Below are 144,179 nucleotides of genomic sequence, written 5' to 3'. Positions count from 1 at the left end.
CTAGACACCCATCAGGAGAGGAATGGGTAAAGATGTGTTACATATATACAATGAAATGTTGTTTTTCAGTCAGTAAGTCATGTCCAACTCTTTGCAACCCCACGGACAGAGGAGCCTGGGGGTGCTATGCAGTTCATGGAGTTGCAAAGAGTTGCATGACTTACTGTTCAGGAATATTACTCAGGCATAAAAAGAAACAAAATAATGCCATTTTCAGTGACATGGATGGACCCAGAGAGTGTCATACAGAGTGAAGTAATTCACAAAGAGAAATACAAATATTGTATAATACTGCTTATATGTGGAATCTCGACAAATGGTACAGAAGAACTTAACTGCAAAGCAGAAATAGAGTCATAGATGTAGAAAACAAATTTATAGTTACCAAGTGGAGAAGAGGGAGTGGAATGAATTGGGAGATTGGGATTGACATATATACACTGGTTAAAGAGTCTGCCTGCAAGGCGGGAGACCCAGGTTCAATCCCTGGGTCGGGAAGATCCCCTGGAGAAGGAAATGGCAACCCACTCTAGTACTCTTGCCTGGAGAATCCCATGGACGGAGGAGCCTGGTAGGTTACAGTCCATGGGGTCGCAAAGAGTTGGACACGACTGAGCGACTTCACTTTCACTTTCACTTCATATATAAAATAGATAACTAATGAGAACCTACTGTATAGCACAGGGAACTCTACTCAATGCTCTGTGGTGACTTAAATGGGAAGAAAATCTTAAAAAGAGTAGATATATGTATATGTATAACTGAATCACCTTGCTGTACAACAGAAACTAATACAACATTGTAAAGCAACTATAACCCAATAAAAATTTTTTTTTAAAAGAAAGAAATGTAGCGCTTCTGGTTAGTGAACCAGAATAAGATTTCCAGTTAATAATATGCACATAAAATCTGAGAAGCCTAAGCTATCTGTTTTTGCTTTTTAACTCTGGGAAGGCCACCTGGGAACTTGGCTATCATTCCTTTTCATTTTTCACACCTTGTTTGTTAAAAATAATTAAGCATTTACTTTGTGTAAAATGCTATCCGTAGGCCCAGAGATCCAGGGGTGAACCAGGCACACGGCTCGTGGTTCTGTGACTTGTGTCTCCTATTACTGAGACCTCACTCCTTGTATGGCAGCTGGATACACCAGGTACCAGAGCCCCAGCAAGCACTGCTGGGGGTGTGTACTGGAGTGAGAGGGCAGGCACAGTACAAATGGCCCCATTTCTGCAGTGAACCCACAGATAGCCACCTCATGAATCGTGCATCTCAGCACGTCCAGAGGAAAGGAAGCAGCCAACACTCTCCTTTTCAAGAAAGAAACTTTCCCTGAATCTGCCCGTTTCCATAGAGACCCAAGAACCTGCAAAAGCTTCCATCAGCTTTTTGGTCCCCAGGCTCCAGTGCAAGCAAGCTTAATTCCCCTTTGTCTGAGTCTCTGGGATAGCATGAGTTTTCTTACTCTGGGGAAATTCAGGGTATTTTAGTCACAGGTGTATGGTCCCAGAGAGCAAAATCAACTCACACTACATCTCAGCAGCAGTTCTCAGACACTCTGTGGCAGGCGATTTGTGCTGAAACCTCAATGAACTCTTTTAGACATAATCAGGAAATCCAACTCCCAGATTTCTTTTCCTCTTTTTCCACAATTACAATTGCATCCACTTTATCAGTCAAATCTCTTGAGCACCTTTGATGTTTATTGTAAATAATGCAGAAATTGTCCTTCTTAACAAGAAAAATTGATGTCTAAACAAGTAACAGTTTAGAACTTAATGCATGGCTTTCAATGAGTCACTGTTGCTGTTATTGTTTAGTCACTAAGCCATGTCCAACTCTTTGTGACCTCATGGACTGAGGCTTCCCTGTCCTTCACTATCTCCTGGCGTTTGCTCAAACTCATGTCCACTGAGTCAATGATGCCATCCAACCATCTCATCCTCTGTTGCCCTCTTCTACTCCTACCCTCAATCTTTTCCAGCATCAGGGACTTTTCCAATGAGTCAGTTCTTCACATCAGGTGGTCAAAGTACTGGAACTTCAGCTTCAGCGTCAGTCTTTCCAGTGAATATTCAGGGTTGATTTCCTTTAGGATTGACTGGTTTGACCTTCGTGCTGTCTAAGGGGCTCTCCAGTCTTCCCCAGCACCACAGTTTGAAAGCATCAATTCTCTGGCGCTCTGCCTTCTTTATGGGCCAACACTCACATCCATACACGACTTCTGGAAAAACCATAGCTTTGATTATAGACTTTTGTTGGCAAAGTGATGTCCCTGTTTTTCAATATGCTGTCTAAGTTGGTCATAGCTTTTCTTCCAAAGAGCAAGCATCTTTTAATTCCATGGCTGCAGTCATCATCTGCAGCGATACTGCAGCCCAAGAAAATAAAGTCAAGCAAAATTTATGTCTAAACAAATAACAGCTTAACACTTAGGCACAGCTCTCAATGATTCATCAGATCAGATCAGTCGCTGAGTCGTGTCCGACTCTTTGCGACCCCATGAATCGCAGCATGCCAGGCCTCCCTGTCCATCACCAACTCCTGGAGTTCACTGAGACTCATGTCCATCGAGTCAGTGATGCCATCCAGCCATCTCATCCTCTGTTATCCCCTTCTCCTCTTGGCCCCAATCCCTCCCACCATCAGAGTGTTTTCCAATGAGTCATGATTCATACATGGAAATTATTCCACAAATGCTTGGTCCACCAGGCTCTATGTTCTGGACAGGCACCTGGCTCATCTCCCCTACCTCTTGCCTGCTCTCAGCACTTCAGCCAGACTGGAATGTTCTTCCCACCTTCCCCCTCCTCTGCCCCTCTTCTTACCTAATGAACTCTATTCATCCTTCAGTTCTCAGCTCAGGGATTTCTTTCTTGTGGAGCCTTCCAGGTGCCCAATGGCTTGTGTGACCTGGGTTTCTCCCCTGTGCTCTTTCTGACACTCTCTCCCCTCAGCCCCTAGCTGTGCATCTCTTTCCTGACTGATTCATACTTTATTATATAGATTAGGGGAATTTGAAAGAAAGGAGAGATAAGATTGAAGCCAGGGAAAGATAAATTCAGCAGCTGTGGGCAGAGTATATTAAACAAAGGGAGAGATTACAGGCACAGGGAAGAGCCTGGAATGATAAGCTGTTAAATGCCAAGCCTGGGGCTGTTTTTAAAGTACCATCTTATTTGTTCGTCATCATATAGCTTCCCAGGTGGCTCCAGTGGTAGAGAATCCACCTGCCTACGCAGGAGACATAAGAGACTCGGGTTTAATCCCTGTGTCGGGAAGATCCCCTGGAGGAAGGCATGGCAACCCACTCCAGTATTCTTGCCTAGAGAATCCCATGGACAGAAGAGCCTGGCAGGATTCAGTCCACAGGGTCACAAAGAGTCGGACACAACTGAGCAACTTAGCACATATATCTGTGAGGGAAGTTTTGCTTTCCCCATTTTTTAGTTAGAGACTGGGACGGAGAAGGGTTTATTAACTTGCTCAAGGCCCCACAGCTGAAAAGCCCAGGCCTGCCTGGCTCCCATAAGCAACTTCTTTCACAGGAAGGAACGAAAGGAAAGAACTGATCTGGCAAATATTGTAGAGAAAAAGCAACAGAATTAATTGATGATTATGTGTGGGGATAGGCAGTGGTGGTGGTGGTTAATCGCTAAGTGGTGTCCAATTCTTTGCCACCCCATGGACTGCCTGCCAGGCTCCTCGGTCCATGGGATTTCCCAGGCAAGAATACTGGAGTGGGTTGCCATTTCCTTCTCCAGGGGATCTTCCCAGCCCAGGGATCGAACTCGTGTCTGCTGCACTGGCAGGAGGATTCTTTACCACTGTGCCATCTGGGAGCAGACTGGAGTGGGAGAAAGGAATTTAACCAAGATGACTGACATTCTCACTGGGTCACCACCTCCTGGAAGCATATGAGACACATCTCTCCTGAGTCCCCTCAGCACTCTGTGTCTCCCTCCGTGCCCCCACCCCCACATCATAGCACTCTTCCTAAAGTTTAGAGCTCCCAGTCTGTTTGCCTGTCATCCCCACCAAGACCATGTCTATGGGATTCACTGCTGGAGCCCTGCAGAAAAGCAAACAGCCTGAAAGTGCCTAGTGAAGCCCTGCTACTGGAACACAAGGTGACAAATGAGCAAAGGGCTGGACAATCAGGACAGTGAGAGTGCCAAGGACACATTCACAGAGGGATGTGCTTGGATCAAAGTGCCAAAGATCAGCCAGCCGGAGAGGGCAGGACAGCTCTCTGGGGTTCACCTGGAGTGACTGTCTGATATTGGGGTTAGCTTCATGAAAGTTGGTGAGAGAAGCCCCACTGCATGATGGTCTCATTTCTATGTCATAGTTAAAGTCCACTGGTAAACAGCAATCACCCACACTCAGCACATTAGTGCGTTGCTCTGGTGTTCTTTGCAACCTAAGAGTTTCTGTAGCTAAGGACCCTAATTAAAACTATTAGCATGTCAAAGGAAATTTTTTAGAAAAAAACAATAATTAGCTTTGAAAATTTTCATAATTTGTTAATGTTGTCAAGCTCAATAAACACTATTTTTTCCTGCTTACAAGTCTTTCAGGAAAGGATCTGAAATCCTGAATGAGTGGAAATAGAATGGGTGACCATTTTCAAACGTTTTCCCTTTTTTTCTAGAAAAAGAGTCTACAAAGGTTTTAAGGGTAACCAACTCAAAAATTCATTATCAACTGTTTCCTCCCTCTTGGATAATTCTCAGCTTGCAAGAATATGCTAGAATCTCCATGTTTAATAACTTTCTCTTAACCTAGTCCTCCCTTCCAGAAATGGCACCAGCAAAACTTCTCAGAAAGAGTTGTTTATATACATTCTATCTCTGCTTTCTCATTGCCTACCTAGTCTCTATTTTGAATTAAATTTATATTGTGTTATAAACATAAATTCATTGTGGGAAGTTATAAAATACAAATAAACTATGAGAAAATTAAAAGAATTCATGTGACGATGGACCTAGAGATTATCATACTAAGTCAGAAAGAGAAACAAAAATACCATATGATATCACTTATATGTGAAATATAAAATATTACACAAATGAACCTATCTATGAAACAGAAACAGACTCACCGAAATAAAGGACAGACTTATGGTTTCCAGGTGGCAGGAGGGGTGGAGGAGGGTGTTTAGGACTAGCAGATGCAAACTATTATACCAAGAATGGATAAACAACAAGGTCCTACTGTAAAGCACAGGGAACTATATTCAATTTCCAATAATAGACCATCATGGAAAAGAATATGAAAAGAATGTGTGTATATAAATATACTTAATCATTTTGCTATATACTAGAAATTAACACAACATTATAAATCAACTATACTTCAACTTAAAAAAAAGGGATGGGAAGAAGTATCCATGTGAGGAAACTAAGCACACGGTAAACTGCATTGCCCAGCGCCCCCGCAGTCTGGGCATGCACTTACATTCCATTAGTGAGTGAGACACATCATTTCTACTCACTAATGTGAGTGGTAGAAATATGTTCTACTTACTGGCATGGGCCACAAAACCCCCCATGTACACTCCTCTATGTTCTTTCCTCTTCCTATAATATATAAGAACTTATAAACAACTGGAATTTATTCCACGGATTAAAGGTTAGTTTAACACTGGAAAATCAATTAATGTAATAGATCTTATATAGGTAAAAAACAAAAATTACACAATCATCTCAAAAGACACAGAAAAAAATTTGATGAAATCCAACACTTTTAGGATAAAAACACACAACTAAGAATGGAAGGGAATTTCCTCAACCTGATAAAAATATCTATGAAAATCCCAGAGTTAACTCTATACTTCCTGGTGAAAGACTGGAAGATTTACCCCTAAGACAATAAACAAGACAACGATGACCATTCTTGGCCATGTCTATTCAACCTTGTACTGGATGTTCTATCCAGGGCAATTAGTGATTTAAGATTCTTTCAAAAAATACCACAGACTGGTTGACTTAATAAATATTTATCTTGGGAAATTAAAGGTAAAGGTGCCAACAGACTCTGTCTGGTGAGAACAGCTTCCTGGTTCATAGACCACTCTTGTCATTGTGTTCTTATACAGCAAAAAAAGCAAGGGAGCTTTCTACAGTCTCTTTTATAAGGGGACTTGACTGTGTGGATCACAATAAACTGTGGAAAATTCTAAAAGAGATGGGAATACCAGACCATCTGACCTGCCTCTTGAGAAACCTGTATGCAGGTCAGGAAGCAATAACTAGAACTGGACATGGAACAACAGACTGGTTCCAAATAGGAAAAGGAGTATGTCAAGGCTGTTTATTGTCACCCTGCTTATTTAACTTCTATGCAGAGTACATGATGAGAAACGCTGGCCTTGAGGAAGCACAAGCTGGAATCAAGATTGTTGGGAAAAATATCAATAACCTCAGATATGCAGATGACACCACCCTTATGGCAGAAAGTGATGAAGAACTAAAGAGCCTCTTGATGAAAGGGAAAGAGGAGAGTGAAAAAGTTGGCTTAAAGCTCAACATTCAGAACACTAAGATCATAGCATCCGGTCCCATCACTTCATGGCAAATAGATGGGCAAACAGTGGAAACAGTGGCTGACTTTATTTTTCTGGGTTCCAAAATCACTGCAGATGGTGACTGCAGCCATGAAATGAAAAGACGCTTACTCCTTGGAAGGAAAGTTATGACCAACCTAGACAGCATATTAAAAAGCAGAGACATTACTTTGCCAACAAAGGTCCATCTGGTCAAGGCTATGGTTTTTCCTGTGGTCATGTATGGATGTGAGAGTTGGACTATAAAGAAAGCTGAGTGCTGAAGAATTGATGCTTTTGAACTGTGGTGTTGGAGAAGACTCTTGAGAGTCCCTTGGACTGCAAGGAGATCCAACCAGTCCATTCTAAAGGAGATCTGTCCTGGGTGTTCGTTGGAAGGATTGATATTGAAGCTGACACTCCAATACTTTGGCCACCTCATGCGAAGAGCTGACTCATTTGAAAAGACCCTAATGCTGGGAAAGATTGAGGGCAGGAGGAGAAGGGGACGATAGAGGATGAGATGGTTGGATGGCATCACCGACTCAATGGACATGGGTTTGGGTGGACTCCGGGAGTTGGTGATGGACAGGGAGGCCTGGCATGCTGTGATTCACGGGATCGCAAAGAGTCAGACACGACTGAGTGACTGAACTGAACCAAACTGAATTCCAGCCATGAAATTAAAAGATGCTTGCTTCTTGGGAAAAAAAAAAAAAAACTATGACAAACCTAGACAGTGTGTTAAAAAGCAGAAACATCACTTTGCTGACAAAGGTCTCCATAGTCAAAGCTATGGTTTTTCCAGTAGTCATGCACAGATGTGAGAGTTGGACCTTAAAGAAGGCTAAGCACCAAAGAATTGATGTTTTCACATTGTGGTTCTGGAGAAGACTCGTGAGAGTCCCTTGGACAGCAAGGAGATCAAACCAGTCAATCCTAAAGGAAATCAACCCTGAATATTCATTGGAAGGACTGATACTGAAGCTGAAGCTCCAATACTTTGGCCACCTGATGCAAAGAGCTGACTCACTGGAAAAGACCCTGCTGCTTGGAAAGATTGAGGGCAGGAGAAGGGGGCAACAGACGATGAGATGGTTTGATGGCATAATTGATTCAATGGACATGAGTTTGAGCAAACTCCAGGAAATACTGAAGGACAGGGAAGCCTGAGGTTGCAAAGAGTCGGACACGATTGAGAGACTGAACATCAATTCATTCATGAGGGCTCCGCCTTCATAACTTGATCACCTACCAAAGGCCCTATCTCCTAACACCATCACACTGAGGATTAGGATTTAAATTTATGAATTTTAGGGAGATACAAATATTCACAAATATTCAGTTTGTAAACAGCAATTAGTGCATAAAAGAAATAAAAGGAAACCAGATTGTAAAGAAGAAGTAAAACTGTCTCTAGTCACAAATGACATAGTTTTGTATTAGAAAATTCTAATGAAACCACCAAAAAACTACTGAGTGTGCTAAGTTGCTTCAGTCATGTCCGACTCTGCAATGCTACGGACCATAGCTTGTCAGGCTCCTCTGTCCATGGGGTTTTCCAGGCAAGCGTACTGGAGCGGGTTGCCATTACCTCCTCCAGGGGATCTTCCCAACCCAGGGACTGAACCAGCATCTCTTCAGTTCAGTTTAGTCGCTCAGTCATGTCCGACTCTTTGCGACCCCATGAATCGCAGCACGCCAGGACTCCCTGTCCATCACCAACTCCCGGAGCTCACTCAGACTCACGTCCATCGAGTCAGTGATGCCATCCAGCCATCCCATCCTCTGTTGTCCCCTTCTCCTCTTGCTCCCAATCCCTCCCAGCATCAGAGTCTTTTCCAATGAGTCAACTCTTTGCATGAGGTGGCCAAAGTACTGGAGTTTCAGCTTTAGCATCATTCCTTCCAAATAAATCCCAGGGCTGATCTCCTTCAGAATGGACTGGTTGGATCTCCTTGCAGTCCAAGGGACTCTCAAGAGTCTTCTCCAACACCACAGTTCAAAAGCACCACTTCTTCGGTGCTCAGCTTTCTTCCCAGTCCAACTCTCACATCCATACATGACCACAGGAAAAACCATAGCCTTGACTAGATGAACCTTTGTTGGCAAAGTAATGTCTCTGCTTTTGAATATGCCATCTAGGTTGGTCATAACTTTCCTTCCAAGGAGTAAGCGTCTTTTCATTTCATGGCTGCAGTCACCATCTACAGTGATTTTGGAGCCCAAAAAAATAAAGTCTGACACTGTTTCCACTGTTTCCCCATCTATTTGCCATGAAGTGATGGGACCGGATGCCATCATCTTTGTTTTCTGAATGTTGAGCTTTAAGCCAACTTTTTCACTCTCCACTTTCACTTTCAGCATCTCTTAGGTCTCCTGAATTGGCAGGCAGGCTTTTTACCACTAGCTCTACCTGAGAAGCCCCCAAAAGACTACTAGAACTAATAAATAAATTGTTGGCAAAGTTACAGAATACAAGACAAATGACACAAAAATAAACTGTATTTCACACTCTTGCAATGAACTATCCAAAAATAAATTATGAAAACAATTCACAATAACATTAAAAAGAGTAAAACAGTCACCAAATAAATTAACAAAGAAGTACAAAATTTATATGCTGAAAACTACAAAACTTTATTGAAAGAACAGTGAAACAAATGGGTAAGTATGCCATGTTTATGGATCAGAAGACTTAATACAAAAACCACTGCAATATTTTAAAGTAATTAGCCTACAATTAAAATAAATAAATTTTTTTAAAAGATAGTACCAATCCCCAAACTTCTCTACTACAAATCCAAAACAAAATCTACTCAGAATCCTAGCTAACTTCTTTGCAGAAATTAAAAGGCAATTTGAAACTCATACGGAACTGCAAGTGACCCAGAATAGCCGATACAAAGCAGAAAAAGGAGGACAAATGAGAGCACTCACACTTTTCAGTTCTGACGATTAGTACAAAGCAATGTTAATCAGAAAGTGAAACTGATGTACTGCTGCTGCTGCTAAGTCTCTTTAGTCGTGTCCGACTCTGTGTAACCCCATAGACGGCAGCCCACCAGGTTCCGCCATCCCTGGGATTCTCCAGGCAAGAACGCTGGAGTGGGTTGCCATTTCCTTCTCCAATGCATGAAAGTGAAAAGTGAAAGTGAAGTCGCTCAGTCATGTCTGACTCTTCACAACCCCATGCACTCCAGCTCACCAGGCTCCTCCGTCCATGGGATTTTCCAGGCAAGAGTACTGGAGTGGGTTGCCATCGCCTTCTCCGACTGATGTACTAATGGGTATCTAAATCAATGCAACAGAAATGAGAGGCCAGAAGTCAACTCACACATCAATGGTTACCCAATTTTCTACAAGCGTGTCAACACCATCCAAGGGAGAAAGAATAGTCTTTCCAACAAATGGTATTGGGGACAACTGATCAGCAAAATGCAAAAGAATTAAACTAAAACTTGACCTCACATCGTATTCTAAACTGAAAACAAAATAAACCAAAGACCAAAATGTAAAAACTAGAATTATACAACTTTTCAAAGAAAAAATAGAAGTAAATCTTCATGACTTGAGATTTGGCAAAGGATTCTTAAATACACCAAAAGGACAAGCCATAAGAGAAAAAACTGACAAATCAGACTTCATCAAAATTAAAGCGCTCTCTGCTTCAAAGGACACTATCAAGAAAATAGTAACGACAACCCACAGAATAGGAGAAAATACTTTCTAATCATATATCTGAAAAGGGACTTGTATCTAGAATACATAAACAACTCTTACTCATAAAGAATTCAATAATTTAAAAAACTCACTTTACAAATAGGTAAAAGCTCTGAATAAGCATTTTTTCCTAGGAAGATATACAAATAACCAGTAAGAACTTGCAAAGATATTCAACACCATTTGTCATCAGGGAAATGCAAATTAAAACCACAGTAAGATACCTAGTCATACCCACTAGGATGGCAACAGTCAAAAAGTCATATAACAAGCGTTGGTTAGAAAGTGGAGAAATCGGGACCTTCTTAAATATGAAGCTGATGGGAATTTAAAAGGGTGCAGCCACTTTGGTAAACAATCTGGCAATTCCTCCAACAATCCAATATAGTTACAGTATGACCCACCAACTCTTCTTCTAGGTATACAACCAACAGAAATTAAAATAAAAACTTTTAATACATGAATGTTTATAGTAACATTATAATAGGCCAAGTTAGAAACAACCCAAACATCCATCAACTGATGAATTAATTAACAAAATGTTAATTTAATTTTAATGTTAATTAAATGTTAATTAATTAATAATATTCCACACAATGGAATATTATTCAGCCACAAAAAGTAAGAAAATGCTGATGAATTCTACAACATGGACAAACAGTGAATATACTATGCTAAGGGAAAGAAGTCAGTGACCAAAGACCACATATGCCATTATGTCATTCATATGAAATCTCTAGGATAGAGAAATCTACAGTCAGAAAGCAGATCAATGGTTGCTTATGGCTGGGAGGTTGGTGATTAGGGGGTTAGAAGGATGACAGTTAAAAGAGTATGAGGTTACCTTTTGAGGTAATGAAAATGCTCAAACTTTGGTGATGGTTGTACAAATCTATGAATACACTAAAAAGCACTGGATTGTATATTTTAAATAATGGTATAGTATATGAATTATATTTAGTGAAGCTGTTTAAAAATGTTTGAGCCATTGGCTATTGGGTTCAGCTTACCCTAACTAATACAACCAATAATCTCACAATCCATTTATATGCTTATTTTGACATATATCCTATATACTTTGTTTGCATTATATACTTAAAAAAATTATTTTTAATGTGCATTTTCCACTTAATTATAACTATAAATAAATATGCTTTTTCTTGTTTTATTTACTACTGAACATTCCATTTCATTTTGTTTTATTATAGTTTAAAATCTTGAGTTGACAGGCTTTCTTTTTCTTTCAATTTTAATTTTTCCACAGCATATCAATTTTTTAACTCTTTTTTCATCTCTTTTTGTTGTTATGTTTTATCTTCTGAAAGATTTCCTTAGCTTTAATACCAATGTCTCTAGCATATTTTAAATTTCCAACCTTCTATCTTTTTCTCTGAATGATCCTTTTTATACTGCCTTATTCTTTTTCATGAACATAAAATCTTCTCCTATGCTTCTGAAGATATTAATTATAGGCTTTTTAAGTCTGTCTGATCTCCACATTGCTTTCTCTGAGCTCTTTTCTTTTCTTCCCTCTGTTTGTTCATTTCACTCTCTGTGTTTCATCATAGAGGGTTACTTTAAATACATGTTCTTCCCTGGCTTTCTGTTCTTGTTTAAAGTGAAAGTGTTAGTCACTCAGTCACATCCAATTCTTTGCAACCCTTTGTACTGTAGCCTGCCAGGCTCCTCTGTCCATGGGATTTTTCAGGCAGGAATACTGGAGTGGGTTGCCATTTCTTCCTCCAGGGCATCTTCCCTACCCAGGGATTGAACCTGGGTCTCCTTCATTGCAGGTAGATTCTTTACCATCTGAGCTACCAGGGAAGCCCAGTTCTTGTTTAAAAGTGCAGCACTAAAACATGATTGGAAACTATTTGTGTAGGGGTGCAGTATGCTAACTGCTGAGCACGCATGCCAGTTGCTGGGAAAGGCAAGGGGCCTGGGGGGGTCACCCCACTCAGCATGCAGTTTTCCTTGATCCCTTGTTTATCTTCCTGCCTTACTTCTATCTTTCGTTGTGTGGCCATCTGCAAGCTCAGATCTTCTTCATTTCAGTCTCTTCCCAGGAAATCTTTCTCCCTCAACCACTCTGATCAGTTCTCCATCCTGATCTCTGAAATGAAGACTCTCCTGCCCAAGTCCTTGATAATCTCCATCTTGCAAAATCCAAAAGATGTTTTTCCATTCTCATCTCACTCATCCTCTCAGAAGAACTTGACACAGTTTAGTATTGCCTCTTTATAGAAATTCCTTGTTTTCTATGACAAGAGAGCTCTCTGCCCCCTTGCCTTCTGCTGAATTCCCTTCTGTGATTCACTTCCCACAATGCCAAACAAACAGGCCACTCTACTGCCTAAGCACAGTGAAGCATCTTATCCCAATTCAAAGCATCCAGTTTCCTTAACATGAACCCAAAGACTCCGCAGCAACTCTCCCTACCTGCCCCTCCAGCTCATCTCTGCCCACCCTCTGCCCACTCACTCTGCCCCAGCCAACCTGGCCTTCTTTCTATGTCTCAAACACACCAACTTGTCCCCTGGGGACTCTTTTAAATAAATTTATTTATTTTAATTGGAGGCTAATTACTTTACAATATTGTAGTGGTTTTTGCCATACATCGACATGAATCAGCCACAGGCGCACATGTGTTCCCCATCCAGAACCCCACCTCACCTCCTTCCCCATCCCAACCCTCCAGGGTCATCCCAGTGCACCAGCCCTGAGCACCTTGTCTCATGCATCAAACCTGGACTGGTGATCTGCTTCACATATGATAATAAACACGTTTCAATGCTACTCTCTCAAATCATCCCATGCTTGCCTTCTCCCACAGAGTCCAAAAGACTAATCTTTACATCTGTGTCTCTTTTAATGTCTTGAATGTAGGGTCATCGTTACCATCTTTTTAAATTCCATATATATCCATTAGTATACTATATCAGTGCTTTTCTGACTTACTTCACTCTGTATAATAGGCTCCAGTTTCATCCACCTCATTAGAACTGATTCAAATGCCTTTTTTTTTAATGGCTGAGTAATATTCTATTGTGTATATGTACCACAGCTTTCTTATCCATTCATCTGCCAATGGACATCTAGGTTGCTTCCATCTCCTGGCTATTGTAAACAGTGCTGTGATGAACATTGGGGTACACGTGTCTCTTTCAATTCTGGTTTCCTCAGTGTGTATGCCCAGCAGTGAGATTGCTGGGTCATATGGCAGTTCTATTTCCAGATTTTTAAGGATCTCCACACTGTTCTCCATAGTGGCTGTACTAGTTTGCATTCCCACCAACAGTGTAAGGGGGTTCCTTTTTATCTGCACTCTCTCCACCATTTAATGTTTGTAGACTTTTGGATCGCAGCCATTATGACTGGCATGAAATGGTACCTCATTGTGGTTTTGATTTGCATTTCTCTGATAATGAGTGATGTTGAGCATCTTTTCATGTGTTTGTTAGCCATCTGTATGTCTTCTTTGGAGAAATGTCTGTTTAATTCTTTGGACCATTTTTTGATTGCATTGTTTATTTTTCTGGAATTGAGCTGCAGGAGCTGCTTGTGTATTTTTGAGAATTAATTCTTTGTCAGTTGCTTCATTTGCTATTACTTTCTCCCATTCTGAAGGCAGTCTTTTCACCTTGCTTATAGTTTACTTCATTGTGCAAAACCTTGTAAGTTTAATTAGGTCCCATGTGTTTATTTTTGCTTTTATTTCCATTACTCTGGGAGGTGGGTCATAGAGGATCCTGCTGTGATATATGTTGGAGAGTGTTTTGCCTATGTTTTCCTCTAGGAGGTTTATAGTTTCTGGTCTTATGTTTATATTTTTAATCTATTTTGAGTTTATTTTTGTTATGGTGTTAGAAAGTGTTCTAGTTTCATTTTTTTACAAGTGGTTCTCCAGTTATCCCAGCACCGCTTGTTAAAGACATTGTTTCTTCTCCATTGTATATTCTTGCATACTTTGTCAAAGATAAGGTGTCCATAGGTGCGTGGATTTATCTCTGGGCTTTCTATTTTGTTCCTTTGATCTATATTTCTGTCTTTGTGCCAGTGCCATACTGTGTTGATGACTGTAGCTTTGAAGTATAGCCTAAAGTCAGGCAGGATGATTCCTCCAGTTCCATTCTTCTTTCTCAGGATTGCTTTGGCTATTTGAGGTTTTTTGTATTTCTATACAAATTGTGAAATTATTTGTTCTAGTTCTCTGAAAAAAATACCATTGGTAGCTTGATAGGGATTGCATTGAATCTATAGATTTCTTTGGGTAGTATACTCATTTTCACTATATTGATTCTTCCAATCCATGAACATGGTATATTTCTCCATCTATTTGTGTCCTCTTTGATTTCTTTCATCAGTGTTTTATAGTTTTCTATATAGAGGTCTTTTGTTTATTTAGGTAGATTTATTCATAAGTATTTTATTCTTTTCGTTGCAATGGTGAATGGAATTGTTTCCTTAATTTCTCTTTCTGTTTCCTCATTGTTAGTGTATAGGAATGCAAGGGATTTCTGTGTGTTAATTTTATATCCTGCAACTTTACTATATTCACGGATTAGCACTAGTAATTTTCTGGTGGAATCTTTAGGGTTTTCTATGTAGAGGTTCATGTCATCTGCAAACAGTGAGTTTTGCTTCTTATTTTCCAATCTGGATTCCTTTTATTTCTTTTTCTTCTCTGATTGCTGTGGCTAAAACTTCCATAACTATGTTCAATAGTAGTGGTGAGAGGGGGCACCCTTGTCTTGTTCCTGACTTCAGGGAAATGCCTTCAGTTTTTCACCAGAGATGATAAGGTTTGCTGTGGGTTTGTCATATATAGCTTTTATTATGTTGAGGTATGATCCTTCTATTCCTGCCTTCTGGAGGGTTTTTATCATAAATGGATGCTGAATTTTGTAAAGGCTTTGTCTGCATTTTTTGAGATAACCATATGGTTTTTATCTTTCAATTTGTTAATGTGGTGTATCATATTGATTGATTTGCAGATATTAAAGAATCTTGCATCCCTGGGATAAAGCCCATTAGGTCATGATGTATGATCTTTTTAATATGCTGTTGGATTCTGTGTGTTAGGATTTTGTTACGGATTTTTGCATCTATGTTCAGTGACATTGGCCTGTGGTTTTCTTTTTTTGTGGCATTTTTGTCTGGCTTTGGTATTAGGGTGATGGTGGCCTCATAGAATGAGTATGGAACTTTACCTTCCTCTGCAATTTTCTGGAAGAGTTTGGGTAGGATAGGTGTTAGCTCTTCTCTAAATTTTTGTTAGAATTCAGCTGTGAAGCCGTCTGGACCTGGGCTTTTATTTGCTGAAAGATTTCTGATTACAGTTCGATTTCCATGCTTCTGATGGGGCAGCTGATTTTCTATTTCTTCCTGGTTCAGTTTTTAAAAGTTATACCTTTCTAAGAATTTGTCAATTTTTTCAAAGTTGTCCATTTTATTGGCATATAGTTGCTGATGGTAGTCTCTAACGATCCTTTATATTTGTGTTGCCTGTTGTGATTTTTCCATTTTCATTTCTAATTTTGTCGATTTGATTCTTCTCCCCTTTTTTCTTGAAGAGTTTGGCTAATGGTTCGTCTATTTTATTTATCTTCTCAAAGAACCAGCTTCTACCTTTGTTGATTCTTGCTATGGTCTCCTTTGTTTCCTTTTCATTTATTTCTGCCCTAATTTTTATGATTTATTTCTTTCTACTAACCCCGAGGTTCTTCATTTCTTCCATTTCTAGTTACTTTAGGTGTTCAGTTCAGTTCAGTTCAGTTGCTCAGTCATGTCCGACCCTTTGCTACCCCATGAAAGACAGCATGCCAGGCCTCCCTGTCCATCACCAACTCCCGAAGTCCACCCAAACCCATGTCCATTGAGTCGGTGATGCCATCCAACCATCTCATCCTGTCATCCCCGTCTCCTCCTGCCCTCAATCTTTCCCAGCATTAGGGTCTTTTCAAATGAGTCAGCTCTTCGCACAAGGTGGCCAAAGTATTGGAGTTTCAGCTTCAACATCAGTCCTTCCAATGAACACTCAGGACTGATCTCCTTTAGGATGGACTGGTTGGATATCCTTGCAGTCCAAGGGACTCTCCAAGAAGTCCAAGAAGACTCAAGAGTCTTCTCCAACACCACAGTTCAAAAGCATCAATTCTTCAGCACTCAGCTTTCTTTATAGTCCAACTCTCACATCCATACGTGACCACTAGAAAAACCATAGCCTTGACCAGACGGACCTTTGCTGGCAAAGTAATGTCTCTGCTTTTTAATATGCTGTCTAGGTTGGTCCTAACTTTCCTTCCAAGGAGTAAGCATCTTTAAATTTCATGGCTGCAATCACCATCTGCAGTGATTTTAGAGCCCAGAAAAATAAAGTCAGTCACTGTTTCCCCATCTATTTGCCATGAAGTGATGGGACCAGATATGATCTTAGTTTTCTGAATGTTGAGCTTTAAGCCAACTTTTTCACTGTCCTCTTTCACTTTCATCAAGAGGCTCTTTAGTCCTTCCTCACTTTCTGCCATAAGGGTGGTGTCATCTGCATATCAGAGGGCAGACAGACTGAAACCACAATCTCACATGGACCACAGCCTTGTCTAACACAATGAAACTAATCCACACCATGTGGGGCCACCCAAGACGGACGGGTCATGGGGGAGAGGTCTGACAGAATGTGGTCCACTGGAGAAGGGAATGGCAAACCACCTCAGTATCTTGCCCTGAGAACCCCATGAACAGTATGAAAAGAGAAAAAGATAGGACACTGAAAGATGAACTCCCCAGGTTGGTAGGTGCCCAATATGCTACTGCAGATTAGTGGAGAAATAACTCCAGAAAGAATGAAGGGATGGAGCCAAAGCAAAAACAACACTCAGTTGTGGATGAGACTGGTGACAGAAGCAAGGTTTGATGCTGTAAAGAACAATATTGCATAGGAACCTGGAATGTTAGGTCTGTGAATCAAGGCAAATTGGAAGTGGTCAAACAGGAGATGACAAGAGTGAACATTGACATTCTAGGAATCAGCGAACTAAGATGGACTGGAATGGGTGGATTTAACTCAGATGACCATTATATCTACTACTGCAGGCAGCAATCCCTTAGAAGAAATGGAGTAGCCATCATAGTCAACAAAAGAGTCCAAAATTCAGTACTTGGATGCAATCTCAAAAAAGACAGAATGATCTCCGTTTGTTTCCAAGGCAAACCATTCAATATCACAGTAATCCAAGTCTATGCCCTGACCAGTAACACTGAAGAAGCTGAAGTTGAACAGTTCTTTGAAAACCTACAAGACCTCCTAGAACTAACATCCAAAAAAGATGTCCTTTTCTTATAGGGGACTGCAATGCAAAAGTAGGAAGTCAAGAAACACCTGAAGTAACAGGCAAATTTGGCCTTGGAATACAGAATGAAGCAGGGCAAAGGCTAATAGAGTTCTGCCAAGAGAACGCACTGGTCATAGCAAACACCCTCTTCCAACAGCACAAGAGAAGACTCTACACATGGACATCACCAGATGGTCGACACCAAAATCAGATTGATTATATTATTTGCAGCCAAAGATGGAAAAGTTATATACAGTCAGAAAAAACAAGACTGGGAGCTGACTGTGGCTCAGATCATGAACTCCTTATTGCGAAATTCAGACTTAAATTGAAGAAAGTGGAGAAAACCACTAGACCATTCAGGTATGACCTAAATAAAATCCGTTATGACTATACAGTGGAAGTGAGAAATAGATATAAGGGACTAGATCTGATAGACAGAGGGCCTGATGAACTATGGACAGAAGTTCATGACATTGTACAGGATACAGGAATCAAGACCACCCCCAAGAAAAAGAAATGCAAAAAAGCAAAATGGCTGTCCAAGGAGGCCTTTAAAATAGCTGTGAAAGGAAGGGAAGTGAAAAGCAAAGGAGAAAAGGAAAGATATACCCATTTGAATGCAGAGTTCCAAAGAATAGCAAGGAGAGATAAGAAAGCCTTCCTCAGTGATCAATGCAAAGAAATAGAGGAAAACAATAGAATGGGAAAGACTAGAGATCTCTTCAAGTAAACTAGAGATACCAAGGGAACATTTCATGCAAAGATGGGCTCAATAAAAGACAGAAATGGTATGGACCTAACAGAAGCAGAAGATATTAAGAAGACGTGACAAGAACACACAGAAGAACTGTACAAAAAAGATCTTCCTGACCCAGATAATCATGATGGTGTGATCACTCAGCTAGAGCCAGACATCCTGGAATGTGAAGTCAAGTGGGCCTTAGGAAGCATCACTACAAACAAATTTAGTGGATGTGATGGAATTCCAGTTGAGCTATTTCAAATCCTGAAAGATGATGCTGTGAAAGTGCTGCACTCAACATGCCAGCAAATTTGGAAAACTCAGTAGTGGCCATAGGACTGGAAAATGTCAGTTTTTACTCCAATCCCAAAGAAAGGCAATGCCAAAGAATGCTCAAACTACCTCACAATTGCACTCATCTCACACGCCAGTAAAGTAATGGTTAAAATTCTACAAGCTATGCTTCAGCAATACGTGAACCATGAACTTCCAGATGTTCAAGGTGGTTTTAGAAAAGGCAGAGGAACCAGAGATCAAGTTGCCAACATCCACCTGGATCATGGAAAAAGCAAGAGAGTTCCATAAAAACGTCTATTTCTGCTTTATTGACCATGCCAAGGCCTTTAGGTGTAGAGTTAGGTTATTTATTTGACTTTTCTCTTGTTTATTGAGGTAAGCTTGTATTGCTATGAACCTTCCCCTTAGCACTGCTTTTACTGAATCCCGTAGGTTTTGGGTTGTTGTGTTTTCATTTTCATTCGTGTCTATGCATTTTTTTATTTCTTCTGTGATTTGTTGGTTATTCAGAAGCGTGTTGTTTAGCCTCCATGTTTGTATTATTAATAGTTTTTTTCCTGTAGTTGAAATCTAATCTTACTGCATTGTGATCAGAAGAGATGCTGGGAATATTTTCAATTTTTTTGAATTTATCAAGGCTAGATTTATGGCCCAGGATGTGATCTATCCTGGTGAAGGGTCCATGTGCACTTGAGAAAAAAGTTAAATTCATTGTTTTAGGGTGAAATGTCCTATAGGTATCAATTAGGTCTAACTGGTCCATTTTATCATTTAAAGTTTGTGTTTCCTTGCTAATTTTCTGTTTAGTTGAAATATCCATAGGTGTGAGTGGGGTATTAAGGTCTCCTACTATTATTGTGTTACTATTAATTTCCCCTTTCATATTTGTTGGCATTTGCCTTATATATTGCAGTGTTCCTATGTTGGGTGTATATATTTTTACAATTGTTATATCTTGTTCTTGGATTGACCCTTTGATCATTATGTAGTGTCCTTCTTTGTCTCTTTTCATGGCCTTTATTTCAAAGTCTATTTTATATGATACAAGTATTGTTACTCCTGCTTTCTTTTGGTCTCCATTTGTGCGAAATATCCTTTGCCAGCCCTTCACTTTCAGTCTGTATGTGTCCAAGGTGGGTTTCTTGTAGACAGCATATATAGAGGTCTTGTTTTTTTATCCATCCAGCCAGTCTTTGTCTTTTGGTTGGGGCACTCAACTCATTTACATTTAAGGTAATTATTGATAAGTATGATCCTGTTGTATTTACTTTGTTCTTTTGGGTTCGAGTTTATAAACCTTTTCTCCGTTTCCTGTATATAAAAGATCCTTTAGTATGTGTTGAAGAGCTGGTTTGTTGGTGCTGAATCCTTCAGCTTTTGCTTGTCTGTAAAGCTTTTGATTTCTCTTTCATATTTGAACGAGATCCTTGCTGGGTACAGTAATCTGGGTTGTAGGTTTTTCTCTTCCATCACTTTAAGTATGTCCTGCCATTCCTTTCTTGCCTGAAGAGTTTCTATTGAAAGATTTGCTGTTATCCTTATAGGAATCCCTTTGTGTGTTATTTATTGTTTTCCCCTTGCTGCTTTTAATATTTGTTCTTTGTGTTTGATCTTCATTAATTTGATTAAAATGTGTCTTGGGGTGTCTCACCTTGGGTTTATCCTGTTTGGGACTCTCTGGGTTTCTTGGAATTGGGTGACTATTTCCTTCCCCATTTTAGGGAAGTTTTCAACTATTATCTCCTCAAGTATTTTCTCATGGCCTTTCTTTTTGTCTTCTTCTTCTGGGACTCCTATGATTCGAATCTTGGGGTATGTGACATTGTCCCAGAGGTCTCTGAAGTGGTCCTCATTTCTTTGAATTATTTTTTCTTTTTTCCTCTCTGCTTCATTTATTTCCACCATTCTATTTTCTACCTCATTTATCCTATCTTCTGCCTCAGTTATTCTACTGTTGGTCCCTTCAGAGTGTTTTTGATGTCATTTATTGTATTATTCATTATTGATTGACTCTTTTTTATTTCTTCTAGGTCCTTGTTAAACTTTTCTTGCATCTTCTCAATCCTTGTCTCCAGACTATCTGTAACTCCATTTTGTTTCCAAAATTTTGGATCATTTTTACTATCATTATTCTGAATTCTTTCTCAGGTAGACTCCCTATCTCCTCCTCTTTGGTTTGGTTTGATGGGCACTTATCATGTTCCTTACCTGCTGAATATTTCTCTGCCTTTTCATCTTGTTTAGATTGCTCTGCTTGGGGTGGCCTTTCTGTATGCTGGAAGTTTGTGGTTCCTCTTTATTGTGGAGGTTCCTCCTTGTGGGTGGGGTTGGACAAGTGGCTTGTCCCCAGTTAGGGAAGCTTGCATTGGTATTCTGGTGGGTGAAGCTGGATTTCTTCTCTCTGGAGTGCAATGAAGTGTCCAGTAGTGAGTTTTGAGGTGCCTATGGGTTTGGTGTGACTTTGGGCAGCCTGTATATTAATGCTCAGGGCTATGTTCCTGTGTTGCTAGAGAATTAGTGTGATATGTCTTGCTCTGGAACTTGTTGGTTTTGGGTGGGGCTTGGTTTCAGTGTAGGTATGGAGGCTTTTGGATGAGCTCTTGTCAATTAATATTCCCTGGAGTCAGGAGTTTTCTGGTGTTCTCAAGTTTTGGATTAAGCCTCCTGCCTCTGATTTTCAGTCTTATTCTTACAGTAGCCTCAAGACTTCTCCATCCATACTGCACTGATGATAAAACATCTAGATTAATGGAGAAAAGATTCTCCACAGTGAGGGACACTCAGAGAGGTTTGCAGAGTTACATGAAGAAGAGAAGAGGGAGGAGGGAGATAGAGATGGCCAGAAGGAGAAGAGAGGGAATCAAAAAAGCCGAGCACTATCTAGCCAGTAATCAATTCCCTATGTGCTCTGCACAGCCTGAAATACCCAGAGAGGTTCACAGATTTACACAGAGAAGAGAACAGGGAGGAAGGAGATAGAGGTGACCAGAAGAAGAGGGCGAGTCAAAAGGAGAGAGACAGATCTAGCCAGTAATCAGTTCCCTAAGTGTTCTCCACAGCCCGGAATACCCAAAGAGATTCACAGCATTGGGTAGAGAAGAGAAGGGGGAGGGAGGAGATAGAGGTGACCTGGGGGAGAAAAAGTAGAGTCAAAAGGGGAAGAGGGCAATCAAACTAGTAATCACAATCCTTAGTAAAAATGGGTACTGAAGATTGGATTCTTAAAGGTGCAAAATTGATAACAAATACCAAAAAGCAAAGATTAAAAATCTAGAGTAGAGGTTAGACTCTCAAAAATACAGTATTAAAAAAAAATCACAAAAATTATAAAAAATATATATGAAATTTGCTTTAAAGTAGCATCTTTTTTGCAAGGTAATAGGTTATAAAAATGAAAATTAAAGGAATAATAAAGGGCTTAAAATTTTTTTTAATTAAAAAAATTATAATAGTAAAATATATCTAGGAATTTCTCTGGAGCTCTTGTGGGCAGTGTGTGGTCAGTTCAGTTTCAGACAGTTCCATGTTGCAGCTTATACTTCTTCTCGAGGTCTATAGGCCCCTTCCAATGTAGTCGGTGCTAACTCCAGGATTTTAATCTGTTGCACCTGTCACTTCCCAAGTGGTCCCCTGTTTATTTTGGCTTCTTCTGTTTGCAAGTCTCTTCAGTGTCTAATTTCCACCCTGACACAAGGGGGCGGAGGTGGTCACTTATTTAGGCTCACTTTTTCAGTTGTGCTGTGGGGAGGGAGGAACACTGCCAACAAATATCACTGGCGTGTGTGGGGAGTGCTCACACTGTCTGGGCCACACTGGGTTTGCCCCCGCTAGTGGTGTGTGTGTTTTCCCAGTCTACACTGTTCAAGCTCCAGGTTGCTCTGCAGGGGAAATGTCTAAAGCAAGCCCTGGGTTGCATGAACTTCCCAAGTCTAAGCCACTCAGGTTCAGGTTCTCGGGTATTCCACAAAGGCACAGACTCGGTTGGGCCTGCATTTTGTGCCCTTCCCAGGTCCGAGCAGCTCAGGCCACCAGGTGCTTGGCAAGCGTACTCTCCCCACGTGGGGTGGTGCATTTTATCACCTCCCTGGGGCCAGCTGCTTGGTTTCCTGGGTGCGCAGCAGGAGCGCCGTCTCAGGTGTGCCGTGTATCTCCTCTGGAGAGCTGATCTCTGGCTGTGACCCTCCTGGCAGACGTCAACCTTCCAGGATCCCAGGAAGACTTGATTAGCAATTGGGAGACTGCTCGCAGTTTGGTAGAGGATGCCATCTCTGGGGCCGAGTTTGGCCCTCATTGGCTCTGGCTGTCACCCACCTGCCTCTCTGCTTCTGGTGGGGAATGAGCCGGTTCACAGCTGGCTAGCTCTCCTCTGGCATTCACTCAGTCCTTTGTTCTGTGAGCGGGCCAGGCAGTGCCTTAGGTTAGAGCTTTTCACAGGAAAGTTCTCTCTCTCTCTTTTTTTTTTCCTCTCTGGCTGTCCCACAGTGTGGGTTCCTATCTCACCCTAGCTCCCTCAGATTGTCCTCAGGGCATTCAGGCCCGGTCCTTACCCTAAGCAATGCAGACCACACCTCCCTGTTCAACCCCTGCTTGCTGGTGGTGGACGCGAGAGTCTGAGCTACTTCTCCACTGTGAGTTGTGATTAGACTCATAATCTGTGGGTTTTATTTATTTATTTTTTCCTCCTGGTTATGTTGCCCTCTGAGATTCCAAAACTCACCACAGACCTGCCAGTGAGAGTTTCCTGGTGTTTGGAAACTTCTCCTCCTTTACGACTCCCTCCCTGGGATGAGTCTATGTCCTTAACTCTTTTGTCTCTCTTTTTATCTTTTATATTTTGTCCTATCTCCTTTTGAAGACAATGGGCTGCCTTTCTGGGTACCTGGTGTCCTCCACCAGCATTCAGAAGTTGTTTTGTGGAATTTTCTCGTGTTCAAATGATGTTTTGATGAATTTGTGGGGGAGAAAGTGGTCTCCCCGTCTTATTCCTCCACCATCTTAGGACACCCCCCCCCACCTCCCGGGGAGCCTTGCACTTCTGTTCTTCTCCATTAAACACTCTCCTCCATTAAACACTCCAAAGTTAAAAATCTTTCCAAAGTTGGCTTCTTCTCCTTACCCAGTTTTCAACTCAAACATCACCTCCTCAGCCAACCCAATGGTGTGTCGCTACCACCATTACCTCTGCTACACTAACTGCATGAGTGAGTTCTATTGTCACCATGATATTTAAACCTGTGTGATATTCAACGAGGACAGGGAGGGTGAGCAGGACAAATTAGGAGTATGGGATTAACAGATACAAACTACTGTACATGAATAGGTAAGCAACAAGGATTTACTGTATAGCATGAGGAATTAACTATACTCAGTATCTTATAATGGGCTTCCCAGGTGGTGCAGTGATAAAGAATCTGCCTGCCAATGCCAGAGACACAGGAGACTTGGGTTAGATCCTTGGGTCAGGAAGATCCCCTAGAGGAGGAAATGGCAACCCACTCTTGCCTGGAAAGTCCCATGGACAGAGGAGCCTGGTGAGCTACAGTGCATGGGGTCACAAAGAATCAGACACACCTGAGCATGCACACATGTAATATCTTATAATAACTTTTAATGGAATACAGTCTTCAAAAAAGGTGAATCCTTATGCTATACACCTGAAACAAACACAATATTTTAAACCAACACTACTTCAATAAAATAAAATTATGAAATATTACCTTGATTACTGTTTATACCCTTTCTGTCAGAATCCCCTACAAGAATGGAAGCTTCATGTGGACAGAAGTGTTATTTGTTTGGCCTGCAAGTGCCATCAACTGGTGCCTGGTACATGGTGGGTTCCTGCTAAGTGTCCACTTCAGGAACACATGAAGTGGATACAGAGTCATGTTCTAAGCTCTCCATGGGAAGTCATTGCAATACAGCACAAGAAGGATCCATTTTCAGTTCACACTGCCACCTATACGGAACTCTTTCCAGTAGAACAGATTTAAAATGCTCCTTGAGAGATTGAGATTGAGATATATATAATGATACTATGCATAAAATAGATAATCTAATGAGAACCTACTGTATACCCTGGGGAACTCTATGCAATGGCTCTGTGATGACCTAACAGGGAAGGAAATCCAAAAAAGACAGTATATGTGTGTACATCTAGCTGATTCACTTTGTTGTACAGCAGAAACTAACACAACATGGTAAAGCAACTCTACTCCAATAAAACTGATGAAAACAAATAAAATGTTCCTTGACCACCAGGGTCCCCAAAACCACTCATCACATCACAGAGCACAGCACTTCTCCCCAGAAAGACAGAGGACACACCTCACAGAGTCATTGCTCATCAGTAGTTAAAAGCAGGCACCTAGCAAGCAGTAAAAATCTTCCATTGAAATTAGTTAAGAAAAACTCACTGCCTTTAGACAAAACTTTGGACAAGAACACAAGTAAATACTAAGAATTTAGCACAAATCACTGCAGTATGTGGATAAGCAAAAAAAACTATACAAAATAGCCTGAAAGGCTGCTTTCTCATTCCCACTGATTGTGGGGTTCTAGCCACTTTCTTTATGGCACCCCACTCCAGTGCTCTTGCCTGGAGAATCCCATGGACGGGGGAGCCTGGTAGGCTGCAGTCCATGGGGTCGCTAGGAGTTGGACACGACTGGGAGACTTCACTTTCACTTTTCACTTTCATGCATTGGAGAAGGAAATGGCAACCCACTCCAGTGTTCTTGCCTGGAGAATCCCAGGGACGGGGGAGCCTGGTGGGCTGCCGTCTATGGGGTCGCACAGAGTCAGACACGACTGAAGCGACTTAGCAGCAGCAGCAGCAGCCGCCACTTTCTTTATAGAGAAGCTCTATACAGTCAGCAAAAACAAGACTGGGAGCTGACTGTAGCTCAGATCACAAACTCCTTATTACCAAATGCAGACTTAAATTGAAGAAAGTAGGGAAAACCACTAGACCATTCAGGTATGACCTAAATCAAATCCCTGATGATTATACAGTAGAAGTGAGAATAGATTAAAGGGATTAGATCTGATAGAGTGCCTGATGAACTATGGATGGAGGTTCATGACATTGCACAAGATGCAGCAATCAGGACCATCCCCAAGAAAAAGAAATGCAAAAAAGCGAAATGGTTCTCTGAGGAGACCTTATAAATAGCTGTGAAAAGAAGAGAAATGAAAGGCAAAGGAGAAAAGGGAAGATATACCCATTTGAATGCAGAGTTCCAAAGAATAGCAAGGAGAGATAAGAAAGCCTTCCTCAGCGATCAATGCAAAGAAATAGAGGAAAACAATAGAATGGGGAAGACTAGAGATCTCGTCAAGTAAATTAGAGATACCAAGGGAACATTTCATGCAAATATGGGCTCAATAAAGGACAGAAATGCTATGGACCTAGCAGAAGCAGAAGATATTAAGAAGAGGTGGCAAGAATACACAGAGGAACTATACAAAAAAGATCTTCCTGACCCAGATAATCACGATGGTGTGATCACTCACCTAGAGCCAGACATCCTGGAATGTGAAGTCAAGTAGGCCTTAGGAAGCATCACTACGAACAAAGCTAGTGGAGGTGACAGAATTCCAGCTGAGCTATTTCAAATGCTAAATGATGATGTTGTGAAAGTGCTGCACTCAACATGCCAGCAAATCTGGAAAATTCAGCAGTGTCCACAGAACTAGAAAAGGTCGGTTTTCATCCCAATCCTGTAAGGCAATGCCAAAGAACGCTCAAACTATCGCACAATTGCATGCATCTCACACGGTAGTAAAGTAATGCTCAATTTATTGTCCAAGCCAGGCTTCAACAGTACATGAACCATGAACATCCAGATGTTCAAGCTGGTTTTAGAAAAAGTAGAAGAACCAGAGATCAAATTGCCAACATTTGTTGGATCATCGAAAAAGCAAGAGAGTTCCAGAAAAACATCTACTTCAGCTTTATTGACTATGCCAAAGCCTCTTACTATGTGGATCACAACAACCTGTGGAAAATTCTTCAAGAGATGGGAATACCAGACCAGCTGACCTGATTCCTGAGAAATCTGTATGCAGGTCAGGAAACAACAGTGAGAACTGGACATGGAACAACAGACTGGTTCCAAAGCCTGTATATCATCAAGGCTGTATATTGTCACCCTGCTTATTTAACTTATATGCAGAGTACATCATGAGAAACGCTGGGCTGGATGAGGCACAAACTGGAATCAAGATTGCCCGAAGAAATATCAGTAACCTCAGATATGCAGATGACACCACCCTTACGGCAGAAAGTGAAGAAGCACTCAAGAGGTTCTTGATGAAAGTGAAAGACAGTGAAAAAGTTGGCTTAAAACTCAACATTCAGAAAACAAAGATCATGGCATCTGGTCCCATCACTTCATGCAAATAGATGGGGAAACAATGGAAACAGGGAGTGACTTTATTTTCTTGGGCTCCAAAATTACTGCCAATGGTGACTGCAGCCATGAAATTAACAAAAACTTGCTCCTTGGAATAAAAGTTATAACCAACCTAGACAGCATATTAAAAAACAGAGAGATTACTTTGCCAACAAAGGTCCATCTAGTCAAAGCTATGGTTTTTCCAGTGGTCATGTATGGATGTGAGAGTTGGACTATAAAGAAAGATGAGCACCAAAGAATTGATCCTTTTGAACTGTGGTGTTGGAGAAGACTCTTGAGAGTCCCTTGGACTGCAAGGAGGTCCAGCCAGTCTATTCTAAAGGAAATCAGTCCTGAATATTCATTGGAAGGACTGATGCTGAAGCTGAAACACCAATACTTTTCTGATGTGAAGAACTGACTCACTAGAAAAGACCCTGATGCTGGGAAAGATTGAAGGTGGGAGGAGAAGGGGACGACAGAGGATGAGATGGTTGGATGGAATCACCAACTCAATGGACATGAGTTTGAGTAAACTCCAGGAGTTGGTGATGGACAGGGAGGCCTGGAGTGCTGCATTCTATGGGGTCGCAAAGAGTCAGACACGACTAAGCAACTGAACTGAACTGAGCCACTTTCTCACTATAAAACAACTAAAAGTTGCCATCATAATTTGCTACAGAGCTGAGTTTATATTTATACAAATGTGCATGGCAAACTACATATAAGTCTCCCCCCAAAATGGTGACAAATTAGTCGCACTCTACCAATTCTGACTTAAAAGAACATTTCTTCATATTTCACACACAGAGCACACCAACGTGGAACACTCCTGTGCTCTCTTTAAAGCATGACCACTTATGCCCCTACAATTCTACTTTAAGGAAGTTAACTACAGGAACTAATTAAGAATGTGAATTAATTTGGGGCTCTAAGGATAGTTATTACAATATCACTTATAGTAGCAATCTAAATGTTCTACTGCATGAGATTGGTTACAACCATCTAAAAAATTATTCTGTGGAGAAATATTTGTTGGTATCAAATGAGTTCATTATGTTGAAAAAAGCAGGTTACAAAATAATATAATCCCATTGTATTTATACAATACATACATTTTTATATATAAATATATACATACATATCCATCTATATGTGAATATGTATGCCAAACTAATACAATTATGTAAAGTTTAAAAAATAAAATAATATTAAAAAAAAAACTGAAATTTTATAAGCCGTTTCTCTAGATGATAATAATATGGAAGATTTTTAAAATGTGTTTTGTTTTTCTTTACCCTAATCCAAATTTTCTGTTTTTCCTATAATGAACAGTTGCTACAATTGCAATATGGAAAAAAAAAGCCATAAAATTTTAATCAAAACTTTGTTGGTGATCATAATAGGTACAATCAAGTAGGAAATACACTTTACACTTTTCTTAATCAGTTTATCCTACTTGAAAGAGACACATGTCATGCACACGTGGACAGCACAAGGCTTTAAGCCTAAAACAGACAGAGCCCAGTAGACACCTGTGATGTGGATCTCTCTGACACAGTTGGAGAACCATTTCTTCCTAAATCTGTCCAATCCTTGACCTCTATGAAGTTACCTTCAGAAGGCTTCTCCCTTTAGCCTTTTCATCATGCTTTTATTCTTTTTCTTAGCCTCCTTGTTTTAGCTTGACCCATCATAACAAAGGGGGCTTCCCGGGTGGGGCTAGTGATAAAGAACCCACCTGCCAATGCAGGAAACATAAGAGATGTGGGTTCAATCCCTGGGCCGGGAAGACCCCCTGGAGGTGGACACAGCAATCCACCCCAGTAGTTTTGCCTGGAGAATCCCATGGACAGAAGAGACTAGTGGGCTACAGCTCATAGGGTCGCAAAAAGTCAAACATGACTGAAGGACTAAGCACACATTAGCACGTCATACCGGAATACCCCAGACTGAGGGACTTAACCAGCAGAAGTTTATTTCTCATGGTTTGAGAGGCTGCATGTCCAAGCAAGATGCAGGCTGACTCAATTCCTGGTGAGAGTGTTCTTCCTGGCTTGAGACGGCATCTTCTCTGTGTGCCTTCAGTCTTTTCTTGGAGCATATACTTGGAGGGGAGAGAGAGCTCTCTCCCTTTTTCTTCTTACAAGGCCACTTAACGCCATCATGACAACCCCACCCTCAAGGGCCCCATCTTTAAATACCAGCACAGTGGGAGTTAGACTTTCAACATATGAATTTGGGGGCGAGGGTAGGGAGTACAAACACTCAGTCCATAACATTCCTCTTCTTCTGATTAAATACAAATGTTTTCCGGGGCTCTGTCCTGATGCTTTGCACATTCTCCATCATTCACATATAGCAATGCTTTCCACCCCATCTTTTTCTAAAGTCTCAATGATGACTCAGGCTCCAACTCCAGACCCAAATCTTCCGTGAGTCCCACACACAGCTCAAACTCAAATATCCTAAAATTGCTACCCATCTCCAGACTCACTTTAGGGTAAAGAAAAACAAAACACATATGAAAAGGGGGAAACTACTCCATTAAGAATCTCAGGACCCAGAATTTAGACCCTAGTGTGACTGGCCTTGCATGAAGCTAGCAGTGATGCTAGGTGCCAATGTGTCCTGGGTCATGAAACCCACAGACTTTGGCCTCTCTGACTTGGCAGACATCTCACCACATTGGCTGCCAAAACATCTAAAATACATCTAGAAACAAGGGAGGCCATGGGAGACTTTCCTTCATCCTAAAATCACAAACGGCATTATCATCTGCCTCCCTGAGGTTTTGTGAGCAGATTATAGTAAAAGCAACCTTGGAACAAGTTGTAATTCTCCTTCTCACTATATCTGGCCTAATTTGTATTAGCCCTGGAGATTTCTAGAACATATCTCAAATTCCCTTTGCCACTCCTCTTAGTAGCTCATGTTCTAGCCATTTCTCTCACAGATTAGGGCTCAGCTTCTAGTTTTCTCTGTTGCTCAAATCTCTCCTGACATCCACCCATCGTCCATCCAGCAGCAGAATGGTCTTTCCAACATGGAAATCTAGTGCATCTCACCCACTGGAAATCCTGGGATGACTTTCCTTTATCCCCTTGCATAGGGATCGTCTACAACCCAGCTCCTACCTGCCTGCCCACACCCAAATGCTTCATTCTCACTCACTCATATGGTAAATGTTGACCTCTCTCTCCACCATACAGTAAGCACCCAGAGAATAGTCATGAAATCTTTTTGCCTTTCTTGTCACATGTGATTCTGTGTTTAGACATAATGTTCAATAAATATATTTGAATGAGTTGGTGAATAAAATAATGAACAAACCAAAGAATGACTGTGGGCAGAAGGAAAAGGTGGATAACAGAGGATGAAATGGTTGGATAGCATCACCAACTCATTGGACATGAGTCTGAGCAAACTCCAGCAGACAGTAAAGGACAGGGAGTCCATGTGGTGGCAAAGAGCTGGACACAACTGAGTGACTGAACAACAACAACAAAGAATGACCAAATGGCACCAATGACAATGACCTCTAAGATTAAAATATCCCTTCAGGACTTCCCTGGTAATCCAGTGGTTAAAACTTTGCCTTCCAATGCAGGGGGTTTGGGTTCAATCCCTGGTCAGAAAGTTAAGATCCCACATGCTTCAAGGCCAAAAAAAAAAAAAAAAAAAAACAGAAAACAGAAGCAATATCGTAACAAATTCGATAAAGACTAAAAATTGTCCTCGTCAAAAAACATTTTTTTCAATTTAAAAAATTAAAGTATCCTTCAAAAATGCTAAGGAATCCTTGTGGCCTTGGATATGGGACACTGGGATGGGGTAATTAAAAGACTAGATAAGTTATTCATGTGACATGGATGTCATGAGAGTAATCTGATGATGGAAAAATGTAAGATGCTGGTCTGAAGAGTTTTGCAAGCCTCTGTAATGTTGATTTGGTGATTTTGCCATAGTCATGAGAAGGAGACACTGTAGCTCAGACCCACTGTTTCTTAGCAAATATGCTTCAAAAGATAACCCAGGGAAAACAAATCGCACTGAAAGCAGCATTCTGTTAATCAGAGGCTCTCAGATGTGACCTGCCTGGGCAGCTATTGGGCCTCTTCTGCCATTTTATATTTCCTCTTTAATCAATCCCTGGATGCTACTGTTTTCAATGTGCAGAGGTTTAAAAGGCGCTTTGATTAATGGACTTGATCAGTGTCCACTCTTGTTTAACTACTGCGTTCTCCTCCACGTTTCACATTTCACACCCACATAGCACCATTCCCCTTTTATTACAGGAACTAAAGAATGTGATGGCCTGCCAGACAGCACAGTAATTTATGAAAAATATATTTTTAAAAGGAAAGTGTATTAGAGCTTGAAAAGAACTCCAAGCCTGTTGCTATTTTAATTTTAAATAGGCTATGCAAATAATTAAATGTCAGGTCATATTGACACCATCAAATTTAGGAGTATAGATGGCATACAACCCCAGAGTCCTAGGGAATATTAAATCAGATTTACCAGGGCACTGAATCATGTTTTGGTTTTGACATGAAACAACAGTATTGACTGGGTTAAAAAAGAGCCAATTTCTGAAAACCTCTACCTGCTACAAATGCTTTCATATGTACCACAGTTTTTTAAAAGGAGATGAAAAGAAAGAGAGATGAATTGCAAATATATTTAAGCCCTAAATCTCTCTTTGGTCTTTATTTTTCTCAAACCTCTCCTTTCTCACACTAGCCAATTTCAGATATTGACTTGCAGGAGGGGATGGATGAGAATAGCCAATATTCAGTGTGAAAGTAATAGACACTGCTCACTCTGCTTTAGGACAGTTTAATTTGGATATTTACCTGAACTCTGCTCATGGCTTTACACACCTGAGTCTCAATCAGTCATATCAATGGGCCATATGTACTGTGTACTATGTAGGGTGTCCCTGGTGACGCTATTCTAGATTCACAAGACAGTTGATAATCCCTCTAAAAATGACACTGGAAAAACACAAATGGTCAGTGAATAAATATTTATTGTGCAAAGAACTGTGCTTTGTCAGAGATGTTCTATGATGAATATGACACTATTATACTCTTGAGAAAAGGAGATAACAGCAGAAAATGTGCCTTCTCCTTTTAAATTCTTATTAGTGATGAAAATAAATTCCTATTTCCAGAGTACCTAATAACTGGTCATCATAAGATGGACTAGAATCAAGCTGGATGTCAGAAGGAAACCAGTTCCACATCCAGAATTGTTTAGCCATTAATAACCAATCCTGTGATAACAAAAGCTTGGTACTAACATCATGACTGGTCCCTCCACTACCTGTAACAGACCTCTCTAATCAACTATGGCATTTGGTATCCCTTCCACAAGTATTTACTAAGCATTTCCTACATGTCAGCACTCTAACTGACACAGCAGATATGCAGTGGACAAGGTTAACATGATCCCTGCCCTACTGGAGCTTTTTTCTTTTTTGGCTGCACTGCATGGCTTGTGGGATCTTAGTTCCCCAACCAGGGATTGAACCTGTGTCTCCTGCAGTGGAAGTGCAGAGTCCTAACCACTGGAAGTCCCCTGGAGCTTATATTCTAATGGGAGAAGAAGGCAATATACAAGAAAGAGTATTTCAGATAATGCAAGGCGAAAGGAAGACAAGCAAGGAAAGGAGATGGATGTGGGAGAAGATAGAGGAGGGAAGGCGCTTGAGCTGGGGTGTTCAAGCCCTCTTGGTAGAGGTCACATCTCAGGAGAAACTTGACCAGTTTCTCCAGCCTGAGTGGTTCTTACTGACTCCTCCTCAACAGGGCTCTCTTGGCAGCCATTACCAGTCAACTGCCAATTGACTGTTCTGTGGATGAACCCTGTACAAGGCATGCTGTGGAATGTAGAAAAGTCCAACATAAAAAGCATTCAGTGGAGCTGGGGGAACACATTTAACAACATCCCACAGCACGAGGTTCTGAAATACACAGCGGAAGGAAGTTTTGGAAAACATGGATTCCAGTTCCTTGTAACCTTTCAGAATCTCAGTTCCTTCACCAGAAAAATAAGAGGTTTGTACCAGATGGTCTATAAAATTCTTTTTAGCTACTATGGTCAACTATTGTTGTTGTTGCTGTTGTGCAGTCGCTCAGTCATGTCCAGCTCTTTTGCAACCCCATGGACTACAGCCCACCAGGCTCCTCTGTCCATGGGATTTCCTGGGCAAGAATACTGGAGTGGGTTGCCATTTACTTCTCCAGGGGATTTTCCTGGCCCAGGGATCAAACTCATGTCTCCTACATTAGCAGGCAGATTCTTTACCACTGAGTCACCAGGGAAGCCTATGTTCAACAAATCTAACTAAAAAGCAAAGCAGTATTTTAGACAATTGCAGAGAGAAGCTAGATTAAGGAGAGAAGTATATATATAAATGGGGTCATTTGAACAGCTAGAGGAAAAACTAAAATGTAGGCACACTTCTTGGAGTCTTCTTGGTAATTTTAGAAACAGCCACAATCAGCCTTGGTTTTGCAAACAGCTTCAACTGCCACAATGGAAAGCAGTGTTCACCTTAAATTCTAGATGAAAATTAGTTGGTGTGGTCTTCTCAGCCATACATATTCACAATCACCCTCAGCCCAGTCATCTGGTCATCTCAAACACAAAGCACTACACAAACGCCAACCACCCAGCTGTGGAACAAAGAGGGAAGAGTTAACAGAGCTTCGTCCAAAGAATCCACCTTGCACAGCTGCCTGTCAACAGGAGAGCCGGAACTTCCACAAGTGCCATATGAGAGAATTACAGGTTTGCATGGTAATGACTGAAGCCTCCCTGGTGGCTCAGATGGTAAAGAATCTGCTGGCAATGCAAGACACCCAGGTTCAATCCCTGGGTTGGGAAGATCCCCTGGAGAAGGGAATGGCAACCCACTTCATGATGGGTCTGGACCAAGACTCACGTATATGTGTCCAAAATTCCTGTTAGTCCTTCACAATAGCATTAAAAATAGATCTCAGGTGCATGAAGACGTCCCCCTTTGTACAGGCAGCAGTTCAAGTTTGGGGCATCAAACATAACACAAATACATGTGTCATCAGTGATACTGTGTTTTTAGATGAGAAATGATTGAAATTTACTTTGTGGATACAAAGTGGTTCATAAACACTTAATCTCCAGAGAGCCTTCAACTTACGAGTGTCTGACTCCATTCAGAATTCTTGTCCATGTCACACAGGGTCCCTCTCTGTCTGTACCTATTTCATGTTCCACACTGGCCTCTTCACTGTTCCCCAGGCTGATGACCAATGCTGAAATGGATCTGGACACCCTGGCAGACTGACACATCCTGAACAAGCCAGGAATGGTGTTTTGAGTAACTTATGATTCAGAAACAGCACCACCAACTTACTGTTTTTCTGCTTTTCCATGCTCTGGAACAAAGATGAAACTGTGACTCATCCCAGATCACAGGGGTGGATGATTTTACAGGAGGATGCTCTCTCCAAAAAGCTCTTGTTACCAATCCAGCCCTTTGCCCACAAACTGTTCATCAGCCTAATTCCCCCAGCCAGGAGCTAAACAGAATGACTGAGGGCTCATGTTCCTCAGGAACATACGAGAAATGGCAGTGGAGATTTCATCTTCTCTGTTATCCCTCATAAGGCAACAGTTCTGAAGACATTCGTTCAACACATCTTTGGTCTACACTCGAGGGAGCTTTTGAGGCCAGGCTGGAGAGTTCCTAGCCAGAGATTTGTGGTTAGTGATAAAGCACAGCAGTGATACTATTTCTTCCTGGTTCTCAATCTTCTTATTTGTAGAATGAAGGTTTGCATCGGTCTTTTAAGGCTTTCACATAATGGAAAATAATTTGTGGGTAAAGTGAAAGTGTTAGTCACTCAGTCATGTCTGACTCTTTGTGACCCCATGGACTGTAGCCCATCAAGCTCCTCTGTCCATGGCAAGAATACTGAATCCTTCTCCAGGGTATCTTCCCGACTCAGGTCTCCTGCATTGCAGGCAGAGTCTTTACCATCTGAGCCACCAGGGAAGCCCAAAAGAGAGCCGGATGCTCAGTCAAGGCACCACTGGAAATGAACCTAGGGTCTCCTGTTTATCAGCAAGTGAACAGGAGATCTGAATTGGTGGGTAAGTCTTGGTTCAAATCCCATCTCTGGCACTTACTGCTTATGTGACCTGGTTTCAGTTTACGTCTCAGTGTAATAAAAGGATATTTGCTTCACAAGGTAAAGGTAAAAAGCAAATTAATTAAGCATGTGAGTACAGTCCATAGAGTCACAAAGAGTTAAATACGACTGAAGCGACTTAGCGTGCATGCCTGTGTAATTGTTAAACTGCAGTGAGATGTTTTACATGATATGTACAGAGACAGTCTTCTTCCATCACCATCCAGCACACTTTCCTCCCCATGGAGATGCTTACTCAACACTGGATTGATTACTTATTGGATTTAAGCTGACAACAAAATTGTACCTGCAGTATAGACCAAACTCTACTTAAAAGAAGAGTTTATCTGGAGCATCTCTGTTGAAGATGGAGATCCCAGGCTAACCATGCCTCCTCACGGGTGAAAGCATCTAGGCACACAATATGAAGGATCTGGGAAAAGGGAAAAGAAAATCGGGTACCTGAGCATGAGTGTTAAGTGTGTATTATCTGCTTCATTACCTCAGTGCGTTTAAGACAATAGTCATATTATTATATCTTGTGATTCTGAGGGTTGAGAATTCAGGCCACAGTTTAGCTAAGGGATGTTTCAGGTCCTCATGGCATCAACTGAGACCAGTCTGTGGTGTTTAGATGGTGAGTAGGATGAACTGAGGTCTTCCCAGTGGCACTAGTGGTAAAGAACCCTCCTGCCAATGCAGGAGACCTAAGAGACATGGGTTCAATCCCTGGATTGGGAAGATACCCTGGAGGAGGTCATGGCAACCCACTCCAGTACTCTTGCCTGGAAAATCCCACAGACAGAGAAGCCTGGCAAGCTATGGTCCATAGGAACACAAAGAGTCTGATACAAGTGAGGTGACTTAGCATACACACACACATGCAGGATGAACTGTAGGGTTCAAGACAGCTTCACCCACACCTGGGGGGGCCTCGGTGTGAATGGCTGAAAAGCTGAGCTCAGCTGGACTGTCAACCAGAGCAGCTCAAGGGGGCCTCAGGGTGGTCACACTTCTAACACAGTCAACTGGGGTTTTGAGATTGTGTCCCAAGAGACTGAGGCATGAACTTCAAGGCTTCTTCTGACCAAGCCTAAGAAGTTATGCAGTGTTGCTTCAGCCACATTCTGTTGGACCACTAAGGCTGGCTCAGATTCAAGGGGATGAGTAGCAAAGAATTTACAGCTCTCTTTAATCTACTCAATACCTGAGCCTCAGTCCTGTTTTGTAGAATGGGCTGTGGGTGGGTACCACCTTTTTCATCCTCTCATCCTTCCCAATGTCACTCTCAATCTCTTCCTCGCCAAGACTGAGATATTACCAGGACAACAGAACACCTCAACAGGTAACTCCAAGTAGGGTTGCCAGATAAGATACGGGGTATTCAGTTAAATTTGAACTTCAAGTAATTATAGTAATAATTTTTAGTATGTATTTCTGGAGACATACTTACACTAAAAGAAAAAAAAAAAAGATTGATCATTTGAAATTCAAATTTAGCTGGTTGTCCTGTATTTTCTTTGTTAATTTGAGCAACCCTACTCCCAAATGACCTGCACGGGCCATGTAGCATTAGGAAGAAAAAACTTCCATTAATTTAAGCCATAGAGACTTGGGGATTGTTACAGCCCAACTGCCTAAGATGACTTAATTTCTCATCTTTGATGAAAAATATTTTGATTAGTCTTAAGTGAAGCCCTAATATTTGAAAGGAAGTAGGCAGCTCCTCTACATAATAAAAGAGAAAATTAAAAGCTCTGAGATGTTATTTCAGAAGCAGAGATGGAGAGAAAACTGATAAAATACTGCCTCAGCCATCCAGGAATCACTTGTCTACTTGGAAAAGAAAACAAGAGAAAAAAAATGATGGTAGAGAGTAGTCCTGACTAGTCCTGAGGGCAGAGAGGTCATTGTGGGTTTGGAGGAGGCACAAACGATTTCAAGAGAAAGGTGGGCTTGTCTGACCTGGGGATGGCCTAATAAGTAGGATTTAGACCCTGAGGAACAGGACTTCCCTGGTGGCCCAGTGGTTAAGAATCTGCACTTCCAATGCAGGGGGCATGAGTTCAATCCCTGGTCTGGGTTCGAAGACCCCATCTGCCATAGAGTGTGACCAAAAAAAGAAAAAACAGACGCTGAGGAGCTGGAAACAGGAACGTTGTGCGAGAATCACCATGGCTACATTAGTCAGTGCTGTCTCTTTCCAGCTTCTTCAGCCCCTGTGGGCTTAGGTTTCCAGGTGGAGATGGAGATCAAGCTCCAGGTGGCCACTGGACCCTAGTTCACAAATTGCTCGGATGCTGACAGATCGACTGCATGCCACCACACAGGGGTCGGTGACTACCCTGGGCCTCTGGACTCAGAGTTGAAGTAAAACCACATTGGCAGGGAGTGGATGTTTCAACACACAAATCCAAACATTTTTGCTAACTTTTGTCTGAAACATCAGTGTCATAGGAAAGCTCCTTGGTATTAAGGGCCTGGCTCTCTTCATCTTCATGTGACCCTGTCCTACGCAGCCCCACCCTTAGTGGCTGGTTGGTGAAATAAACATACGGTAATCATTAGGCTGCTGCTGCTGCGTCACTTTAGTCGTGTCCAACTCTGTGTGACCCCATAGACAGCAGCCCACCAGGCTTCCCGTCCCTGGGATTCTCCAGGCAAGAACACTGGAATGGGTTGCCATTTCCTTCTCCAATGCATGAAAGTGAAAAGTGAAAATGAAGTCACTCAGTCGTGTCCGACCCTCAGCGACCCCATGGACTGCAGCCTACCAGGTTCCTCCATCCATGGGATTTTCTAGGCAAAAGTACTGGAGTGGGGTGCCATTGCCTTTTCCAAATCAACAGGAGGAGGCCGTAAATACTAATATATTGAGACCCTTTTAGCTGCTACAGTTACTGCCTTGGACCACCAGGGGGCAGCATGGCGTCTTAAACGATAAACCATGGCTGGGTTTCAGAACCAGGATGGATGTGATTCTCAAAAAAGCTAATACAATTATGTAAAATTTAAAAATAAAATAAAAATTAAAAAAAAATTTTAAAAAACACCACATTGTAAACCAAATATAATTAAATAAAATAAGTTTAAAAAAAAAAAAACAAACAACAGTTGGACCTGGATGCCAGACCCTGCCAACATTTTCCTGGGCCCACAGCAAAGGGAGACAGATAGAGGCAAAGTGGTCATATTTTTTTTTTTTCTGTAAAGGTATTCATTCAATTTGAAGGAACACGCTTTGATCTAAGATTGTCTTTCCCAATACATATTTTATCATTAAAACCTCCTTTCTTTTATGAAATGATGGCAACAATATGTGGTAGAGGTTTTTTTATTGTTAACATTCTTATGTAATCAAATAAATAATGGTAACCTTCTGGTATTCAAAAATGATTTTAGAAAAATACTTTTTAGGTTTATGAAATCGAAAGGCAGAGATCCATTTCTGTAGAACATCAGAATGAGACAGGGCCCAGGACATAAAAGAGGGTAGGGAGATAAACTTCATCTTCATCCCCAGCCTTCTTTCCCACCACCCACTGCTCTTTTCTTCCTGCCAACCCCATTCCTGGTCAACAGGCCAGCTTAGGGCTCTCTCCCAGCCCACCCTCCTCCTAGTGGAAAGCCATTCTCAGGAAAAACTCTGCTATCAACAGCTTAGACCTCAGTGAAAATTTAAATCACTCTTTTCCTCACCCAGGAAAACCTACCTTCCATGTTCAATCTCGGATCTTAGAACACAGATGTGTGTGGCCAGTTTAAGTGTTTCAGGCATCAGCAGAAGATCTGGGAATGAAAGGCAGTCAGCAAGACGCTGAAATCAGGCCATCCAAGGGGCTCCATGATGCCAGTGTGCTTTACTAGGGAGACAGAAGAGCCACCCCCGCAGCAAGAGGACCAGGTTTTCAGACAGAAGGCCCCAGTGATTATTCTCCCCTCAGCTCTCTGGAAAGTCACAGGTTGAACCCATAAGTACTATGATATTCTGGCCCTGATAACAGAGCTTTCCATCCAGAGGACCAGAGCAGCCAGGGCACGAAGAGCCTCCCCAAATCATAAAGGTCTGCTTCCGTCACACCTCAAGAGGTACTATCCACAGTGCACGTGGAATACAGCACTCCTTTCAGCACTGACTGCACCCAACAAATCGACAGACCTTGGCTGAGACCTACCATGGGTGCCATGGGGACACAAAGGAATACCAAACGCCAAAAGGATGCCTGTAAAAATACTCCAAGACCATTGCCAGAGTTGAAAAAGAGTTGACAGCTGGTTTTGGAAAGACTTGGAAAGGCTTCATGAGCTGGGCCTGAAATAAAGGGTAAGGTTTTGACAGGAAACATGAAAGGAAAGACCTGTTTCAGTCAAGATACAGCCTGACTCAAGGGCTGGAACAGAAAGTACAGGGCACAAGGCCCAGTTCAGTTTGGCCAAAATATCAGGCAAGTAGCAGGAAACAGAGAAATGATAAGGAAAGGCAAGAGGCTTTGCCAGGCAGGCAGAGGTGGGCGTGAAGGCCCTGGCCACAATGGACCTCTCTGCAGCCTCGGTTGTCCCTGTTGCTTCTGTGCCTCTCAAAGTCACCTGAATCTCTGTGGCCCTCTGCTCTGGGACGAGGGGACAGCCCTCTCTGCTCTGAGACCCTCACACCCTTCCTGTTTCCTCCCTAGGGTCCCTGAGGTCCCACAAGCCCAGACCTCCCCTGGGAACTTGGCTGAGGGTAGATGAGAGCAGCATGGCCTCCCTGGTTTCAGGCACCCCAGTGCCCCCTCTCGTCACCCCACACCCCTCCCTTATCTCTTACCAACCTGGGACCACTGTGTCTATTTACCACTTGTGCTCCCAAGTCTATCAGAGAAGACCTAAACTTCTGAAACTCAAAGGCCAAGAAAAGAGCCCTTTTCTCCAGCACTCTGCCTTTCCTGACATACCTTCCTCTGCTTACATGGAGCAAAGGGGTCTGCTAAGAAAATACCAGCAATTAAGTGACTCATAATTTGAAAATACTGGGACTTCCCTGGTGGTCCAGTGGCTAAGACTCTGCACTCGCAGTGTATGGGGCCCAGGTTCCATCCCTGGTCAGGGAACTAGGTGCCACATGCCACAATTAAGAGTTCAAATGCGGCAGCTACAGATCCCATATTCCCTCACTAGAAGACCCCCCAGGCCGCAAGGAAGATCAAAGATCATGTATGCTGCAACTAAGGCCAGGTGCATCCAAACAAATAAGTAAATAAAAAATAAATATTAAAAAGAAAGGGTATCCCACTGCCCCACTCAACTGCCCGGCTCACTGAACATGTGTAAAGGTCTGTTTTCTCTGGGGTGAACATTTCAGTCAACCAGGATCACTGACCATATGATTTTGCTTTGCTGTCAGTGCTAAAAACAGGAAAGTACTAGGCACCAGGACAGAATAATCATCCTGCAGTAAACACCATGACCTTCCCCAGTCCAGGGATGCTAAACAACCCAGGGGTGGGGATGAAAAGTGCTGAAGGAACTGAGAAGTCTCTCCAACAAAGGCTCTTTTTAACACGGTAACCGGTTATAATTTCAGAGAAACACCAGCAAAATGCACTTGGCAACTCATGGGATGACACAGAGGCATCATGGAATCCTCTCGGGGGGCTCACCTCACATGTGACTTTTGCTAGGACTCTGGTCCACTCTCCACAAGCAGCTGCCCCACCACAAAAAGAACACTAGACTTCTTTTTCATATTCTTGAAAATAAAACTATTATAGGCTCCCCTACCCCCTTTTGCCCCGGGATTCAGTCTTTCTGACTTTTCGTGTTTCCACTGTAGTTGACAGGCGTCTGAAATCTGTAGCGTGTCTGCAAAAGGCAGAAAAACCACGTGGAGTTCCTCAGCCTGAAACCTAATTTCTGGTAGGAAGGTACCATCTGGTGGATATTGGGGAAACTGCTCACGTCCAGGGCTTGAAAAGGAGCATCTGAGTGCAGCTCGCCCGACAGAATGCCAATGGAAATATCACTCGGAAACTTAACGACAGCTTATCACCCAAATACAGATCCATTCCTTTAAATATCTAACGCCACATACAACTATTCTCAGAGCCAATCAGAAGCACCAGAGTCTGTCTCCCGGCCTCCTTTGTCCAGTTTACAATGACAGCCGTTTTCCCCTTACCTGAAGCTTGGCTCTCGGAGGTTTCCATTACCCACGGTCAACTACGAACAGGAAATATTAAATAGCAAATCCAGAAATAAACAATCCTTACGTTTTAAATCACGCACCACTGAGCAGTGTGATGAAATCGCGCGAAGTTTTAAATTCCGCCCAGAAGCGGATCAGCTCTAGGTCCAGCACATCCGCCCATTGGTTACTTTGTAGCAGGCTGGGTATCAAATCAACAGCTGTGATAATCTGGGGCTTGAGTTCAAGTCACTTTTATTTAGTAATGTCCCCAAAATGCAAGAGTGGTGATGCTGGCGATTCGGGTGGATATACCAAAGACGGAAGTGCTCTGAGTGAAAAGGGGAAAGGTTTCTACTTAATGAGGAAAGTGGGAAAAATCATATGCGGAGGTTGTTAGGAGCTACAGAAAGAACAAATCTATCCGTGAAATTGTGAGAAGGGAAAAAGGAATCCGTGCTCGTTTTGCTGTCACACCTCAAACTGCAGAAGTTAGAGCCACCACACGTAGTAAGTGCCGAGTTAAGATGGAAGAGACATTCAATTTGTACAGTAAGATATTTTGAGAGAGATTACATTCACATAACTTTTATTGCAGTATCAGTTCAGTTCAGTTCAATTGCTCAGTCGTGTCCGACTCTGCGACCCCGTGAATCGCAGCTCGCCAGGCCTCCCTGTCCATCACCAACTCCTGCAGTTTACCCAAACTTATGTCCATCGACCCAGTGATGCCATCCAGCCATCTCATCCTCTGTCGTCCCCTTCTCCTCCTGCCCCCAATCCCTCCCAGCATCAGGGTCTTTCCAATGAGTCAACTCTTCGCATGAGGTGGCCAAAGTATTGGAGTTTCAGCTTCAGCATCAGTCCTTCCAATGAACACCCAGGACTGATCTCCTTTAGGATGGACTGGTTGGATCTCCTTGCAGTCCAAGGGACTCTCAAGAGTCTTCTCCAACACCACAGTTCAAAAGCATCAATTCTTCGGCGCTCAGATTTCTTCACAGTCCAGCTCTCACATCCATACATGACCACTGGAAAAACCATAGCCTTGACTAGACGGACTTTGTTGGCAAAGTAACATCTCTGCTTTTTAATATGCTATCTATTGCTGTGTATTTTTATGTAATTGTATTTTATTAGTGGTTATTGTTGTTAATCTCTTATTGTGTCTAATTTATAAATTAAACTTTATTACAGGTATGGGGCTTTTGTGGTGACTCAGAAGGTAAAGAATCTGCCTGCAATACAAGAGACCTGAATTCCATCCCTGGGTTGGGAAAATCCCCTGGAGAAGGGAATGGCTACCCACTTCTGTGTTCTTGCTTGGAGAATTCTATGGACAGAGGAGCCCGGGGCTACATTCCATGGGGTCCCAAAGAGTCGGACACGACTGAGCGACTAACACTTTAACTTTCATGCATGTACAGGAAAAACATCATATTAGATTTCAGAACTTACTATCTATGGTTTTGGGCATCCAATGAGGGTCTTGGAAGGTTTCCCCTCATGGGTAAGTGGGGAAAGCTATAAATCAAAGAGCTGTTCATTGTCTTTTCTGTTCCTCCTGACATATAATTCTGCTTCTCTTTATCATGGGCATTCATCTCTGAGAGTTGTAAATATCTTGAGAAATCTAGTCATCCTTCGTTCAACCCTCCAAGGACAGATTCACACATTATATGTAGTTAATCATTCTGCGGGGGGTGGGAGGTGTCCTCTCCCCAGCTCACCTCAGCCCCTTCCTCTGAGACTCTGCACCCCCCAGACCCCAGCCACACATGTTGAACCGGGATGGCCATGTCACTCAAGGAAGGCAGCCAGATTCTCTCCCTCCTGGCATTTGGGATTGGGAATCGGTATTCAGAAATCATGAACTGGTGCAACTAAACCTGCGGTGAGGTGGGCTCAGGTGCTGAGGGGCAACTGCTGCCACGTCGTGCACAGGAAGACGACCAAGACTGGCCAGCTGCAAGCAGACGCCAGCCCAGAGCAGAGTCTGCTGCAGAGAGACGCCTGTGCTCTGGAGTTATTTCTGGTTAACACACACACACACACACACACACACACACACACACACACACACACACTCACATACACACACACTCACACACACACACACAGTCTGATGATCTATCAGTAGATTCTGAGCTGCCAGACCTCTGAGTTCACCTGGGGAGTCTGAGGACTGCACACAGATAAAAAATTACTTCTAATCGAAAAATTCTGAGCAATTCTATACTCTATATAATATATAATATCCGTGATCAACAATGAGTTAAGCCATACTGCCCAGGCCTGTCTGAAGATTCTAGCAAGAGAGGTGTTATACCTCTGCCCACCCGAAAAGCAGGTTTTATCCAATTATCTTTCATGATGTAAACGGTATGGGGTAGAAAGTGCATGGTGATGCAGGAAGGAGACACCTACCCCCATCACAGCAGTCAGGCCACAGTGGGTGGCAGACAAGGCAGTCAGAGGCTTCTCTGAGGGTCCCTGTGTTCCCCGGGAAGTGCCTCTGAAGTTTACTGGGCAAGCTCTGGGAGGGGGCAGAGGCAGGACTGGGTAGATGGAGAGCTGAATTTCTATACTGCCCAAATCAGTCTCAGCTGCCAATCCAGTGGCTTATCTTCTTAGAAAACAAAACTCTGACCTGTAGAGGGAGGGAATGGAGAGAAGGTGAAGGACCAAAAAGGGGAGAAGTAGTACAGTAAAGAGAAGGGGCAGAGAGCAAAAGTAGAAATGGAGTGGATATTGATGGCATCCCCCCTATTTCTTACTTATAGACACTGCTTTTGAGGGGATGGTTTAATTTGCTTTACATAATACCTGTCATAGACGGCAGACCACCAGGCTCCCCCATCCCTGGGATTCTCCAGGCAAGAACACTGGAGTGGGTTGCCATTTCCTTCTCCAATGCATGAAAGAGAAAAGTGAAAGGGAAGTCACTCAGTCATGTCCGACTCTTCAGGACCCCATGGACCGCAGCCTACCAGGCTCCTCTGTCTCTGGGATTTGCCAGGCAAGAGTACTGGAGTGGGGTGCCATTGCCTTCTCCAAGAAAGAACAGAATGAGAAAGATGTGATCTCCTAGCGCAGGTGTCCCCTACCTCCAGAGTCTAATGCCTGATGCTCTGAGGAGGAGCTGATGTAATAATAATAGAAATAAAGTGCACAATAAATGTAATGCCCTTGAATCATCCTGAAAGCAAACCACCCCCCAACCTGAGTCCATAGAAAAACTATCTTCCACGAAACCAGTCCCTGGTGCCCAAAAGTTTGGAGTGTAGACTGCCTGTCAGGGTTGCCCACTTTGGGCCAAGATGTCCCAGTCTTTATACCCTTGTATCTGTCAGTCACTGGGTGAGGGTCTCCAGGCAAAGGCAATGCCTGGGAGGCGGAAGCCCTGCAGACCTCCCAACAAGGGGCTGGGGGAGGGATAACAAGTCCTTCCCCGAGGGCGTCACCAATCACTGAAAACCAGCTGGTGGTTGTCTGGAACTGAGGTAGCCCCAGGCAGCTGGGGTGCAGAGTGTGTGCTCTTCATTTCCTAACATGATGTTTATTCCGTTGTTAAGGTCTATGCCCACTAGGGCAGTGGGCCCCAATCTTTTGAGTACCAGTGACTGGTTTCATGGAAGACAGTTTTTCTATGGACTCGGGGTCGGGGGTGGTTTGCTTTCAGGATGATTCAAGGGCATTACATTTATTGTGCACTTTATTTCTATTATTATTACATCAGCTCCTCCTCAGATCATCAGGCATTAGACCCCGGAGGTAGGGGACACCTGTGCTAGGAGATCACATCCTTCTCATTCTGTTCTTTCTTACCCTCATGCAATGAGAAATGGCCACAGACATTATGTAAAGTAAATTAAACCATCCCCTCAAAAGCAGGATCTATAAGTAAGAAATATGGGGGAATGCCATCAATATCCACTCCATTTCTACTTTTGCTCTCTGCCCCTTCTCTTTACTGTACTACTTCTCCCCTTTTTGGTCCTTCACCTTCTCTCCATTCCCTCCTTCTACAGGTCAGAGTTTTGTTTTCGAAGAGGATAAGCCACTGGACTGGCTAATTCTTACTGTGAATTGAGTGACGGCTAACATCATTCTTGTCCAGTGTAATCCTCTATTCCTGCTGTGGCCCAGATGTTCAACTATATCTAGACAGTCTTTTACTCGGTCTCCCTTCTCCATTTCTTCCCTACTCCACCCAGACCACTGAATCCACACAAACCAACTCTCAGTATCTCTTTTGTCAAGTCACTCCCTGGCTCAATGACTTCTCAGTGCCTTACATGCCCAGTTCAAGGCCTAGGAGCACTAGATGAGAAGCCCTGGACGAGAAGCACTGGACTTGTTGCAGGAAGGGGGACCCCTTCCAGGGCCCGAAACTGGGCTCTCGTCTAACGCTCGGAAATGAATTGTCTGAGGAGACACATGTGCTGACAAAGCAAGAGATTTTACTGGGAAAGGGCACCCAGGTGGAGAGCAGTAGGGTAAGGGAACCCAGGCGAACTGCTCTGCCGTGTGGCTTGCAGTCTCGGGTTTTATGGTGATGGGATTAGTTTCCGGTGGTCTTTGGCCAATCACTCTGATTCAGAGTCTTTCGTGGCACACGCATTGCTCAGCCAAGGTGGATGCTAGCGAGAGGGATTCTGGGAAGTGGACGGACACGCGATGTCTCCTTTCAACCTTTCCCAAACTCTTCCTGTTGGGGGTGGCTTATTAGTTCCGTATTCCTTATCAGGACCTCTTGTCATATAACAACTCATGCAAATGGGTACTATCGTGCCTGGCCAGGGTGGGCGGTTTCAATCAGTGTGCTTCCCCTAACAGACTGAGGGGCCCTGTGGTTCAGAAATGAAGAGTGCACGTTGTGCAGCCCAGCTGCCTGGGGCAGATCTCATTTCCACCACTTTCTGGTTCTATGACTTTGGGCAAGCTGCTTGTACTCTTCTGCCTCAGTTTTTCCATCTGTGAAATGGAGGTGAAAAACAACATAACCAGCTGTGAGTATTCAATAAGATAATACACCCAAAGCACCTAGGACAGTGGCTGGTACACAGTAAGGGCTCTATAATCTTACCTATTAGTAGCACTGTTAGTACTGTTATTACGACTCCCATTCATAGCATCATTAGTACTATTATTTATGGTATGAGTACTACCGGTAGTAGTAATAATAATCACTGAGTACCAGATAACTGAGTGACTTTGACCTTGAACAAACCACACCATGTTGCTGAAAAGAGGCTTTGGTTTCCCCACTTTATTTATTTATTTATTTGGTTGTGCTGGGTCTTAGTTGCAGCGTGCAGGATCTAGTTCCTTGACCAGGGATAGAACCCAGGGCCCACTGCATTGGGAGGACAGTGTCTTAGCCATTGGACCACCAGGGAAGTCCCTCCCAACCTTTAAATTGAGAAGATTGCCAAGTGTCATCTCCAACCCTGGAATTTTGTTTCTCTCTTCCTCTTTGTGTATTCAAGACCTACCCATCAATACACATTACCACGTTATTGTAGGGTGGCTACAGTTTTCCGTTCACCCTGAGAGAAGCCTTCGTTCCTAGAGTTGTCCCTGCACCCCTCCAGGTGCTGTCAGTCTTACTAGATAAAGGACAGAATCTGGTCTTTGTGATTTCTTTGTTTTCCTCTAGTGCCTGGAGCAGCTCCTCCTACAAAGGCATTCAGGAAGTGCTTATTGGCCAAATAGATGCCGCCGAGAACCAAATGTTTTTTGGCCCCTTTCAGCTATTTGTCCTCCCTGCCTCTCCCCCTCTGGAATCACTTCCCCAGCAGAGGGCCTGGAAACGCTCTTTTTTCATTTGCCAGTTTAATTTGCCACCATCTGTCAGAGGACAAGTTCTCAGAGGCCTGGAGCACATTTCCAGGCGTTCAGCGGGGGGAGCATCCGCCTCCAGGCAGAGGGAGTTTACATATCGGAAAAAAAAAAAAAAAAAAACAAAAAACAGACCGGCAGTAGGAGAGAGGAGGGAGGCAGACACTGCTGTAGATACTCTTACAGCCTCCAATTTTTAGTTCTCCCCACTCTCTGGGCACTGATAGAATTTTAGGAGTTGATTCCTAAACATTTAGAGAAACTAGTGTCGTCGAATGGCAACCCACTCCAATACTCTTGCCTGGCAAATCCCATGGACGGAGGAGCCTGGTGGGCTTCAGTCCATGGGGTCGCTAGGAGTCGGACACGACTGAGCGACTTCACTTTCACTTTTCACTTTCATACATTGGAGAAGGCAATGGCAACCCACTCCAGTGTTCTTGCCTGGAGAATCCCAGGGACGGGGGAGCCTGGTGGGCTGCTGTCTCTGGAGTCGCACAGAGTTGGACACCACTGAAGCAACTTAGCAGCAGCAGCAGCAGCAGTGTCGTTGAGTACTGACATCTTCCAGAAAGATAACCTCCTAGACTTATCTTTTATTCTTTTGTAGGTTAATGGCTACAGCACCCACAGAAGTAGAGACACCGGTAACAGACAGTGAAAGTGTTAGTCACTCAGTCATGTCTGATTCTTTGCGACCCCATGGACTGTATGTAGCCCACCAGGCTCCTATGTCCATGGATTCTCCAGGCAAGAATACTAGAGTAGGGCCATTCCTTTCAGAAGGAAATGACAAAAAGTCCTAAGATTCATGGGTTATGGGTAAGGGAGGTGGGAAATGACAGTTTTTCCTAGAAGTATCAATGATAAAATCCATAATATCAGATAAGGAAGTCTCTACAATGTGAATGAGCAGAGCAGTCTTAGACCAGTATCCTCTGCCTAGAAAGTCAAAAATATACTTATGAAAATTTTAATCTGTGTATATTTGGGCCTGTCAACTGCCCATACTGAGGATACTTGCTAGGGTTTTTAAAAATATACATCCCTTTTCAGATGTAGCCAGATTTCTGGCAACTTCAACCCTCCAGAATACAACCAGGATCCTGGGGTCAAGTAAAAACATCACAGCATCACTGCCTCCCTGTATCACCAACTGGCATGCATTCAAGAAGTACAGAAGCACCCTGGCTGGAGCAAACTGTACACTTGCAGCATCACGTTCATTGTGAAGCCCATTCGGTCTGCTAGGAGCCCCTTTTGTGCTGCAGATACAATTCTGATGATTACAAACCAGAAGGGCTCCTGAATTCAAAGTCTGGCATGTCCCAGGTTTATCTTGCCAATCTTTGCAGCCAATGTTAATCGCAATTGGTAGAGCCAGGTAATTCCATCCCTGGTTGATCTGATCAAAGAATGTGTGCCTAGTGTCTCTTGATAACACATCACGGTGTGGTTCCTAACTTAGGGCTTGCTGCCATCTACCACCACATGATAGGCTACAGACTGACTCTGGGGAGAGTGAGCTCTACTATCTAGCCCTGGGCAGTTGGGAGAGGCCTCCTGTACACGTGCTGCACTGAAATCCAACCTCCTTGAACCTGAGGCGGGACCTTTTATCAACTTCACCTGTTCAGAGTAAATAGAACAAAAAAATCTCTTAAGGAGCCATGTCATGCTGAGGACAGGCATTGGAGCTGGGGCTGCACCATCCGTACTGGGGAATATGTCACTCATCCTCTCCTGCTTTGTTGCTTTCCAAGAAGAGGACCCAGCCATCATTCTTCTCCAGGCTTAACCTGCCCCCTCTTTCTTTCCATCCTACTAGCTTTTACCTCTTCTGGGAAATTTTTTTTTTTTAATTCCTTTTATTTAATTTTGGCTGTGCTGGGTCTTCGTTGCTGCACATAGGCTTTCTCTAGTTGCGGCATGCAGGCTTCTCATTGTGGTCACTTCTCTTGCTGCGGAGCATGGGCTCTAGGCCCATGGCACATGGGCTTCCATAGTTGCAGCCCACTTGCTCTATAACTCAGGTTCAGTAGTTGTGATGCACAGGCTCAGCTGCTCCATGGCATGTGGGATCTTCCTGGACTAGGGATCGAATTCATGTCCCCTGCATTAGCAGGTGAACTCTTATCCATTGTACCACTGTACAAGGAAAGTCCTCTCCTAGGAATCTGAGTCCAAATCCACCCTCTCACCCTGCCTCCTCACCCCCAACCCAGTCATCTCCACCACCACCCAGGCTACACTACTCAGCATGGTCCTTCCTCCACCTCTGCCTGATCTAATGATGCGCTGAGCTCCACTGACACCCGCTCTGCACCAGCTTTCATAACCACTCCCTTGAGCTTGTTCCCAGCCTCCACTCTAACTTAAGGCTGAACCGGCTCTTTACTGGAGAATTAAGTGGTAGCCTAATTTATTAAGATTAACTTGTATGTTTTTATGTTGCCATTTCCCTCTTCTATTCCATGAAGACAAACACTTTGTACATCCTTGCCTCGAATAAAAATCTTTCTGGCTTTTATTGGAGAAAGCACATTTAATGCTTTTTAAGGGAACAAGGGCTTCAGGAAGGAGCTGCTTCCAAGGAAAGAGGAGGAGAGGCAGGGAACAACTTACAAAATAAAGAGGTGGAATGCTGTTCAACAACACAAAAGTAACACTAAGCACCAAAAGTGAATGCTGATACACACAACACTGTGGAGTGGTCTCACATATAGAGTGCTGAGTGAAAGCTGAAGGATTCTATTTATATGAAATTCTAGAACAAGTATGGGCTTCCCAGGTGGGTCAATGGTAAAAAAATCTGCCTGCCAATGCAGGAGACACAGGTTTGATTCCTGGGTTGAGAAGAACCCCTGGAGGAGAAAATGGCAAACCATTTCAGTATTCTTACACAGAGAATCCCATGGACTGGGGAGCCCGGCAGTCTATAGTCCATAGGGTCACACAGAGTCGGACACGACTGAAGCGACTTAGCACATATGCATGTCTTGTTCTGGTTAGTCTTCAGTGACTCCAGGTTCCTTACAGAAAAGCATCCCTTGGCCTGAATGAAATTCAAGGACCTCCTCAATCTGTCTGCCTTCTCAAACTCGTGAGCCCACGGCTACTCCTCACTAAGGAGACAGTGAGAGGGACGTTCTGTAAGAAGAGGCTGTTAAAACCAGTCAGAGTTACGTTGTCTTGTTTCCAGGAAGTCACACTCTTCAATACCACAGTTGCTCCACACACCATTTGGCCAATGTTCAGAGAAAGTGAACAAATGTTAATACTTATCTAACCCAAATGTAATTACAAGTGTAAATCTCTTAAACACTGGGATCTGCTCCAGTCACATTTTTCCTAAGAGCCATACACAGGAAGCATTTATGCACATGTGAGTTTCAGGAATACATGAGGCAAGCACAGGCTTTGGATTGGCCCCTGCTCTGCTCCTAGGGAACAGACATTGTTGACTGTGTATCCAGCAATCTGAGATGTGCACACGCCTGATTTGTCTCAGGGAGACACACTCTTCCACTTGCTCTCACTAAGTCAAACACTGAAATCCACTCAGCATGGATACATGCTGTAATTCTGACCATGGAACACATAAGAACTCTTCTGGGAAGGTATGTAGGTAATTGCCCTTTTTCTTAAAAAACGACGATCCAGGATGAGCTGTCTCTACTGCTGCTAGATACGATGGTGTCTGGATAAGAGGCCTGAAACAGCAACTATTCATTGTCAACCACAGGAAGAGAACCCAAACACAGTTCCTGCTGAGAATGGCACAACAGAAAGAGGGGGGAAATGGGGTTCTGGATGATGCTAGTGGACTATCAGGTTAATCACTCCTGGAGCTACTTATCTATAGATTGCTTCCACACCAGGTGATATTCTTATTTAATCTATTTGAGTTTGATTTTCTGTTATTGTATCCAAATGGAGCCTGCCTTGGTCAAGTCTTTCCTCCTTGCTAAGCTTCATTTTTTTTCTCTGTAAATGGAGTTAGTGACGCCCAAATCATTGAGTGACTGTGAGGATTAAGTGTCAAGTATCCAAAACGCTGGAGAAGACTCTTTGAGTCCCTTGGATTGCAGGGAGATCACATCAGTCAATCCTAAAGGAAATATCAACCCTGAATACTCATTGGAAGGGCTGATGCTGAAGCTGAAGCTCCAGCCACTTGATTCAAAGAGCCAACTCAATGGAAAAGACCCGGATGTTGGGAAAGACTGAGGGCAGGAGAAGGGGATGACAGCAGGTGAAATGTTTCGATGGCATCACCAAGTCAATGGACATGAGTTTGAGCAAATTCCAGGAGATAGTAAAGGACAGGGAAGCCTATCGTGCTGCAGTACGTGGGGTCACAGAGTTAGACGTGACTGAGTGACTAAACAGCAACAATCCAAAACACTGCCTAGCACAGAGTTGGTGCTCAACAGATAGTAGTGTTTGTTTTTAAAAAAATTTTTGTAATTATTTTTGGCTGTGGTGGGTCTTCATTGCTGAGGGAGCTTTTCTCTGGTTGTGGGAAGCAGGGGTTATTCCTCATTGCAGTGTGCAGGCTTCTCATTGCAGTGGCTTCTCTTGTTGCAGAGCATGGGCTCTAGGGCACTCAGGCTTCAGTAATTGTGGCACGTGGGCTCAGTAGTTGCAGTTCCTGGGCTCCAGAGCACAGGCTCGATAGTTGTAGCACATGGGCTTGTGTTCCACAACATCTCCCCAGACCAGGGATCAAACCCATGTTTTCTGCATTGGCAGACAGATTCCTTACCATTGAGCCACCAGGAAAGCCCTGTCTTGTTTTTTAATTTGGCCATGTCTCACAGCTTGTGGGATCTTAGTTCCCCAGCTAGGGACTGAACCCATCTCCTGGGCAGTGAAAGCACAAAGTCCTATCACTGAACTGCCAAGGAATTCTCAGTAGTTATATTTTCAACTACTTGTCAGCCTCATTCTTCAGGTAGCAAAAAATCCTTTAAACATTATCTTTTACACTTCCCCTTTTCAACTATTTTTTAATACTTATTGAACAGAATTGAATCTTTCTGTGGAAAAATTATCAAAACCGAAGCAGCTTAGGATCATGACTGGAAATCTTCATTATTTTTCACATACACAGTGCATTACACCAATGAGTGCAACAGCAAACACTGGGACAGACTCCCTCCTGGTTCCTTCACCTGCCTTCAGTGAGAAAACATAAAACCGCTCCAGGTGTACATCACTGAAGTGATCAGGCTTCACCAAACAACCTAGTAAGTCCAGAGGAAGGTGGGGACAGGAACACTAACTCAAAATCTAATATATTAACACTCATCAGGGACGAAACACTAGAACAGAGAGCTTTCAGACCATGTGTCAGGTAAGCATGAATTTTAGGGCACAACCACGAGGAAAGAGCGAAGGGTCAGAATGTGGGCTTTTATCCAATCCTTTCTGGTTACTCAAAAGGTTTATTACTTCCTACTTCTGCTGGTTTTATGAATCCTTGAATAGCCAAGTTTCAAGGAAAAGTGTTACTTTAGGTATAAGTAGATCAAGGACATAGATCCCCCAGCAGCCACTAAGAGCCAGAGACTTCAGCTTCTCCACCAGCCTCTACAGAAAGGGCAAGGCCCGCCTGGAAGGCAAGTCAGTGAATTCAGACTGTTGCTGCGCTGCTGCTGTGTTGAGATCTATTAATGCCGTCAGTGGTTTTCCTGAGCTGTTTTTAATTAAAGGTTTATTTCAACCAAAGTGGTGAATGAACAAAAGTAAAATACACAGAGGTTTGAAAAACAAATCAGGTTGGAGTGAGAAATTGTGCATTTACTTCTGCACATTTTCAGCTACAAATGACATTGTGTATTTCCTTCGAGGGCAATCTGACAGCTTATCACCTCTTTGAGTTCCTGTGTATCGATTTTATCTCTAGTGATACTACTAACAGGGGGCTTATTTGCACTTACCACACATTATGACAAATACATCTATCCACTGACATTTAGACAGATGGAGCTACAAAAAGCTTCAACTGCACAGCGCCTCACTATCAGGGTAACTTGTACTTTATACAGAGACAGAAATGTGAGGAAGAGGATGCCACAATACCTTAGGTTTCAAATTTGGGGAAAGTCTCAAGGAAATAGCAAAGATGTGAAACTTCTTTGATTCAAGGTGTAAAGTGTTTATCTTTTAAATGTTTTATTATTTATTTTTAATTTTTACCTTATACTGGAGTTCAGTTGGTTAACAATGTTGTGTTAGTTTTAGGTGTACCACAAAGTGATTTAGCTATGCATATACATACATCTATTCTTTTTCTAATTTGTTTCCCATTTAAGTTGTTTTAGAATACTGAGCAGAGTTCCGTGTGCTATTCAGTAGGTCCTTGCTGACTACCTGTTTTAAATATAGCGTATATATGTCAGTCTCAAACTCCCAATTCATTCCTCCCCTGCCACCTTTCCCCTTTGGTAACCATTAGTTTCTTTTCCAAGTCTGTGAGTCTGTTTCTGTTTTGTAAGTTCAACTGTATCATTTTTTTAAGATTCTGCATATAAGCCATATCATATGATATTTGTCTTGGAAAGTGTTTATTGAACACCTACTATATGCACAACGCTGGTCAAGACACTGGAAAAAAATTACATGGAATTTTAAGCACAAACTCCACCCTCCATGAAGAGGTATTACTTAGTGGAAGAGAAGTTATCTATCTATATATAAAACCACTAAAAGTGAAAACACAGGATACAGGTATATATTAGTGTATATAGTATGTAAATGCATTACATATACATATATTTAATGCTAAATTGAGAACTGTCAAAGTGGAAAAATCACTTCAGTTTACTTGGTCTCATATCTGTAATACTGAGCTGTTTAAAAGGTGACACCACCTAATAAATTATTAATTCAGCTGCCTTCTTGAAGCAATCCTGAATCCTCAGTTAAAATCAGATTTTCTGTCCTTTTGTGTTTTATACTTGGAATAGATTTCTGTCCTAGCCCAATCACCATTAAGACTTCCAGGAGCAAACCAATAAATTGACCTAGTCACCAGTCTGACAATACCCATTACTGTAAAAATACCTGCACATGAAGGAAATGTGGAAATTACAAATTCTGGGGAAAGGGTGAAATTTCAATAAATCAACCTTGTGATAGGCTCAGAGCAAGGAAAGGCTCCGTAAAGGGCTGAACATAAGGTCTGGACTACCAACTGGACCTAAGGTTCTGTATCCTTGGGAACTAGAGTTGACATGTGCCATGACATGTTCCCAAACCCTTATTTGAAGCTCTGCCCCTCATATGGAAGCCAGGGCAACTTGTATTAAAGTAAATGACAAAAATGTGGAATATTTCATCTTACTGACAAATTTTAAGTAACAAAATTTCTGATGGTCTATAAGACTTAGAAAACAAAGTTTCTCAATGAGCAAAAAAGCAGTAGACACTTTAAGGAGATTGTTATATTATAGTTGCAGCATATCCATGGGAGAAACACTGTTTCCTGTTAACTCTGCAGCTGGCTTTATCTGTGTCTCATGAAGGGCAATGCAGTGTCCTGCCTCTGCTTAGTAACGTTAGTTCAGGGCTGTCTCCAAGTTAAGCTACACATACAAAGTGCTCTGTGTCCTCACTGTCTAGCACAGTGCCTCCTATGTGATGAATGCTCAAACATATTTTTTTGGACTGAATTTGATTACCAAGGAATAGCAATATTTCAAGTTCAGCAAAAATGGCACATCACGCCCAACCAAAACTAAGATGAGGCTGAGTCAAGCAGTAGATTACGAAGCTACAACAAAAGACCTCCCCATTTTCAAAAGTGAAGGCAGGCCAGTCTTCCTCAGGTGGAAGGAACAGTGATTTAACAGGATTTCAACAGGAATCCATTCAGCAAAGTTGCACATACAAAAAGAACTCTAAAAGGAAATGGGCAGCTATGAATCAGGTTAGCCTTCTGTGTAAATCCTGCTCACACAAATAAGGTGATACTTTCAACCTGCAACTTTTAGATTTTGTTCTTTTTATGAATGGGGACAGTAATCAGCCTTTTCTTCCTGTCTTATCCTACCCTGGACACACATTAATTGCTTGAAAAGGCATAGCCTATTAAGTTTTTATTGCTCAAATGATGTATGTAACATCATCTCAGCTCCAATGTGTCATCATTAGATAATCACACCCATTACAGAGAATATAATAAGACCGCATGGAGTGGAAACCTGTTCTTACCCCAATGTGTTAGGGACAGAGTAAAGGGACAAAGTAGGTGAATAAATGGTTAAACCCACTAGGAGACTGTTAAGTAAAAAAATACAGGAGGACTTCCCTGGTGGTACAGTGGATAAGAATTCTCCTGCCACTGCAGGGAACATGGGTTTGACCCCCGGTCCAAGAAGAGTCTACATGCTTCAGAGCAATTGAGCCTGCACTCTGCAACTACTGAGTCCATGTGCTGCAACCCTAAAGCCCTCACAGATACAGCCTGGCTCCAGAAGAGAAGCCACCGCCATGAGAAGCTCGCGTACCGCAACAGAGTAGCCCTCACTGGCCATTGCTAGAGAAAGCCCACATGCAGCAATGAAGACCCAGCACAATCTGCTATATATACAGGACTATATACATTATATATGGGAAACTCCTATACATTACCGATTACTCAACAAAGTAGGTTTGCTTAACCACAAAACCAAGCAGGCTTGCTTAGCAGCAAAACCATGAAGCAGAAAACATGCCCCAAACAATAACACAATGGTGGCATGAGCCCCACATCCTGCCCAGTGGGCTTAGTAAGTTAATGATGCCTAGGAAATGCTCACACATAAAAAACAATAATTTGTGGTCTTAGCTTGACCATGTAGGGACAAGAAAACTTCCTGGCTCAACCTGCAAGAGGAACTGATGATGGAAGGGTGACATCTACACCAAAAAATGTTTTTCTCCCCCTCCCCACTTTTCCTTTGATTATAAAACTGTAGCCCAGTAAGTTCTTGGAGCACAGCATCCTCTCACCCACCCACTTGTAAGCCTCAGAAGTGCCCTATTCTAATAAATCATTTCTTACCTATCGCTTTGCCTCTTGCTGAATTCTTTCCGTGCTGATATAAAGCACTATGGTGCTGGAGTTCTTCAAAGTCCCTGAAACCACCACCAAACTATTTCAAAAGTCACTTAAGGGTTTTTGTGTGTTAAGAACACTTTCCACTCACTGCATCATGAAATGTTAACACACTGGTAGGGCATGTCTATAAATTGGTTTGGTGAGTGTAAACCAACAGACAGACAGTACAAAAAGCTGTAGTTCACAAGACACGCTGTCTGCATACATAAAAAGACATGGCACTAGAATTTCTGAGTTTAATAATTCTAAGGTAAATGTACTACAATGTGGTGAACACAAGACTTCCTTACTGATGTTCTGGGGTTTCCTGGTGGTTCAGATGGTAAAGAATCTACCTGCAATGCGGGAGACCTGGACTCAATCCCTGGATGGGGAAGACCCCCTGGAGGAGGGTATGGAAACCCCCTCCAGCATTCTTGCCTGGAGAATTCCCATGGACAAAGTTGTCTGGTGGGCTACAGTCCATGCAATTGCAAAGTTGGACATGACTGAGTGACTAAGCACAGTACTGATGTTCTACCATGCCCTGTTGACCAGCCACATCTAGGGCAACTGGCCCCGATCTCAGAACAGACAAATGTTCAGAGGCAGAAGTGGTGACAGATGTCAGCAAGGCGTCTCCCCATAAAAGATTGTTTTCAGTCAATTTGTAGAGCCCCTTCTTGAAATTGGGAGTGACAAGAGACATGTATTACTGCAGCTGTGTCATAGAGCCAGGAGTCTCCTGCCTGGTTCAATGTGCAAGTTCTTTCTCCAGAGTTATCTCAAGGTCACTTAAAATCCTAATATCTATGTATTGTCAAGACAATACACAGGCATTTATTCCACTTCACAAAATATTTGCATTAAACTTCAGGTAGCTCTATCTCAATCTCAAGTGCCATCCCTCAAACTCACAATAAAGCATTCTTTTAAGAGTTAGCTTTAGGCTTGTGTTACTGGAGTTCACCTTGCACATTTTATGAGGAAGCGCTGGGAGAAAACCTAACAGCATATAAGGAAATAAAAATGCTTGCTTCTTTGATAAAGTATAACTTCAGTTCATTTCTTTGCTACTAAGGCTCAAGGGCACTTATTAATACTGAAGGAACTTTAATCATCTCCTTTTGCTATTGGTGCTCATTTTGAGAATACAAAGGGCCCAAGAAGGAAAGCTGCTGGGGAATGGGAAATGATCTTGCCAAGAATGTAGGTGACACAGAGCACATAGCCCCTGGTCTCAGAACACCATAAATTCCCAGTTCTTGTTGTAATTTTATGATGTCAGTTAAAAAAAAAAAGTTGAGATTTTCTGTTGTAAAGGACTAACCAATGTCCAGAAAAGGGTATACATACCTTGAATATATTCTGGAATATAAAACTGAAATCACAATCCTGAGGCCAAAGCACAGTACCTCAGATCAGACTAAAACAGGAAGAGCAATGGGCCAAACCAATTCATGCTGTTTCACCCAAGGTTCAGTTTGATGGGTACAACACACCACTGCAAGGAGCTCTTGATCACATATTGCTAACTGGAGGTAATTTTTAATTTTTTTTTCTGGTAAGAAACCTTCATTTATCCTTTATATATTAACCTTAGAAAACTTAAGTTGGTGGGTGTCTCAAGTCTGCATGTATTCAAGACAATTAACAAATCATGTCTTTGTAACATGAGATGTAACCAATCTTAGACTTCTTTGACTTTGCAATTAACTTGGCATTTTTCCAATGATCTACATCACTAAAGAGAAACTGAACAAAGCCTAACCTTAAAGAAGAGTCTCAGGTAGCAAATACCACTTCTGTTTTGCTATTATAGTCCCTGCATCTTGAACAGTACTTAGAATACAGAATGTTCCAAACAAATACTGCAGAATAAATCACACTCTGAACGATGAAACAGCCTAAGGAATATTTCATTTTTAAAAGCCATGCTGAAAATGGCATCCTTTAAATGGGAAAGTGAATGTTTTTGGTATAACTCAGATCCAAACTGCTCTTGACAGCAGCAAATCTAATTGAAATATATTCATTTATTAATGGAGAAGAGAGAGACATCTAGTGGATGGATTCAAAGACTAAACTCAAAAGCTACCTCTGCCACTCCTTCCATCTGTTAAATGTCTTTTAAGTCATGTGTCTTCTTTGTGAAATAGGTAAAAACAAGTAGTACCTTCAATTTCAATAATATAAAAATGCTAAAGATTAAGTGTAGTCTCCTACGTGGGGTTTAAGAAGTCATATCTTTCTCCTTGGGGAAAAAGTACTTAAAACCATCTAATTCATTCTTCCAATGCCCTAAGGAATAATGTCCAGAGTTGTTACTTCCATTTTATAAAGGTGGAAAAGAAAATTAGGTAGGAAAATAGTACTGTTCAGATCAAATAACCATATATGTATTTTTTTAGATATATCAGTGACGGATGAATTCAGACATACAACTCAAATGCAATCCAAATGTGGAATCATTAGCAAATCCTTAAGTTATTAAAATATAAAATATACATAAAGTGTTGAACTACTTTTTCAATGAACCATCTTACAAAAGATGAATTTTAAAGACAGCTATAAATGGATATGTAAATTTTTAATTTGTGCCAAATTTGTGACCTATTTTTAAAACAGATATCCCCCTGCCTGCATTGTAAGTATTCTTTTAAATTACTGGATCAAAACAGTGACAAGATCAGAAATATCATTTCCACAAGTCTTTTTTGAACCAGATCTTTTTTCCAAGAAATATCTGAGCATTTCCCACATGCCATGATAACTTCCTAACATTATCATAAACTTCACTTTTATTTGTAGTCTAAAAATGCTTCCTCTGTTTTTAAAACCAGTTCAGGTACTAATTAATAAAAAAACAGTTATGCCACTGACAAATTTAAATTTCAGTATTAGTGAGAGCTGAAATATGGTACATAAATTTAGCATTTTAGAGATACATGGCTAAAATGTGTAAGAGCTCAAATATGCCATTTCACCTATATTGGGCCAGTTTAAGATTCCAAAGCTTGTTCTGTATATGAAGTGTCCTTTACTTTCTTTTTAAAGACCATTGCCTCTTAACATCTAATTCAGTCTCAAATAGACATCCTGAGTTTTAGGCTCTTGCTCTTCATTCAGCCCTTTGGCCTGGTAACTATGGGCATCATGCATGACTTGGTAGACATTAAGTCATTTAATACCTTCCTCTTATAAACAGCATCTAGCACAAGAATGCTGGTATGAGCTCTCCCAAGAGAATGATGAGTCTGAGAGGCTAAGCAATGTTGCCAAATAAATTTTGGAAAACAAAATCATATGCTATTCAATATAAACAAATATCATTCCCAACAAGTCCTATTCTGCGACTACTAAAGTGGTCTCACACAATGTGTTTCCTCATCTATAAAGTGAGTTTAAGTAGACCAAACTCTGAAAATTCCCCAGTGATACTGATGTCAATTTGGGTGTGATATCAACCTTAACTGCATCAACTTTTAAGTCAGTCAGTGTTTGAAGGAGACACCGTCTCATCTTATGCCCCACTCTTTAAACTTGTCTACAATCACTTGCTGACTCTCTGCCCAACTACTAATCATTTCACAGGCTGTTTCTTCTATAACTAAAACATCTTCCCCATCTACTCTCCAACTACCAAATCTTATTCTTCTTTCAGGATCTCAGGAAAGACCAGTAGTATTTCAATACAAAGTGAAGTACTTCCCTGTGAAGTACTTCCATCATCTCATGAATATATGTGACATCTCAGCTAAGCATCATGGCACCAAAAACAAGTCTCAGATTTTTTTACTGCCCAGCCTTCTGAACAATGGATTCTTAATAATTTGTTTGGGAATGATACCATGTATGTCCAATAAGAGAAAGACTGTGTGGTTCTAATCCCAGTATTAACTTTATAATAAACCTCCAAGAGATTAACAGCCTACCATACCACTGACTTATTAATTGAAAATGGAAGCAATTTTGAAGTCATCACCTCTAAATAAATTGGTTTAAAATTAAATTTGAACAAAACAATCATAACTGATCAATAAAAACCAGAGCTAGAAACCAGTAGTTTTTTTACTGTTGATATTGAATGTTACAAAACATTTCGGGGCATTTCAATTAGCCTTGTACAATGCAATGATTTTCAGAGACATGGTCATTTACATCAGAGATTTCAAAATGATCAAAGACCTAGTTAAGGAACTACTGAAGATCTACTTCAGAAAATTTGATCACTTAAATAATTCCCCACTGTTTTACATAAAGTATCACTGTTTTATTTTTAAGGCAAAAACTACTGGCATTAAAAAACATTAATAATTCAGTCTTAAGTTTTCTGATACAGATATTTTTTTAAGGAAAAAAGCTATATACTCAAGTAACTCAAACTGTTAATTTCAAAGTGAAAAATGGCTTTTATTCATTCATCTATCAGACATAGCCACCTAACCACCACAATGTGCCAGGCAATACTGTAAGGCCCTAGAAAGAGTATATAGATAAGACAAACCCTACTTTGAGATTTCACTTTTGTCAACTATTGTTGGGTAACATTTATCAGTATTTTAAGAATCTCAGGCACACATAAAATACTAATTTTAAACCATAAAGTGTTGAAAGTGTTAGTCACTCAGTAGTGTCCTACTCTTTGTGACCCCATGGACTGTAGCCCACCAGACTTCTCTGTCCACGAATTCTCCAGGCTAGGATACTGGAGTGGGTAGCCAGCCATTCCCTTCTCCAGGGGATCTTCCCATTCCAGGGATCAAATTGGGTCTCCTGCATTGAAGGCAAATTGTTTATCTTCTGAGCCATCAGGGAAGCTAATTTTAAACCACAGCCGCACTTATATTGGGCTTCCCAGGTGGGGTTGTTGATAAAGAACCTGCCTGCCAATGCAAGAGACTAAGACACGGGTTTGATCCCTGGGTGAGGAAGATCCTCTGGAGAAGTAAATGGCAACCTGCTCTAGTATTCTTGCCTGGAGAGTCCCATGGACGGAGAAGCCTGGTGGGTTACAATCCATAGGATCACAAAGAGTCGGACAGGACTGAAGTGACTTAGCACACTTATATTGTGGGTGTATTTTCCACTTCACCTGAGTTTTCTCCCTAAAATCCACTACCACCACCACTATCTTTACGAAAAGAAATTCTAAGTTAACATGATGTTTCGCAAAACTCAGGGCAAAATATTCCTCACTCCTCTGAGAGCATCTTTACTAATACATTAGCCTCTGAGCTCAGGGCAGATGTTCTATTCACCCTCATGCAGTGCCTGAATCACAGTATGTAGTCAAGAAATGCCCATGAGATTAGAGGCCCCAGATTTGATGCACTATATAGAGTATAAATGAGTTGTAGTGTCTGAATAAAACTAAAACTATTTTGACTCAGCATCTTAGCTTTAAATGTAATATATAAAAATCACCAAAAGTGAAGAAACACTGGAAAACAGTATAAGAATAATAATTTGCTAAATCAAAACTAAAGAACAATACTTTTCTTCTTCCATTTTTAATTTCCTTATTTTCTTCTTTCAGGTTTTTTTCCCCCAATTGCCACTTTTTCTAAATCATTCATTTCTATTTTTGTTTTTTTGTTCTTTTTTTTTTTTTACTGTGCCTGTGACACTGGAACAATGTTAAAGTAATTCTAAATTAAAATAGGTGTTATTTCCTTTCAGCTCCAAGTTAAAAATGTATCAGTTACACTGGGTTATGCCACAGAGAATACCAAAGACAACCATAGATTTTAACTTGTTTTTTGTTAAGGTTCTACCAAGACCAAGCAGGTTATGAAGAAAACTCTGGAATGCTGGGGGAAAATGTAAGAGAGATGAACATTTATATAGTACTGTGGTGTTATTAACAACGAGTCACAGAAATCCTTTTCCACTAATGTCTAAAAACTTTTCATACTCACAAGCAGATCTAAATATTGTTGCTTAAGGTTAGCTTAGATGTGATACAGAACTAATTATAAAAATAAATTTTTATTTTCTGAATTTGCTGTGAAAGTTCCTTATAAACTCTCAATAACAACTCTGCCCCAGGCCAACTACATAGAGTAAGTGTTATTACACAGAAACATATTCTAAAACACAGGATTCCAATATGAATGAGAGAATGCTTCACTCCTAGAGTTGGCACATATTTTGGTTTGTATGTTAGCTAATATATTTAGTCCCTGTTAACCGAAGCTGAGATTCTTGGTGTTAACAGTTAAAGAAGAGACTGCCAAGGGCTATCCAAGGTACTTAAGCTTACTGATGATGAATTACAAAATATCAGGGAGTACGGGGTCACAAGAGTCAGAGATGGGATGGTAAGAAAATCACAAAATCACTGGACTTCACTAGTGACAGAAAGTCCAGTATCTGTAACAGCACTCTTTACAATGACACAAATAAGCTTTTACATTACATATAATTTCCTCAACATTGTTACAAGTACTCTAGTACCACCTTTAGGGTTATCTGAAAGTTTTTATTCATACAGACATATTCTCTAGGACTTCTCTAGAAATTAAGTAAAGAATAGAGAACATAACAGCCTATTATCCACACAGTTCATTTTATTTCTGAAGGTATTTCTAGAAACTGCAAGAACAATTTATTTCCATTTGTTAAAGTAGCTTTGAAAACAAACCAAAAAATGTATATTAAGGGACCTGAATATATTAACTGCCTTATCTCTTATCAAAAAGGAAGATCGATCAGAACTGGATGATTACTTGCAGTATACATCATTTAGACATTTTAAGGGTAAGCTGTACTTACCAAAGAGTAAACATCATGTTAGAGAGAGCCATCATTTATTTTGTTTCTGTCCGTTAGTATTTCCAATTGATTAAAAGTCCTGCCTATCAAAAAAGAGACCTTTAAAAACATCTTTACTACCACAAACAGGTTAATCAAAAATACTAGGTTATAGTCTCACAACTCATAAAAACTGCATTGTTAATCCAGGTAACACTGTGCTGTGCTATGCTTAGTCACTCAATTGTGTCCAACTCTTTGCAACCCCATGGACTGCAGCCTGCCAGGTTCCTCTGTCCATGGGGATTCTCCAGGCAAGAATATTGGAGTGGGTTGTCATGCCCTCTTCCAGGAGATCTTTCCAACCCAGATCTCCCACATTGCGGGGGGATTCTTTACCATCTGAGCCACCAGGGAAGCCCAAGAATACTGGAGTGGGTAGTTAGCCTATCCCCTCTCCAGGGGATCTTCCTGGCCCAGGAATCAAACCAGGGTCTCCCGCATGTAGGCAATTCTTTACCAGCTGAGCTACCAGGGAAGCTCCCAGATAACACTACTATCTTAAAGATAAATTGAATTAAGGTCGAGCAAGTTCAAACAATAGGTCCATGATTATATAAATTTTTTTTTTCATGTTTTAACAATAACAACAATAGTAAAAGTTGAAGGACTTGTATTATCAATCTGCAGAACTAGAATAAAAATTTCAACAATTGGCTTTAGGCTTCAGTCTGGTGTTTTTCCAATGTAACATGCTTACGCAGTCTCTTATACCAGTGTTATAGGTTTTAATCACCTTGGCCAACCTCTATACATATACAACCAAGGGTGCAATAAATTAATGATATACCATGACAGGAGAGATGTAAAGGACGTAAGACCACTGTTTCTATCATATTATACACCAGGAAACATACAGGAAAGGCTAGAGACTTCTTGTTTCCCCAAGTAAGTTTAAGCTTAAAACAAAATTTCTGACCCTCAAGTTTATTTATTTACTATTCAATCATCTCAGATGGAAAAGACAGTTATGACAATACTAATAATAATACTGTTTTGGGCCAGGTGGATAAAATCTTTAATGCTTATTAATTTAGTTCTGTATCAAAAGAGCTTTGAAAAAGCAAAGTGCAGAACAGTATATATATAGTAAGCTCTTATTTCTGTAAAACAAGGGAGCTATATTCATTCCTATATGCACAGAAAATTACAAGGACATAAAAGACATTCTAAGAGTGTAATGATGAGAAAAAATGAGGCTAGGGTAGGAAAGAAATCTTTCATTATGTACTCTTTGGTACTACTTGAACAGTTTTTTTTTTAACAATGTTCATGAAATACTTTTTCAAATAAAACAAGATCTTTGATCCTGACAGGATTACCATTTTACAACATACAGTATGTTCCTGACTGCCACACTCAAAAGAATTAAGATTCACATAAATGATTAATATAATTTTAAACATCCTTATTCACTCTAAATAAAAACTAAAGTTCACTCCTCAAATCTATATTAAAGACAAAAACACTTTAATTGTTCTTAGATTTTTGGACAGAAGTATATATTAATATTAATCCTGTGTGTTTTTTCATGGTTAATGAAGTTCAAGTGTTCACTGGTATTACTGCTTAAGTTCTAAAAGCCTATAAAACATCTCTCATTTTAGTCTTCTATAAATAACTGGCAAAATTTCAAGTTCACAAGAAATTTTCTACCATATAGAGAGATTTCAGTGAATTCTACTATTTCAACAGAAATAAAAAGCATATAAATATATAAACACAAAGTAGAACGACACTGCTTCTAAAAAAAAAAAAACATAAGAAAAGGTAATTCAGTTTTAATTTATTTTCATCACTTGTTCTTCATGATCCAGATTATTTTAAAATGTAATGAAAATTAACTTTCCATGATATGTCAGGGACTGGCCCAAAAAAATTTTGGACTGCAAATGAGTTATACAAATGAAAATATCAAATGGAGATCCAGTTATCAAAATGAAAGCACTCAACATATTAAAAGTTCACAATTATTTGTTTAGAGCACATAAAAAAGTCAGCTCACTAACCAACTGTTGAGATTTTAAAGAACTATTGCAGAGGTTTGAAGAAAATAGATTTATTAGTTAACTTATCAAGATTAAAGAGCTTGAAACAAGTATTAAAAAGAAATTTGTGCCTTTATTAGAATGGTGTTAGGCTTTAAATATACCAATTTGGGTAATCAAATTATTCATTTTTTAATAAGAAATGACACTACAGAACTGCAATACTGGTCCAACAGTCTTGTCTTTACTTTTCCTTTAAAGCGAGAAAACAGAATGCGAGTAATCAGAAAGCACTAGCAGGCATCAGTTAATCCAAGACACTAGCTTCTTAGTTCCAAAAGCACTTGCAAAGAAAACCATTGCGGGGCACAGGAGGGTGGAAGCACTTCATAATAACTGGAATCCCATGAGTGTGTGTGTACGCCAAGTCTCACAGGCTATTTTTTGTATTTATCCTTTACTTGGTCACTTTTTTATTTTTACCCTCAAATACTAGTTTTTCTTTGACTTTTTTTCCTCAAAGTATAAAAAGTATGAAATATAAACAAGCTCTTGCATTGCACACACTTCAAAGTGTACAATTCAAGCATTATAGAGCTATCTACATACTGATAAATCCCATCAAATCTTGGATAATTCAATAATATACAAAATACCAGGGCACAGAAAGAACTAAAACCCACTTCTTTTTGATACACGTAAGATTCAAATATTCAACCTAAAGAAAAACACTTAATCATTTTGGCTCTCCTCTACATTCGCTTGTTGATATACTTATTAAAATATTCCTGTATAATTAATGTTTGGTCTTATTATTTCAAGTCAGGTTCAAAACCAGCCATCCAGACAAAACAGGTAATCAGAAAGACTATTTCTTCCCCACCTCCCTAACCCCAATAACTATGAAGCCAATTTTACGACATGACTCCAAACACTGGATTGTGACGACAAATGCTAGGTCCAATTTCTTCATAATCCTTTTTGGTGTGGCATACTTGGTAGAACTCAGGCTGAAAATAAAAACAGATTTTTGGAAAGGTCAAAAATGTACCACTTTAAATCTAAAACGTTTATCAGTCCATTTATGATAGCTGAACAAAATGTGAAATTCTAGCAACGGTGACTCAAAATCAGCTACAAGTCTATAACCAAAACTGAAAAGGAGCATTTGACAAAAGTCTCTCCAATCCCCCTCCCTCAACGTCTGTTTCTCCTGGAATTTTTCAATTTTGAAAAAATTGAATGGAATGGAAGGCTAAATCTCAAATGCCCAACTATTCTGTTGTGGCTTTCCCACACTGTACATTGAATCAAGAAAAGCAGCAGCATTCATGTAAGTTACAGATGATATATTTCAGGTCATGCTCCAAAAACTTCTAGATGAACTTGCTTTCCTCACTGAAGGTCTGGTATAGACAGACTATTCCAGAGTCTATTACCTCATTTCTCCAAGGGGAAATTTACACACTCAACTAGGTGATAGAGACAGCACAAATGAAGACAATTCAAATTAAGGAAGAAAATAACTTTTACCTCTTATTTTTAAATGCTTTTATTGAAATCCAAGGTTGTATAGTTTTCAATAATTCAAATAAAAGTTCTTACATTTTATTTTATACTGTGTACTACAGGATAAAGCTAAAAAAGTTAAGTCACTCAGTCGTGTACAACTCTTTGCGACATCATGGACTGTAGCCCGCCAGGCTCCTCCGTCCATGGATTTTCCAGGCAAGGATACTGGAGAGGGTTGCCGTTTCCTTCTCCAGGTACTACAGGATAGAGCACCACTACTTACGAGGTAAAGGATGTTAAAATTTAAAGTATCTTTTAAAGGGACTTTAAGATGTTTTGGTTTGGGAGAGGTATCTTATTAATTCCCTTGACTCAAGTTTAGAACATCATACTTTTTATGTGGTAACTTAATATTTTAAAATATTTGCACAGAAAAAACAATGACCTTCTGATACCTGTATTACTACCGAGTTAAGCCTGTGCTCTGCAACAAAAGAAGCTACCACAATGAGAAATCTGCACACTGCAAAGAAGAACAGCCTCCAGTTGCTGAAACTAGAAAAAGTCCACGTGCAGCAATGAAGATTCAGCACATCCAAAAAAAAATATATTAAATAAATTTTAAAAAGAACTGCTCACTCAAAAAATGTCTAGCAAGAACAAAAAAAAACCCCCAAAACCATTAAGTCCAAATAAACTCCACTTTTGAAAAATACTGTTTATTTGTGTTCAATTTTAAAACTTTCCTGTGCAATATTACATAAAAATTTAAGAAATTTCTCTTGTTCTTCTAAATTATTTAAGTTGATAAATTACTTTATCTTTAAAACAAAAAGGTCAAATTTTAAAGCTTCATCTCACTTACTGTGGAAGCCAGCATAGATCCTCCAAACCAGACTGCGTATCGTTGCATGTGATGTGTAATGACTTGTACATCAATAGGTTTTGGCTATAAAAGATGTAGTAAGATCAGTTCAATGGTAAACTCATATAACAATTCTTGTATTATTTAACCTTAGTTGTACATACTCAAAAATAAATAAAAAAGATGTGGAGGTGGGGGTGTACATAGAGCAAAACAATGTAACAGAAACAAATTAAGCAAAACAATGTAACAGAAACAAATTATTTTTAAAAAAAATATAACCACAGTAAAGTAAGGGAAATGAACTAATCCAGGTAACCCATGAACACAGTATTAGGACTACGCCATCAAGGTTAAGCTAAAAACTAAGCAAACACTGAACTCTCATTAGTCGGTCTATTTCTCACAGTGGCATGGATCAATAACTCTGAAACGACTATATATGTATTCCAGGACTGAGCAAACAACAAACATAAGGCTGGTTTCTCACCATCAGAGAAGAGCATTACAAATATGAGAAGGTATAAGGCTAGAATGAACCTTACAGTATTCTGGAACTTCTATTATCAGTATGAATCTGTAGTTTTTAGTTTATACAGAGAACTAGATTTATATGCATACACACACACACACACACACACTACACGTGACTGCCAACAAGGCCTAGATGCACTGACCCCTCAGTAACAACTGAATATATATCTAGTGTCCAAATCTTGGTTTCTTTTAATTGAAGTACAGTTGGTTTACAATACTGTGTTAGTTTTTGGAATTTGGAATTCCAAAAAATAATTCCAAATAATGGAATTTGCAAAATACCACTTGGCAACTACCACAGCAATAACTAAATATGATGTTATAAGCAGTGGCTGAGGCTTTGATGAAAAACAAGGCAGTTATACATAATCTGAAAGTATCATCAATAAGATTCTTATTAAATATAAAGGAAAAAATAGTAACTTTATAATAGAGACACCTGATACACTTAACCAGGTGATCCAAGTTAACATATAAAACAAATCATGCGTCTGGCAATACAATGCAGTAAAAAGAATACAATATCACTTCTGTACTATTACTGCAAAAAATGCATTATCTGAACCCAATCATAAGAAAACATCAGACAAACCCAAACTGAGAAACAGCTTGCAAAATAAATTTCCTGTAGTCTTCAAAAATATTAAAATTATAAAAGACAAAAAAAAAATGAGTACTTTTTCCAGATAAGAGGGAAATGAAACCAAATTCAAACATATATCTTGGACTGAATCCTAGCCAGAAAAAAAAAAATATATATATATATATATTTTGATTTTGATAATTGTAATGGCCTGTTTTTAGGAAATACACACTAACGTTGAGGGGTAATAGGCTATATTTGCAACTCACTCTCAAATAGTTCAGGAAGATACATGTATACATACATATATTTATAAAAATAGAAAAATAAAGCAAATATGCTAAAATGTGGAAATCTAGGAGAGGAATATATAGGAATTCCACTAGAATTTGCCAATAGTTTTAAAGTATGAAATTATTTTGGAATAAAAGAAATTTTTAATTTATGTATCACAAAAAGATATGGCTTTTTGTTACTAAAAAAAAGCTATTTGACTGTCATTTAAAATTGGATTGACAGAAAAAAAAGCCAGATTTAAATACAGCTATATAAAGATGTTATAAAGATCCATAAAAATAACTACTGAGTAAAATAAAAGGGAAGGAGGTGGAGTACTCCAGTATGTATGATTTTTCCTATATTATTAGATATGTTAGCATAGTGCTGACATCACTGAGAGGAAAAAAAAAATCAGTTCTTATTTAGAAATGTGTAAGAAGCATAAAAATATTTAACATTTTTATTTAGCTGCAATGAGTCATGACAAACTAAACCACCACTTTTTACTGTACTCCAAGGAATAGTTTAAAGATAATCAAAATTTAGGGGCTGAAAGTAGTCAGCTATCATGCAATTCTTCAAACAGCAGTAAACCAGAGTGTTGTATCTACTGCTTTCAAGTAATTCTGGGTGACTGGTAGTCTCGGATGAAGCTCTCATTCTTGGTAATTTTCCAAGTTACATAAATGTGTTTTACTTAGTAACATATCTTCTGAATTAGTGTTTTGCTTCAATATCCCACAATATCCCATAATGAAAATGAAACAAATTTACTGAAAATTTGTCTTATAAATATATAAAGCAGTCATCTGAGAATTTGAAGTTAATTTTGATTTTTTTTGACAGCAAGCCCAAAATTACAGGACAGAAATTGAAAGGTTATTTTCCTGTACCACCAATCTCATTTCACACTATGAGGCTGCTATAGGAGAGGATAAAGTCAGTGTGTGAAAACAGGTGAAATCACACAACAGTCTCTCTCTTTCAACTGCTTTGTTGTCCTGCTATAAAAGGTATTTAATATTTTGTAAACTCATAAAGAATATTATTCCTGGAATATGCAACAAATCTACTATATGTAAATTATTTGTGAGATAAACATTAAAAAAAATCTCTCTCATAGCTATAAAAGTGAAAGTGCTAGTCACTCAGTCATGGCTGACTCTGCGACCCCATGACAGCCCACCAGGCTCCTCTGTCCATGGAATTCTCCAGGCAACAGTACTGCAGTGGGTTGTCGTATTTTCCAGAAATATAGGTAATATCCTAAAGGAATGGAATGACCAAGAATATCATGGATATGAATCTATAAAATTAACCACTTTCCATTAGATACCTCAGGCTCCTCTTACCTTCCAAAGAAAAGCTGGCAGACATTCTACATTTCCAATACAATAATCAAGGCACCCTCAACCTGTCCACCAATAATTGAGAAAACCTACCTTCAATCTACCACCACTCAATTCCTCACTTAATTTCAGCCTGGCATCTACAGTTCTTTTCAAATCTCTTTGCAAACGACGTCCAAAGTCCCTGAACATGGTTGAACCTCCAGAGAGGACAATATTCTGTATTAGTAGAGAAAAATAAATAAATAGAACTTTTACATAAAGAGAAGTTTAGACGTGTTTTTAAATCTACATTCACCAACAGAGAGAAAATAAAGACGTTTTTTAAAAGTGTGACTTAGAATACAATTTTGCTATAAACACTGACCTTGTAGAGAGGACGTCTGACATCGATAGGACAATTCTGAATTACTTCATCTACAACTTCTGAGATAGGCTGGGTAAAGTCTGGGTTAGCAAACTGAAAAGTAAGTTGGACACATGATAGAGATTAGACCACTACTGATTTAAATATCACAATTAAAAATTAAGAAACTTTTCAGTTAAAAAATAAAGGATTTATAGAAATATTAAATTCTGGTCTCTGATTCAAATTAAAGACACTGAAATCAGAGATATCAAAAGAAATAAAATTAAAATAATGATAACATATACCATTTCATAACCATCAGATTAGCAAAAATGTAAAGCCAAACATATACTATGACCTGGCAAAAATCTATATAAATGGGAGCACTTTACAATGCTGATGAGAACATACATTGATGTAAAGATTACTCACTATAGCACTTTAGCATTCAAAAGAAAGTTCCTGAGATTAACTCTCTCTGATACTATTGACTGGTATTTTCTGCAGAATAATTCAAAACAAGTCTATCTTAAAAAAAGAAACAAGACTTACCTCTGGATGAAAAAAAATTTCAGGTCCCAAGAATCTTTCATATCCAACATCAATGGAAAACTCTTTCTTTGAGATAGCATTGATTCCAGTATACTGTTTAATCCACTTTGATCCATCTGTATCATACTTGTTAAATTCTTTTACTAAGTCTGGGCAGACATAACTATAGCGCTCCTAGAAAACGAAGAGTAATTTTTCCCTCTTGTTTTAGGAAAAGCAAAACAGAATGGTATTTATTTTCAGTAAACTACAATCAAACAAAAAAATATCTTCAGAAAATAAAATTCAGAGACTAAGATGAAGAAAATTTTATGTTAGGATGTTATCATATGTATAGTACAAATAAACAGCTCATCTCCTGGGCTTCACATACAAATAGAATAAGATTTAACAAAGAGTTGATTTCTAATATTTCAGTGCTACTTCATGAAAGCACTCATTAATGTCATACAAAATTTTATACTGTTTCAATAATTAAAGGACTTTATATTTTAGAAAAGAGAAAACATAAAATACAAAAGAATTGCAGAATAAATACCTGACTTAACCACACAAATTAATACAGTAAGAGGTACAAATTATTAGGTATAAAATAAACTTCAAGGATATATTGTACAACATGGGAAATATAGCCAATATTTTGAATGAACTATGATCTTTAAAAGCTATGGCTCACTATGCTGTACACCTGTAACATATATATTAGAGCAACTATGCTTCATTAATGCACTATAATCATGCAAAGATTGTCAAATCAATGGAATTATTTTTACCTTGTAAGTTTTGCTTTTACGAAAAGCATATACGAAAACATATATGAAATTTTAAACATATAAGAAATTTTTTAGAAATGTTGACAAATGAAAAATTTTAAAAAGCAATGCTAAATATTTTGTATTTTGCATAAGCCCTAGTGTAGCCTACAAATTATTAAAATACCTTACACAGCCTTCACATTTTTCTTCTATCTGCCATATCATTTGAACCTACCACTGCATCTATCCTATAGCCCAATGAATCAATGACACCAAAAATTTTATTCTAACAGACAACTCTTAGAATCAGAAATAAATAAATCAGTGAAAATTGAGATGTGAGGACTCTGAAGTGAACTAATAACAGGCATACCCCATTTTACTGTGCTTTGCCGATAGCGTATTTTTTACAAACTGAAGATATCTGGCATCTGCATATCAGACGACAGCATGCTTTAGCAAAAAATATTTTTTAATTAAAGTACAGGATTCCAAACTAAAGTATGTACATTTTATAGACATAATGCTATTGCTACTTAATAGACTGTAGTGTAACCATAACTTTTAAATGCACTGGGAAACCAAAAAATTTGTCTGACTTGCTTTTTTGTGATACTCGCTTTCCCACAGTGGGACAGAACAGAACCCACAGTACCTCTAAGGCATGCTACATTTATTTTACTTAGGACAGTAACTATGTTGAAGTCAGTTTGTATAAATGTCCTTATATGTTAGTCCTCTCAAATGTGAAATGTGGTGAGAACAAGCAACAAGTTGCTAAGCCCCCAAAATTTCCTCTAAGAAATACAGAGAAAAAATATGAATAAGAACAGTGGTTTGTAACTGGGTAACAAAAGCTTTTTTTAAACTACTATTCTTGACTTAAGAATTTTTCCTGTTAATATTATAAACATGACTTTAATTTCTAACTGAATTATATTCTCAGCATTATTTTTTACCTTCACTGCCTTAGCAGTTTCCAAGGATTGCTCTGGAGGAATTCCTACTTCTCGGTCTCTCAACAATTGCTGAATAAAATATGTTATATCTCGTCCTGCGATGGGAATGTGCTTAATACAGCTGCCAATCACATACCCTTCAGCCTAGATGGGGGAAAAGTGTCAAATTTACTTTCAGTGTTTTCAAGAATCACCTAAACTAATCACTAAAGATCAATTTCTTAGATTACTACATTTGTATCCTTAAGTATTGCTTCATTCCAGGAAAATTCTTCTAGTCTTTATTCCTCAACTGTATTCTTTACAGCTAACTTACCATAGAATTTACAATACTGTACAGACACCACGATTTATTATCCCACTGATAAGAGTTTATAACAAAGACTGAAATGACTCAACAGCAAAGAAATAGTGAATTTCAGAAGTATTAAAGGTTTTAGATAACAGACTTCAAATAGGATATTACTGTTTAAATTTTCTATAATTTCAGCAAAAAATTTAAATTGCATTGTAGGAAATTTAATCATTAACACACATTTTCTATCATTTTGATAATGAAGTAGGTTCCAACTTAAGTCTGAGATAGTCCATGCACTGTAATACTTCCAAATAATTTAATTTTACAGAATGAATTCATAAATTTACTACTACAACTCAGAAGTACAAAAATAATGTAGCAAAATTACATTTTATTAACATTTATGAAAAAGTAGAGTATTATTATTTGATTATGGTAAGTTAGAGATGTTTACTATAAACCATACAGCAAAACTCACCAAAATCAAATGACAATAACAAAGAAATACACAGCATAGCTAAGTCAGTAAAAAAGATAAAATGAAATTATAAAAAACATTCCATTAATTCAAAAGAATGCAGGAAAAAATAATAGGAACACCCAATTCTTAATATGCTTCATAAAACTATTCCAAGTTGGTAGCTTCTTTTTGTAAATTATCTACTCCAATATTAATTATAAGGATAAAGATATTATTGCTTAACTGTGTAGATATTAAGAAAAGGCTGCAGTCAGGCAGAACAAGTTCAAATCCTAGCACCATGACCTACTTGGTGATGTTAAGGAACTCATTTGCATTTTATAAGCAAGTAAACTGAGGTCCTTAAAGGTAATCTACAACATAGATCTTGAGGTTAAAATGAGAATTTAAAATGAACAATTTAAGAATCTTTATGTATCTCTAAGCAGCATACATGTATCCATTATTTAATCCTCAAAACAGTTCTATTAAACAGGTTGCTATTATTGTTCCCATTCTGGGGAAAAAAAAAAAAAAAAGGAAAAAAATATGTAGCACTAAGAAAAATATGCCAACTAAATTATAAAAAGCTATCAAAATATTAGATATAACCCTAATTTCCAAGATATTAAAATATCCCCCAATGCAATACAATAAAATGTAGAATAGCCATATAAAAAGATATTATTTGGCAAAATAAGTAAAGTACTAGACATGCTACAACATGGATAAACCTTGAAAACACTGGGCTATGTGAGAGGACAATCACAAGAGTGTAGGACTCCGTTTATATGAAATATCCAGAACATGCAAAACTAGAGAGTCAGAAAAGGTAGACTGGGCTAAAGGTAAGGGGGAGAGTGAATACTAGAAGATATAAGGTTTCTTTTTAGAGTGATAAAAATTTTTTTAAATTGACTCTGGTAATGATGCACTTTATGAATATACAAAAAACACTGCATGGTACACTATAAACGAATGAACTGTGTGGTTTGTGAATTACATCTCAAAAAAGTTTCTATTTTTTTTTTTAAAAAGGGCAAGTATTACTAAAACTATTATGATATCAGGAGGGTGAATTATGACATCTAACCTAAGGCAGAGGATGAGATGGGTGGATGGCATCACCGACTCGATGGACATGAGTTTGAGTGAACTCCGGGAGTTGGTGATGGACAGGGAGGTCTGGAGTGCTGCAGTTCATGGGGTCACAAAGAGTCGGACATGACTGAGACTGAACTGAACTGAACCTAATAATCACTCTGAGGATGTAATTGTCAACAGAGGTTGCCCAGTGCATTAAAATGAAGAATAAGAATAATGAAGAAATAAAAGTTCAAAACAATTTCATTCTTTACATGATATTCAATATAACATAAAAATTTTTTTAAAGAGAAACATTTCTATATATACCAACCCAATAGAGATCAGTATGAATTCAAGTAATAATTCTGAATCTAATGGCAAAATGAAAAAATTTAATTTGTCATTAAAAATTAGAAGTAGAAAGGCTTTGGCAGAAAAATGCCCTCTCTCACAAATAATCAAATCTGATGCATTTTTCTTAATGTGCTTGATTGAATCCATGTAAAGCACAATTACAACTTGAGCTTTTTAATTCAAAAAATGTAATTCCCCAAAAGTCATTGATGGTCATGTGCTTTCAACTAACTGCCATTTTAGTAGAAAGCTAACATAAGTATAAAATCTGTTAATTAAGAAGAATAAGAAAAACTATTCACTGGCTGTGGAGTAGGAAATGGCAACCCACTCCAGTATTCTTGCCTGGAGAATCCCATGGACAGAGGAGTCTGGCAGGCTACAGTCCATGGGGTCGCAAAGAGTCGGACATGACTGAGCGACTTAGCACATTCACTGGCTAACATAAATCCAAACTGGAAAACTGAATTCCATGTTTAAGAAAAGAAAGGCACATTTCCATTCCAGATACTGTAATTCATCATTTCCTAACTACAAATTGGAAACTTCTAGTAATTTTCTAATTATTTTTAACTACAGGCAAACCTATAGCAAAAAAAAAAAAAACTGGAATTTGTTTATAAAATTCTAATAATGTGAGCAAAACACAACTATAGCTGAGCAATGATCAAATTATAGTAAATAAATATAATATTTCAAGTTTTTTTAAAAGGTGGCATTAATCCATATAATTAAACTTTGCTAGATGTTTACTGCTATTTTGTTCAGTAATTTTAAAATATCCTTACCACAGGGATGACATGAGTGACACCGTCTCCACTGTCTATTACCGTACCAGTCAACGTCCGTTCTCCTACTTGTCTGGAGGTCCAAGATGCAGCTAAGGCAAGAACGGCCTTGAAAAAAAGAAATATGGCAGGCAAGAAAATAAAGAGTTAATAGAAAATTTCATTTTATTGTAGAACTTCATTCAATTGTAAATGTAGTATCTTTGGAAAGGAAATACACAGAATTAACTTACATTATACAATAAAATTGTTTATATCCTATATATTATTAAGACAAAGCCTTACATTAGTTTTTAGGGGCATATTTATAAATTTTCCACATTTTAGTGAGGGCCATTTTCCTCCTATAGCCAAAAAAAAGTGGAAGACTAACATGAGATACTACAGTACTAACATATAGGAGACTAACATGAGATAATACAGTATAGGACTTAAACTCTGTGTATATGGCCTAGCCTATAACAAACACAAAAGTAAAAGTAAGGCAGAGAAGCACACAACCACCAACCATTAGTTATTCAATACATAGATGGCTATACACAAGTATCACTCTTATTACCTCCAAATTTTCTAAATGCAACATGCATTCAGGAATATGTAACAAGCGATATAACCAGAGAAAAGACCACTGCACACTTCCAAATACTATGATTTAATTAGGAAAACAAAGTTGATGAAATGTTTTTCTATAAAAAATCTTGGCATAAGCAATAAAGTATAAGTTTTTCCATTTACAAATTAAGAAATTAATGTAACTAGTTCAATTAAAAAAACTAAATCTCATATAAATCCAAGCCTCAATCAAGATAATTAATTAAAAACAGTACTAAGTTGGCTTTATTTTATCTACTTGCAATATAATAGCTGAAAGGAATCTAGAAAGGTAACTAGACCATCCTCTTACTTTAACACTGGATCACACCATAATCATTATGGGCTAACAGAACTACACAATAATTTATATACTTATTAAGCATTTGTGATATGCCAGGGATCACATTTGCTACAGGGTTAAGAAACAAGTAAGAAGTAAGCTCTGTTCCTAAGAGGGGAGAGAGACTATTCCACTGTTCCACACAGATTTATTTCCATACAAATTAAATTCGACAAAACTTATAAACTTAAAAAATTATAGGGATTTGTGATATACAGTATACAGAGGGGCACAATGGCAACAGTGGTCAAACATATGTAGTGGTAACTAATTCAAAGCAGACTACAAAAAAGGACACAATGAATGTTATAAGGGTAAATAAATGTGTATACAAAGTTTTTGACATGAACTCTGAATAAATATTAGTTCCCTTATTTCTGTTTTACGAAAGGCCTTATTTATTCAAAAACCATCAACTTACTTCCTTTTAACACTTCTCTTTTACTCACTAAATAGTTCCATTGTTCTAATGATTTCTAAATTATCAAGTCAATAGAAAACTATGATATGTTTTAAAATTAAGAAAAATACACAAATATTTTAAGGTTAAATTAAACCAGGTTAAAATTTAAGAGCCATGCTTATTTTGACATCTAAACTTGCTTACCTGTACAGCAATGTACAAGCCAGGAACATTGAAAGACTCAAACATTATTTCAGCAGTATATTCCCTGTTTTCTGGAGTATTCAGTGGAGGTTCAGTCTATGAAATTGAATAACATTTAAATAGGCAATATCAGATTACTGTGATAACTTTATACACAATTTGTGAGAAATAATGTATTTCAAACACTATATTTATATAAAAGTCATTAAACTCAGAGGTACAAAGCTAATGAAAAACTGTAGAGAATTCAAATAGATCTATACATACATATAACTGTTAGAGTGTAAAATGGAGATGTTTACACAGTTCTCTTCAGTTTAAGTTATGTGACTGCATACACCACACCACTTAGAAACCTATGGGGTAAGTCTGGGTCAGAAGCTATCCCAGTGATGTAAGAAAGGACCTAAGGAACAGCACCCAAAATCCTGAACTTCATGCTTCACCTTTGCCTCAGGAACACCTAAATCATTTTATATCACCAAGCTTGAAACCACATAAGATATTATTCTCATGAATCTGATTTTACTATTCAATTCTTTTTGTTATCTCATTAAACTTGAAATGCAAAACTTTAAATTTAAGAAATACAGAATTATCTTTTTGACCTGGGGTTAAGGAAAAAGTCCTTAAATTTAATGAGCACAACAAAGGAAAGACAGATAAAAAAATTCACTGCAAATAAAATCATGTTCTAGACACCATAGAAATTTTTTTTTCAATTAACTGGGATTAGATCTTTTCCATTCATACAACCTTTAACTTCTAAACTACTTGATGTATTTAAACTTAATGGTAACCCACTCCAGTGTTCTTGCCTGGAGAATGCCAGGGACGGGGGAGCCTGGTAGGCTGCCATCTATGGGGTCGCACAGAGTCGGACACGACTGAAGCGACTTAGCAGCAGCAGCAGGAAGGCTTTGGACTATGTTCAAGAATTTGGAGATAATTTAGTAATAGTTATGTGTAAAATTAAGCAAACTAAAAAAACCAAGGCAGTTAAATTACAAACTCCAGAATTCTATACAAAATAAAATTTAATCAGAAGATCTCACAAGCAAAATATACAAATAGCTAATAAGCACATGAAAAAGTACTCAATGTTATCAGTCGTCAGAAAAATGCAAATTAAAACCAAAATGAGAAAGCTCACACCCACCAGAATGGCTAAAATTAAAAAGACTGATACATATCAAATGTTAGATAGAACGCAGAGTAACCGACTCAATAACACATTGTGGGTGGGTGTGCAAAAAGGTACAATCCTTTGGGAAAAGTTCTGAAACTTTCCTATAAAATCAATCATACAGCTACCCTATGGCACAACAATTCCTTATCTAGGTGTTTACACAAAAGAAATAAAAACATGTTCACAAAAGACTTGTATAAGAACATCCACAATACCCAAAATATTCAACTATCAAAAACTTGGAACAGCCCAGGTGATTTTCAACAGGGAAATGGGCAGTGAGGCATATTTATACAACAGAGTATGACCCAGCAAAAAAAAAGCAGCAAATGCAACATGTATGAATCTCAAGATTATGGTGAATGAAGTCTTACCAAAGAGCACATTTTATACAATTCCATGTATATGCAACTCAAAAATAAGGAAAATGTATATGTGTGGGAAAAAAACTGGAACAAGGGTTGCCTCCAAGAGATGGGGGTAGGAATTAACTGGAAAAGGGCACAAGATAACTTTGCAGCTTAACAGTAATGTTCTGTATCTTGATAAGGGTTTGGGTTACAAAGACATATGCATCTGTCGAAACTACAGAAGGGCAACGATTAATACATCATGCATCCTGCAGGCCAAATCTAGTCGACCACTTCTTTTTGTAAATAAAAGTTGACTGGAACACAGCCACAGCCACTCATTTAAGTACTGCATATGGCTGCTCTCCTACTACAACAGCAGAGCTAAGCAGCTGCAACAGAGACCACATGGGCCACAAAGCCAAAAATCTTTTCCTATCTACCTTTAGACAAAGTTTGCCAATGCCTGGTCAAACCAATAAAATGATAGGGTTAAGATGTATGATTTTACAGAATGTAAATTTTACAGAAAAGAAAAAAATGTAAACAATAATAAACTCTAGTTGATGATAATGTATGCTAAAGTAGTTAGGAGTGAATTGACTCAATCTGCAACTCTTTGTGGTGATTTAAAAAGTAAGATGGAGTAATAGAAAGGTAACCAAATAAACAGATGTTCTAAGACAATTACAGCAAAATTGAATGCTGAGTCTAGATTGTAGGTGCTCACTGCAAGGTTCTTTGAACTTTGTATTTATGTATATGCATATTCACATATTCATGTGTGTATATATATATATTCACAATCACCATAATAAAATATTAATTTTACCCAAAATTATGATATAACTATATCACAGAAAGAGGAAGAAGATAAGGATATTGTGTTAAGGAGGGGGGACAAAAGGAAAAGAACAAAATGCTCATCTTTCCTAGTAGGAAATTACAGTATCTAATATTTAAAATAACAAATGAAATACATGAGAAAACTATCAGGGAAAACTCTTTAAAATGTTCAAGTGTGTGCCTCTGGAGAATCAAGTTTTTAAGAGAAGGGAGAGGTTAGGAAGAAATATGCTGTTTTTTAAAGTTAAATCTATAGCGATTAAATTTTTAAAGTTATAAACATGCATTGCTTTGATAAAAAAAGTTTAAAAATTAAATTACATATTTTATTAGCAAGAATCACAAATGAAATAAAAATCACACCCACTATTTTTTTAATTTAAAAAAAAAAGTGCCATGTTTCCAACTTTTTCCCCTCAAATTTACAGTTGAAGATACTAAATATGATCCAGATTTATCACAATGTTTTTAGATACATGACAAATAAATTATAGCCTATTGAGTACAGATGTAATGAAAACATTCTCATTAAGCTTCTTCAAAAATTTCCTCACTGAAATTATAAGTTGTGCTTACCAAAAGAAAATAATGATCTTCAGGTTCTGCCCTTAAATATTTAAAGATGACTTGCTCCATAAACCTTTCCATCAAGTCCCAGTCTTCAACTATACCATGGCGGATTGGCCACTATTAAAACAAAAAAATAAAACAGGAATCAAATCTTTATTAATATCAAAAATAAAACAAATCATTAGTGAATAGTAGATGAGGGAAGCATTTCTTAGGTGTAATGACACACAGCTCATTAGAAGATGCATACTTAACTAGAGATAAAGGAAATGATTTCTACATATTTTCAGATGTTTCTATTAAAAAAATGCAAATATGTCAAAATGTTAAAAACTATTCAATCTAGATGAAAGACTGCACCAGTCTTTCTGGATTTTTGAAAATTTTATAATAGAAACATACTCCATTAAAATTCAGCTTGTGAAAATTACAGGTTATGACAATTTGCTTAATCTTTATTAGCTCTCACAAATATTTGTTGCATGTTTTATATATAAAAAACAGTTGGTAAATAAACAGCAAGAATAATCGTAAATCAAGCAAGCAAAATTTTGTAAGACAAGTCATACATATCTATATAGACTCAGTTTCAAAACTGAACCTGGCAGAACTACAGCAAATTCAAAAAGACATGGCAAATATTTTAAATTTTCCAGGGAAATTTGGTGATACTCAGAATCAGTTTGACACTACATATCTACTAGTTTAAAACAGTACAGTTTCAACCATCAGTCAGTAACATCACTTCTTCGAAAAACTGGATTACCAGCAGTTGCTATGATAAAAATTAAATCCCTCCTCCCAAAAATCCATAAAATAAGAAATGTAAAAAGTAAATTAAGAATGAGGATGGGGATACAAAATCTAATCCCAGGTGTGAGAAACTGTGACCCACCTGACAGGCACATGCATCCTAATAGTAACTAATTAACAATTTAACAAAAATATTTTCCTTTCAAAGAAGTGTCTTTTTTTTTCAAGTAGCTACGTTGCTACTTAACAGATTGTTAGAAATTTCTTTCTAAGCGACAAAAAACTGTCAAAACTTTTTACTGAGACACTTAAGGCACTAAGAAAGTTCGTGAACCTCTGCAATAAAACAGTTTCACAACACATAAAACTAAAGTAAAAATTAGTATTCTGAATATATGAAGAATTCCTTAAACAAGCGAAGTAAAAGCTTAGGCAAAAATCTTCCAAAATTTTACAAAAGAAACATTTTTAAAAATATACTTCCATGCACATAGAATAAATATACACTCAGTACCTAAGGATGAATACACTAGTGAAGAAAATATCCTACTGTCATTTAGTCATCATTAAACCTCTTATCTATTCATTTCTAATAACCACATTTCACCAAAGCCTTCTAATAGATACTTCTTAAAGCATTACACTTAAAAAATAACTTCTACTCCTCATTGACTCATTGGAAAAGACTCTGATGCTGGGAAAGATTGAAGGTGGGAGGAGAAGGGGATGACAGAGGATGAGATGGATGGATGGTATCACTGACTCAATGGACATGAGTTTGAGTAAACTCTGGGGGCTGGTGATGGACAGGGAGGCCTGGTGTGCTGCAGTCCATGGAGTTGCAGAGTCAGACACGACTGAGCGACTGAACTGAACTCCTCACTTTGCTTTAGGAAAGAAAAAAATGTACTTATTACATCATTCATTTTATAACATTACTGGAAGTTTACATATTTTAATGTTCTAAATGCTATTTATTCATCATGTATTATTGTGCACCTACTATGAATCATTGGCACAAATGCTAAGGCCATGAACATCCTGCCATAAGAATCTATCTAATGAAAGAAATATAACAGATACAAACATTACACTATTAGCTTTTAAAGAAATAAAGTACCTAGGACAAGATGAACAACTTGCCTTCAGAGGGAAAATATGAAGGCTCCTATTTGTCTATGACTGAGGAGGTCATATCTAAGCTGGGTCTTATAGGAGCAATCTTGTTAATTTTCTTTTCAGAGTGGGAGATAGAAGAAAATGTAAATAGAGAATAGCAAATAGTATGTACAAACACTGCATAATATACAAACACAACAGTTATCAATGAAAAATACCTGTGCCTTTAGGGAAAGGGGTGTAGATAGGTAGATTGTTTCTAGATGAAGGGGACCAGGTTCTCAAAAACTATTACTTGCCTTGTACTGGTGTTTTATTCTATAAGAAACAGAACATCAGTAGAAATTTTCTATCAGGGTAAACAAGAATAGCTTTGATTTTTAAGAAGATAATTATAGTAACATTGGGAAAGCTGAACTGAATCTTAAAAGAACAAAAGAATAAGAGCCCCAGTTGTGCTGTAAATGATGTTAGGCCAGACTGAAGATTTCTGTCACTGTGAGAAAAAACTCAAAGATATCAATAGGTTTCTAACTATCAAATCAGGATGAAAAGGATCTATTATTAATCAAGATACCAAAAATGTATTTTGTCTTATCTTGGAATAGCAAGGGTGGAGTATATATAAAAAATTTTGTTTTGAATATATTAAACTCAAGAGCCAGAGAATAGGTAGGTGACAGTAGGCAGCTGGAAATGGGGTCAAGGGATTGGGTAGAGATCTAAGCTGTGCCTGCAGATGAAGGTGTGGATGAGATCATCTACAAAAGGTCTTAAATAAGAGAGAACCAAGGACAGTACCCGGGAAATACTGATATTTGAGTAGTAGGCAAAGGAAAGGAGAAGGCAATGGCACCCCACTCCAGTACTGTTGCCCGGAAAATCCCATGGATGGAGGAGCCTGGTAGGCTGCAGTCCATGGGGTTGCTAAGAGTCAGACACGACTGAGCGATTTCACTTTCACTTTCCACTTTCATGCACTGGAGAAGGAAATGGCAACCCACTCCCGTGTTCTTGCCTGGAGAATCCCATGGGTGGAGAAGCCTGGTAGGCTGCAGTCCATGGGGTTGCACAGAGTCAGACACGACTGAAGTGACTTAGCAGTAGCAGCAGCAGCAGCAGGCAAAGGAAGAAGAACCAGTGACAGTACAGGGGAAAAAATGAACAGTAACAAATAACAAGAATAGCCTAAGTTAGGAAGAGAGCCAGCAGAGTAATCTTGTGAAAGAAAGACAAATCAAGAAGGATGAAGACTGCTAGATGTAATTGGATTTAACAAAGAGCTTATCAAAATAAGTTTGCTTTTAAAAGGACAAAGAGGAAAAATAAAACAACAGCTAACATGCTGAGGAAAGAAGGCAGGACTGTAAGAAGCTTTGTCATTCGCCTGTTGCATCTGGAAGACCTGAAAGTGTATTAAGAGAACAGAATCAATGCAGAGGAACTATGGCCTCTCAGTTTACTGACTTCACCACCTCTGAAGGTGTCTTTTCCATTTTGGCCACAGTCTAGATCTTAGTATCATTATCATCTCTACATTTCTGAAATGCAAGTACACCCCCTCTCTGATCACAACTTCTTATCCTTTTAGCATACTCCAGCACCTCACTACATCTCTCTTGATTTGCAGTCCATAGGCTAATATACTTTTTCTCTAGCCAAAACCCATCCCTCCTCACAACACACAGTTTAGATTTTGGGCTCCCTTACTCTACTCATATTTCCTTTTGTCATTCCATCTACCAAAACCCAACTTGACCTGATCCTACCCTAAACTTAACCTATATCCAGAATGCTGATCATACAAATGACACAGAACCGGCTGATAAAACTAAGAATTCATAACTACTATTTCCAAATGCACATAAATATACCTGGCAAGCTGTTGTTTCCCCACTCTGTTCATTTTTACTCTCCACAGTGATGATTTTAAATATTCTCCCCATCACTCAGACTGCACTTTTCCCCTCTATTTCCTGAGCAGTAGAGAAAATGTCATCATGTGTTTCACAAGGAAATCAGGAGCTAACAGTCAGGAAGCCAAACTGACTTTCCTCACCAAATCTGTAAAACTGATTCTGCACTTATTTTTCTTTTTCAATTTTTTATAATTTAAGAGATCCCCTTACTCCAGTACTCTTGCCTGGAAAATCCCATGGACGGAGGAGCCTGGAAGGCTACAGTCAATGGGGTCGCTGAGGGTCGGACACCACTGAGCGACTTCACCTTCACCAACATGTATGAAGTAGATCATCTGTGCTCTGGATTCCATCCCTCTAGCTTTGTCATCGACCTGTATTATAGTCTGTCTTTCCTGTTACTTTGATCTCTTTTTCTAATAATTCTCTCACATTAGCATTTAAGCATTTAAACATCTCTTCCATCTTATGCCCACAACTTATCTGTTTATTTCTCCTTCCCAATCAAAGTCAAACCTTATGGAAATAATCCTTTCATTTTTCCTGGCCTACTTTTCTGGCCATTCACAATCTAACCTATACTTTAATCCAGACTCATTAGTCCTCTAAAACCATTCTTATTAAGGTTACAAATAACATCCTTGCAGCTAAAGACAGCAAGTAACGTATGGGCTCTAGATCACCTGATAGCAGCATGCCACACTGTTTATCGCTCTTTCCTGTTTACCCAGTCTAACTATGCCTTTTCAGAATCCTTTGTAGGCTTTCCTCCTCCATCCAAATCTCAGTGGTGCATTGATCAAGCTCTGTCCTAGGCCTACCACTAGAGAATCTTACCCCTTCCAAAGGTCACTAATATCTTCCAAATATTTATCTCCAGTTCTGTCTTGTTTATAAGCTCCAAGAGCCAAATATCTGTATAAATGCAAACCACTTATAATTACTTCTTCAAGGGCTTTCTTTCCACCACATTACAATAGTCTTGAAGTCAAGAAATCCATTTTTCTTATTTAATCTCAGCACTTTAAATAAAGTTGTTTATACATGGTAGTTTTTTTGTTAATGAATAAATTATGAAAAGTGAAGAAAAGACATATAAAGGAAGAAATGCGAAGATCAGGCAAAGTGAGTTTAAACAGTGTCTACCTTTTGGTGCAGGTGGGGACAGTGACTCTGAGAGCAGACACAAGGAAGGTATCTGGGTTACTAGATTTGTTCTCTATCCTGAACTTTTATGATTACAGTCACAAATTTTTTTTTAACTGTATAACTAAGCCTTACCCATTTTATAGTATGTAAATTATATCTCAATAAAAAAGGAGGAGGATGAAGGATAGGAAACAAACAAGAAAAAGATAAAAAACAGTGCACTTTCAGATGACACAGGCTTCAACAGGAGAAAAATAATGTGGGTTTGAATAAAGATGGGAAGTATTTCTAGGTATGATAATGTGGAGGCAAGAGAAAGTCAATCACATTGATAACTCTGAGATTGAAAAAGTAAATACCAGTTATGTGAAGGAGCTAAAATATTCCTCTTGGTGGGGGTGGGGGGGAAATACAGTTAAAGCAAGGCTGGAAGAAGTCACAAAGGAAGAAGAAATTTCTACTGTGAAGAGGCTGAGAGTATTAGTCCTGTAATTGAGTGGCAAAATTACTAAACGAACTAATTTTTTGAAATAAAATGTTATTTATTTTTATACAAATCACAAAAATATACCTTTGTTGCATATGTAGGTTTTTCTATTGCTTCATCACCAATGAAGAAGTCTAGGTCGTCAACACCTTTCATCACCCTCCTTTGAGCTTGATCTCCTACTTTTGCTGACTCCTTAATAGCAATACCTTTAAAATAGAAGTTATTTATGTATGTAAAAAATTTTATTTTTTTCAAGTGAGACAAATTTTTCACTTGTATTTTTTCATAATAAAGTATTATTACATAGAACATGATCTAGTATATTTAAACTGCTAAATTAAAGCAAAAAGGTTATTAATAAAAAAATGACAAAATTCCTTTAATACAATGAAATCTCAACTTCCACCCAGAAACAAGACCTCAAATATAAAAAGCCCCCAAAAGAGAAGTACTGCTGTGGGAATGTTTCAGTTTTGTTTTTAAAAACTATGTAAGCTCTATTTTGATCTGAGTAAAACTGTAATTCCACCAAGTCAACAAAGGCTTGATGGACAATCAGAAAGAAAAAATTGAAAACCAGTAATAAAAGTAGGTAAACTGCATGGGGAAATATTTTTTTAAAACTTTTTCATATCCTGTTTGCACTACTATGAACTAGCTTACTTTTAACACTGGTGTAAGGACCTGTTAAACTTTAATCCACATATACAAAGGGAAATTTCAAATCGTTCAGGTAAAACCCACAGCAATCTCCTTATATAATTTCAAAAAACAGCATACAGTTCTAGACCTAAAACTTATAAATTTCTTAACTAAGTTGTAAATGTCTGAATCCTTGAAATTAAACAGTTCTTCATTCAAAACATCTGCATGGGGACTTTCCTGCTGGTCCTGTGGTTAAGACTCAGGTCTTCTACTGCATGGGTGCAACCCCTGGTCAGATCCTGCATAAGGAGTGCTAACAAATAAGAGCACAAACAAACCAAGTCTGAGAGTATTTTTTAAAAACATCTGAAAGATAAATTATTGAAACTGGACAGTCAGTTCAAGTGAAGTTAAAAAACATAAGTTAAAAAAACAAAAACATGCATGCACATAAGCTGATGGGCCATTCAAACAGTTACACTTTCAGTTAATAACAATTTATATCCTTAATAAGGTGTGTAGAAAATACAGAAGAAAATTCTAAAACCAATCAACTTCTAAATGCTGCTTCTCTAGCATAATACACACAGACATCCAGATGCGTCACTACAAATTTCCTAGAAGACAAAGATTATGAAAATAACTTTGAATCATATCCACAGGTTTTCCAGATCAAATATCCATGTTCATCAGTGGCAATGATTATATCTGCTCATTATAAAACTACACTTGCAGCATTAAAACTAGTTGGGTAAAAAAAACTCCACAATCAAAAATCTTTTCTTTCATACACAAAAGGATTTTTAACATGCTTCAACCTCTCATAAGAAAGACAATGAAAACTAAAATTGCAAATTTTGGCAGAAAGATGAAACAGAAAAAGAATATAATGGTGATGAGAACCAAAAGTTTAAAATATCAAAATTATATGGGCTTCCAACTAAGACTTAATACAGCACTGAAGAATATAAGCAAAAGCAAATTTTGCAAGAATCAGAGTTAACACATTAGGAATCTCCTGAAATAAATGTTTTAATCACAATACAATGCCTTATAAAAAATTACAAATTAAGAGATTGCAAGATCAGCATTTTAAGAGTTGAGTTGTGTGCCCCCAAAAAGATATGTTTAGGTCCTAATTCTTACTACCTCAGAATGTGTGTGACCTTATTTGGAAATAGGGTCTTTCAAGTTAAAATGAGGTTATTAGGATGGGCTACAATCCAATGACTGGTTATCTTATAAAAATACAGAATTTGGGCATATCCATGCACAGAAGAAAAACAATGTGAAGACACATAGGGTTAGCTGTGTGACTGGAGTGATGCACATACAAGCCAAGGAATGCCAAGGATTGTCAAGACACATCAGAAGTTTTAAGAGCCAAGACGATTTCTCCCCTAGAGCTGTCAGCAAGATCATGGCCCTGTTGACACCTTGATTTCGGACTTCTTGCTTGCGGTACTGCAAGTTTCTGCTATTTTAAGCCATCTGGTTTTTGGTACTTTGCCTTGGCAGCGTTGGGAAACTAATATAAGCATACACATGGTATAAAACTAAACTCAAACATAACTAACGTCAACTACTAGTTTGCAAAAGTACTCTATTTTAGTCAGCAACAGAGCCAATATTTGTCATCAAAATCTTAAACAAACTATCAATATATTGATATGTAAAGTTGGGACAAAAGTGAAAAAAAGCAAATCTGTCCCTCCATGTAGATAACAAATATACTTGAATAAAGGGTAAAAACAACAGTACTACAAATTAATACCACTATATTCCTATGAATAAGTTATTTCATCAGTGTCAGCTAAAAGCCATTCCATGTACTGAAGCATTAGATTTAGGTAATAGCCTAAATTCACAGACAATCAATCCCTAGAAAAAAATGTATCAAAAGTTTATCAGAAGTGCAAAAGTCAAACAGGTCTGTTTCTAGAGAATGAAAGAAATATATAATAGTTTCCCCTTTAGAGATAATTTTGACACATCTTCACACATTTAACTTTGTTCTTGCCGTACATAAACAACAAAACTACTCGTTCATGTCCGATGAGTGCCCAACTGAGTCCAGAGATCTGTAGCTCAGGGAAGTCTAGTAATTTCTACCTTGTTCTCAATATCACAGACTCTGAATCCTAAGCTGCTTTCACTATTCTCTGCATGTTTATCTTTCTGTTTCCTTCTCATTTTCATAAATCAGTAAGAATACACAAAAATATTCAGTCACACAAATACTAGTGATACTTCCAAAATTAAACCACCTAGAAGTTAGCACCACCAAGGAATGGCTCAAAAAGTTTGCTGTCTGATATGCTGAAGTCTTAACCTGGTGGTAGGTCAGGTAGTTGAGAAATGTGACTATACAATGTGCAAAAGGTGAACCGTCTAAATGAGACGTCCAAAATATGTCCATCAAGGACCAGGTACATAGCCCAGGCTAACAAATAAGAGCACAAACAAACCAAGTCTGAGAGTATTTTTTAAAAACATCTGAAAGATAAATTATTGAAACTGGACAGTCAGTTCAAGTGAAGTTAACAAACATAAGACAGAACAAAAATAACCTAAGTAAGGTTATAAAGTATTAGAGAACAGCTGAAGTCTGCATCTCTAAAGATGAGATGCCATCCTTATTTTGAAGCATGGGCTTTTGTTAGGGATGTCAACAAGCACAAGCCCCGCAAAAATCAGGAGCACAAACCAAAGGATGGTCTTTGTAAGCGTGTGATGGGAAATGCATTACTTAATAGTAACATACACACATTATTAATAGCAATATCCTCAAAGCAGAGTCCCAGCTCATTCATTTTTGTCTTTAAAAGGTATTTGGTAGATTTAGTAAATGAAGAGCTAAAAAGAGATCTGAAATAAATGGTCAGAGGTACAGAAATGAGGCCACACTTAGAACTTGGCAAATCATGTTTCTAAAGGACTAAATCTTAAAGAGTATTGAAATGATTATTTTCTTTTTTACTTTATCAAGAAAAAGATATTAAGTCAGCTTATTTATGACTTAAGAAATACTTACAGGAAGGGATGATAAACTGTGGTTCCGTATTTCCAGCATATCCTAATTTTGTATACCTGAAAAACAAAAAGAATTTTATAAGTATTTCACTAATATCTTGGCAATTATGAATTTAATTCTTAGATTTATATTTGTTACAAAGCAAGATTCCATTCTGGGTGAATACTATACAAAATCCCATAGCTTCAATTTATTTAAACATTTCTACTTTCAAAATTATAAGTACCCATAACTTTTATTTGTTATTTGTATTTCATGTTTTACAAAACTGCTGTCTCTTGTATTACCAAATGGGTGATTAAGCCTCTGATAAAATAATATATAGTTCCATATGAGATCAATGATTTTAACAGTGAAACTCTAGATACTGAAGAAGCAACAAGAGGGAATATTTTCTTGGATAGAGAAGCTAGTAATACAGGTGGTCCAGAGAATTTTGGATAGTTTTATGACCTAGTCCAGTAAGAGCACACTGAGTGGCCTATAAGCAATATCTCTGCCAGACCTGGGAATGAGCATTCTCAGCACAACAGGACGAAATAGCAGCCTCAAATCACGGTCAAATTTATGACACGAAGGGACCCTGCCAACTGGAAACTGGCAATTGCCATCTACCTCTACAAAGATTAAATCATGGCCACTGCAGCTGCTGACCTTCAACACCACTGAAAGATAAGGGTGGAGATCAGGAATCAGGCACTCCGTGCTCTGGAAAAACTGGCAGAACAGGCCTTCAGAAAGTTGGATATCTTCAGGAAAAGATTTTATGAGTCCCAATTCCTGCATCTTCTCATACACAGAGAAACACTAACATTGTTAAAGATGATATCTGCTTTGGCTAATAAGAAAAATATTAAAAGTCAAAACTCAGAGTAACTATGGTTCAGACATCCAAAGAAATAATGAGGTGACACAATGGGTGTACTTTCAGGCTAGTCTTTGCATTGCTAACAAGCTGAGTTTTCTGAGACGTGTCAGGCTTGGATGCCATTGGAAATTATCAAAACAGTATCTGCTGGCAGCTAGTAACTATAATCTTACTTTTTATAAAGCCAGGCAACTGGCTACCTGGCTACAAGTCATTAAAACTAAGCAGGAATCTATGGGGCTTTAGGGTCTTTCTGTGTCCCCTGTTTCTTCCCAGGTGGCTGAGTGGTAAAGAATTTGCCTCCCAATGCAGGAATGAGTCAGGAAGATCCCCTGAAGGAGGAAATGGCAACCCCCTCCAGTATTCTTGCCTGGAAAATCCCATGGACAGAGGAGCCTCAAGGGCTAGAGTCTATGGGGTCACAAAGAGTTGGACACAACTGAGTAACTGAGTACACACAACTTTTCATGAGAAACTGCATTTCTAGAAATTGATCCTATAGGGATATTCATAATGTACAAAGTAACATATAATAAGGCGTTTCATTACAATCTTGCTTATAATAGCAAAAGTGAAAATAAAGAGCCATCAAATGAGAAGCTAATTAAATGTTATGTTTAAACCACAGAATATTAGGTAGCTATTAAAAAGTGATTGAAAAAGCTCTTTATGTTCAGATATGGAACAATCTCCAAAATGCTTTTGTTAACTGAGCAAAATCAAGGTACTGAACAGTGTGACATTTGTAAAAAAGTAAAGGGTACAGGTAAAACATATTTTGCTGTATAAGCACAGAATATCTCTGGAAGAGTATTAAGGAATTCATAATTTTGGTTGTCTCTAGAGGACAGAACTAAGTAACAGGCAAGGGTAAAAAGTTTTTTTTATGACATATTATTTCATACCATTTGAATTCATTACTATTCAAAAAAAAAAAGTATAAATTTTATAGTGTTTGCCATAATAGATTCAACCTACAGTCTTACAATGGCTTTCCTGGTGGCTCAGCAGTAAAGAATCTGCCTGCCAATGCAGGAGACATGGGTTCAATCCCTGGGTCGGGAAGATCCCCTGTAGAAGAAAATGGCAACCAATCCAGTATTCTTGCCTAGGAAATCGCATGGACAGAGGAGCCTGGCCAGCTACAGTCCAGAGGCTCACAAAAAGAGTTGGACAGAGCTTAGTGACTAATCAACATTAACAAAATAACAACAAGGATGTCTAGAAAAGCAGAGCTTCCACAAGCAGCATGTTGGCGGCTACTTAGGAGACAGCTGGATACTTTTTGGCGATAAGCAGGCTTTACAGTATTTTGAGTAACACACTACACAGACAGAGTTGGACTCCATATTCAAACACACTGCTAAACAGGAGGCAGGTAAATTACTGTGATATTCTTGGATTTTAATAGTTTCAGCATAAATATTTTTTAATATTGGGAAGATCTCTCTTTGGGGTACATTTTAGCCCCCAAATTAAGTTCAAGATCTGGAAGTGCTAAACAGACTAAAACATTAAAAATAAGGGGAGAACACAGACTGTTCAAAATGTGATACTGCTCCACTGACCAAATCTCTACAAAGATTCCATACTGTACACGTTATAAAAATAAATAAAACTTCTTTGCAGGACATACAAAAGACCCCCTTTAATATTTGGCTCCTGACAACCTCTTCCAGCAGCCCTGACACCACACCCCACTACCAAACCATAAAAATACTAACAATTTCCAAAAAGACCAACTCATGCCATGCCAAAGAGCCAATATCAACACTGTTTCGGGTTAAATGCCACTGCTTTTATAAGAAAACTTTCACAACCTCCCACATAGTTGATTACCTCTGTCCTTGTGAGTACAAGTATTGTTTACTAATAATTCCTAAGCCTTAATTCCTTCATTTGTACAATAAAGAGCAGTAACTTATGACTGTTCAGGGTATTTAATAGGAGAACAAGGTAAACCATTAAGCACAGCACCTGGCATAAAGGACACACTTAATACATGTCAACGCTAATTACTCTGTCCATGCATTCTCTCCAAAATTTCCATTCCCCAATAATCAGATAAAGGCCATGCAGATAACTGAACTTCTAAATACTTATCAGTTCCGTTCAGTTGCTCAGTCGTGTCTGACTCTTTGCGACCCCATGAACTGCAGCACATCAGGCCTCCCTGTCCATCACCCACTCCCGGAGTCCACCAAACCCATGTCATGTCCACTGAGTCAGTTATGCCATCCAACCATCTCATCCTCTGTCATCCCCTTTTCTTCCTGCCCCCAATCCCTTCCAGCATCAGTGTCTTTTCAAATGAATCAGCTCTTCCCATCAGGTGGCCAAAGTATTGGAGTTTCAGCTTCAACATCAGTCCTTCCAATGAACACCCAGGACTGATCTCCTTTAGGATGGACTGGTTGGATCTGCTTGCAGTCCAAGGGCCTCTCAAGTCTTCTCCAACACCACAGTTCAAAAGCTTGGCTTATCACTATGATACAAATTATCCCTGTATTCATAAATGAAAGTTAGTCTGTAGAAGATTTTTCAGATTAGTGCTTATATCTATTTTTTCAACCCTTTCACTGCCTTTTTTTTTTTTTTTTTTAAAGGCAAGAAGTAGATTTATTTAGAGAGAAACATATTCCACAGACAGAGTGTGAACCATCTCATAAGGCAAGACTAGTCTTGGGAAAAACATACTCCACAGACAAGAGTGTGGGTTGTCACAGAGGGCTAATGCCCACACTTTTTATACTTCCAAATCAGTCTCTTCTTAATGTAAAACCTTCAACTGTGGTAGAATAGAACTCCCGTAATAGATGGAGGTCAGCATGATTGAACCACTTGCTCACATCCTCTGGTTTCGGTACAAAAAAATTAGAATTATTCAAACACACAAAACCACCATCAACTAACATGAATAATCTGTCCCCATTGAACTCACTAAAACTAACAGTAACCTACTTGAAGTAAGAGGGTATGTGTGTGTGCTCAGTCATTTTGTGACCCCACAGATGGTAGCCTGGCAGGCTCCTCTGTCCATGGAATTCTGGAGGCAAGAATATTGGAGTGGGTTGCCATTTCCTACTCCAGGGGATACTCCCAACCCAGGGAATCGAACCCACCTCTCTTATACCTCCAGCATTGGCAGGCAGATTCTTTACCACTGCACCACCTAGGAAGCAGTACTGGATAAAGTAGAGGCTACCATGACACTGAAAGGAAGAGGGCCAACAGTATACCTTGTCCCACCCCATCCACAGTGGGAAAAAAGAACTACTTTAACCTTATCAAAACAAAGACTTGGTTAAACCAAGTCAGTCTAAAGCTGCCTGAGGCTATAAAACCCTAAAAGACACTACTGTCTTAGCAACACAGTGGAAAAATGAATACTAATTACTCTTTCATCCAGTCCCTTCCATTTTATTCCCAAAGCTGTTCAAGCAATTACATACAACAGTACCCTAACAGAACAGAATGACTTCCTTCCAGTTCTATGACCCTCACAAAGGAGGATAATCTCCCTGAAAAGTCACTGCCTAACGAAAATCTTCAAATGAGGCTCTATGACCCACAAGATTAAGAACTTGTTTCTGTGTCTATAAAATGAGCCACTGTAAATAGTTCATAAAGTACCTTGTAGATAAAAAATTATGACTCTGACTCCTTCAGCTAAGTATTAAGATTCTCCAAAATAATCAATTCAACTTTAAAAGTGTCTCCCATCACTTACTTCCATGAACCCAACTCAAAGCCCACTGTACCTATTCCTCATTTTCCCCACATGACTTGCACGTTCTCCCTCACATATTATCTGTGCTCTCACTGCACCCTCTCAAAAACCTCAGATCACAGCTTAAGAGTCTTCCATGAAGCCTTTCCTGATCATTTTAACTAAGAGTCATCTTTTCTTTCAATAAACTTCTCTCAACCACTTGATGAACATATATATACAAGCCTATGTTATTTTTATGTGTGTAAATACCATTTCCCAAGAATAACAGTAAGAAACTTGAAGTAGAAACCGCATTACCATAAGAAACTTCCATTTAACAAGTTCACCAGGTAAATCAATACTCTATTCCTGATCAAAGTAAAATTCCCTAGGTTGAGCATATTCAGCAATAACCTACTCTCAAAACAAACACCGAAAGAAGGATATAATAAACTTAATACAAAAGTCAAGACATAATCAAAACAAGTATGTTCTTCCCCCAAACATGAAGGTAACTACAGATAATATATCAACTATATGGATACACCATAACATTTAATCATTTCTATTAAATTTAAAACAAATCTAGCAAAATAATTTTTTAACTGGGGGAATGGGGGGAACAGCAGCCAAATATATTTACTAATGTTCTACTTGGAGTAGGAAATGGCAACCCACTCCAGTAGGAGCCTGGGGGGCTACAGTCCTGGGGGATCCTGGGGGGCTACAGTCCATGGGGTGGCAAACGGTAGGACATGACTGAGCAACTGAACACACATACATAATGTTCTACTGCCCTGGATTTAAATAATACCCCAAAGAACAAAATCATCTAGTCTAGATACACCAGATAGAGACCACTATATAATAATACTTGAGATTATCACAGAGGACAATATTTACACCCATTTTTAAGAAATGTAAGGGAAAATGTCCTAGTTTACTTTTACAAGTTGTTTAGCTTCTAAAAAGCTTTCCAACCCTTTACATATCAATGCATACAAGATACAGTAATGTTTGTAGAGCACATATAAATAAACTGGAGGGGAGTTGAGAACATAGCTATAAGAGGTTTGCTTTGAAACTTCACTTAAATTTTCTTCATATTAATATAAGAAAAAAAATAGGAAAGACTTTAAATACTAAATTTCTTTAGAGCTTTCAAATATAAACTAGCTTTTCATTAACCTAACTTAATATTAAATATTATCAGGTTTTACACTTGAAATGACTGATTTAAGGTATTTTTACAATGAGCTGTCAAAATTCTCCAGTCACCACAGAGAAGAAACACTGTATAAGTAGATGGCAGAAGAGCTTCTCTCATTTTTTTTCTTACTCAAAAAAACTCCTCTCTCACAATTAATTCAATTTTTATAGTAAAGGAAACATTTCAAATCAAACTTTCATATTAAGAATTTCTCTGGACCCAATACAAAGTTAAAAGTTTGAAAAAAAAAAAAAATTTCTGTAGGCATACACACGTTCTTCTCTTAGTTATAATACCGTTTCTTAGACTTAAAAACAAATACTGACCAAATATCACAGCAAACCATTTCTAACCTTACGTTTACAAGGCAAATTTTTGTTTTGAATTCATAGATTCTGTCAGTACACTTTATTTTTCCACAGCCCTTGCAATTTTCTACTAAGTTTTTGGGGTGTTCAAAAAGTCACTTATATAATTAAGCATGTTGGGAAAATAACAGTTAACTAAATTATACTAAATTTCAAACATTCACACACATACACACATCAAAATCTTTCTAAACTTCCCTTGTAACAGGGAAGAACAAATCTGACTCCATATTAGAGCTGTTCCTTTTATATACTTTATTAACCTTTGTGCTTTGTTTCCTATGCTTAGTCATGCTAGCTCCGCACTTTTGTAAAAAAAAAACATTGCCTATAATCTGAAATATACAGGATAACAGATTCTCAAGGCTTCTTTGACCTTTTAGAGTATAATACCTCCTTATTCATACAGAGATAAAAAGTTGCAGAAATCTTTGGTCTTATTAAAGGCTTACAGAAATAACCTGGTGTATGTGAACAGTTGCCAACATACCACTCCATCGTTTTGCCTTTAAAAGTGCTTTGCTGAAATCTTTCAAGGAGTTAAGGGTTTGGGAGGCACAAGGTACCAGTCTCCTTGCATGGCCCTGCAATAAACCTTTCTCTGCTCCAAACTCAATGTTTCGGTTCATTTGGCCTCACTGCTTGGTAACTAACACCTTCAGGAAAAAATCTTCCTTCAGACAGACATGAGATTAAATAGCTTGGATTTTTCTTAAATTTGCCATCTGGATAACATTATTTGGTACACGACTCAGACATGGGTCAAACTTGCACAATAGCAAGCTATTTACTGAACTCCACCTACAGATCCATGTGATTGCTATCAAAATTCCAACAATTTTGGGGGGAGAAATGGAAAATCTATTCTAAAATTCACATGCAATCTCAACAGCTAAAACAATCCTGAAAAGGAATAAAGTTGGAGGTCTCACACTTTCTGATTTCAAACTTAAAAAGTTACAGTAACCAAAGTTGTGTGGCCTGACAGACATATAGACCAACTGGAATAGAACAATGCCTGGAAATAAACCCTGCCATATACAGTTGAATAATTTCTGACAAGGGTGCCAAAACTATTCAGTGAAACGACAGTCTTTTCAAGAAATGGTGCTAAGAAAACTGGACTTTAATCTTATACCACATACAACTCAAAATAAATCAAAGACCTACATGTAAACACTAAAACTAGAAGGTGATGACAACAAGGCAAAGAAAGGAAGAGGAAATAAGGGAAGGAAAGGTAAAAGACACTAACCACTTAAGAAAAAGAAATGTAAATGGCTACAAACAAAAAGATGCTCAACTCCACGAGGCTTAAAAAAAGAAAAGCAAATTAAAAGTACACTGAGATAAATTTCATACATTTGTAGTTGAAATGACAGAAAATCAAAATCATTTGTAAACAGCCACTTTGGAAAACAGTTAAACATTCATTTACCATATGATCCAGCGATCCGACTTCTAGGTATACACCCACGAAAAACAAAAACATATGCCCACACAAAGATATGTGCACATTTGTTCACAAGAGCATTATTCGTGATGGCCCAAAACTGGAAGCAAAGCATATATTCATCAACAAGAGAACAAATTAAAAAAAAAAAGGTTGGTTAATTCATACACATGAAAATTATTCTATTAATATGAAGAATCAGGAAAATGTAACCCATTTTCCAAGGAAAAGACACTCAACAGAAGATGAAATAATCCAATGTTAGAATTAACAGATAAAGCCATGAAAGCAGCTGTGACTATCACAATGTAGTAATGACTGATGATAAATAACAAAGAAACTCTAAAACTGTAAAAAGAGCAAATGGAAATAACAGAACTGAAAAATGCAATGCCAGGTACAAAAAGTTCTCTGAATGAGCAAAGCAAAATAGAGGCAACACAGGAAATAATCAATGAACTTGAAGGCAGATCAGTAAAAATTTTAAAATCTGAAAAGAGAGAGGAAAAACATTAAAAAGACAGACACAAAGAGAACAGAACAGACCTCAGAGACTTAGGGAACAAAAAATGAAAGGTGACACAATGAAGTTCCTGAAGGGTGGGGAGGAGGAGGCTGGGAGGGAAGTGGGTAGGAGAGAGGGAGGGGAGAAACACAGAAAAAACACAAAGAAACCTTAGGGATGTCATAATTAAACTACTAAAAATCAAAGATAAAGAAAAATCTTAAAAGCAGCCAGAGAAAAAGGCCCCAATAACAGAAACAAAAAATTCAAACTACCAGCACATTATGAGAGACTATGGAAGTCAAAAAATAGTGAAGTAATATTCCTTAAGTCTGAAAGAGGTACAAAAACAGTCAACCCAGAAATCTTTAAGAGCGAAAATATCCTTCAACAATGAAAGTGAAATAAAGACATTTTTCTAGTAAAAGAAAACCCATTGCCATTAAAACCTGAGCTAAAGAAAGTTCTTCAGGCTGAGGGGAAATGACACCAGAGGGGAAACTGTAGTATTAATGAAAAACATTAGAAATGGTAAACAGGTAAATGAGACTTTTTTCTGCTTAATTTTTGACATACTTTTGAGTATTTAAAGCAAAAATTAAATTGTATTGTGGGGTTACATATGTAGATGTAACACCTATGATAACTACACCATAAGGTAGAGGGAGTGGCAAGAGAGTTAGTATTGATAAATCTACAGAGACGCAAGGGTTCTACTCTGCATTAAGCTTTATTCACGCTAAGTAAAAAATAAAATGGCATACCCAAATCCAACTATACTAATTGTTACATTAAATGTAATAGACTATATTCTCCAATTAAAGGGGACAGACAATCAGTACAGATGAAAGAAAAAGGAAGAGAAGAAAGGAAGAGAGAGAGAGGGAGCCCCAACTATATATTGTCTGCATGGTACACACTTTAAATATGAAGATGGAGAATGAAAAAAGATGGATGAAAGGCAAAGAGTAAGCATAAGTCTGAAGTGGCTATATTAACATCAAATGAAACTTTTAAGAAAAAGAGTAATACCAAAGATAAAGAGAAATTTTATGATAATATAGCAATAAATTCGTCAAAAAGACATAACAGTCTTAAATGCTCGTGCCTATTAACAGTTAAATTTCAAGCATGGATTAACAGGGGCTTCCCTTGTGGCTCAGCTGGTAAAGAATCTGCCTGCAATGGGGGAGACCTGAGATTGATCCCTGAGTTGGGACAATCCCCTGGAGAAGGAAAAGACTACCCACTCCAGTATTCTGGCCTGGAGAATTCCATGGACTGTATAGTCCATGGGGTCACAAAGAGTTGGACACAACTGAGCCTTGCACACACATACATGGATTAACAGTACAAAAAACCAAGGCTCTGCTTTTTAGAACACCTCAATGAATTTCACTGATTTGAAGACTACTCCTCAACAAGCTATGTATGATCTGATGCCTATTTACCTTCTCAGACTCATCTAGATACCCACAGTTCACTTTCTTAATCCTCAACTCCTGAAATACACTCTGTTATGTCTGAAGCAGAAAGAATAACTATTATAAAGTCTTGAAAATTGTATTTGGGAACAGAAACATAAATCCTAGCACTTATAAATGCTCCATCCTCTTTTCATTGTTGTTTTTGTTTTATCCTAATCATTTCTTTCTTCAAAGGTCCTTTTCAAATCTTCCATTTTCATCAGTCCTTTTGGACACATTTGATTTTCACAGCATGATTCCCATGCAAAATTAGTAAGAGTCCTAAAGCCTTCCAACTTGCTATTTCTTAATAAATGGTGTGTGTGTATGTATGTGCCTGTGCATGTACATGAGTCTGTATCTTAGTATTAATTACATTACACTGTTACTTTAAAATGTCTCAAAAATACTTTCAAACCTAGTTCTAAACAGGGAAAAATACATGTTGTGAATACCCTTATATTTTCATGTCAAGTATTTTTGTCAACATTTTGTCAACAACAAAAATTTACATATACATGTAGAGTAGAAATAAAATTACACATCAAGAATAATTCTATTATATATTGCTAGAATATACATACACGGTTTCTTCTGAAAGTCTACAGAAGAAATAGTAAAGTCTGATTACCAACAGATAGCAGGATGTCAGAATTTTGTTTTACAAATTAACACTTGTCTTAAATAGTATAACCATACACATAAATTATTTTTAAAAGAATTTCTGAATAGGTAACACGAGCACATGATAAAAATTTTAATAAATAAAACAGGAAGTACTAAAGTTAGTATCTTTACCATACAAAAAAATTCCCTACAAGGCTGATCTACTAACCAGTCTGTTGCTACCCCAAGAGTCAATCATTTATGTATTCCAGAGATATTTCACACACAGACAGGCATATATATTACTTTAATTTAAAACATGTCACTGGGTTACCTGGGTAGTGAAATCATGACTCTTCTTCTTTAAGCCTTCCTATACTTAGAAAAAGAAAGTGTCATTTCTAAATGGTTTTTAAAGAGACCATAAAATGAAAAAGACAAAGCTATACTAAGTTTATGAAACTGATAAGGGCAATATAATGCTCAGAAAAATTAAACCAAAATTTTTCCTTTGTGGCCCAGGGAAGCAAGTTGAATATACAGAAAAATCTCCCTGGACTGCAGCAGCAATGAGAAAAAATCTACAATGCTGGTTTTGAGCAGCAATGTTAGAAATTGCTTTTGAGAAAGGAATACAATAAAAGAGAGAGTTCAAAAGCACTTCTGAAATTATATCAAAGTGACTAGAAGAGCAGTAGTGGTAATGTAATCAAGTCGGGAGTGAGGGAAGACCTGGACTGATAGAAATGAACAGCAAAAAAAAAAAAAAAAATTTTATACAAAAAATGGTTAATTTATTGTAGTCCTAAATGCTTCTGGGCAGGGGAAAAGTGGGCTTGAGGAGAGTCATTTATAATGTTCTCTTCTTCTTAAAAAACAAAGAGATGAAACAAATATAAAATTTTATCAGGTAATGATTCTGATAAATAGGGGTATATGTTATATTATTCACTGTATCTTTCTAAAAGGAATAAATTTATGAAAGAATATTTTTAAACAGTGAAATCAGTGATGCTTGTAATATAAAAGCAGTAGCACCCCACATGTTGGGTATTACTTTTAATTCTACAAATTCATGTTTCCTTATTAAAAACATTAGTTGACAAAAAGTACTTTTTTTTACTTAATACAATGGTTCACTTTTCTTTTTGTTTTGAAAAACATATCACAGCAAAAACTACTTAAAGATCTCAATTAGTTGCTGACATTAAACCATTAAATGAGAATATTAAAGAGAATCTTTGAAAAAAATCACATTTCAAAAATGAAATGGATAGAAAGCTAGGACAAAAATCATTCAAGAAAAGAATAAACTGAATTTATTATACTAAGTATGGTGTACTTGATTCTATAGACTACATAAGGGAAAAACAGCAGTAGAGTTTTAACTTGAAATGTTGCAACAATTTTAAACCATACAACAGAACAAATAAAAGACCCTAGACCCCAGAACTTTATAGTGCAAAGAACCTTAATAACAGTACAATCCATTTTCTAAAATTTCTTGGTAGTGAGAACCATTAATTTAAAGTTGAAAGAATTTTACCTCAGTACGAATGATCAGCTTCCACCCTAAATATGTTATAAAAACAAAGTAAAGCATACACATAGAGATTTTTACAAAATAAACAAATGATTTTCAAATTTTAAATGAAAAAAGAGGTATACAAATGAATCCCAATGTCAAATTTCATAATACCTCAATTCTCAGCTTAGCTATAGTTTTCTTTAACTTGTGGTGTTAAGGAACTTTCAGAACAAGAAGGTAGTATCTAGTTAACAGGGAATGGTAGCTATAAAGATAACTAGCAATTATTATTTAAAGAGCATTTCCAATCTCCTCCAATGCTCTTCTCACTACATCAAAGTCACTATTTAACCTGACACAAAAACATGTACAAGAACGCTGACTGGAAGAATCTGGACTCCTAAATATCAACAGAAATATTCTTTCAATTCTTCTAGAGCTAAAACTTAATACCTTTACACTAGTAGGGAGGTAAGAACATGGACCATAAAATCAAAAAGTCATGAGTGAAATGTCCACCATTTACTGTCTTATGATTATAAACTTTACTCCTAAGACTGTATTCCTAATACACATTACAAATGTGTATTAAGTCCTCTGAGTCTAATACAAAAATCATTTTTATAGTCCTAGATTCTAAGGCTAGTTTTACTCTTGGGTTCAACCATTTCTTTCTGTGTTTTATGCCATCATTAACGAGGAAGGACTTTTTAAATGCATCAATTATTTATCTTCAAATTGCAGCTTAACAAATATGCTCTTCATTTTAAAGTTATATGTAATTAGACATCATTTCCTTAATTGAGCTGTCCTGTATAAACCAACAATTGTCAGTTTCATTATGTTAAATACAATATATGTCCTTATAATATTCGTGAGGCTAAATAAATAATTCTATGCTATGTAATTTACATGTGGTTCTGGTTAGTAAAATCAATGAACTGGTCACAAAGACCTCCCTATATATTTCATATTTGTTCAAAGTTAGCAGTTCTGGGACATTCCTGGCAGTCCAATGGTTAAGAATTCAGCTTTCAATGCAGGGTACTTGGGGTTAGATCCCTGATCAGGGAATTAAGACCCCAGATGCAGAGGGCAACTCTGCCTGTACACTGCAACTAGAGGAACCCTCTTGGGCCGTAACTAGGGAAAGCCTGTGCCCTGCAAGGAAGACCCAGCACAGTCCTGCCTCCCTCACCAAAAAATGCAGTTCTAAAGTAGAAATTTACGACTTCCCTGGTTGTACAGTGGATAGGAGTCCACCTGCCAATGCAGGGGACATCACTTAGATCCCTGGTCCAGAAGGATTCCACATGTCGCAGGCAACTTAAGCCCGTGCACCACAACTACTGAGCCCACGTTCTAGAGCACGCCAGCCCCAACTGTTGAAGCCCATGTGCAGAGCCTGTGCTCTGCAACAAGAGAAGCCACCGCAATGAGAAGCCTGCCACGGCGGCGGAGTAGCCCCCACTCACCGCAACTAGGAAAGTTTGCAAGTAGCAACGATGACCCAGTGAAACCATATATAAATACACAGTATCCTTTAAATTTTTTTAATAAAGAAATAAAAGTAGAAATTTTCTTTTCTAAATATGTAGCTTAAACTTTGAACACTAGTTAAAAAATTGGGTGAACAATTTAACTATCCCTGTTGAATATATCCCAAATTAGGGTAGTACAGCAGTGGGCCCTGGAGTCAGACTGCCACAGGGCTCAATTCTAGACTACTACTTAACTGAGCAAGTTACTTAAACTCACCATACCTCACATTCCTCATCTTTAAAAAGATAATTATAAATAGTACCCATTTAGCAAGGTTTCTGAAACTGTTATAAAAAGTTATCTCAGAAATAAAACCGTTACAAGGGCCTTGAAAGACATTTCTCAACTCTGGACCTCTGTTTAATTTGTAAATAAAGAGTGCATTAAATTATTTTTCAAAGTCTTTTTCAGCTCCAAAATTCTGTGTGAGTAATTAGGCACTTTTCTTAATTCACTAAAGTGTAAGTGAAGTGTTACAAATACACATTAAATACCATTTTTATACCCTCAAAGTAACCTAATTTTTTAAATGTTTATAGCAGAAGAAAAACTGCACTGTATTTAATTATATTGAATTTTAAAACTTTAAGTAGGCTAACATTTGTGTTTTGTCATAGACCAATATTAAAAACATAGTTTATATTTTTATACAGCTTCCAAACCAACTCTAAACTGTAAGGTATTTTGCATCCTAGTTCCCCTTTTGAAGACGTACCCTCCTTCTAACAACCTTTCATTCACATAATTACTATAACTGAAAAAGTGTTAAAGACATCCTTCTCAAAAGTATCACGCTTTCACAAAGGGCAAGAAGCCTGCAAGGAGAATGTTTAAAGATAAAACGCTCAGCATTACAACAAATGAAGAAAATATCCTTTGGGGTATGGTTTGTGAGTAGGAAGGAGAGAAGGAGTAAGAGTGAAAAAGAGTATGTGACCAGATATATTCAAGGCTGTTCCCTTCCTGGTTCCAAGGATGACTTGTGTTTAAATGAACAGTTTGGAAAGCTTTTGAAAGAAAATTATTAAAATTCCATAAAATTTTGTCCTTTGAAAAAAATTAAGATACTATTTGCCTTTCTTCACTGGTATTAATCAGTTATGCAGGCACATTTTATATATTTTATGATATAAAGGCACGCATAAAGATATAAAGCACTTTCTTGGCGGTGCTAGTGGCAAAGAATCTGTCTGCCAATGCAGGAGCCACAACAGATGTGGGTTCAATCCCTATGTCGGGAAGATCCCCTGGAGAAGGAAATGGCAACCTGCTCCAGTATTCTTGCCTGGAAAATTCCGTGGACAGAGAAGCCTGGCGAGCTACAAGCCCATGCGGCTGCAGTCAGACATAACTGAGTGATCAAGCACAAAGACATAAAACAAGCACACAAAAAATAGTATTAATCGGTACCATACTTAAGAACCAAATTGGAAACATTAATCCAATAACATCACCCTATCTTGCACCATTCCTTAATAATTCATGAATTATTAAGTTCTTGGTAAGCTAGAAAGCATGTTAATGTAACGCTATTATTACTTGACTGCTTTGCTCTTACCTCTATGTTAGTGGCTATTATAGACCACAGTATCATAAAAGAGGGTACAAGTTCCAAAAGAACTGCAGGTGAGCATTCCAATGCTTTTATTACAAGGGAATTTTGTTTCAGAAAATATATTGCCTAAAGAAACATTTTAACCATCCCAGACTAGAGCATTCTGGACTAGAAGAAACACGGTGGAGTAAAATATAACCCACCCTGAGCTAAACTCTTCTAAGCACTTTGCCTCTTAAGAAGTGGGATGAGATCACTCACCATGTCAAGCCACAGAGCTCTCTTATTCTTCTTTTTGTGATGTTCAAGAAGCCAGACCACATATCCAAGATTTTTTTTCAAAAAAAGAAGATAAATATTCAACCTTTCTGTTCTCTCTTTAAATTGTCATCTTATTAGCTTCAATTTAAAAATTATAATGGTGACTGCCAAATCCCCACCTTCACTCCTGAAGTTCCTATATCGTTAACTTCTCTTGGAACATTTCCAATTATGGCTCACAAATACAAATTTCAACCTTACTCAGCTTCTTAAAACCAACTCCTTCATGTCCCACTCCAAACTCACAATCTGGAATCTTCATTGATTCCTATTTACAATACACCAGAAACAAATGCCAAGCCCTAACTATACCTCCATCTTCCAAATCAACAAAAATATTGTGACTGAGCAAAAAACCATGGTAGACAAAGCCTGCTGGAAATAAGAAGCATAAGACAATGTGTTCCCTTCCTTAAGAACTTTTCAATTCAATAAAAAGAGCTAACTGATAACTGTAATGATTACAATATATTGAACTATTACTATATGCCAAGCACTGGGTTGAACCATCTTCATGCATTATCTCAAAAAACAAAAACTCCATAAGATACTATGATCTCCAAGTGACAAAAACAGTATCTGTAGAATCTGAAGTGTACAAGATCACACAACTAGAAAATGGTAGAGCTTGAACTCAAAAATAGCTCTGACTACAAAGCCCTTGCTAACCATAAATAAAACATACAAAACAATGTAGCTGCCAAAAGAAAGGTACAAACAAAAGCAGCAACTTTTCCCAAATTGATCTCTTCTCCATTCCCACTGCCAACACCTTATTTCAGAATTCCTGCAAAACAGGTACTGAGAGGGGTGCTTAAAAATCACACAGGGAGCCCATTTAAATAAATGCTCCTAGGCCCAATCCATAAGATTCTGAACCACTAGGCAAAAGGAGTTTCTGATGCACTTTTTAAAAACCATATCCCTAATTATTGCTCATTCACTCATTTATTCATTCATTCATTCAACAACGATTCAGGTTCCTACTATGTAGCAAGTCCGGTAAATTCATCCCAAATATCTCCTCTACACCTGTTCCGACTAAATTCCATTCCAGAAATACTCTAAAAACCCTATTTTCAACATTCACTCATCTGTGTACTAGATTATTATGCCCTATCAAGTAAAATTATTTTGATCAAAGCTTTCCTGCCATATAATGAACACCTGATACACAAGAAGAGCTCAATAAATGTCAGTACCTTTCCCATTACATAATCTAGATCTGCACTGTTATTACAGACTTCAATCCATAATGTAGGGGAAATGGTGCAACATTTGCTAAGAGGACTAAACACAAACAGCTCTCCCCACTCCCCACTGTATGTGCTTTTCCTTCCCCTGCCTCAATACAAATCCTTAAAGGAAGAGTTTATATTCTGTCTTCACTGCAAGTTCCTCGACTCATCCTGACCACAATAATTCTTCTTTCCTTACTAACCTATAGGACAGGAATTACTACTGCCAGAAAAGGAAATATCTTAACATTTGATTAAGTACAGTCTTATACATCCTCTAAATTCCTTTTTTTTTTAATATTTATTTACTTATGGCTGTCAGGTCTTAACAGTGGCACAAGGGCTCGGTAGTTGCTTTGAGGCATGTGGGATCTTTGTTCCCCAACTAGGGTTAGAAACCCAAATGCTCTGCACTGGAAAGCTGATTCTTAACCACAGGACCACCAGCAAAGCTCCTCTAATTTCTTTTTAATGATTTTTCACTCTTGTCTCATTGAGATTCTTGAGAGCTGATTGTACTACACATTTTCATTATAATTCCAAGAGTTTCTGACCTGCTAAGTATTTAAGTGTTAGTCGCTCAGTCATGTCGGATCTATGCAACCCTATGGACTGTAGACCGCCATGCTCCTCGTCCATCGGATCCTACCGGGAAGAATATTGAACCCGGGTCTCCTGCACTGCAAGCAGATTCTTTACCACTGAGCCACCAGGAAAGCCCCCTGCTAAGTATATAGTTAGCCTTGATATGACAACACCAGTTTTTCCACCTGTGCAAGTAATCCTTAAGTTACATTGCTTTCTGCCTTTTTAACAATATATATTTTTCTTTTAAAAAATATCTAAATGATTTAAAACTGTCAAAAGCTCATCCTCTATGTAAGGAGACTTACATAGTACAGTGTCTCTACCACAGGTATTTGCTGCAGTACCTTGACTCAAGTAGTTTAACTTCTCTAAACCTACATTTCCCAGTCTAAAAACGGAGGTAATACTTCTCAAGCCAATATGAAAAGTAAATGAGATAACACAGAACATTTAGCACAGCACTTGACACATAATTCCTGGTAAATGTTAGCTGTTAGTATTTCCTGATAAACAAAACCTGGAGTAAATTTTTTCTGGAGATTAAATTTAATCATTTCTAAAACAAAGTGACAAAATAAGTTAGGGAATTCACATATTCAGAAAAAGAAAAATCTAAAGTAAGTCAAATTTGCACAGAAAGGTTTCTCTAATTAGTAAGGCTACTACTGCTGCTGCTGCTAAGTCACTTCAGTCATGTCCGACTCTGTGCGACCCTATAGACGGCTGCCCACCAGGCTCCCCCATCCCTGGGATTCTCCAGGCAAGAACACTGGAGTGGGTTGCCATTTCCTTCTCCAATGCATGAAAGTGAAAAGTGAAGTCACTCAGTCGTGTCCGCCTCTTAGCAACCCCATGGACTGCAGCCCACCAGGCTCCTCCAACCACGGGATTTTCCAGGCAAGAGCACTGGAGTGGGGTGCCATTGCCTTCTCCAATGCAGGAAAGTGAAAAGTGAAAGTGAAGTCGCTCAGTCGTGTCTGACCCTCAGTGACCCCATGGACTGCAGGCTACCAGGCTCCTCCGTTCATGGGATTTTCCAGGCAAGAGTACTGGAGTGGGTTGCCATGACCTTAGTAAGGCTAGGATTTTTTAAATAAGATTACGAAAAGACAGATGCTGGGAGGGATTGGGGGCAGGAGGAGGAGGGGAAGACAGAGGATGAGATGGCTGGATGGCATCACCGACTTGATGGACGTGAGTTTGAGTGAACTCCGGGAGATGGTGATGGACAGGGAGGCCTGGCGTGCTGCGATTCATGGGGTCGCAAGAGTCGGACACGACTGAGCGACTGAACTGAACTGAACTGAAGCAAGGATAGAGTTAACTTTACTAATACAAATAATCAATGTGCATAGTTCCTAAGAGGAATCCCCACAGTATTAACAGAAAGAACATGGGGCTTAAATACCAAAAATAATAATAATAATAAAATAAACTTAAATACAAATAGCAACGCTCACACTTAACTACATGATACCAAAAAAGTAAATTCTCTATCCTATTTTCTCACTTGTAAGATGAGGTAAAAATAGCTGTCACAAGATTAAATAAGTAAAAAGCCTGACCAACAGATCCTCCACTAGTGGATCTTTCCCTTCTGTGCTTAAAAGTAAAATTTCCAAACTCTTTTACAATAAGGCTTAAAAGTTCATTAGATACAACATATACCCAATCCAAAGTCAATATTCCAACACAAAATTGGCAGGCAGAAGAAGACTGGAAGGAAAGGAAAGGAGAGATTTTAGACAAGACCAAGTAAGAATCTGACTTTTCAACAGAAGCATGTCTGTTATATTTACTGCAAACAGCATGCAAAACAAGACCCATGAAGTAGTAAGAGTTTTAATGAATGTTTTGGTAACAACTAGATTCTGTGACTGTTTCTGCTCTTCAAGACAACTGGAAAAATAGCGTTATTATTACATATTACATACAGAATTTATTTAAGAAACATGGACTTCCCAATTATATTTTCTCCCACCCACTCAGCTCTTCCTCACTGCTCTCAAACATGAACATCTGTACTAATAGCTAGAATGCGACTACAAGATGAACCACCAACTCCAACAAAATACTATGCTTAAATTTCAAGATGGCCAAGAAGTTTAACTCAACTAGGAAAACTGCTTAATTGATTCTAGATCCAAATACATCCAAGAGCTCTTGGATATATGTACAATAAGACTATAATAACTCTGTTAATGGAAATAATTTACCAATACAGTATTTATTAGGAAAAAAAAAAAGACATTAAAGGGGAAAGAAATTTCACAATGCACAGCTCTGCAAACAAGTATAACAAAATAAAAGCATGTAAGGAGTTCCTTTATATGGCTTGAATGCTGAAGAATTCTGGGGGAAAATATGCAAAAGATAACTTAGGATAATCTTAACTTTACAAGTATTACAGTATTTTTTAAATGCTTAAAAAAAAGTTTTCCTCACCACTGGTATCCAGCCCATTTGAGTCCGCACCTTAGTTCTTAAGCAACCTGTTCTATCAATAATAATCTGTTCCCAAATTTTATTTTATGTTACTATTCCAATACAGATTCCACCCAAAAGTATGCAGACATGGTATCAATATGAAAGAAGTATTTTTTTCTAAATTCTTTTTAAAAGGAGTTATTTTCTTTTATGATCTGTGCTTAGGTGATTCTTTATCTTGTGCTGAAATAAAGGATCACTGGAGGATCTCTAAATTTAGGGATTAAACGTCATTGTTTCCTAACTTTTACAGCTTTTCTTACCTAAGCCCACCAAATTTCATAGACAGCCATTCTTTTTATCACCTTTTGCTTATCTTACATAATGAAATGGAATGAGTATCTGAACTCATTATAATTTTTCACTTATGTAAATGGTAATTGTGGTTGATGAATGCATTCTCTAAAGTACAAAAGAACACACACATTGTAGGTGCATAATTTGCATCTGGAAAACTACAGTACTCTGGAACATAAAACTCTCTATTAAGGGCTTATTTACAGATGTTTATCAAAGGTCCAATTTCAATGAGCTATCTTCTATACGCTATTAAAGTTGAAGGTGTAACTTTCCAGGATTTGTATTAATAGGCAACAAGAAAGACCAAAATGCCTTCTGAAAACCACAATAAGTGTATATCTGGAACTTCCCTGGTGGTTAACACTCAGTTTCCAATGCAGGGAGCAAGAGTTCAATCCCTGCTCAGGGAACTAAGATCTCACATTTCGCATGGGCAATCAAATTAAAAATAAACAAATAAATGGATCTCTAAAGGTGGAATTTCAGACTGTGACAGGTGGTAAAAGAAAGAAGAACTCTTAGATCAGTTTCATTTAAATCATGACTGTCCAGATAACAACCTCTCCCTATGAGATAAAACTAATGTAGTAATATAATCAATAACTGATCATTAAAGCAAAAATATCCTAAGTATAAGGGGCTTCCCAGGTGGCTCAGTGGTAAAAAATCTATCTGCCAATGCAGGAGACACAGGTTCGATCCCTGGGTGGGGAAAATCCCCTGGAGTAGAAAACGGCAACTCACTCCAGAATTCTTGCCTGGAAAATTCCATGGACAGAGGATCCTGGCAGGCTACAGTCCACCGGCCACAAGGAGTCGGATACAACTCAACCACTAAGCATGGGCAGCATCCTAAGTACAGATTGAACCCCTCTCCCCCACACCTCCTGGTCACTCAGTCTGTGTTTTAAATTCAAGGCTGCCCTATCAGAAAGGCACTTAAAGACAGTCAACCTCAAAGAGAAAGCCAGCATACTAATTCAAACATAACCAAGACTGTATTTCAAAAGGGAAAAAATTAAATGAGAAAAAGTTAACACCTTAAGATATTACCATTAGGGCAACAATTATCTACACTAATTTTACTGACAAGGCAATAATTACTAAAGCATAGAATATTAACTATGTAGCAATATTTTTCACTGTAACAAAACATACTTGAAAATTCTTTCTCAGTCAAGCTGCCAAATCTAATTTTAAAACTGACCCTAAACATAAAACTACTCACCAACTGGACTAAGAAGGAAGGCGGAAAAAAAAACACTGGTTTAAGGAAATAAAACTGGATTAAGAAAAATAACTTTAATCAGCCGTCCATCAAAAAGCAACATAGAAGTTTCATGGCTAAACGACACTGGTTTATTATTATATTAATAAATCGCTTATTTCCTTCTGCACGGCTGGGATTTTACAAACTGCCACACTTTCATAAAGGTATGATCATGAGGATTATAGAGAAAGTTCACACAGAACAAATTAAGTGAGGAGTATACCATCCTTTAAGTAACAATAGTTTGCTAAAGAGTAAAAAGGGAAGGGAAAGGCTGACAATCTACTTCTCATAACCCCCTCCAAAACTGGGGGAATTGGAGAAGTAATCATGTATCAGACAGTATTCACAAGCACAAAAGAAAACACTTCCAATAGTGAAACATAAAGCAGTCACTCTGCATTAAAACACAGGCAATATTTTCTACGTTAGTATAAAGTGTGCTATAAACGCCTATTAATACAAAAGGAACGACCACTTCCACACCGTTATATACTTTAGTAAACTACACTGCAGATCTATAATAAACAACTCCTTGAAAAGCAAGTACCTTCCTTTACAACTCTATTACCTTCCTTTTCTCCTTAAGACATGGTCACAGAATGAACCTATACAACTTAATTTTCCTGGGTGCTTCCCCTCCTCCCTCTCCATGCAACGCAAATATACTTTTTACGTTCACAGAAATTCATACCTAGTACCAGTATCTCAGCCTATTTGAAAACTGCTTGATTTTGAAAGTTCTAATAAGATGTGTTCAGGTTGGAAACGAAAAACTACCTTATAAGGGTATAAAAGACTGAAAGCAGGAAGCGGCTTTGACAAAACTAAGGAAGTTGCAGCGCGCTTGCTCACTGGGGGACTTTTTTGAGGCAAGAGAAGTAACACATGACATCTTTCTCTCAAATTAAAATGTGACTTGTTTGGCCGGTAGGAACGTAGTGGGAGATGGAAAAGACCGGGAGTCGAAAAGGAAGAGGAGGTGGGTGGTCCAATGAAAGCCCCCATCTAGGTTCCCATTTTCAGGGTCCGATTCTTCCCTTTCCCCACCCACACCCCGGGTAGAATGTTGTCACAGCGATCTTGCAAAACCTAAAGGAGCGCTTCTCTTTTCTCGCTCCTTTGCCCGGCCAGTGCCCGCGCTCCATTCCCCTCGGCCTCCAAACCTACGGGCAGGAAGGGGCACGGGGCAAAGGAGGGTCGGCTGCGCGGGGCTCGACGACCACCCCCACGCGACCGCGGGCCCCGGGGAGGCGACCGTCCCCGCAGCCCCTCGGGCGGCGCTGCCCACCGCGGTGGGGGAAGGGCCGGGAGGGGTCGCGCGGAGGAAGCCGCTCCCGGGGGGGTTTCTGGGCCGCGCGCCGCCGCCCGGCTCCCAGAGGGTGAAGCGCAGGGGATGAGGGAGGCCCTGACTGCGGGCCCCACCCCTCGCCACCCGGCGCGGCACGGGCTGACACGGCCGGCGGCAGCACCTTGCCGCTCCATTCATCTCCCGGCCTCCTCCTGGCCCCGCCATTTTCCTGCCTCCGCCTCAGTTTCCCCACCCCCGCCCATCAGCCCCCTTACCCCGTGCCACAGTCCACCACACAGGCCGGCAGCCGTCCCGCCATCTTCGTCCTCGCCTGCTGCTGCTGCTGCCGCCGTCTGCTCCGTGCCGGTTGGGGCCAGGGATGGGCGGCGGGAGGTAGAAGCTATCTGATCATCCACGGCCGGGCCACCCTCTCCGTCTGGGGGGGAGCCGGGAAGCCGAAGCAGTAGCGAGAGAGAAGCAGTCTCGGTCAGCGGCTACCACTTCCGCAACCCGGGCAGGCAGGCAGTCCCCGCCCTGCCCCGCCGCGGCCTCCTCCCCCTCTCCCCTCCTCCCCACTCCTGCCCCCACCCTACAACTTCTTCCCCTCACACCGCCTTTCCCCGGGAAGCCAAGATGGCCGCCGGTGCCGACGCCCCGGCCAGGCCAGGCCTAGGCCTCGAGCGCTCCCCCTTCCGGCTCCGAGCGGGCGGGGCGAGAGAGCATGCGCAGTGAGGAGCGCCGCCGGCTGCCGCTCCCATTCCGAAGGTGAGGTGGTCCACTTCGGGTGTTCTCCAGGTAGGGGCGGCTAGGTCTGCCCCAGCCTCCAGTTCTCCTTCTGAAACTGGAAGGGGTTTTTCGTTGCAATTACTTCTGTGCTAGGTTGAGGAAGCGTTGGAATCGCATTCCACAGCCACAACTATCCTCCGGTGCTCCGGGGAAAACGGCCTAATTGAAAACCTTGTCAGCGGCACCCATCCGTTTTTATATCTTGAGCGGCTCCTTTTCTGGTTGGAAAAGAGCTATATCTGACGGAGGGTGAGCTGTTGGCTGAGAGAGGAACAAAGGCTTGCGCCGTGGCTCCTCTGCCTTGGTATTGGTTTTTTGTTGTTGTTTTTTCTTCAGTTACACTTGTGCGTTGTTACAACGGGGCACATTACAAGTGTTACCACAAGGGTTAGATTGTAGGCCACCCGGAGGGCAGGCCTGTGCCCACTAGGAAGGCACACCTCACAGGAATGTACAGGTAAACACCTTACACAAATAAGCTTTTGGTGGCTTTGAATGAAGAGAAAAAAGTACTCTCCGGGGTAGTTTTAGATTGTACTATTCTACTTGCAGGATGAAACCACAGATTAAGGACCAAAATTTTTAATTAAAAAAAATTAAAAACTAGAAAGCCTAGAAATGGCATTTAAACTTCTCAAAGTGTGCATCAGAATTCCGTGGAAGGCTTGTTACAGTACAGAATGCTGAACCACATCCCCTGAGTTCTCTGATTACTTGGTCTGGAGTGGGGCCTGGTAATTTGCATTTCTACCCAGTTCCTAGGTGTTGGTCTGGGACCTCCCCCCACCTAGGAAACCTATAATGTTAATAGCTTTTTTCTCTTCTGGTTTTTCTTCTGATAAACCATGTGGATTCACTTATAGGTGACTGAAATAAAAATATTTTTCCTAAGAAAGGATGTCTCATTACTCCAGAAGATAACATAGAGTGGTGTTAGACCAGGCTGGGCAATGTAATTTAAGCTTTTCATTCATTTGGCAAATAAGAATTGCTCACCCATTCTATTAAGGCAGGGACTATGCTGACCGTTAATATTAAGTAGACACAAAATGAACAAGTTCTCTGCGCTGCAGAGTTTACAGTTTAGTGGAGAAACATACAAACTGTATTAAGAGCAATAGAAATTATAAAGCAGAGGGCTCTGAGAAATGGGGAGGAGGGGTGAGTGAATGGGAGGGAACCAAAAGGTAGGAGAGGCTTCTCTGACAAAAGTGAAAGTCGCTCAATTATGTCCGACTCTTTGTGACCCCATGGACTATACAGTTCATGGAATTTTCTAGACCAGGATACTGGAGGGGATAGCCTTTCCCTTCTCCAGGGTATCTTCCCAACCCAGGGAGTGAACCCAGGTCTCCTGCGTTGCAGGCGGATGCTTATACCAGCTGAGCCAGAAGCGAAGCCCAAGAATACTGGAGTGGGTAGCCTATCCCTTCTCCAGTGGATCTTCCTGACCCAGGAATGAACATGGGGTCTCCTGCATTGCAGGCGAGTTCTTTACCAACTGAGCTATCAGGGAAACATTTAAAAACTGAGGGCCGGAAGATGATAGATAGGGAGGAGAGTGAGGAAGAAGGGGAGAGCCTTCCAGGAAGTGAGAAGAGTCCAGGCCCTGAGGTGAGAATGAGCCTTTTTTCTTCCACAAGTTTAAAGAAGTTCCAAGTGTTCAAAGTGAAGTGAGCCAGGGAAGAAGACAGAATGGGAGGTAAAGCCTGAGATAAGGAGGAATCGAATCATGCGAGGATTTGTAGACTTCTTAAAGCATCTTAAAGTTTAGCCTAAAAGCAACTTGGAATCCATCAGAGATTTAAGGAAATGGTTTGCCTGCTTTGTAAGGAATGGATTCTACAAGGTTAAGAGTGAAGTGAATGCTTATATAGCATATATGATGTTGGCATTAAGAGAGAGAAAATATGAGGAGTAGCATCCAGATGGGATTAGATGTGTACAAAGGAGACTTACTAAGGGGTGTCATCATCATTACCATCCACTGGTGCCCAGTACATCCACAGCTACTCGTATGAAATAAACAAACAAATAAATAAATCTCAGGGGCCGCTTTCCTCAAAGATTTGTCTTTCAAGAAGTCAAACAGAAGTGGTTCTTTGTTCAGGTGCCTTCTGTTTTTTCACTATACATAGAAGATGGTATATGAGGACTCTTTGCTGCCTTTTCCACCATCAAGTATTTAAGGTTTTGGGGGAGAGCAGATGCCCGAAGATTGGCCCTGACAGAAGACGGAGATGTGGTTTGGTTGGGGTACAGCAAATGATTGTTTCCAGTATGACAGGTAGTATGTCTGGACTAACGAGATCTTACCAAAGGGGTCTCAAGAATAGAGATTTGGAACTTGAACTCAGGGAAGTTCTGCTCAGGGAAGCCCGTAGCAGTAGATCCTCAAAATGGCTGTCCAAAATGCTGGTCTTGGGTGGGTTGTCATGAAAGTAATTGTATCAGTGTTCAGAAACTAGAATGCTCCATGATCCAGGCAGGCAGCCTCATTAAGTGAAGAGGGCAATGAGGAGGGTGTGGCAACATGGAGACCCCACAGAAGACAGTAGAAAATTGTTGCCATGTAAGATTGTAGGCCTTCTGTTGCCAAAACCTCCCCTTTTTTTTTTTTTTTTTCAAGAAAAGTTGGAAATACCTGTATTTTTATCTGTTGGTAACTAATTTTTTGAAGACCATATCTGACCCCCAGGCTACCCATTTTCAATGTTTGATTCAAGAGACTGTTTAATGTATACCGGTGTATTACATTCAAATATGAGCTTTGTGTTCATGGTAGTTACTGTGTCTCATTCCGTAGACATGAGGAGACCTGCTGCAGTCTCTTTCACAGAGTCAAGACCTGTCCCTCGTCTGTAAAGGGAGTGACTTGTTAGAAGTGTTTCAGTTTCCAGCACTTGTGAAAACTGTCTGTGGAGGTTCCTCATAACTCACCTACCCAAACGCTTTGCCTGCTTAAGACCCTTTCCACTTCCTGCTTGCTGCATGCCACATTGGTCAGCGTCTGTACCGCTGTGGTGGCTCAGCCTTCTTCAGCTATGCAGAACCTTCTGAGGCATATCCGGCCAAAGCATTTCTGACCACCCTGTTTGCATATGCCCCCCTCTTCCTGCTTACCCTTCTCCAAATACTGAGAAGCAGAGGATGTCAGAGCTAGAAGGCCTCTTGGGGATGATCCTTGATCGATATGAAGAGGAAAGCAGTGGTGGATGAGTGGGATTTGTTTGACTGCCCTAAATTCATTGCTGCCTATTAGTACTCTGGTTTTCCTTTTAGTTCAGGTCAGCTAGGTGCTTTGTTCTTGTCAGTTTCCAAACCCAGTTCCTAGCCTTTTAAGCATTTGTCCATCTTACAGTATCCTTCCAATAAATCCCCTTTTGCCTAAGTTAACAGCAGTCAGTTTCCATTACTTGCATAAATTTAAGAGCTCTAAGTGATACAGAAGCCCAGAGAGTTTAAATGATTTTCCCAATATCTTAGAGAAACTAAGAAACAGAGTCCAGATCAAAACCCAGTTCTGACCCCTTTTCAGGACTCTTAAGTTATAATGCCACAAGCATTGTTTAATTTTGACTGCTATACTGGTTACAGATTACCATGAGATTTCCTAGGTCATTCCTGTTCTTTAACATCAATTTAGCAAATGTCTCTGAATCTTAAATGTCCAAGACTTTCACAGCACTCCATTTCCATTATTTTAAAGTGGGAAACAATATTTTTTTTTTTTTAATTGGGTACTTGTTGCACAGGTGACTATTTGCAAGTTGTCAGACCAATCAAATCTATAGAGAGCATTGATTAAGGCAGATTAGATAAATGGTCAAGATGTCCATGCAGCCCAGTGGTCACAGAGGATGATAGCTATGAACGGTGGCTTCTCCTACTCAAGTCGTGTGACTTTAAATAACTTAGTGTGTAGAGAGAGCACTGACCTTGGAATCAAGAGACTTGAATGTCAGCTTCTTAAATTAATCTGTTTCTTCATCTTTAAAAAATGGTAGGAATATGTAACTCACAGAGTTGTTGTAAAGCATAAATTTTTAAAAAGCATGTTGCAGATTATAAAACAACTATATGAAAAGATCAAAAGGAACATGCTTGAATTATAAAGTAATGACTCTTTTACTTATTACTTATACAGACGTAAAGTTTTAAAGTTTGTCCCTCTTTTCACAGAAATGATCTTGGGGCCCGTCTGCTTACTCTTTTAACGCTGCTGCTGCTGCTAAGTCGCTTCAGTCGTGTCCAACTCTGTGTGACCCCATAGACGGCAGCCGCTACCATCATGCAAAATATTTTTAGAAGGTTTCCTTCAGACTTGCCTTCAGAGCCTGTTGCACATTCCCTTAAATATCTTCATTGGTGGCAAATCTTGGCCCTTGAGTGTTTGCATGTCTCTCATGGAGGCACAGGTCAGCAGTGGCCTGACATGGGGACAGGAGCTCTGGCTGCTGCAGACCTGTGTCATGCAGCATGTGGCATAAGCCCTATTGGAGGAGGTCATCATTAGCCCCACCATAGAGCTGCCAAGCAGACAACCCACAAACTGCAGAACAATTATACCAAAGAAATTCTCACACTATTAAGAAAGTTCTAGGATCCAAAACAAATTTATAACCTGGGATCGGGCAAAGGGAAGGAGAAAACAAAGGGAATTTGACTTTGGAGGGCAGTGGGATTTGAGTACAGAACTTCCCACAGGACTGGGGAAACGGAGTCTTGGAGAGCACGAATAAAACCTAGTGTGCACCAGGAGAAAGGAGCAGTGTACCCACAAGAGACTAAGCCAGATTTGCCTGTGAGTGTCCAGGAGTCTCAGTGGAGGCATGGGTCAACAGTTTGGCCTCAGGTCAAACAAAAGAGAGAGAACACAGCCCCACCAATCAACAGAAAATTAGATTAAAAATTTACTGAGCATGCCCCTGCCCAGTAAACAAGACCTAGTTTCCCCCACAGTCAGTCTCTCCCATCGGGAAGCATCCATAAGCCTCTTATCCTTATTTATCAGAGGGCAAACAGAATGAAAACCACAATCACAGAAAACTAACCAAACTGATCACATGGACCACAGCCTTGTCTAACTTAATGAAACTATGAGCCATGCTCTGTAGGACCACCCAAGACAGGTCATGGTGGAGAGTTCTGACAAAACATGGTCTACTGGAGAAGAAAATGACAAAACACTTAAGTAATCTTGCTTTGAGAACCCTATGAACAGTATAAAAAGGCAAAAACATACAACACTGAAAGATGAACTCCCCAGGTCAATAGGTGCTCAATATGCTACTGGAGATCAGTGGAGAAATAACTTCAGAAAGAATGAAGAGATGGAGCCAAAGCAAAAACAACACCCAGTTGTGAATGTGACTGGTGATAGAAGCAAAGTCTGATGCTGTAAAGAGCAATATTGCATAGGAATCTGGAATGTTAGATCCCCGAATCAAGGCAAATTGGAAGTGGTCAAACAGGAGATGGCAAGAGTGAACATCAATATTTTAGGAATCAGAGAACTAAAATGGACTGGAATGGGTGAATTTAATTCAGATGACCATTATGTCTACTGCTGTGGGCAAGAATCCCTTAGAAGAAATGGAGTAACCCTCATAGTCAACAAAAGAGTCCAAAATGCAGTATTTGGATGTAATCTCAAAAATGACAGAATGATCTCTCTTCATTTCCAAGGCAAACCATTCAATATCACAGTAATCCAAGTCTATGCCCCAACCAGTAATGCTGAAGAAGCTGAACAGTTCTATGAAGACCTACAAGACCTTCTAGAACTAACACCAAAAAAAGATGTCCTTTTCAACATAGGGGACTGGAATGCAAAAGTAGAAAGCCAAGAGATACCTGGAGTAACAGGCAAGTTTGACCTTAGAGTACAAAATGAAGCAGGGCAAAGGCTAACAGTTTTGCCAAGAGAATGCACTGGTTGTAGCAAACACCCTCTTCCAACAACACAAGGGACGACTTGACATGTGGACATCACCAGATGGTCAACACTGAAATCAGATAGATTATATTCTTTGCAGCCAAAGATGGAGAAGCACTATACAGTCAGCGAAAGCAAGACCAAGAGCTGAATGTGGCTCAGATCATGAACACCTTATTGCAAAATTCAGACGTAGATTGAAGAAAGTGGGGAGAACCACTAGACCGTTGAGGTATGACCTAAATCAAATCCCTTATGATTATACAGTGGAAATGACAAATGGATTCAAGGGATTAGATTGATAGAGTGCCTGAGGAACTATGGACGGAGGCTCATGACATTCTACAGGAGGTCGTGATCAAAACCATAATCAAGAAAAAGAAATGTAAAAAGGCAAAATTGTTGTCTTGAGGAGGCCTTACAAGTAACTGAGATAAGAAGAGAAGCAAAAGGCAAAGAAGAAAAGGAAAGATATACCCTTCTGAATTCAGAGTTCCCAAGAATAGTAAGGGGAAGTAAGAAAGCCTTCCTCAGTGATCAGTGCAAAGAAACAGAAGAAAACATTAGAATGGGAAAAACTAGAGATCTCTTCAGGAAAATTAGAGATACCAAGGGAACATTTCATGCAAAGATGGGCTCAATAAAGGACAGAAACTGTATGGACCTAACAGAAGCAGAAGATATTAAGAAAAGGTGACAAAAATACACAGAAGAGCTATCCAAAAAAGATCTTCATGATCCAGATAGCCACAATGGTATGCTCACTCACCTAGACCCAGACATCCTGGAATGCAAAGTCAGATAGGCCTTAGGAAGCATCACTACAAACAAAGCTAGTGGAAGTGATGGAATTCCAGTTGAGCTATTTCAAGTCCTAAAAGATGCTGCTGTGAAAGTGCTGGACTCAATATGCCAGCAAATTTGAAAAACACAGCAGTGGCCACAGGACTGGAAAAGGTCAGTTTTCATTCCAATTCCAAAGAAAGGCAATGCCAAAGAATGTTTAAACTACGACACAATTGCACTCATCTCACACACTAGCAAAGTAACGTTCAAAATCCTCCAAGCTATGCTTCAACAGTATGTGAACTGAGAACTTCCAGATATTCAAGCTGGCTTTAGAAAAGGCAGAGGAACCAGAGATCAAAATGCCAACATCCGTTGAATCATAGAAAAAGCAAGAGAATCCCAGAAAAACATCTACTTCTGCTTTATTGTCTACACCAAAGCCTTTGACTATGTGATACACAACAAACTGAAAAATTCTTCAAGAGATGGAAATACCGCCTTACCTGCTTCCTGAGAACTCTGTATGCAGGTCAAGAAGCAACAGTTAGAACCGGACATGGAACAATGGACTAGTTCTGAGTTGGGAAATGAGTACGTCAAGGCTGTATATTGTCACCCTGCTTATTTAACTTACACACAGAATATAACGTGAAATGCCAGGCTGGATGAAACACAAGCTGGAATCAAGATTTCCAGAAGAAATATCAATAACCTCAGATATGCAGATGACACTGCTCTTATGGCAGAAAGCGAAGAGGAACTAAAGAGCCTCTTGATGAAAGTGAAAGAGGAGAGTGAAAAAGCTGGCTTAAAACCCAACATTCAAAAACCTAAGATCATGGCATCTGGTCCCATCACTTCATAGCAAGTAGATGGGGAAACAATGGAAATAGTGAGAGACTATTTTCTTTGTCTCTAAAATCACTGCAGATGGTGACTGCAGCCATGAAATTAATAGATGCTTGCACCTTGGAAGAAAAGCTGTGACCAACCTAGACAACATATTAAAAAGCAGAGACACTGCTTTGCTTACAAGGGCCCATCTAGTCAAAGCTGTGGTTTTTCCAGTAGTCATGTATGGATTTGTGGGCTGAGCCATAAAGAAAGCTGAACACCAAAGATGATGCTTTTGACCTCTGGTGTTGGAGAAGACTCTTGAGAGTCCCTTGGACTGTAAGGAGATCAAACCAGTCAATCATAAAGGAAATCCATCCTGAATATTCATTGGAAGGACTGATGTTGAAGCTGAAGCTCCAATATTTTGGCCACCTGATGCAAAAAACTGACTCATTGGAAAAGACCCTGAAGCTGGGCAAGATTGAGGGCAGGAGGAGAAGGTGACGACATAGTATGGGATGGTTGGATGGCATCACCGACTCAATGGACATGAATTTGAGCAGACTCCGGGAGTTGTTGATGGATTTGGAAGCCTGGTGTGCTGCAGTCCATGGGATCACAAAGAGTCGGACTTGACTGAGTGACTGAACTGTATTAACTCGAGATGACTTAAAAACTGCTTCTGACCATGTTTCTAAAAAGTAGTTCTAGAAAGATTTGTTGAATAGGCACATCCCTGAGATAAAAACATTATATACTCATGGGGACTTTCCTGATTATCCAGTGGTTAGGACTCAGCACTTCCACTGTAGGGGGCATGGGTTCATTCCCTGATCAGGGAACTAAGATCCTGCATGCCACATTGCATGGCCAAAATCCAAAACAACAACAAAAACAAACAAACAAAGCAAAACAACACAAAACAAAAATTACACTCATTCTATGTTTAATTTCAATTGAACAAATATTTTATTTAGTAATCTTATCTGTACAGTGTTGAAATGGGGTGAGATTCTGTAGAATATCACCCTAGTTCCCACCACCACCTGCAAATGATGAATAGTTTATTTAAAATAGAACTCTCCATTTGAAAGTAAATCATAGTTAGACACCCCCTAGACACATACCATATTACATATAAAAAAAAAAAGTCCATATAAACTATAAATCCTCAATGTAGAATAAAATCTTTACTCCTCTTTGGTCTGCTAAACCCACCATGTTCTGGTTCCTGCCTCCGTCTCAAATTTTTTTCCTCTCCTTGAGCCATTGGCCACATCAGCCTTCCAGCTCTTCACACATCCCAAGGCCATTCCCACCTGCATCTTCTCCCCTAATCAGTAGTTATTCCTGAATCAGTTTTATCTTATCTCCTCTTAGAAGGTTTTCTTGGTCACTCAATCTGAAATGGCCCGCCTCACCCTACCACATCACCATGTTTTAATTCTATGGTGAAATTCCTCATGTTTTATATCAGTTCATTGCATTATTGTCCATTTTACCAACTAGGAAAATATCCCCAGTGGAATTTGAAGAGGACCTGGCATATAATAAGTGGTCAACAAATAGTTGACTGGATGAGTTGGATAATAAAGATAAAAATATAAGTATATCAGAAAATCAGAAGAAATTTTAGGAAAATAATCTGAAAGTGGAAGAGATGTTTTCTTAAGTAAAAGTAGAAATCCATCACCATTCATGGAAAGATTTGGTTACATAAATTTCCAGTGGCTAAAGATTTTTTTTAGAAATTATGGGATTAGAAAAATATTTATATCATGTATGACAAAGTCAAAATGGTAAGAACAAGGCAAATAATCCAACAGAAACATTGGCAAAGGGTTTTAACACAAACTCCCTGCAGAAGAAATTTAAATGGACAATTAACATAGACAAAGAGGCTTTTCATTGCTGACAGTACGGGAACCACAAATCAAACAATGACAGATACCATTTTTCACCCATGATTCACAACATTTAAAAAGAAAAAAAAAAATCCAGTGCTGAGAATATATAGAAAATGGACATGTATTGAACAGTGTATGTCAGTTGCTCTAACATTGTGTCAGTTCTTAAAAGTGAATTGCCAGTTGCTTCATTTGCTATTATCTTCTCCCATTCTGAAGGCTGTCTTTTCACCTTGCTAATAGTTTCCTTTGATGTGCAGAAGCTTTTAAGGTTAATTAGGTCCCATTTGTTTATTTTTGCTTTTATTTCCAATATTCTGGGAGGTGGGTCATAGAGGATCCTGCTGTGATGTATGTCAGAGAGTGTTTTGCCTATGTTCTCCTCTAGGAGTTTTATAGTTTCTGGTCTTACGTTTAGATCTTTAATCCATTTTGAGTTTATTTTTGTGTATGGTGTTAGAAAGTGTTCTAGTTTCATTCTTTTACAAGTGGTTGACCAGAGTTCCCAGCACCACTTGTTAAAGAGATTGTCTTTAATCCATTGTATATTCTTGCCTCCTTTGTCGAAGATAAGGTGTCCATATGTGCGTGGATTTATCTCTGGGCTTTCTATTTGTTCCATTGATCTATATTTCTGTCTTTGTGCCAGTACCATACTGTCTTGATAACTGTGGCTTTGTAGTAGAGCCTGAAGTCAGGTAGGTTGATTCCTCCAGTTCCATTCTTCTTTCTCAAGATCGCTTTGGCTATTCGAGGTTTTTTGTTTTTCCATACAAATTGTGAAATTATTTGTTCTAGCTCTGTGAAGAATGCTGTTGGTAGCTTGATAGGGATTGCATTGAATCTATAGATTGCTTTGGGTAGTATACTCATTTTCACTACATTGATTCTTCCAATCCATGAACATGGTATATTTCTCCATCTGTTAGTGTCCTCTTTGATTTCTTTCACCAGTGTTTTATAGTTTTCTATATATAGGTCTTTAGATTCTTTAGGTAGATATATTCCTAAGTATTTTATTCTTTCCGTTGCAATGGTGAATGGAATTGTTTCCTTAATTTCTCTTTCTGTTTTCTCATTATTAGTGTATAGGAATGCAAGGGATTTCTGTGTGTTGATTTTATATCCTGCAACTTTACTATAGTCATTGATTAGTTCTAGTAATTTTCTGGTGGAGTCTTTAGGGTTTTCTATGTAGAGGATCATGTCATCTGCAAACAGTGAGAGCTTTACTTCTTCTTTTCCAATTTGGATTCCTTTTATTTCTTTTTCTGCTCTGATTGCTGTGGCCAAAACTTCCAAAACTATGTTGAATAGTAATGGTGAAAGTGGGCACCCTTGTCTTGTTCCTGACTTTAGAGGAAATGCTTTCAATTTTTCACCATTGAGGATAATGTTTGCTGTGGGTTTGTCATATATAGCTTTGATTATGTTGAGGTAGGTTCCTTCTATTCCTGCTTTCTGGAGAGTTTTGATCATAAATGGATGTTGAATTTTGTCAAAGGCTTTCTCTGCATCTATTGAGATAATCATATGGTTTTTATTTTTCAATTTGTTAATGTGGTGTATTACATTGATTGATTTGCGGATATTGAAGAATCCTTGCATCCCTGGGATAAAGCCCACTTGGTCATGGTGTATGATCTTTTTAATGTGTTGTTGGATTCTGATTGCTAGAATTTTGTTAAGGATTTTTGCATCTATGTTCATCAGTGATATTGGCCTGTAGTTTTCTTTTTTTGTGGGATCTTTGTCAGGTTTTGGTATTAGGGTGATGGTGGCCTCATAGAATGAGTTTGGAAGTTTACCATCCTCTGCAATTTTCTGGAAGAGTTTGAGCAGGATAGGTGTTAGCTCTTCTCTAAATTTTTGGTAGAATTCAGCTGTGAAGCCGTCTGGACCTGGGCTTTTGTTTGCTGGAAGATTTTTGATTACAGTTTCAATTTCCGTGCTTGTGATGGGTCTGTTAAGATTTTCTATTTCTTCCTGATCGAGTTTTGGAAAGTTGTACTTTTCTAAGAATTTGTCCATTTCTTCCACGTTGTCCATTTTATTGGCATATAATTGTTGATAGTAGTCTCTTATGATCCTTTGTATTTCTGTGTTGTCTGTTGTGATCTCTCCATTTTCATTTCTAATTTTATTGATTTGATTTTTCTCCCTTTGTTTCTTGATGAGTCTGGCTAATGGTTTGTCAATTTTATTTATCCTTTCAAAGAACCAGCTTTTGGTTTTGTTGATTTTTGCTATGGTCTCTTTTGTTTCTTTTGCATTTATTTCTGCTCTAATTTTTAAGATTTCTTTCCTTCTACTAACCCTGGGGTTCTTCATTTCTTCCTTTTCTAGTTGCTTTAGGTGTAGAGTTAGGTTGTTTATTTGACTTTTTTCTTGTTTCTTGAGGTGTGCCTGTATTGCTATGAACTTTCCCCTTAGGACTGCTTTTACCGTGTCCCACAGGTTTTGGGTTGTTGTGTTTTCATTTTCATTCGTTTCTATGCAAATTTTGATTTCTTTTTTGATTTCTTCTGTGATTTGTTGGTTATTCAGCAGCGTGTTGTTCAACTAATCTCGAGAATATACAAGCAACTCCTACAGCTCAACTCCAGAAAAATAAATGACCCAATCAAAAAATGGGCCAAAGAACTAAATAGACATTTCTCCAAAGAAGACATAAAGATGGCTAACAAACACATGAAAAGATGCTCAACATCACTCATTATCAGAGAAATGCAAATCAAAACCACTATGAGGTACCATTTCACGCCAGTCAGAATGGCTGCAATCCAAAAGTCTACAAGTAATAAATGCTGGAGAGGGTGTGGAGAAAAGGGAACCCTCTTACACTGTTGGTGGGAATGCAAACTAGTGCAGCCACTATGGAGAACAGTGTGGAGATTCCTTAAAAAACTGGAAATAGACATGCCTTATGATCCAGCAATCCCACTGCTGGGCATACACACTGAGAAAACCAGAAGGGAAAGAGACACGAGTACCCCAATGTTCATCGCAGCACTGTTTATAATAGCCAGGACATGGAAGCAACCTAGATGTCCATCAGCAGATGAATGGATAAGAAAGCTGTGGTACATATACACAATGGAGTATTATTCAGCCATTAAAAAGAATACATTTGAATCAGTTCTAATGAGGTGGATGAAACTGGAGCCTATTATACAGAGTGAAGTAAGCCAGAAAGAAAAACACCAATACAGTATACTAACACATATATATGGAATTTAGAAAGATGGTAACAATAACCCTGTGTACGAGACAGCAAAAGAGACACTGATGTATAGAACAGTCTTATGGACTCTGTGGGAGAGGGAGAGGGTGGGAAGATTTGGGAGAATGGCATTGAAACATGTAAATATCATGTATGAAATGAGTTGCCAGTCCAGGTTCGATGCACGATACTGGATGCTTGGGGCTGGTGCACTGGGACGACCCAGAGGGATGGAATGGGGAGGGAGGAGGGAGGAGGGTTCAGGATGGGGAACACATGTATACCTGTGGCGGATTCATTTTGATATTTGGCAAATCTAATACAGTTATGTAAAGTTTAAAAATAAAATAAAATTAAAAAAAAAAAAAAAAAAAAAAAAAAAAAGTGAATTGCCATAGCCTCCTGCAAAGTGAACCACCAGTATCTGTTAAAACTTTAATTTCCAGTATGACACAGGGAGCTCAACCCAGTGCTCTGTGACAACCTAGAGGAGTGGGATGGAATAGGAGGTGGGAGGGATGTTCAAGTGGGAGGGGATATAAATATCCTTATGGCTGATTCATATTTTTGTATGGCAGAAACCAATACAACATTGTAAAGCAATTATCCTCCAATTCAAAATAAGCTGAAAAAAAAAACCAACTTAAACTTTGCTTAAGGTAGTCTTAGGAATCCCATTTGGTGAATCCTAAAAAAAAGCTCTGATGATGGAGGAAGAGAAGGTTATGATCATGAAGTATTATTTAAAATTTTGAAGAGTTAGAAATATAGCCTTCATTTCAAGTACCTGTGTGACCAGGTTAAAGCTGAAACTTCTTTTAACTTAAAAGAAGAGGCATCTGGATCTTGAGGGACCCTGACAGTCTTGGCCATATGTCTGTACTAACCTGCAGGGATATGGAGCAGAGGTTGATATTTTTGTTTTCTCCTTAATAGCAGTACCCGGATCTTATTCTGGTGCTTGTGTTCCCAGTCAAGGACATTTCTCCACCTCCTGTATAGCTAGGTGTGGCTGTGTGGCAAAGTTATGGCTCATGAGATCTAAGTGAAAGTATTTGAGCAGGACTTCCGGAAAATGCCTTTAAAGAAGGCTGATTCAGGAGAAGCACCATGCTGTGTTTTGCCCTCCTGTTTTCTACTGCCTGTAACACAGATCGAGATTGAGTGACTAGAGTTCTTAGCCAGTAGGGATGATAAACTGAGCTTGAGACTAGAAGCCAGGTCCCAAGGAAGGTGGAAAGGAAAAATAGGAGGAGCTCAGGTCACTTATGACTCTGAAGTGCCATCTAGGCTGTGGCCCACACACTTCCAGACTTATTTTACATGTGAAAAAGAGAAACTGTAGGATTTAAGCCACTATCATTTGGCATTTTCAGTTATAGGCAACTGCATGTAATTCTAATCGATAATATCATGACATAATGTTAAATGCAAAAAGCAAGTTGGTAAGTAATACCAGGAGGATATAAATTCAAATGCTTACAGGTGATAGGCCAGAATGTAAAAAGGTGGATTAGTAGAGGCGTGAATAATAGAGACTGGAAAGGACCAAGTTAAATTAGAAAGCCTGCGCAACGTCGATAACATCATCAGCACAGAGGAATGGGTGTCCAGATTGTTCGTGTTAAATTTCCCTAATCTTTTGCCAACAAAATATTTTCCCTGACTGTGAGCCGCTAGTTTGTGACCATTGATTTGTAGTGGGATCCAACATTTGGAAAACTGGGGGGGGAAAAGGGAGGATTAAGGGAGGGAGAAAGGAAGGAAGGATGAGCCCTGTGTATGTCTGTGTTCATATGTGGTATAAACAGGAACTGTATAGAAAGTTGCACATGAAGCAATGGAGACCTAGCAGATGAGATTGAAGGATGATTAAATTTTTCGTTGTAACTTTTGATATAACTCTTTATTTTCTGTCTAATTACAATGAATATACATTAATTTTTGTAATTTAAGAAAAATCTAATAAGGCAGGAGCAAAATTGCTGAGTTACCCAACTTGGAAATCCAATGCAAATATCAAAACATAGTCATAGAAAACTTTTAGGGTAATTCAGCCTGAGCAAGTTCTATGTATCTTAGGAGCAGATCACTACGTATTAACACCTAAAACTAAAAATACAAATTTGAGAGAGAAAACACAGACACATCGTAGGTTGCATTGATTTTTGTTAGGTGTGGATGAATAGGAAGTCATGTAAACACATGCGCATGAGAAAAAAAATGTCTCAGGAAATGGAACCTTGATTATTTCTTAAGTGAAAGATAAAAAGAAGTACATTCTGAGTTCTTTGAAGTTGCTATGTAACCCACTGTGTCATTACATTTAGTTTAATGTATTATGTTGGTTTTTATTAAAACTGCTTCTGGTTTTAGAGCAGCCCAGGTTTTTAAATAGTCATTGCTTTTTTTCTACGTTTGTCTCAGGCATTGCCATCTCTTCGAAACACATATTTGAAATATGTTTAGGCTTCTCTCAATCCAAAACTGGGCATTTGGTTCCAGTTTGATGAGAAGAAACTGAATTATGAATGCATTTTTTCCCTGACACATCTATTTTCATCCTTTGGTAAATCTGACAACCTGTGACAGTTCTCACATTTCTGGAACTCATCTCCCAATTACAGAAGAAGCTAATAATGATACTGTGATAAATAATGAATTATTTGACTGTTTGGAGTTTATCCAAAATGAAGTTTATGGGACTTTCTTCTCCTTCTTTCTCTACCCTCTCCTCCTCCAGCCCCTGACACTTACTGTATGCCATGGCAGCATTTATGGTTGGAGAATTATGATCCTCAATAGCAGTCAGTTGCTCTAACATTGTGTCAGTGTTTTTTCCGTAGAATAATAATTTTGCAGAAGGGACTTTGTATAATTCCCCAGTTTAGCAAATGAGGAAGCTGAAGTACAGAGGATTAAATGATTTATCTAAGATCTGACAACAAACTGGTAGATTACTTCTACTTAAGTATATCTCTAGGGATTCATAGAAGAGAAGAGCTTTATTGAAAATCCACACAATTCTTGTATAATAAGTTCAGTGATACTATAAAATCAGATATAGTGTCTTATAATCAAGACACATATGATAGTAAATGAGAGAACTCAAACTCAAGCCAGTTTAAGAATAAAAAGGATTTTTTTTTCTTTAGAGTGAGTAGAGCTCAACTAAGAATAAATCTCAAGCAGTAAACGATTTAGTCACAGCTGGATGCAAAGGTTCAAAAGTATCATCAGAAATTGCCTCTCTTTCTCTTTTGGCTTTGCTTGTTATCATGTTGGCTTCATTCTTAGGCAGCTTTACTCACACAGTGGCAAAAATGGCTTATGTTCTAACAGTGTATCAGTCCCAGTGCAGGGAGTACATCTTTTCCAATAGTCTTGGCAAAGGAACTAGGACTAACTCTCCTTGGCTGCCTTGGACCAGGCATCTTCCCTAAGCTCTTCACTGTGACTCCAACTAGCCAAGCCTGGGTCACATGTTCCCCGTCCCCAACCAGTCTCACCAAAAAGAACCATGTGTACAGAAAGTGGAGGAGGAGTAGTCACAAAGGGAAAAATATGCATTTATTACCCAGAGAATGAATGTAAGGCAAGAAAAAACAAATGAAGTCCATTAAAAATTGCATTTACATTGAATTATAAACTGATACTGAGTGTCAGTGTCTTGCTTAGTAGTTGGGGGTTCATGCTATGTTCATTGAAACAAAAATACTACCAACTAAAAGCCGAAAAAATAGAAATACACTGAAAAATATTTTTGACTTTGCGAAAAAAAGGAAGAGATGAATTGCATGTTTGTGTTTATATTAGTTTACTCTCAGTCATGTCCAACTCTTTATGATCCCATGGACTGTAGCCCACCAGGCTCCTCTGCCCATGGGATTCTCCAAGCAAGAATACTGGAGTGGGTTGCCCTTTTTCTTCTCCAGTATTTATATTACCAGCCCATATATGAACACAAAGGCAAATGAAAAATAAAAAACATTGGACATCTGCCAAACAATACATTAATCTAAATGTTTAATGATTCCCTCAATCCTGCACATGGAGAGCAATCATATTTTTTGTAGTAGCATTTGTTTATTTCCATTTTATCTCAAATGCTGATGAGCTTCTGCTAGCTTTGCTTAATAGTATTCTGTTGAAAGATATATAATTATTCAGTTCATAAAGAGTAATGATCTATACACAGCCAATTTCTACCATAGTGTAACCAGAATTCTGCTAATTCATTAGTCTATTTGTTCATTTATTTGTTATGTCCCTGTTATGAATCAGGAACAAGGCTGGACTCTTAAGATTAAAGAGATGAGTAATTTGCAGTCCCACCCCTGAAGGAGTCAAAGTACAGTAAGAGAAACAGACAAGTGAAAATTAAAGTACACTATGAGAAGAGATTTGCATAGGGCTTTTAAAACAAAGGCAGACCCTTAGCTCACTCAGCTGAGAGATCAAGGAAAGCTTTAAAGAGGGCTTAGGGAATGCTTTCCAGGATGAAAAAGGAGTGCAAGGTAATTCTGGAAAGAATAGATATGCAGTGACACAGAGGCTTTAGAAGAACCCTGGGAGTTTCAGAAGTGGGTTACAACCATGACCATGATATGGGGTACTTACGGGGGAAGAGTCCATGTGAATCACTGTGTGCTAAGTTTGGACTTCATCTTGCAGTTCCAAAACCCTGGTCCCTCGACTGGAACCAGGCTGACAGTAAATAGCATCTGAAGAGCTTGTTAAAAATACAGATTGCCAAGGCCCCACTTTGGAAATTTTAGTTCAAGAGGAATCTGTTGGAAAAAGAAGTTCCCTAACATGATAATGGGGTACATCCAAGTCTGAGAGCCACTGTGTATGGACAGTGGGGGGTCTATCAGAGGGTACCAGGAGAGAGAATAATGTGTTTTGGAAAGAGAGCACTTTGTCAGTGCGAAGTTGCAAAAGAGCAGATCAAAACAGGAGATGGAGAGACCCAATAGGAGACCATTGTGATAGAACAAATTAAGATATGGCACGTACCTGCACTGTAGCAGAAGCAGATGTTCAGAGATGTTTCTGAGAAATGTAGTCATCAGCACTAGATGACCTGTTTGATGTGGGAAGCAAAGTGTGTCTGTCTGTGGGAGGCAGGGGGTGGAATTAAGTTTATAAAGGGTGCCCATGAGTTCTGGGAGTGAGAGGTGAGCAGGAGGCATGGCTTTGTGTATAGTGGTGTAATGTTAGCTCAGGATGGAAACCAGGCTGGAACTTGCCATGGGCAGGAGACCAAAGCTTGGGACTGGGCTGTCCAAGGTCCAGAGCTTCCAATTTGCAAACCTTGAGGTTGAAAACTTGTGGATGACTCCTTGCCTAGGGAGGAGGAGGCAAGGTACGTCTAGGTACCTAGGTACGTCTCTACCTCTCTTCTTTGTGCCACCTGTGGGCCCTGCCAATAGTCACCTCTCATAGCTTCTGTAGTAGCTTCTTAGACTTTCTCTCTAGCTTATTTATTTCCTGAAGCTAGGAATTATGTATATGTACATGTTCTCAGAGCCTAGCCTTGTGCCTGCACATATTTGATGCCTCTATTTCTGGGTGAATGAATTTTATTAATATCTATAATTATAGCTACAGCAACCTCATTATATCTGTATAGATTTTTGGCCTCCCTTGTGTGTGTGTGTGTGTGTGATTATATAAACTAGTATTTCTGAAATTCACATGCTTCCTTTATTATTTTCCAAAATGTACATTTTAATGATAAAGGAGAGTATGCAAAATACACTGCATTCTTCCAAACATTAATTATTATAAATGCCTGTATAATTAGTGGATCAGGCATCTCCTATATTTAGATTCCACCAAAAAAGAGCTTGGTTAACAAAAAAAAAATAGTTTAAAAACATTCAATCTAATTAATTAAAGACAAGGAACAATTTTCATTTCATTTTATCTAAATAAACATTGTGGATCCAGAGAGATTTTTCTTTTTTTTATGAGCTGGCTAGAGAACATAGCCTGAAGAGCCGGTCTGCGGTCTGCAAGGAGGCTCATTTGCCAATTTTCAGAGAAACCCGTGACTCTTTCCACCGTTTCCCCAGGAGGCCTTGCCTGCAACCCCAGAAATAACCTCTTTGTTGTTCAGTCGCTAAGTCGTGTCTGATTCTTTGCGACCCCATGGACTGCAGCCTGCCAGGCTCTTCTGTCCATGGGATTCTCTAGGCAAGAATACTGGAGTGGATTGCAGAGAGATTATTTTTAAGGAGAATAGTATGATCACGTTAAAGTATCTTTTTCTCGTATGATACTATATAGAATAAATAAGAAAAGCATTACTCAAGCTCATGAAAAAGAAATAATACAAGGACAGAAAATGTAAGACAAATTTGATGGTTGCATTACTCTATATGTAAGCTTTCATTCTATCCATTGACTGGATGATTCCTTTTTTTGTTTATTCCCCATTATCTTTGCCTTCCTTGCTGCAGATAAGTGCCTTGTGAGTACCTAACAGAAACATCCTACTTGTAGAGTTTGCAATCAACAGAAAACTCAAATAGTTACAACTTTTCTTTATAATCTACTCTCATGAGAAAGCAATGACAAATAACTAAACTAATACAGTGATTTCAAAGTGCAATTTCCAAGCAAATACAGAAATGTCTACTTTTCAAACCGATTATTTGGAATGGATCCCTGCTGTAATACAGGTAATGAATTGTATCTCTCTGTCAGCCTATTTGACCCCTTCTTATTACCCTGTGTGTGTTGATGTTCTATCTGCGTGATATGGCCTAATTATCATGAAAATCTATGGCTTCTTGTTTCCTCTGATCTCCAGGAGACTATTTTATATGTCTCTACTTATAATTTATGACGTATGTGTGCTGATTCTCTTTATTGACTCAACTCCTATTTATGACTCTGTATTCATTTTCTTTTTTTTTTTTTCAGTTTGGTTGTAGTATGTGGGATCTAGTTCCCTGACCAGATATCAAACCCAGGCCCCCTGCATTTGGGAGCCTGGAGTCTTAGCCACTGGACCACAAGGGAAGTCCCATAACCCTGTAATCTGTATGCAGTATCTGTCATACCTAACTGGCTTTGCCCAATCTCTGGTTTTGGCTTCTCTGACCTGTTTTGACCATGTGCCACCCCAAAGCACAACATAACATACTGTATAAGGGCTTAATGTGCTGGCCATTTGCTTGCATGTGTGTGCTAAGATGCTTCAGTCATGACCAACTCTTTGTGACACTATGGATTATAGCTCATTAGGCTCCTCTGTCAATGGGAGTCTCCAAGCAAGAATACTGGAGTGGGTTGCCATGCCATGCTCCAGCAGATCTTCCTGACCCAGGGATCAAACCCGAATCTCTTAGGTCTCCTGCATTGGCAGGTGTTTTTTTCATTTGTTTGTTTGTTTTGTTTACCACTAGTGCCACCAGGAAAGCCTAGTCATTGGCCTACTTGCTGTCAAATTCATTCATTCTTTGTCATTCTCTTATTCTGTCGGTATGGAAGGAAGCTGATTCCTGCCAGCTTCATTTCTTAGACTCATTTGCCCATGCCAAAAAAGAATTAGGATAATGAAAGATAAAAAGATAAAATAGGAACACAGGCAGAAGAAGAGAAGCCAAGGTATTTGCCTCTTTCTCTGAATCAGGAAGCTTCTCCCACAGTGACTGCCTCTCCTCTGTGATTCCCATTCTAGGACCATCTGGGGTAAATGACTCCAGGGATCTGTTGACTCAATCCCTCTGTTGGTCTCTCCAAACCCTAGAGGTGGCAGGTAGAGGCTTTCTGCTATTGCTTCTCAATGGGCTTCCCCTCTTTCCCCAGTTAGGCTTTCTGGCCCATCCAGCACCTTCGTAACCAGTTCCTTATTAAATTCCCTCAACTGAACTATCTCACTTGGTTTCTGACTGGTCCCCAGAGATAATACTTGACAGATTATTAGACAAAGAACCAAGTGATCATCATCATCACAGAACTCATGTAGGTATTTCAGGGTTCACATCCCAAAATATCCAGCAGAGGTATAGAATAGCTAATGAACATGCTGCTGGAAATATATAATGCAATGGAAACATAGTCATTTAATTTTTTTAAAGGGACTTTCATTTATTTCTTATATTTATTCATTAGTAATCTCCCATCAATAGGGAAACCATGGGGAATAAAGCAGAATGAACAAAGAACCATGCCCACGTTGAATCCAAAATAATCCCAAGCATATTTGCCTGCACAAAAGAAAGAAAGATGTAATCAGCACCCAGTGTAGGAAACAAAATACATTTAGCATTGTTAATGTTAAATAACAATGGGGACCTCTGCTCTCCCCCCAAGAAACTCCCTTTCTGCATTAATTTTTACATGACACAAAAGCATCCACACTAATGGCAAGGAAGTCCAGGACAATTGTCAGTGGCCCAGATGGCCTAGAAGTGATCCATCCTTTGAGGTAGGTTTCAAAATCAAACTTTTGTACTCTGGGAAAAGATGCTATGGTTTCATAACCTTGGGTAGGATTCGGTTCATTATGTTTATCTTTTAAGTAAATTATTTTCTGGTTTTGTTGAAATGTAGCAAAATGAGAAGCTATAAGGGGGTAAGTTTTATTCTTCAACCAGTGACGGGCTATATGTTAGATTCCAGTGTAACCAAGGACCCACAAACTAGGGGGCTCAAACAACAGAAATGTGTTGTCTCACAGTTCTGGCAACTAAAGAATCAGATTAAGGTATTGGCAGGGCTGCTTCCTTCTGAGGACTGTAAGAGAAGGATCCATTCCAGGCCTCTCTTCTAGCTTCTGGTGACTTGCTGACAGTCTTTGGTATTCCTTGGTGGGCAGAAATATCATCCTGATATTTGCCTTTGTTTTTACAGTCAAATCTCTACCATTTGGTGGGCATTTAAGGTCACACATAAGTGAAGAAGGGCTTCTCCGGTAGCTCAGATGGTAAAGAATCTGCCTACAAGGTGGGAGGCCTGGCTTCGATTCCAGGGTTGGGCAGATACCCTGGAGAAGGAAATGGCAACCCACTCCAGTATTCTTTCCTGGAGAATTCCATGGATAGAGGAACCTGGCAGGCTACAGTCCATGGCGTCACAAAGAGTTGGACATGACTGAGCGACTAACACACACATATGTAAAGAAAGTTAAACATTTGTTTTACAAGAACTCTTATGGCCTGAAATGTATACCTGGTACTCAATGGAAACAAGAGATCTGGGTTCAGATTCGGAGTCTCTCTTGCAAGCTGTGTGTGCCACTGGACAGTCAGTGTTTGTGAGCCTTAGGTTCCCCATCATTAAAAAGGGTATGTTAATATTAGGTTGAATATATAAAATTGACAATTAATTAATCAACATTAAACACTGAATAATATGTCTTTAAACAGAAACACACATGAAGCAAGATTATGAGTTCAGTTGACAAAAATATTGTGACCAGAGGTCAACATGAACCTAACCCTGCATTTCCCCTAGGATCAGTGGTTCATTATTCATTAATTTCATGTTCACAGCAACTTTAGAGAATATAACTACCATGCATAATGAGAATTGACTATATTTTATAGTACAACACATGAAGTCCAGTTTTCCTATCTTTTTAGTTCTCAGTGTAAGTTTGACATAAGTGTTTCTTAAATATGATAGCTGTGCTATATTCATAGTCCACACTCTTGAGTTTAAAAAAATATTGTGATGCCTGCAATAATGGCTCCTAATAATAATTTTAGAAGGGATAGATTTAAAGCCATTGTTCATTTGAGTGGTTCAAATATCTTTCTAATTTCATAGGCTTTGTATCACTTATGAAACAGCAGTAGCTACCAAGTTTGCATTTCCTTTGTTGTTGTTTAGTCGCTAAGTTATGTCTAACTCTTTGCAACCCCATGGACTATAGCCCACCAGGTTCCTCTGTCCATGGGATTTCTCAGGCATGAATACTGGAGAGAGTTGCCATTGCCTTGTCCAGGGGATATTCCCAATCCAAGGATTGAACCCGCCTCTCTTGCATTGCAGGAGGATTCTTTAACACTGATCCACCTGGAAAACCCACAGTTCCTTTAGGAGTGTCTATATTTATTATTAATGTTAAAAAAGAAATTTAGAGTAATCTTCAGTAGGGACTGTGAGTACATATCTTTGTATTAACAACATAAAATGTAATCCTGTTTTGCATTAATAGAAAATGCTTTATGTTAATTATAAGAAAAAACAAGTATTGCTTAGCAAGTTTTACATATTATCCCAAATATTGCTCCAATTTATGTTATAGTCTGGCCCAGCTGGCCCATTTCTCTCCACTCCCAGCCGGCAAGGAATGGGGAACTCTGGGATCTTACTGCCTTTTTTTTTATTATTATTGAAGGATAATTGCTTTATAGAATTTTGTTGTTTTCTGTCAAACCTCAAGATAAATCAGCCATAGGTCCTTAGCTTGTGGGGTTTACATCTTCTCTGCTCTTCAGCAGGATGTATACCTCACAGACCACTTTCTCTGAAACCCTTAAGTCTACTCACCACTGACTTGCTCACTGGCTCTCCTGGATCCTTCCTAGTCCCAGGAAACAGAAAAATCTGATTCTTACATACTGTACACAGTCCTTTCAAGGCATGGGCTTTGATATTTCAAAAGCTTAATCTTTCACATTTCTGACAAAATGTAGTCCACCGGAGAAGGGAATGGCAAACCACTTCAGTAGTCTTGCCTTGAGAACCCCATGAACAGTATGAAAAGGCAGAAAGATAGGACGCTGAAAGATGAACTCCCCAGGTCAGTAGGTGTCCAATATGCTACTGGAGATCAGTGGAGAAATACCTCCAGAATGAAGAGATGGATCCAAAGCCAAAATACCCAGTTTTGGATGTGACTAGTGATGGAAGTAAAGTTCGATGCTATAAAGAGCAATATTGCATAGGAACCTGAAATGTTAGGTCCATGAATCAAGGCAAATCGGAAGTGGTCAAACAGGAGATGGCAAGAGTGAACAACATTCTAGGAATCAGCAAACTAAAATGGACTGGAATGCGTGAATTTAACTCAGATGACCATTATATCTACTACTGTGGGCAAGAATCCCTTAGAAGAAATGGAATACCCATCATAGTCAACAAAAGAGTCCAAAATGCAGTACTTGGATGCAATCTCAAAAATGACAGAATGATCTCTGTCCATTTCCAAGGCAAACCATTCAGTCTCCCAGTAATTCAAGTCTATACCCCAACCAGTAAGTCTGAAGAAGGTGAAGTTGAACAGTTCTATGAAGAGACCTACAAGACCATCTAGAACTAACACCCAAAAAAAGATGTCCTTTTCATTAAAGGGGACTGGAATGCAAAAGTAGGAATCAAGAAACACCTGGAGTAGCCAGCTAATTTGGCCTTGGAGTACAGAATGAAGCAGGACAAAGGCTAACAGAGTTTTGCAAAGAGAACGTGCTGGTCATAGCAAACACCCTCTTCCAACAGGTCAAGAGACAACTCTACACATGGACATCACCAGATGGTTAATACTAAAATCAGATTGATTATATTCTTTGCAGCCAAAGATAGAGAAGTTCTATACAGTCAGCAAAAACAAGACCAGGAGCTGACTGTGGCTCAGATCATGAACTCTTTATTGCCAAATTCAGACATAAATTGAAGACAGTAGGGAAACCAACTAGACCATTCAGGTATGACCTAAATCCCTTAAGACTATACAGTGGAAGTGAGAAATAAGATTCAAGGGATTAGATCCGATAGACAGAGTGCCTGATGAACTATGGATGGAGGTTCTTGACATTGTGCAAGAGACAGGGATCAAGACCGTCCCTAAGGAAAAAAAAATGCAAAAAAGCAAAATGGCTGTCTGAGGAGTCCTTACAAATAGCTGTGAAAAGAGAAGCCAAAAGCAAAGGAAAAAAGGCAAGATATACACATTTGAATGCAGAGTTCCAAAGAATAGCAAGGAGAGATAAGAAAGCCTTCCTCAGCAATCAATGCAAAGAAATAGAGGAAAACTATAGAATGGGAAAGACTAGAGATCTCTTCAAGAAAGTAAGAGATACCAAGAGAACATTTCATGCAAAGATGAGCACAATAAAGGACAGAAATGATATGGACCTAACAGAAGCAGAAGATATTAAGAAGAGGTGGCAAGAATACACAGAAGAACTATGGAAAAAAGATCTTCAGGACCCAGATAATCATGATCATATGATCACTCACCTAGAGCCAGACATTCTGGAATGCGAAGTCAATGGGCCTTAGGAAGTATCACTACAAACAAAGCTAGTGAAAGTGATGGAATTCCAGTTGAGCTATTTCACATCCTAAAAGATGATGCTGTGAAAGTGCTGTACACAATATGCCAGCAAATCTGGAAAACCCAGCAGTAGCCACAGAACTGGAAAAGGTCAGTTTTCATTCCAATCCCAAAGAAAGGCAATGCCAAAGAATGTTTAAACTATCACACAATTGCACTCATCTCACACGCTAGTAAAGTAATACTCAAAATTCTCCAAGCCAGGCTTCAGCAATAAGTGAACTGTGAACTTCCAGATGTTCAAGCTGGTTTCAGAAAAGGCAGAGGAACCAGAGATCAAATTGCCAACATCCATTGGATCATCAAAAAAGCAAGAGAGTTCCAGAAAAACATCTGCTTTATTGTCTACGTCAAAGCCTTTGACTGTGTGGATCACAACAAACTATGGAAAGTTCTACAAGAGATGGGAATACCAGACCAGCTGACCTGCCTCCTGAGAAATCTGTATGCAGGTCAAGAAGCAACAGTTAGAACTGGACATGGAACAACAGACTGGTTCCAAATAGGGAAAAGAATACGTCAAGGCTGTATATTGTCACCCTGCTTATTTCAATTATATGCAGAGTACATCATGTGAAATGGCGGGCTGGATGAAGCACAAGCTGGAATCAAGACTGCCAGGAGAAATATCGATAACCTCAGATATGCAGATAATAACTACCCTTATGGCAGAAAGCAAAGTAGAACTAAGGAGCCTCTTGATGAAAGTGAAAGAGGAGAGTGAAAAAGTTGGCTTAAAGCTCAACGTTCAGAAAGCTAAGATCATGGCATCTGGTCCATTGCTTCATGGCAAGTAGATGGGCAAACAGTGGAAACAGTGACAGACTTTAGTTTTGGGGCTCCAAAATCACTGCAGATGGTGACTGCAGCCGTGAAATTAAAAGACGCTTACTCCTTGAAAGGAAAGTTATGACCAACCTAGACAGCATATTAAAAAGTAGAGACATTACTTTGCCAAGAAAGGCCCATTTAGTCAAGGCTATGGTTTTTCCAGTAGTCATGTATGGATGTGAGTGTTGGACTATAAAGAAAGCTGAGCACCAAAGAATTGATGCTTTTGAACTGTGGTGTTGGAGAAGACTCTTGAGAGTCCCTTGGACTGCAAGGAGATCCAACCAGTTTATCCTAAAGGAGATCAGTCCTGAATATTCATTGGAAGGACTGATGCTGAAGCTGAAACCCCAATACTTTGGCCACCTGATGCAGAAAACTGACTCATGTGAAAAGATCCTGATGCTGGGAAAGACAAACAGCGGGAGAAGGGGACGACATAGTATGAGAGATGGCATCACTGACTCAATGGACGTAAGTTTAAATAGACTCCAGGAACTGTTGATGGACAAGGAGGTCTGGCGTGCTGCAATCCATGGGGTTGCAAAGAGTTGGTCCCGACTGAGCGACTGAATGGAACTGAACTGAATCTTTCACCTTCAATAGACCGTTCTCTTCAACTCTTTCTTATTTATGATTTTGAAGTCTGTTTTGAAATGCAAAAACATCAGGAATCAACTTTGTGTTTCCTTTTAGTCTTTTCTTAAAGCCTAAAGGCAAAATAATAAGTAGCCTGAGGATAAGGGTGCTGGGAGGGGTAGAGCTAACAGGGAAGAATATGTGGGAATGAGGGGAATATCAGTTAATGTTCAAAATACTGTCCTGTCACTTATGTCTGTTGTTTTTTCTCACCACAGCTTCTCATGTAGTTCTCAAACTTGAGGATATCTATCAACTATCTAGCACCATGCGGCTTGCAGGATCTTAGCTCCCAGACCAAGGATCAAACCCATGAACCCTGTAGCAGAAGCTTGGAGTCCTAACAGGGAAGTCCCTAGACCCCATTCTCTTTGAAGAAGGCTACGTTGGACCAGTGGAAACAGTTGACCTTTTATCTTACTTTACACTTGTGGACACATCCAGATTGAAATAAGAACTTGAAATCCCAGGAAATAGAAGGAAATGTTTTAGGTAAATAGGACTGAAATTTATTTTCAGCCGGGAATTGAATAGCAACATGGCACTGGCTAAACAACAAAGCCTCTTGCTGTTTAGCAGCTTCTTGGCCCTTTGACTTTACCTGTGAGCAGTGCTTTTGGACACGGAAGGGGCGCTGGGCCCTTATTGAGACAAGACTAGCATAGGACAGAAATTGTTCAAAAGGACATGACAGATCAGAGACGAGAGTCAGGCAGACTGTTCTGCTGTGCTATATCTAAATTGCAAAGGAGAAGAGAGACTTGGGAAACAGTGTAATTAGAGGCATTTTAAGCTCCCTCGTAGGAGGAACAGCAAAATATTCTAAATTTGAAATTGTAGTGGGAACTTGAAGCTCCAAGGTGGTGGGGACAAGGATAGGGAACAAGGAGAAGGGAAGAAGGTGCAATGTGCTTTCAGACTCAGAGGGAAAGTATTTGATCAGACACTTCAGAGAATCAGAAGACACAGTTCTAGGAGAAAGGAATAGTAAAATCACATTTCTCCCAAGTACAATGAGAGATGTAAGGCTAGAGAAGAAAGAACCAGAGATTGAGGGGGTGGGAGTAAGTAAGTAAGGGTTGACAGGGCAGAAAGAACTCAGATGAAAGCAGATTGAATATGTACAAGGCATAAAATAAAAATTGATTTTTTTAAGTAAAAATATTTCACTGTACAAAGTCTCTAGGCATGCCATTAATGTTTAATTAGATTATCACACTCACTATGTATTTTTTCTAAAAATACTTTTAAAAGTGCTAACCAAAAAGTGCTAACTTTTTGGCCACGGTTCAGAATATGGTTGTGAAGCCTCACATAGACTCAGAGAGTTTCTCCTCCTGAAGGCTAATTTTGTTCTCTACCTGATCCTGCCAAACTGAGAAAATAAGCATAAGTTGTTTCTTCAGCAAAGAGCAACTCTCAAAACTGCTGTCGTTCTAAGAGGAGAGGCAAAAATACCAATGTTTCATGTTTCTCCTAGAAAAGATTTCTTGTTCAAATAACCCCTCACAGTTATATAGCACTTTATGCCTTTAAAACACTTTCAGATGCATTATTACTTCATTTGAATTTTAGTGAGTTGTATCATAACGGGCACTTTCTGTTTCATGTATTTTTACTTAATGCTTTTCTACCATCAAAATCAATAAAACATTAGATATGGTTAATTAGATTCTTATGCCCTAAAAACTCTCAGCCTTTTGCTATTTCCACTTAAGGTTTTGTTTTGTTTTTAGTTTTTTGTTGTTTTTTTTTTTTCCACTTTCCATCTAATTAGAGAGCATTTTATGCTACTGGTCTGGTGTCTTGACTGTCTAAATTTCTCATCTTGCACTTAACAAAGTAACACAGGGCCTCTAAGACCTAGAAAAAAATCCATGTTGGGATGGACCCCTGGGTCTCTATGTTATAACTAACTGCTCAGGTCATTCACTAATAGTGTGAGAGTTCTGTGGCCTGTTGATGCTGTTGAAGCACTTTAGAGGTTATCAATTATCAACCAAATTTTTAAGCTAGACTAGACCAGGCTTTGAACCCTAGATTTACCACTTAATAGCTGTGTGGCATCCTCCATAAGGTGGTGATATTTACTTCATGTCATTTGTAAAGTTTCTAAGTACACTAGTGTTCCTGATATACAGTGGGCACTGAATGCATGTCCATCCCTTTCCTTACCTCAGAAGGAAGACCGTTGAAAAGTGGAGTCACAGTTTATGTGACAAGGACTGAGTTTGATTTTCTTGACAAAAGTAGAGATGGGAAAGCTACCTGCATACCCCAGGGTAATTGTGTGCACTGCTAAACTCTGACCAGTCCACCAAGCCTGCTGACACTCCAGTGGATTCCGTCATCACCATCAGGCAGATCATGAGGTGCCTACATACCATAATCTCAAGATGGCCCAAATATATACCATATTCCCAAAGAAGACCAGCCCCATAATTACACAAACGGTAGATTCAGATAGCACCAGCCAACCAACATCACTCAAGACATTTTGCTTTCCTAATATGGGATGAAAACAGTTGGAGTGTTTTTGCTTTATCCTTGAGGGGCTCCTAAGGCCTATTCCTCTGTTTGAGTCGAGTTCCCTGGTTTTCCAATCATCAGTCAGTCTTAGGTCTCCAATAGTCTTTCTTTTTTTTCCCTTTAACACGATGTAAGAAAAACTAGTGTCTTAGCCTCTGGGGAAAAACTCTTTATCTTTATTCCCCTACAGAAGAAGGCAAATAACTTAGCTTGATAGATGTTGATTCTTTGCCTAAAGGAGAGAACCAAGTTGGGAGAAATGGACTGGAAGATCAGAAGATTTTGCTTCTACAAGACAAAAATCTCTCTGTGAGAGACAATGGTTCAGTTTCAATTTCAACAAGCACGCATAGAGTATATACATTGTCCAAATACTGCATTGGATTTCAGAGATATTAAAGTGAGTACATGTTCCTTATCCTATCCTTCAAGCCTACTTGGAAGAACAAAAGAAACCTGTGATTCAACCTATCATGATGGGGACTGAGGCTAAAAAAGGCTCAAAGTGAAAAGTGCTCTGGGTCATACATAGAGGGGAAATCATCAGCTCTAATGGGAGGAAAGGGAGCTAAGAGAAGGCTTCACAGCAGGGGTAATACTGATGCTAATTATAATCTCTATGTTTGGTCTAACTGGCAGTTACTTTGTGAATGTGAGATATATTATGGAGTTTATTGACATTTCTGGTTTGTCCTAATTCTTTTATTTTTTCAATTCATAAAGTTCTATTTTACAAATATATGTGTGTGTGTGTGTGCGTGCATATATACATACACATGTGCATGTCCGTGTATATAAATGTATATATGTGAATATATTACAAATACTGTGCTCTATTGTGAGTCTTTCTCCTGCTTCTTTCACGGATGTTCAAGCATTAAAATACAGTTGAATATATGCTTTTTCTACTTAGTAGATATAAATGATGACTTCTAAATAAGCTGAAACTGGGATCAGTATGTATTTTATATATGTATACACATACCCTGTTTGACTTGAATCTCCTAAATACCTTCCTTTCTTCCTTTTGAAGACTGCCATCCTTATTTGGGGCTTCTCTGGTGGCTCAAATAGCAAAGAATCTGCCTTTATTGTAGGACACCCAGATTTGATCCCTGGGTCAAGAAGATCCCCTGGAGAAGGGAATGGCTACCTACTCCAGTATTCTTGCCTGGAGACTTCCATAGACAGAGGAGCTTGGTGGGCTACAGTCCATGGACTTGCAAAAGAGCCAGACATGACTGAACAACTAACACTTTTGCTTTTTCATTCTTATTTTCTGCTCTGTATTTCTTTCACCATGCTTGTCATAGAGTTAGCCATCAGACTACATCCTGTAACCAGCAACATTGCCCCAGGATCCCTTACCAGAAATACCTGGAGAGGCCCATATTGTATGGTCTGAGTACACAGCCCCTGTTATTACTTTCAAAGCTCCATGCAATTCTGCAACTTCCAAGTAGGCTTGGACTTTGGAGAATGTTGTCATCTTTATTGTGAGGAAATGCTCTATGCCCTGCACTGCTCTCTTGATCGCCTTTAAGAGTATTTTCTGTTAGTAAAGTATGTAAAATAGAACTTTCAGTTTCATCTCGTCTCAGAGTGTCCGTCCTTGAGCTGTCTCCAAGTCACACTGATCCAAGGAGAAGGGATTGGTCCTGCTCGTGTTTTAATGGAAGGAGAGCTTGAAGTAGTGGAAACTAGCAAAGATTCCCTAACTGAACTCCAAAATCTGCTTTCTGTGTGGTTCCTATAGGCACCTTCCCTTGCCACTGCTACTTCATCATCCCATATCCATTTTGAGGGAGTGGAGCATCCTTGGCTGAAGCTTACCTCACATCCCTCTATGATGTAGACCACAAAAGCACTTTGCAAACTGTAATGCATTATACAAACACAGAGTCTTATTGTAATTGTTAGAAATAGCCACCCATTAAAAGATAAAGTCTGTCTGTATGGATCACACCCATTTATTAGTCCTTTATCGCCATTTATGTGAACTACTTTGGGACTAAGTTGCCTTATTATTCCTTACAATCATTAAAAAGCTACCCATGTGACTGCAGAAGAGCCTAAAAGAGACTTCAACTTTTCAGGAATGTTCTTGTATTTAAGAAAAAATATGATGAACGTCCATTAATTCTGGGTATCTGTGTATTTTTCACTGTCATCTATGGTTTTTTCTGTATTTTTAAATGTTTTCAAATTTCAAAAATTAAAAATCCTCCCTGGGCCAAACTGCATACCTGCTAAAATGTGCATAATTAATATATAAGCATAAGAAGCCGATTCTGCTGAATCAACTGACTCTTAAAGGTAACTTCTAAATCATTCACATTTAACTTTTTCCTTTTTAAAACAAGTTCATTTAAAAATTTTTCTTAGCATCTCCTCCCCTACTTATACTGAGAATACCCATTGTGCTTGTTGGCATATATTTATAATTATAGGTAACTGGAAACAATAGCCACCAGATGTAGACATTGAAAATGTAAGTCTGATGACTGATGGTGTATTGAAGAAAACATGTTAAACTTCAAAAGTGGCAAAATGTAAACATATATATTGTGTGTATGGGGGCATGGAGGGATAAAATTGGGGTGGAACATGAAGAAACAAAATCACCATATAGTAAGGGA

General features: G+C 39.2%; 1 protein-coding gene and 2 long non-coding RNA genes across 3 annotated transcripts; 1 reads left to right on the top strand and 2 right to left on the bottom strand.

Moving 5' to 3' along the window:
- Positions 1 to 35,024: 35,024 nt before the first annotated feature.
- Positions 35,025 to 42,000, bottom strand: LOC123331629. Its single transcript, XR_006548372.2, has 3 exons — positions 41,383 to 42,000; positions 38,939 to 39,014; positions 35,025 to 35,658 (listed from the first exon to the last, which is right to left on the bottom strand). It is a non-coding gene; the product is annotated as an uncharacterized LOC123331629 (long non-coding RNA).
- Positions 42,001 to 64,901: 22,901 nt separating this feature from the next.
- On the bottom strand, positions 64,902 to 112,327 carry ACTR3 (actin related protein 3). The gene is made up of 12 exons (XM_006047450.4): positions 112,039 to 112,327; positions 89,456 to 89,511; positions 85,858 to 85,982; positions 80,353 to 80,463; positions 77,392 to 77,487; positions 75,851 to 75,958; positions 72,865 to 73,008; positions 71,151 to 71,324; positions 70,617 to 70,709; positions 70,343 to 70,468; positions 67,502 to 67,585; positions 64,902 to 66,134 (listed from the first exon to the last, which is right to left on the bottom strand). The coding sequence occupies exons 1-12, from the start codon at positions 112,080 to 112,082 to the stop codon at positions 66,039 to 66,041; spliced, it is 1,257 nt and encodes a 418-aa protein (XP_006047512.1). The 5' UTR covers positions 112,083 to 112,327; the 3' UTR covers positions 64,902 to 66,038.
- Positions 111,344 to 142,279, top strand: LOC112582340. Its single transcript, XR_006548370.2, has 2 exons — positions 111,344 to 111,454; positions 139,230 to 142,279. It is a non-coding gene; the product is annotated as an uncharacterized LOC112582340 (long non-coding RNA).
- The last annotated feature ends 1,900 nt before the right edge of the window (positions 142,280 to 144,179 follow it).

This window comes from Bubalus bubalis, chromosome 2, assembly GCF_019923935.1.
Source record: "Bubalus bubalis isolate 160015118507 breed Murrah chromosome 2, NDDB_SH_1, whole genome shotgun sequence".
NCBI lineage: Eukaryota > Metazoa > Chordata > Mammalia > Artiodactyla > Bovidae > Bubalus > Bubalus bubalis.
Note: the sequence above shows the minus strand (reverse complement) of the source record. Positions and strands in the feature narration are given on the sequence as shown.

Excerpts from the sequence above, each read along its gene's own strand:
- ACTR3 (XM_006047450.4), bottom strand. The coding sequence starts at position 112,082 with ATGGCGGGACGGCTGCCGGCCTGTGTGGTGGACTGTGGCACGGG. Across the intron at positions 85,983-89,455 it reads ACAGTTTATCATCCCTTCCT|GTATTGCTATTAAGGAGTCA; the intron begins GTAAGTATTTCT and ends TCTATTTTAAAG. Across the intron at positions 73,009-75,850 it reads TCACTCATGTCATCCCTGTG|GCTGAAGGGTATGTGATTGG; the intron begins GTAAGGATATTT and ends TCCCCCATCTAG.